The sequence below is a fragment of the Nuphar pumila genome, chromosome 17 (genome assembly GCF_984573655.1).
Source record: "Nuphar pumila chromosome 17, dmNupPumi1.hap1.1, whole genome shotgun sequence".
NCBI lineage: Eukaryota > Viridiplantae > Streptophyta > Magnoliopsida > Nymphaeales > Nymphaeaceae > Nuphar > Nuphar pumila.
The window spans coordinates 78102706-78246884 of NC_143265.1; the positions used below are offsets into that span (position 1 = coordinate 78102706).

General features: G+C 38.7%; 5 protein-coding genes across 6 annotated transcripts; 2 read left to right on the top strand and 3 right to left on the bottom strand.

The window, feature by feature from the left end:
• Nucleotides 1-12820: 12820 nt before the first annotated feature.
• On the bottom strand, nt 12821-65520 carry THO2. 2 transcript variants are annotated; one of them, XM_089993174.1, is made up of 32 exons: nt 65120-65520; nt 64879-65004; nt 61215-61256; nt 61059-61118; nt 60875-60937; nt 59258-59338; nt 58630-58704; nt 58489-58536; nt 58200-58268; nt 57959-58092; nt 43465-43540; nt 42046-42239; nt 34029-34109; nt 33593-33806; nt 33226-33465; nt 32987-33067; nt 32738-32857; nt 32593-32652; nt 31110-31237; nt 29970-30066; nt 29747-29875; nt 23410-23513; nt 23143-23323; nt 22770-22942; nt 21947-22553; nt 21704-21808; nt 20063-20218; nt 18364-18444; nt 17731-18198; nt 15206-16396; nt 14022-14299; nt 12821-13414 (listed from the first exon to the last, which is right to left on the bottom strand). In XM_089993174.1, exons 1-32 carry the CDS (start codon nt 65252-65254, stop codon nt 13345-13347), a joined length of 5667 nt encoding a protein of 1888 aa, XP_089849300.1. In that variant the 5' UTR covers nt 65255-65520; the 3' UTR covers nt 12821-13344. The 2 variants fall into 2 exon arrangements, with proteins under 2 accessions (XP_089849300.1, XP_089849302.1); XM_089993176.1 differs by lacking the exon at nt 32593-32652.
• A 16035-nt stretch (nt 65521-81555) lies between these two features.
• On the top strand, nt 81556-88632 carry LOC149812352 (B-cell receptor-associated 31-like protein). The gene is made up of 5 exons (XM_089993177.1): nt 81556-81768; nt 81964-82046; nt 87780-87835; nt 87905-87992; nt 88328-88632. Exons 1-4 carry the CDS (start codon nt 81597-81599, stop codon nt 87981-87983), a joined length of 390 nt encoding a protein of 129 aa, XP_089849303.1. The 5' UTR covers nt 81556-81596; the 3' UTR covers nt 87984-87992; nt 88328-88632.
• Nucleotides 88633-100419: 11787 nt separating this feature from the next.
• LOC149812353 (U-box domain-containing protein 21-like) lies at nt 100420-101973 on the top strand. The gene has a single exon (XM_089993409.1). It carries the CDS (start codon nt 100489-100491, stop codon nt 101836-101838), a length of 1350 nt encoding a protein of 449 aa, XP_089849535.1. The 5' UTR covers nt 100420-100488; the 3' UTR covers nt 101839-101973.
• Nucleotides 101974-121141: 19168 nt separating this feature from the next.
• LOC149812354 (uncharacterized) lies at nt 121142-139113 on the bottom strand. The gene is made up of 4 exons (XM_089993033.1): nt 138995-139113; nt 122782-122899; nt 122487-122639; nt 121142-121279 (listed from the first exon to the last, which is right to left on the bottom strand). Exons 1-4 carry the CDS (start codon nt 139111-139113, stop codon nt 121142-121144), a joined length of 528 nt encoding a protein of 175 aa, XP_089849159.1.
• LOC149812355 (receptor protein kinase TMK1-like) lies at nt 138654-142953 on the bottom strand. Its single transcript, XM_089993178.1, has 2 exons — nt 140465-142953; nt 138654-139679 (listed from the first exon to the last, which is right to left on the bottom strand). The coding sequence occupies exons 1-2, from the start codon at nt 142806-142808 to the stop codon at nt 139150-139152; spliced, it is 2874 nt and encodes a 957-aa protein (XP_089849304.1). The 5' UTR covers nt 142809-142953; the 3' UTR covers nt 138654-139149.
• Nucleotides 142954-144179: the final 1226 nt, after the last annotated feature.

Below are 144179 nucleotides of genomic sequence, written 5' to 3' on the forward strand. Positions count from 1 at the left end.
TCCTTCATAGAAAAGAAAAAAACAAAGCCAAAAGATCTACAAACTATTTTGCTACAATCTGAACACGGTGGGCGACTGAGATGCAGATTCTGCCAAGTAAAAGATGGTGGGCGTCGGTGGCTCGGTGATATCAGCGGTCCCTTCCAGCATCTTGGCAACCTTCTCCAAGGATGGCCTTGTCTCTGACCGTTCTTGGAGGCACCACATCGCGGTCTTCACCATCTTATCAACCATCACTGAGAATGAATAAGAACATCGAACATATTTAACATCAATGTGTATTTTTTATTTATCATTAATTACACATTGCTGATAAAAAAACATTAATGTGCATTCTTATATTAACATAGTTAAATGAAACTTATTTAATTATATCTCTAATCAAATCATTAAGCAACCAAAGTTTTTCAAATAATTTCTAAAAAAATCTTACACTAATGAATATTAATAAGTAACAAGCATTTAATAAGTAAATAAGAACTAAATTAATTAAAACAAATATATGTTAATTAAAAAAAATCATAAAATTTCAAGTTCTAACCAAAGTCAAGTCATTTAAACTAGCAACCTAAAATTATAATCCAAAATTCATGTCATTTAAACAAAAATAAAAATAAAACCCTCATTCTTACACCATCAATTATGCATTTATACTATTCAAGCATGTAAAATCAAGTTTAATGTTAATTAAAAAATATAAAATATGTAAATTAAATATTAATTTTATTTAAAAATAAAATAAAATTTTAAATTCTATTAAAAATACAAAAAACTCTAAAACTTAATTAAATACTCATGCGATTTAAAAATAAATAAGTAAAAACCTCAATCTTAGCAAACATCGTTTATAGTTTTCATACATAAACTAATTGAAAAAAAATAACAAAAACCATAAATTTTTAACTAAAATTAGCCATGTGATCATGTATAATGTTGATTAAAAAATACAAAAATAACTAATTAATATCAATCTCATTAAAAATCTAAATGTTAATTAAAAAATATAAAAATTCATAAACCTAAATGCTAACTGAAACCCTAATTCTTTCATCATCAATTATGCACTTATTATATTAAAGTATGTAGAATCATGTTTAATGTTAATTAAAAAATAAAAATATGTTTAAATTAAATATTCATCATATTAAAAAATAAACTAAAAAATTAAATATTATTAAAACATTAAAAACTCTAAAAATTAATAAATATTCATGCTATTTAAAAAAACTAATTAAAAGTGTCAATCCTACCAAACAACATTCAAAGTTTTCATACATAAACTAATTAAAATAAAAAACTAATAAAAAATTTAACAACATTCATGTATAATATTGATTAAAAAAATTAAAAATAACTAACTAATCCTGGATCATGAGTGGTCCTTGTGGGCAGATTGTGTTGTAGATCAGAGATGTTGATGCGTAGAATGGTATACACGTCCGCCAAAATAAGGTTCACCATTTTGTTGAACACTGCCAGAATATGCCGAAAAATAGCGTTGTTGCGAGTCATCCATACAGCCCACCATGACGAGAGAAGCCAGGTTCGCCAAATAATCCGCCAATAGTTGCAATGACGAACTTGCTTAGGACCCCACAGCAAATTGCTGACGAACGATTCCTGGCGCACGCTGACCCCCGGCTTATTCCAAGTCACCTTGAAAATGTTTTGAAAGACAAAGCACTCCTAAAAAAGGTGAAACGCAGATTCTTCGGCCGCCTCGCACAACACGCATTTACTCGGCAGATGGAATCCGATGGATTTGAAAAAATTGTTAGTCTGCACCCAATCGTGTAAGATTAGCCAAGCTAGGAAACATGATCTCGGAGTCGGACCCTTTCCCCAGAGCAAGCTCGTCAGAAACCGGTCCACCCCCGACGAAAGGAGAGTGAGGTAGCCTTCTTTTGAGCGGAAAGATTTGTTTGGAGCAAAGATGCGTCCAACGAACTGAGATTGCGAGTCAACGTTACCATTATGTAACAGAACCGCAGACCAAGCTTGGATCCATGATCGGCGAAGCTTTGACATTGTTCGCTGACGCACGCTAGTGGCCCCCATCAAGGATTCCACACCTCCGTATTTAGCCAGAAGCATGCTTGCACACGGGGACCCAGGTTGGTGTGCAAGTCAGCTCTGCTTCACGAAGAGAATCATACTCCTCAGCCTTGGATCCTTGATTCTCCCCCCCCCCCCTATATAGGGGAAGTCGAAGTGTGTCTCACCCTATGAGGTGGCGTTTGTTGTTGGTACCTCGCCTCGACCACAGAAAGTTCGTCACTACCCGAGTTAGCTTCTTACTAACCCCCATAGGCATCAGAAACATAGACATAAAAAATTCTGGCATAGCAGAAAGAACGTGCTTGATGAGAGTCAGTCTACCCGCGATAGAAAGGTAGGATGCTTGCCAGCCCGATATTTTGTTCTGAACCCTTTGAATAGTAGCGCTCCAAGCTACCGTTGTTACACGACTGATTTGAAGCGGCAGACCCAGGTAAAAAAAAGAGTTTTTCGATACCGAGCACCCGAATATCCGCTGGCCCATGTCCAGCATTGACGAAGGAGCATTGACCATGGATAGACAACACTTATCATAGTTGATGGATAACCCTGACATCGATAGAAAAAAAAGAAAGACAAGCTTGAATCTTAACATTTGTTGGATGGAAGCCCTTCCGAAGATAATTATGTCATCAGCGAAGGTCAGGATCTGACTACGACACTCCTGTATACCGAGAGACTCAATTAGACCATCCTCCACTGCCCTCTTAACCAAAACCACAAGGCCTTCAGAGACGATGTTAAAGAGTAACGGAGACAGAGGACATCCTTGCCGAAGACCACGACCAAGTTTGAACTGATTTCCCTTGACCCCATTGATCTGAATTTGTGACTGGGCATTGGTTACCAACTCATGCACCCAACTAGAGAAACGCCTACCGAAGCCCAGGTTTGCCAACATGTTGAAGAGAGAGAGAGAGAGAGAGAGTCGGACAGGGGTATAGCCGCGGAGAGGGCGGAGCTGCGAAATCGAGAGAGAAAGAGAGAGTGGAGGGGACTGGGCCACCTGATTGTGGGTCGTATGGGCAGCCGCATTGTGGTGGAGACGGAGCAACACTACAGGTTGAATCGCGGGGAGGGCTAAGAGAGAGAGAGAGGGAGAGAGAGAGATTATAGATTTGGGAAAGGGGAGGGTCGGGCAAGGGGTACCAGTGCCCACCCTGACCTGGTCATGGTGGACACTGCCATTGTCTTCTGTGGCCCACCCTGACCCATACCTCTTATGGGGTTTCTGTTAACATGGTCCTGCCCTTGTTTCGTGTGCAAGAGTGATATTAGCGACACCATCACCTGCATCTGCCGTTTGAAGTTTTGCCTCATCCCCGGAGGCAGCTGCGAGCGCATAATCCCACTATTAAAAGACCTTGCTGAAAGCAAGTTTTTGCGCCTAGAGTCGGTTACATGATAAGCAATTGACTTCTGAAACCCTTGAAAAACCTACTTATTGGTGGATTCTGTCTCAATCTGCCGTGTTTGTTCAGCAAAATGTCATGTAGATCATTTGGATTTTGAAAACATGGCAATCATAAATGCCGGCACCAAGTTCAGAGGAGCATGACCTGGCTTATCAGTTATCACCTGTTTAGACGACCATGGAAAATTGGAAATCATTTAGTTTACCTTTTATTTCAAACAGTGGCCTTGACCCTGAAATTGTTTTTTGTGAATTCTTTGTCGACGAAACAGCTCAGCTAGAAGCCTTCTTCTGCAAATAAAAAAAACGAGTTCTGCATACCATTTTATTTGAACTCATAATTAATGATTTCATTTGTGCTAACAACATAGATGCAAGCCTCTCGGCACAATCTGACCGCATAGATGCATTCAGCATGTTCTCTTATTAAACATTTCAGGTCATGTTTTTTAATGTAAGAATATGATTTTTTTTTAAAGGCAAACTGGGCTTAGGCAGACCCCTAGTTATACAACTATACCATAGGGTTTTGAACCTGCAACATCCCAACACAAAGGTGACGTGCACTAGCTGCTCCTACCAGACAAGCGGGGCCCGTTGGTAAAAATATGATTTTTAGGGTTACGAAGTTTTTCTATATTGTGTGACGTTAATTTTTTAAACCCTTGCTTTCTTATGGCAAGCACTTTTCTACTCAACAAACCATGTAGAACACCTGTAAGGTCTGATGAAAAAATAAATGTGATTTCTGCTCAATAGTATGGTAACTTCGATACACTATTTACCTTGTATACATCATCCATGAGCTAGGTAGTAATGATGGCAGGGGAGTTGGAGGCAGAAGGGTAGAAATGTTGGTAAATGCAGATGCCCATGCACATGGATTCTGGCGAAAAAGTAAAGTGATTGCCATGGTTGTAGACTTGCCTTTACCTCAAAAATTTAGGTTTTTATTTCTTACGTAACAGAGGTTGGGAAAGGATTCACAACCTCTGATGTTCCTTCGCGCCAAGGGATTTAGCATAGTGAAATTGCCCCTAAGCCACTAGACGGGTTGTATAGGTTCAAATCTCACTGGTGTCACCTCCCGTGAGCAAGCCGTGTTGGGATAAGCCACTATTTGTAGCAGCCCACGTTTTGGTAACTTTTCCTTTTGGTGTTCCTTCCGATAAACATACAGGGAGGGAACGATTACGCTAATTGATCCCCTGTTGTAGCTATAAAAAGGGTATACATGAGCGACTCTGCATAAGCGAGCATAAAGAGAAAAACACAGAAAAATGATTAAGGCAAAAAACATACCTTTTTTGAGATTTTTCGACTAAAAAGGGAAAGAGGGATCCTGCTCACTGACTGTTGAAGGAGCATGTGCTCATTGGAGGGCTGCAGTCCGACTGAGGAGATAAGCTCATCTCGTTCCAGCCACCATCGTCGACTACCAGCCATCATCAGTATTCTTAATGGCTTCTACAGGTATCCTCCACTCTGATTGTATTATGCGCAGCTACCGGATCCCAACATTGGGATATGGGGCCCATACCACTTTTTTCTGCTGCATGGCCCAATTGGCATTTTTTTCGGCGATTGTCGCCATTGGGCGACAGTGTTTTTCGGCATCGCATCACCTCAAGGCGATATGGTTCATCCGATTTTTTGTCCATCGACGGAGCAGAGTCGCTGTGGGGCGACGTTGGCTGCAGGCGGTGACAGACGGACACAAAAAAATAGAGTTGGGGTCTTACCTACGTCGTTGGGTTGCAGGGAGGCCGACCGACGCTGGGGTTGCCATGGACTGTCGTCAAAAGGGGGGGGTTTGCTTTCACCGGATCGCTGATATCCGTCCGGTGATGTGCAACATAAGGGTTTTAAAACCCCCCTTTTTCTCTGTCATCGGCTAGTGGGGCTTTCTCGCCGTCGTCTGCAGGACGTTGCAGGTGCATCGTCGGGAAGAGGCGGCCTTCGCAGGTCACTTCACCGGCGTTGTGGTCTGTCCGGCGTCACACGGCATCCAAGGCGGTGAAACCCCCTTTTCGGCTTCCCCTCTATCGTCAGGCAAGGTGGGTGGAGACGTCGCCAGAAGCCGTCGGGGATGATGCATTTTTCCACCGTGAGTCAGCCGGCGAGGTGGGTCACCGATAGGCGACATCGATCGCCGGCAGGTTGGATGGGTAAACCCTTTTTCAGTTTCGCTAAGTCTGTAAACAGAAACCCTCGGGTTTCTATTTTTTGATTTTTTAGTGGAACCGGGTCGGGTCTGAGTATGGGTCTGATCCGGATCATACTGGGTCAAACCCAGATCTGGTTCATGCTGGGTCAGACCCAGATCCGGTTAGTACTGAGTCAGACCCGAATCCAGCGCATTCTAGGTCAGACCCGGATTCGGTAAGTAATCGAGTTAGACCTAGATCCAGTTATAACCGGGTCAGACTCGGATCCAGTTATAACCGGGTTAGATCCGGATCCATTAAGGGTCCAAACACTATTTGGCCTGAATCAGATGAGGGACCGATTTGGCCTTTTTGAGATCGGTTCAGAGCCATTTTTGACGAGTTCTTTCCAGTTTTTCACCGGTTCTGAGATGCTAAGACCTTGTTTTCATAAATATAAGAAGATATCAGGATTTTAGCATATGGTTATAGGGTTTTATGAACTTTTTTTTAGACTTAACACCGGTTTATAAGGTTCAGAACCGGTTTAGACCCTTGGATGACCAGTTTGGGGCTATTTCAGACCGGTTCAGAGTGTTTTCAGACTGGTTCCTGCTTAAGGACCCAGAGTTTTACCCATTTAAACTTGTGTTTTGTTATTATTTATGCATTTTATTTTTAATTATGCATGCATAAATGTATGTATAGTATTGGCATCAAGGATAACTAGATGACTTAGTGAATTCATGTCATTAAAGTAACTGAATACACGTATATTGTCAAATTTTTATTCTATCATATAGCTTTAGCCAATATTATTATTGTACTTAAATTCATGAAACGATAAATGATCTAAATGTAGTTTTATCGTGTTAGAAATTTAGACAGAGTAAAATGAGGCAAATGTGTTGAGATATATTGCACATGTGTATCCAAAGGTACCATATGTTGATGGTCTAGCTTCACATGATCCTCAGTTTAACCAATTATGGTCGATAGGCGTAGTGATTACGCGTGTCAGAGCTCTTACGAAAGTAGGACTCCGATGACTCCCTACACTTGCCTGGAAATAAGCATATTCAAGGCTTTTGATTTATTGCTTTTTTCTATCAGGTTTATCTCGTATATGCTTTATTTTGATATATGTCTTTTGTCATGCAGTTTCTAGTTCTGTGATTTTAGATAGCTCAAGTTCTATACCTTTTCTTGATGGATCTAATTTTAGTGATTGGAAAGAATTTTTTTTTATATTAGGGTATATGGATTTAGATCTGGCCCTAAGGATAGATGAACACATTGCTCTGACTAATCAAAGTACTACTGAAAAAAAAAAGTGATTTTGAGAAGTGGGAGCGCTCAAATAGGCTTAACCTGTTGCTTTTGTAATCTAAAGTGGCTAAGAATATTCGCAATTCTATCCCACAATGCAGAATAGTGAGAGAATTCATGAGTGCTATTGAGGCACAATTTATGAGTTTAAATAAGGCCAGAGACAATACCCTAATGTCGAAACTCATAACTATGAAATCTTTCGGAGAGGGTAATATTCGTCAGTACATTTTAGAAATGAGGAACATAGTGTCTCAACTGAATGACATAAAGCTGACCATTTCTGTCTCATTCCTAGTGCATTTGATTATGACGCCCTTACCTTTAGAGTATGAACCTTTCAAAATCTCTTATAACACACGTAATGATAAATGAACATTCAATGAACTTATGTCCAAGTGTGTTGAAGAGGAAAAGAGATTGAAATGAGAGAATGTGCAAAGTGCACATATGGCTTCTCGTGACTCTAAGGTACGACTAAAGAAGAATGCATTCAAGAAAAATACTAGGAAGAAACCAGCAGGGGATAAGTCATCCAAAGGCAAGCAATCTGACTATGCTCCCATAAAGTGCTTTTTTTGCAAGAAAAGGGGACACAGGAAGGCAGATTGCATAAAGTACAAGAAGTGGTTATAAAAGAAAGGTAATTTATCATTTATTTTTCATAAATGTAATTTATTACAAATTCATGAAAATAGCTGATGGATGAACTCTGGTGCTACTGTTCATATTTTCAACTGTCTACAACCGTTCATGAATAGAAGGGAATCAACAATGCATGAGAAGAGCATCTATTTGGAGAACAATATGTGTTCGCATGTAAAGGGTGTTGGGACCTAAAAGATCACTTTAGATACATGCATAGATTCGGATCTTCATAATGTCTTTTATGTTCCATCGTATAGTAGAAACTTAATTTCAATTTCAATTTCAATTTCAAGATTGGATAAATTTAGATATTATTTTAAGTTTAAAAATTCCAAATTGTTCATTTATAGAAATTCTATTGAAATTGGTTCTGCATCAGTTTATGATGGTTTGTATAAATTGAACGTGAAGATCCAAACTCAAGAGTCTTTAACTGTTGAATACGCATTGGTTGGGAATAAACGTAGCATGGTAAATGATAAATCCTACATACTTTGGCATCAAAGGTTGGGTCATATCTCTGAAAAGATAATAAAGAGACTCATAAATGAAGGGATCTTGAAATCTCTAGATTTTACCGACAATGACCCGTGTGTTGATTGCATAAAGGCTAAGCATACAAATACATATAAAGAGGGTGTCAAACGTAGTAGTAAGATATTCAAGATAGTCTATACGGATGTATGTGGACATTTTACCTCCTGTTACACATGCAAAACATATTTTGTCACATTTATTGATGACTATTTACAGTATATGTATATATGCTTAATCTTTGAAAAATATGATGTTTTTCAGATGTTTAAAGAATTTAAGAAAGAAGTAAAGAAATAAACCGATAAAGTTATTAAGATAGTTAGGTCTGATAGGGGTGACGAATATTATAGTAGGTTTACTGAGATGAGGGCAAAGTAAAGGACCATTAGCGCGATTTCTAAAAGAGGAAGGCATTATGTCTCAGTATACCATGCTTGGTAGTGCGTACCAGAATGGTGTAGCTGAAAGGAGAAATCATACACTTAAAAAAATGGTTAGAGACATGTTGAATTATTCAACACTTCCCATGAAGTTGTGGGGTGAAGCCTTAAGGACTGCTGTGCATATTTTGAATAAGGTTCCTACGAAATTTGTGCCTAAAACTCCCTACGAGTTGTGGACAGGTAAGAAACCATCACTGTCTTATATGCACATATGGGGATATCCTACATAGGCTAAGTTGTATAACCTCCACATTAAAGCCTTTGATCCAAGAATAACTAGTGGATATTTCATTGGTTATTCAGAGAGATAAAAAAGATACAGGTTTTACTGTCAATCTCATTCACCACAGATTGTTGAAACGGATAAGGCAAATTTTTTTTAAGATGGTTCAATAGGATTAAGTGTACTTCAAAACCTTGGTTTTGAGAAAATACAGGATTCAGTCTCACCACCTGTTAAGAAAAACACTGAGAGATACCATATTGTTATTCCTATTAATGATGTGGTTGATCACCTGGTTGTTGATGCACAAATTCAAAGTAAACCTATTGTAGACAATGCAGAAGAGCACGAACAGGATGAATAGGTTCAACTTGAGCCTCAAGAACAACCTGTTTGGAGATCTACAAGAATTAGAAAATCTACCATAAATCCTGATTATGTGGTGTACCTTCAGGAGCCTGATGATTTCATAGATATAGATGATGACCCGTTGACTTTTATGGAAGCTGTTGAAAGCAAACAATCTTCGCACTAGATAAAAGTCATGAAAGAAGAGTTGGACTCTATGGCTAAGAATCAAGTGTGGGAACTTGTCGAGTTACCTAAAGGAGTAAAACTCATAGGGTGTAAATGGGTCTTTAAGACTAAAAGAGACTCCAAAGATGACATAGAGAGACATAAGGCAAGATTGGTTGCTAAATAATTCACCCAGATGGAGGGCATTGACTATAATGAGACATTTTTTCTTGTCACAACTAAGGAGTCAATGAGGATAATTTTGGCCTTTGTAGCTCATTATAACTTAGAGCTACATCAGATGGATGTGAAAACAACATTTCTCAACGGGGATCTAAATGAAGAGGTATATATAGAACAACCTCTTGGTTTCTCTAAAGATGATCATCTAGTTTATAAGCTTAACAAATCAATATATAGACTTAAACGGGCCTCCCAACAAAGGTATATTAAATTTTCTCAAGTCATTGTGACTTTCAAGTTTACAGAAAACATCATTGATCGATGTATATACCTTAAAGAAAGTGGGAGTAAGTTCATAATATTGATGTTGTATGTGGATGACATTTTGCTGGCAACAAACAATATAAAATTACTTATAAAGACAAAACAGTTTCTTGCATCATATTTTGATATAAAAGATATGGGTGAGGTTGCTTATGTACTTGGCATAGAGATCCGCCGAGACAGAGCAAAAGGCTTTCTAGGCCTCTCTCAAGCATCCTACATAAATAAGGTATTAAAGCGATATGAGATGGAGAATTGTTCTCCTGATACGACACTCATATCAAAATGTAACAAATTGAGTCTAAAGAATTGTCCACAGAACGAAATTGACAAAGCACAGATGAGTGCTTATCCATATGCATCAATTGTTGGCAGCTTGCAATACGCGCAGACTTGTTCTCGTCTAGATATTTCCTTTGCAGTAGGGATGCTTGATATATTTCAGTCTAACCCAGGCATATACTATTGGAAGGCTGCTAAGAAAGTCTTGCGATATTTGCAAAAGACAAAAGACTATATGTTAACGTATCATAAAGTTGATCACCTCGATGTTACTGACTACTGAGATACGGACTTAGGAGGATGCCTTGATAGTAGAATGTCTACTACTAGGTATGTTTCCTTACTTGCTGGGGGCGCGATCTCTTGGAGGAGTGGAAAGCAAACGACCATTGTTGCTCACACCATGAAGGCAGAATTCATATCATTGTACGAGACTATTTCGCAGGCCATATGGTTGAAAAAACTTCATATCACAGTTAAAGGTGGTTGATTTCATCGAGAAGCCACTGAAGGTCTACTGTGATAATGAAGTTGCAGTGTCCTTTTTGAATAACAATAAAAGTACTATGTCATGTAAGCATATGAAATTAAAATACTTTGTTGTTAAAGAATGGACAGAGAATCATCTAGTGTATATTGTTAATATTGGTACCAAAGAGATGATTGTTGATCATCTTACTAAAGGGCTAGCACCGGGATTGTATTCCGAACTTGTATTGAGGATGGGCTTGTTAAACTCTTTTTGATATATGCATATGAATAAACTGATCACATACAATTTATTGATTCTCATTATAGTTATTATTAATCTCATAAGGATTAGAGATTTAACTAAGCATTTGTATAATAGATTTTAAAGGTCAATTTATTCATCAAGCAATTCCCGTAAAGTTTACTAGTTTATCGTCAAAACAAGTGAGAGAATGTTGAGATAAGCCACTATTTGTGGTAGTTACCCACGTTTTGGTAACTTTTCATTTTGGTGTTCCTTCCGATAAACATACATGGAGGGAACGGTTACGCTAACCAATCCTCTGTTGCAGCTATAAAAAGGGTATCCATGAGCGACCATGCATAAATGAGCGTAAAGAGAAAAACGTAGAAAAGGGTTAAGGCAAAAATATACTTTTTTGAGTTTTTTCGACTAAAAAGGGAAAAAGAGATCCTGCTCACCGAAGGAGCCTGCGCTCATTGGAGGGTTGTAGTCCAGCTGAGAAGCGAAGCTCATCCCGTTCCAGCCACCATCGCCGACCACTAGCCATCATCAGTTTCCTCAATGGCTTCTTCAGGTACCCCTCCACTCTGATTGTATTATGCGCAACTACCGGATCCCAACAAGCCGAAGTAAGGTTACTCCCTTGGAGTGAGGAGTAAGTCACAGTTTTACACTGCTAGAGAAGCCATTGTAAGTTAGCAGGCTTAGTCCAGCGCGACAAGGCCCCTTACTCCAGGGTGGTTTCTTTATTCTTCGTGAACAGAAAAAAACTCTGATGTTCCCTCAAAAATTGCCTCTCATGGTTGTAAAGTCTTCGGGTATCAAACTCTCGACATGATTTAGCTTGATTGCCTTAAGCTGATCCACCTGGCCAGGGAGAGCAGATCAGGTGATTTGTCAAATCACTTTTAGTGATTTGACATCTTCACCATCGATTGCTTCATCCCACAGGGACCTCATGGTTCTTGTGTACATTGTGGACGGTAAGGATGCCAAATCGCTTTTCTAAAAGTGAATGGCAGATCACTTGATCTGCTCTCCACTCTTTTATTGTTTGGTAAGGTGGATTTGGGTTTGCGCTGTACATCAGACCTGAATTGGGTCAAAATATGGTGAAGTATTACTCCATGTGCGCCAAGACTTGGGCCCACAAGAAGCAAGGAAACAGTTTTAATTGAATCCCATTTAGCACCATTTCTTCCTTTAGGAAAGAAAGCACTTGGTATGCCGTGACTAAAGGCTGGGATTGGGAATACAATGCAACCACTGTCCTCTCATTAGTGACCCAGTGTTAGGCACAGAAAAGCAAACCGAACAGCTCATGACTTAGCGCTGGTTCAGCACATTGAGTGCTCGTTCACACTTGTGAAATAAGCTCAAGTCAAGCCATGAGCCGTTTGTGTAGATCATAGAGCAACTAAGGGATGCTCAGCCTGCCTCAGCTCATATAGCCTCAACATTTATATATACATTGTAAAACAAGCTCCACGAGCAGATCCACTAGTTTTTCGTGTCTACTACAAGTAAACAAAGAATGTGTGGCTCGCAGCTTGTGTGGTGGTTTGCACGTATGTCTGCAAACAGGCATTCTTCTGCCTCGCTCGCTGACATTTGATGGGTTCATCCACGAAATAAGCCTCGCAGATACAACATAAACGAAAGGTGCAACCTGCAGTTTGCACCATCTGCTCGGTGGCTTGCAAAAGAGCTGTCTACTTCTTGGATCTTTGTGAGACCTCACAGAAATGGATTAGCCAAAAGATGTTTTTCCACAATATTCCCACTGCACAGGCTGATAGCTGAAGGGTGAAACCGAACATTTTGGCCGGTGTTACCTTGTAAGTTTCCACTCAATCCAACACCAGAACAGAGTAAGGCCGTCCTAGTCATTAGGACCAAGTGGTTCGCACAAACAGGGGTTCGACACTCCTAATGTCGATTTTAAGTGATGTCAAGGTTAGATATTGGTAGAGGGAGCGAACACACACACAGAAGACTAGCTTTTATATAAAACAATCATCATTTTCATTTATAGGGGGGAGGCATACTTTCTCGTATCTCCCATATCCTACGATCAAGTGTTGAATTCATGCACATAGATACAAAAAAGAACTCTCTTACTCAAAAAAATGGGAACAGAAACTTGATGTGAACCTTCCAATCATCAGAGAACAAGCTCTCTCTCTCATGAATCAGTAATTAGCAACCGTGCAGGAAGGAAGCAATGGTGCAAATAATACATATATTCGGCTTGCAAAGCACTTTTCCTTTATACATTAGCATCACATGTATTTTAAAATTTGAAAGATTTACAGCTCCGCTGCTTAGGTAACTCAAACTAAATCCTTCTTCTATCCAATTTATGCTCGTCAGCAATTAGAACCCCTGGTTAGTGTTCACCAAGAGTGCATATACCATTGAAGCCGTGGCTACAGGAGCAATGAGGCTTGCATCTGTCAAATCTTGGTTTCTCGGTGTGCAAATCGGTTGAGCAGATCCGGAAGATTGTCATCTTCAAGTAGGTATCACTTACGATGTCGACGTTTCGGTTCAGCTCTCGGACGTTTTTCGTCCTCCCAATCACGATCATATGCTCTGATCACTGGTTAAGGCTGTATTGTCTCCTCTTTAAGATGAAGTCAGATAACACTTGTGAAACTTTACAGACTGAATTCGTCAATGATGTTTACATGCACACTTTTTGGCATTTCAGGAAGTATTCACGAAATGAAAGTAAGGCTGCGTTTGGAAACTTACACTTGAGGATGCAGCTGTGAAATCCACAACGTCAAATAGGAAGTGATGGAATTAGCAGCTCCACTAACTTGTTTGGGAGTGCCAGCTGTGGATTCACCAACTCCCACCTTACACTGTTTGGGATGGAGACCGTTCAGCTCATGCATAACTGGAGAGGTGCCCATTGGAAGTGGTGTGTGGCATCGGTGTAGCAGCTGCCAACTACCACCTCCTCATGGTGGCAGCTGGTTTGAGGAACTGGCGTCGGCAACTGCTATGCCAATTCCACTTTTCCCCATATTTCCATGCCTCCCAAACAAAGGAGAACATTGTGGATTCCACAAAATCTCTCTGTGACCTCCGATCGAGAGTTTCCAAACAGAGCCCAAGTTTCTTTATTTGGATGTAGACCTATACCCTCTCATTTGGAAGAAAATTGACAGCAAGATAGCATTTTCAAGGATACGGTTCATTATCATGGCGATTAATTTTGCCTGCAGCTTCTTTCGCATGCATTCTTGACATTTGATCCTCAATATATGTTGTCCTTTGCAATATGGCTCCCTTCCGGTCATTTTGTGATATTCCAAGTGGAAGTTGGGGAGGAGGAGGAGTTGACAATAAATAATCACCAACAGCTTCTGACGAAAGGTGCTCTCTTTTAAGTCGACGCCTCTTAGAAGCTGCAGTAGCATCAACATCCTCTTTCATTATGTTGCCTTTGTCCCGCTCCCTCTCATCTGCCTGCATATATGACAACAAAAACCATGATAGAAACTTAGGAAATAGCAGGATTTTGACAATGATTACTAGCAAAACATCCATCATGCACCAAAAAGGAGGGAGCACAATCAGCGACAAAGCCATTGGAGAATGGATAATTAGGTGCTCTTGAGATTGAGGACAGAAACCTCTGAAGCAACAAAACTTCCATGAATCACACAGATTTATGTTGGCTAGAGAACACAGAGGTGAAATGTCTGAAGGGATTCCTTTTAGAAAATGAAGCACAGGAACAGCTGAATTCAAAATTAGAGGGAGAAGCAGCACTTTGCCATAATAAAAGATCTATCGCAGATGCAGATTCTTGGGTCATTATCTTTCACAAGAATTTTAGGTTACATGATGAGCAACTTTTCAGTTTCAAACACACCAAAATTTGCAAACAGGAGGCAGTATACAGTACCAGAACTTGGACAACCTAGCACCTATGCTACCGAGAGATTTAAAGCCATCAAAGCAAAGGGGATAAAGAGAAAGGACGATGTGTGGGATGATTCCCCATGTAGCGACAAATAAATCAACAGACAAAATCTTCTCATTGCAACTTAATAGTTTCAATAAATAATATTAACCAAAAACAAACAGCAAAAGATTTTTATGTTCTAAAATCCAAAAGTAAAGATCACAGACCCATTTTACACGGTTACAAATTACAAGATATTGCTATCCAGAGGGAGTTTTCCCAATTAGAACAATATAAAGGGCATATTGTTTGGAAGTATAAGATGGAGTATCTGCAATGGACCATGTCATTTCTGAAGAAAAGAATAAAACTACTATTATTGTGTTTTGTGGTTGATGTATCAGGTTAATAAACAGATAAAATAATGGACAAAGTCAGCTAAAAAACAAGTACAATTGGCTTACCTTCATTGACAGGACATCCCGCTCATCACGCTTTCTCTCTTTCATGTCCTCCTCTCTTCTGCGTTTAGCATCATCCAGTGAAGCAATCAAAGTCTCCTCAGAACGTCTCCTTTCTTTGTCCTCGTGTCTGGGTGACAGCCTCTGCATGTATCTGGTATTACCAACCCTCCTATCAGGCTCCTCATCTCTTCTGCTAACAGAAACTGACTGTGGGACGACATTTGGAGGCAGTGGAGGCGGTGGTGGCAAGCTTTGCCCATGAAAACGATCTTCTGAATGAGATTTTTCAGCAGAGGGTTCTAGATAGCGTGGTTTATTACGATCATCTTTGGTACGCTCGTCCTTATTCTTATCAAATGCCCGATCAAGACTTCTATCAGTTCCTCTCTCTTGCATTCTGTCAATTGACTTTTCCCTTCCGTATCTCTCAGTAGATCTATCTCTAGACTTGTCAGGAAAGGCATCTTCACCACGAGATTTATCAGGTCGTTCACGGTGGTCTCTATCTAATCTCTCGACTTTCTCTTTTGGTCTATCCATGAGCTTCTCCATTGTTCTAGTGAGATTCGGTTCATGATTACTAATCCTTTCATGATCTCCAGTGTGAACCTTCTCACTCAATCGCTGATCCACAGCTCTTTCCCTATCAGAGTGTCGAACTTCCAGGTTCTCTCCATCCCTTGCATCACCCTCTCCCTTTCTCCGTTTATTCAATCTGTCAACTTCTTCTACAGAAGTAGGTCTCTTCTGCTGCTTATCTACATTTTTTACAGCAGATGCAGATTCATATGGAAGTGGAGAAACTGAGGATCGGTGAGTAGTGGACCTTGACACCTCATGAATCTCAGCTTCGTTAGTATCATTTGCACCAGAATTTCTCAATTCCGTAGATCTAACTACATTGTCGATCTTTGGAACATTAACATGTGTATCTGTGCTTGTTCTATGCGATGTAGCTGAAACCTTGCCAGCTACCGTACCAAGACCATTGCTAACAGCTACTGCAGAAGCATTAATTGTTCCACCTTGCCTACCCTCTGCTAAAAAACTTGAGGATTCTCTATCACCTGCTGAGGACAATGGAGCAGTCATCCGGCCAACAGATTTTCCAGATTTCAGATCGTCTTTCACCAATTCCTGTTTTGCTTGCTTTGTTACACTCTGAGCCATGCGCTTTATCTGAGATCTTGACTGGCAAGCAATAAAAGAAAGGATAACAATAAGAACCTAAAATAACATTTTTACAATGTACACTCGCAACGATGCAATTAAAGTCGAATTGCACCTGCCTGACCTGATTGATGGTTCTTTCACTATTTTAGATGAAGGAGATCCCAGTAACCCCTCACTTAAAATTTTCAAATATACCTCTATTTTGCACCATTCATTTTATATAAGAACAGACCAAACATTCAGCAAATCATACTCCAAAAAATAAACCACCTCTTCTCTAGATAGATTAATAAATCTGACTGCATAAACAATAGTAATGTACCTTGAATGCATAATCAATACTCATTTCACATATCAGACAATTTGCAATAGAAACTGAACGTGTGAAGCTTTTATACAATGGCTATTAGATGCCTCAACTACAAATTTTACTCTACAGGAGTTAAAAAATAATGAAAATTTATGCATTATCCAGAAAAAACAACAGAAAATAAAATCCTGCTTGTTATGCATACATCATCAGATCCATGTACTTATTTAATCTGTTTTGGTCACGACAGAGGGAATATTGAACAATCAGACCCGCAGACCTCCCTTCCTAAAAGTTATTTACAATGACTATTCACTGTCTGATGGACAAAGTATCTGATCATACTGAAGAGGGCTGAGAGTTTTTCTAGAAAGTGCGTGGCCTTGCAAACCTTTTGCTTGCTTCTTTTGTAAAAGCTGTTTGCATGCCAAAACTTTTTCAGGTTAATGCTTGATATAGCACAAGCGCATGTTCTTGGGTGCCGATGGCAGACCAACGACTATCCCAAGTTGAGAGAGAATGTAAGCATTAATGAGCAGACTAAAGTAACAAATTCCTTGTATAGTTGGTAATGGACCAAACGTCATTGGCTAATATACACAGGACATTGCATTTTGGGTGGACAATAGTCAAACGAAAATGGAAAACGTCTTGGGGAACAGAAATGGAAGGGGATTTTTTTAGGCTCATGTCAACTGGGAAACATGCACAAATAGCAAAAGTACAAATACAAAAATATGCATAAAGAATCTTATAAATTTATATAAATAAAGTGTTGAAATGCAACACATGGCTTTAGAATGCAGATAGAATAGATTCAAGAAAGCCTAAACTCATTGCCTTTGTGCAAGTCAAAAATTATTTCATTTCAAAACAGTAACTTATTAATTTATTTCATTTCACAATGACTGCTGGAAATCACAAACTTGAGTTTGAACTTTGAAAGGATAACAAAATATTCATATCATTATCAAATTGATAAAAGTGTAAATTGAAACTTTTTGAGGCACAAGGTAAATTTTGAGGAACAGGAAGAACACACCTCAGATTCCACAAGAACTTTTGGTGTGACCTTTGTCATTGATTCTTCCAATACGGGACCTTTAGCAACTTCTTCTGAATTCTTCAACATGCTAGATGCTTTCTGTGCGGCAGTCTGTGCAGCAGCAGCAGATGTACTTATTCGAGGCTCCAAATTACTTGTCAAAGTGTTACTTCTTGTTTTAACTTGTCCCGCCTCATGTTTTTCAAGTGTCATACTTTCTGGCTTTTCGAGCTTTCCATCTACAGGTTTCAGCAATGGCATCTGATCCTTAGTAGGATTTGCTGCATCAGGAGTTTGAGATGCTAAAGATATATTTCGGGTCACAGCAGTATCACCCTGAGAACTTGCAGGAGCAGACGTGTTTCCAAGAGGCACTGCATTGCTAACCAAATGTTTGGCTGGTGAGGCTGCAGGTTTTAGATCAACAAATCCCATCCCAAATTCTTCTTCTGAAACCCATGAGCTCTGCAATTATGTGAGAATATCAGTGACTTGACATGGACAAACACATGCAGAATAAAAAAGCTAAAATAGTTTAACAAACAGTAAGAAAAAAAATAAGCACATAAGCTCAATAACTTTGCAAGACACTATGCTGAAGCAGCTGAACAAATATCAAAATAAGATCACCTTTCTTGCAGCCAAAGCTGCAGCTACACCTGTAGCCAAGACCTTCAGATCTTCTCGCTCATCCCCTTTAATTTTTGCTACCTGCAGTAAGATGTCTAAGATCACACTGGGCATCTTAATATAAGATGTGAAATTTATATACACATACATGTACAAGTATATATATATATATATATATATGGGAAATCATGTTCTTACACTAGAAAACCACGAAGCAAGGTGCGAACAATAGCAAACAAACCATACCGAACACATTATATAGTCAGATTGAGTCAAACTGCTTGCACCCATGATTTCCAGCTAAATAGTTTCATACCTTCATTAGTAACACTATAATACTATATATATAAAGGTTGTAAGTATCATATCGTAACCCGTATTGGTCGGGCCCAAAATAAGATATGTATTGCATGGTAAAAAAGCATAAATTTTGAAAAAAAATCAAAATTCTGAAAAATCAGAAAAATAGCGAAAATTCTGAAGTCTAAACATCATAGCACACAAAACAATTATGAAATGCATAAAATGCAACCACAAAATCACATATGAAGCATTTGTGTCTTTCTGAACTGCATAAGACATCATCAAACATCAACTATCTCACAAGAACAATGCAAAATATTAAATATCTTGCAATTAAGAACATGGTACAAGACTCATACTTTCATATTACATAAACAAAAATATCATGGCAATAGTTGCGCTAGATTTTCAATCGGCTTTCACTCATTAATTGAGTGCCCCATTGCCATGTCGGATCATCTGAAGCGATCTTTGTTGGAGTGTGGAGTCAGATTTCTACCTTAATATAAATCTTTAATTTCTTTTGCAGGAGGCAGCACCCCCCCGAGGCGAAAAGTTTTTGGAGAGTAACTTCATAATTTTATTCATAATAAATATTTTTTACCTTGACCTATTTTCTTGGGTGGAAAATTTGTGGAAATGCACTTTTTTTACCTTAACCCACTTCTTTGGGTGGAAATGCACCCTTGACGAAATCACGAAAACCCTCTCCCCAACGCAAAGATTGAAACCCAAAACGGTCTCACGACTGGTAGGGTGCGTGGGAAGCTCTAGTATGTTCTATACAAATAAGGGTTTCGGCTCTCAAAATCTCTTCAAAACCAAAAAATATAAAGGCACGATTTTGCCCATTTTTAAGTCTGTAGGCACCGTATCGTATGATATGGGTCATATTGTATGATACGATACGGCACCGTATCATACGATACGGCACCGTATCATACTATACATGTGATACACCTACGATACAAACATTGATATATATAAATATACACATGTACTAAATTGTTTGTATGTACAATCTAGTTGGAATCTAGTGATGCAAGTTGTTTTGACTCAATCTGATGCCATACATGTGTTGAGCATGCTCGATTTAGTGGGAACCAACTGTTGGGTTGTGTTTTTTCAATGGGAAACATTTTTTGTCAGAAAATTTTAATGCATTTACAAACATTGATTTTTCAATCACCAGAAAAACTGCTGTCATCAGAATCCGACAATCCAAATGTCGATCCCCACTAAAGGGACCTTGTAGATCACATCCATAGGGGCAGATTCAGTTAAAGAGAAACAAACAAAAAAAATTGCAAAGTCGGTTATACATACAAATGATTTTAACAAATACATACATATGTGTATATATGTATGTAGATGCAAATCTGTGCAACATTCTTACCCGCTTTTCAAGATTGATCCCACTCTTTTTCGTAACAGGGAAAACACTGGATATTTTTGTCAAAATTATGAGAGCGTTTCGGATTTCCATATATTCAGTTGACTCCAAGCACTGGATGAGAAGTCGTGTGATTCTCCCACTCCACTTCCAGTGTACCTGGTAGAAACAGGAGAAAAGTGTCAAACACACTAAAACTTTAGTTAAAGAGCAGCAAGTATCAAACCTTTTTAAGCATATTACAATACATTGCAGTATTTTGGAAAATGTCAAAATGCAACAATATATAGTTTTACCATTTTCTATACACAATATAACACTTAAAATCATTACAATTATGTCAGCCCTTATACTCAAGGAGCCTTCAATAAAAGGGGCCGCCTTTGAATTGTGTCACATAAGGTTTCACAAGTCAAGTCCATGATTCTTGCTTGGTTGCTCCAGCCTTCGTGTTTGTTTGCATCACCCTACACATAATGATGGACGAGGAGGTTTCATGAGCCGAGCTTCTCGTTATCTAACTTCTTCACCCCCGTGCTCCTAGCCAATTTTTTCTATCAAGCAGGAAGAGACAGAAAAGAGGAACAACAACATTTTCTCCAAATGGAGAACAAAAAGAGTGACAACGAAATGAATGGTTCAATGAAAAACATATTCTTATCTTGGTAAGGCACAGGTTATTAGAACATAAGTTGGTCTCAAGGAACAGAGTTTGACAATGAAGACAGAGGGTTAATAACAAAATTCCCTTATCTTGGTAAGGCACAGGTTATTAGAACATAAGTTGGTCCCAAGGAAAAGAGTTTGACAATAAAGGCAGAAGGTTCAATAACAAAATTCCCTATCATGGTAAAGCACACGTTATTAGAACTACTAAACCTAAATCGGCTCAAATCCAACCACAAAATGTCATTTTATCTAGGTTCTGGTTGGGCCTTACCATAAAAGGCCCTAATCTGACAAGATTGGGTGGAGGATGCCGCTTGTCAACCATGGTTAACCCGCAAATTAGTTTCCTAATCTTGCTCCTTAAAATAGTAAATTTTGCAAAGTACTTAATATAAGTCAAAGAAAACAAAAATTTCAAAATAATCAGAAGTTCATTGCTGACAAATTGTCATTTCAAATGCTCGGCACTATGAAGGCAGCATTGGAGAGACCCATCACACTGTCAAACGTTTCCTCTAATCAGCAACCTGGGACTTCTTCCAAAATCCTTTTGGTTTGAAACAAACTTTCCAAAAATCCCCAACTCACCAATACTTTTGTTTGAAATGAACTTCACGAAGTCCTTTAAGACTCATGAAATCAACTCAGCAAAAACACTCATCAATTACAAAATATTTAATAATTGTTTATATATGTATGTTATACTGAGGGGTAACCTTATCTTTCCAGCCATTCTAGAGTTTCGTGTTTGTATTCTTTTTCGTGTCCATATTGTTGGACATAGTGATTTCCTTCACTATACATCAATGAAACTAATAAATAATATAGACCATGATAATAATATATTTGAATGTGATGGATCCGCACAAGAAAAGTATTGCACTATGCAACACAAACGAAATAACAGATAAACCAAAATCCAAAAATTATGCACAACCTACATCAAATAGTCATTGAAGTCAAGATGAATAATACCCGTATAAATTGGCTATACGTGACACGCTGACTGTTTGGATCTCTGTAGTAGACAGCGAATCCTGGCATGTTGCCACATTCTCTTTCGTAAATTATGTCACTACTCTGCAGAAAAAGGGAAGAATATTCACAATCCAAGAAACAAATAAAGAACATCATAAGGAACGGAACTAGTATCTCAAATAAATGTCAGATTGACATGAAATGAGCATAAATATCAACAAAACCACACGGAAACATCACCTTCCAATAATAAGCCATCTTTAATGTCTCATACAAAAATCTTCCCAATCTGCCTGCTTCATACTCAGTGCAGCAGCAGATCATTGGTTGCAGTGTTTTGCATATGAGAACATCAATGTGATTGACAGTGTTAAAAAATGGGGTACCAAGAGTGTGTAGCTCACGCACAAAGAAGGCACAGTAGACTGCATCAGGCATGCTGAAAATACAGCGAGGAAATATACATCGCTGAAGAAACTCCATGTTAATCTTCAAAGTATCAGGACAGGAAGTCAGCCATACATCCTTCTCACATGAAAGTCGCCGACGCACAGATGCTACATGTTCTTCATGATTATGGTATTCATTAGTCAACCGATCTAGTATCTCTTGAACTCGTTCCTTTTCTTTCTTTCTCTTTGTGATAGCTGAACTAGAATTATCTGAAAGCTCCTCAAGGGCCTTCAAAGAACCATGCTGCTTAGAAATCTCGGAATCATAACGATGTTTAGGTACATACAGATCATAAAGTGTAAGGCCCCAAAAGGTAGCATACAAATCGGGGGACAGGCTGTTCCATGCTTTTACAGGCAACATTGATCGAACTGTACTTAGAAGGTCGGACCACCTGCATGTTAATTTAAGCAAGAATAATAAATGCAAAGTACAGCAAACAAAACTATGTTGCATAAAATACATGTAATTTGACAGAAAGGTAATAGCTGTGGTGCATTCATAACATATTAAGTAATAATAATGAAGCTGCTAATGATGATGATGACCATAATGACAATAGTAATGTCCATGCAACAACAGTCGGTGCATATATTTGAAGGAACATTACAGTAGAGGTTTCTGAGACCATCCAAGATCCAAAACCATGTCATCAGAAATGATGGGATTTTCCAAATCTGTATCTGCAATTATTTCCCCCCCAGTATCACAAGGCCAGAAGATGTCAGAACCCCTCGAACACTTGAAGAGCCTCATCACAGGCCGGTATATCAAAAATGCCACCTGGAAAATCCAGATCACTCATTTGAAAAGCTATATTAAGAGGGCATAAACATTGGAAGGACATAACATAAATGAGAACAAAGTACAATTCAGGAAAAAAAAATATTTTAGAGATTTGCACCAGGTAGAGCAACCTCAATAAACAGGCTGCCCAAAGAAGAGGAGGGTTCCTTACAAATGTAATAAAAGAAAATTCATACCTCTGGATCCAAGTGATACTTATGAATAAGATCATCCAATGTGGGAATCAACTGAGCATATGCTGTACTTGGTGTTACCGCACTAGAAAGGAATTCCACATATTGGAGAAGTGACCCATGGCATCTATCAAACTGCTCGCTAACCACCTTAATGTATTGTGCATCTGCATTAATGACAATCCTGAAACATATAGGTTACAGCTATCAGTATTTTCAGCTAAAAACATAAGAGTAGCAAGCCAAATATGATGCCAGCTAGAATCTTACATGGATCGGTGTTGGGCTATCAGCAACAAAAGAGGAATTGCCAACTTAGGCTCATCCTTGGACAACAATGCATCTCTTAGCCTATTTGTTGAACGAGTTAATACCTACAGAAGAACACATCAATCAAGATATGGCCATACGGAGTCATTTTCACCATTAAAGAGCAGATGAAATGCCAGAAACAGCAAGTGTCCTCATCTAATTTGGAACTATAATATTGCACATTCAAAAGCAGTGAACAAGAAATGGGGAATATGGCCATATGGAGTCACTTTCACCATTAAAGAGCAGATGAAATGTCAGAAACAGCAATAGTCCTCATCTAACTTGGAACTATAATACTGCACATTCAAAAGCAGTGCACAACAAAGGAGGAATTTCGTTTTTTCAGCTGTTGACATTCAAATGAGCGCACTTGGATGCAAATGCAGGTCCATCTGTATGGCAGTATGCATGCAGGCATGCAGAGAATTATGCTGCCAAAATGCAATTTGGCTTTTACCTTTCTGATCAAAACACACACTCACTGAAATTCTAATAGGTCCATGTAGTGCTACATATTATGATAAATTAGGTCAAATAGTACAATAAAATTGCAGCCAATGCAAATACATCTGGTAATGCTATAAGAGAAGCAATTTTATACACTGATTTCAAAAGATTAAAAGAAAATTAAAAAAAAAGCAGATTCATATGTCTATGAACCAATGAACTGCATAGGAAATATGTGGGTTTGCACATTCCCCTTAGCCCAGAATATTATGGATTCTGGATTTCTTTTTGTTAATTAAATCATAGATTTTTTTACTTGAATTTATCAAATGACTCCAAAAGAAAAAAGCAGAATCTGCCGATAATTGTAACCTACAATTTCAAGTAATATTGCATATGACTAAAAGATTCTAGTATCAATATTACAATAACAGTAAACGAGATATAAATTCCTTAGATATGATGGAAGTAATCAATGATGTAAGTATTGTACCGTATCGTACGATACATATCATAACTATAGTCTAACTCGATACAATACTAGTGTGTATTGTATCTGTATCGGTTGTATCGTACGATACACGTCCGGCGCACTTTAAAAGGGCCAAAACTCGACTTTTTAAATTTTGGGTTTTAAAGACCTCCCTAAGGCTGATTCTCGCATTTGTGTAGAGAGGCCTTTAGAGAAGAACCCACGTAGCCTAAGAAGCATGAGAGCAATTTTGGGGTTGATTCATGCGTAAGGGAGAGGGCTTTTGCGGATTTCTCACATAAGAGTGCATTTTCATCCTTTTTTCACTCAAGAGAGTGGGCTAAGGTAACAAATCCTTATTTTTTGCTTCCCATTGAATTTTTTTAAGGGAAGATAGCATCAAATGATCCAACATGGCAATGGGGCACTCAAGTAGTGAGTGGAAAATGATTGAAAATTGAGTGCAACTATTGTCATCATTGTGTTTCGGGTGGTATCTATCGGTTGAAGCATCATTTAGCCATAACACATTACAATGTTTTCCCTGCATGCCAAGAAATTTGTCGGATGCCGTGAAAGAAAAATGTCAACAATTACTCATTGGTCTGAGAGAAAAAAGACAAGAGTGAGCAGAAATGGTGTATGCAGAGCCTTGGTAGGATGTGTATGATGAAGATGAGTTATCTACTTCAAATATTACAGCCCCTAGCATAACATCAGGAGAAGAAGAAGATAATGATGATGATGATGATGATTGAGGTTATATTTTTTTAAAACTTGATTATTTAACACTTAAGCATATGTAAACTTGGTTATTTTGTCTTTGTTTATTTAATATGAAAGTATGAGTCTTGGGTATGTTCTTAATTGCAAGATAATATTTTGCATTGTTCATATAAGATATGAATGAAATAATATCTATATTGTTTGATAATGTCGTATGGTTGTATTTTGTGCAATTCATCATTGTTTTATGTGTTATGATTTTTTTTTAATTTTTGTTGTTTTTCTGCTTTTTCTTGATTTTTTTTTTTGGAAATTTTGAAAAAGTTTTATTAAAAAAATATGAATTTTTACGATACGCTATGATATGTATCTAACGTTGGGCCCGGTCGATACAGGTAACGATACTCTACTTACAACCTTGGAAGTAATAATAAAAGACCAATTTGTGGATAAGGCCTTCAAATAATCAACAAAATATATTTAGGTTGAAATGCCTTGTCAAGAATTAGCACAGGAGTTTAAAAAATTAAAATATGCCATGAAACCACACATGAAAAAGCTTGCATGATTGACAATGCAGAATACCATATGCTTATTAGTGTAATACAACAACAACAACAACTACGCCTTCATCCCAAAACAATTGGGGTCAGCGATATGAACCAAAAAAGAAATTCATTTTGGGTCTTCCACATGAATCCTTTTCCTCCAATCATTTCTATCCAACGCCATGTCCTTGGTGAGGTTCAAAGCATTCATATCCTTTCCTATCATCTCCATCCAAGTCTTCCTAGGCCTACCCCGACCTCTTTTAACTAATATATTTTCCCATTTCTCCAACCTTCTAACTGGTGCATCATTAGGCCTTCGCCGAATATGTCCAAACCACCGTAAATGATTCTCTCGCATCTTATTTTCAATGGGTGCAACACCTACCTTCTTACGTATCTCTTCGTTCTGAATCTTATCTTTTATTGTATTTCCACACATCCATCTAAGCATCCGCATCTCAGCTACACTCATTTTTTGAATATGATGTCTCTTGGCAGCCCAACATTCCGTACCATATAGTAAAGCGGGTCTAATAGTCGTCCTATAAAACTTATTAGTGTAATGAAAGAGCAAAAAATACAAATAGATGCCTCTTATGAGCTTATAAGAACACAATGACCAATTGACCAGTTATGGGTCAATAAAATACTCATACGCATAAGCCACTTATGAGCTTGAATCACAAGTAAAAATAATGCATATTATTGAGAGATTGGGTGCTTGAGAAAGCAATACCCATATAAGGGGAAGCACCCCTATATACACAAACGAAAGCCAATATAGTTTTTGGAATCACCCAACAAGTATATTTGGGCAATGACAATATTGCCCATTACAAAAACAAGAATTTACAAAACAGACAAAAAATAAAGGAAACATAAGATATACAAAAATACTAGTGCCCCTAGTGGGCACAACCAATATAGTGAAAAGATTGAAAAAATCCTATTGGCTATGTCACAAGGATTCGCCCAGTAGGGGGCTGGACCCGTGTAGGCGACGCAACTCAGGTGCGAGTGCGGGTAAGGCACCCGGTGTAGTCAACTGCCCCCAAGGTCATAACTATCCAAAATGGACTCAGTCAACTTTGATCGAGTCCATTTTGGACCCAAAAAAAATATGAAAGGGGCTGGGCGGGGGATTATAGCAAATCTCCCTCCTCCCGACCCTGCCACCTCCCCTTTCTCCTCTCCTGCTCCTCTTCCACGGTGACACTCCCCGACCCCTCCTCATTCGATGGACGATGACAGACTTTCCTGAGCCCTCCTCTCCTCCGGCGACCGGAAGGTATGTATTTCTCCCTCTCTCTCTCCCACTCTTCTTTCTTCTTCTTCTTCTTCTTCTTCTTCTTCTTCTTCTTCTTCTTCTCTCTATCTCCCCCTCTTCTTCCTCCTCCTCTTCTCTTTCTTCTTCTTTTGTTGGTCTAGGTTCGGCTCTATCAAACCCAGCACTGATGGGTTTGGCAATACTGAACCCAGGAATTCGCCTATGTCGAACCCAAGCCTATTGGGTTTGGCTTTGTCGAGCTGAACCCCTAGGTTCAGCAGAGCCAAACCTAGAAGTGTTGGGTTTGACCAAGGTTTTAAAACCCGTGACTCGGAACTCGACTTGTTCTTTATTGACTCGTGACTCGACGGGTCAACTCGGTGACTCGGACCGGGTTTTGTTAACTTTTGATTTTAAAAGAAAAACAATATATAATTTGTCTGAAACCATGTTTTTGAGTAAACATAGTCTCCAAATGTCTGTAAGAATATAAAAACAACTGCAAAGAGATATAGAGGTTTGCTTGAATAATTGAATTTGATATCTATACAAGCACTTTGACTAATTCATGACTTGAATTAGAGGATTTGGTCACCATGAGTTCAGTCTGCTACTACCTAAGGTTCCTAAAATGGCCAATCATATATGCTAGCTTGTTTTAAAAGTTTTAATTCCCTCTCTAACAAATCCATAAATGTAAAACAGGGATATGTGTGCATATTGAAAGTTTACAGAATGCCCAATATCAACATAAATAAGCAATTTTCTCATGTATAAAACTATGCAGGAAATATATTAATGGCACAACTATAAAAAGACTACTAATATTTGAATATGTACAATGCTTGTTCACATAACAAATGGATGATGAAACCTAAATGTGACTTCCCATAGGCACAGTTGACCTGCCATATATAGTGAGAATCATTTCTTTAAAATATTTTGCTAGAATAAGTTGATAACACAGGGTGAACAGTAGTTCGAACAACATGGCGATTTTATTCTATGGATTTAAATGTTTTTTTATCTTTAAATGATTTTTATTTTCTTTTTTATACAAAATCTGGGGGTAACCCTTGTTAAAATATATGTACTTATATATTTCGAAACTGTAATTTGAAACTCAAAAAACAAATTTCAAACATCCCAAAACTCGCCCGAGTCAAGTCGAGTCAAGCCCGAGTTTTGGCAAACCGAGTTTGCCTTGCCGGGTTGACTCGCTGGAGGGGCGAGCCGAGCCGAGTCAGCCGAGTCAACGAGTTGACTCGGCGAGTTTTAAAACGCTGGGTTTGACGGAGCAAAACCACTAGGTTCGGCTCTGCAAAGATGAACCCCTGGGTTGGGCTCTGCTAAGTTGAACCCCTAAGTTCAGCATAGCCAAACCCAACAGGGTTGGGTTCAGTATAGCCAAACCAAGAAGGGTTGGGTTCAACGAAGATGAACCCCTAGATTTGACTCTGCCAAACTCAACCCCACTTATGCATGAATTTCATTTTATTTGGTTCTGCAGAACCACATATGAATTATATTTTAATAAGTTTCTTTTGTTTTAAGGACGAAAATGGCTGATAAAGGGAAAGGACTCGCAAACAAATGGAAATGAATTGTGTCATCACCATCTCACATGTAAGTTCTGTTGGTAGTGTTGTTGATAGTGGTAGTGTTGATTCTCGTTGGTTGCATCATGTGATGATGGGGGGCCACCATGGGCACATGTAGATAAAGATGAAAAAGTTGGAGTGGTGGTGAAAATAAGAGATTTTAATGCAAGCTTTGTGAGAGAGATTATGTTGGGTCTTATACAAGAGTTAAGGCTCATTTATTGAAGATATTGAGACATGTCATTTTAGGATGCAAAAAAGTTGACGAGGCAATGCAGAGACAATAACAATACAAAAAAAATACAAGATGAACATGAGAAGAGGAAGCCAATGAGTGATTCTTATGCAATCAATGTATTTTTTTAAGACAACAAGATGCTAAAAAAATGGATATAGGAGGTAGAGGAATAGGAATGATGCAAGCATCATTCCATACATATAGAAGGGAGGAGATGGATATAAAAGTAAAGAGGTATTTTTATTCTAGTTCAATTGCATTTAATGCAACTAGAAATCCTTATTGAAACGATTTAATTACTTCACTGGCAAATTTTAAGTGGCTATATACCTCCAGGCTCAAAAAAACTACGAAAAACAATTCTTGCAAAAGAGAGAGCAAATGTTAAGGGATTGCTAGAGATTAAGAAATTTTTATGGGAATAAAAGGGAGTGGATGGACAGATATTCAAAGGCATCAACCGATTAATTTCATTGCTTCTCCGCTTAGTGACCCAGTATTCTTGAAAGCAGATGATGCATTTGGGCAATATAAAAATGCAGAGTATTTGAAGGAGTTGTTTATAGAAATAATAAAAAAGTGGGTGATCAGAAAGTATTGCAAATTATCACAGACAATGCTTTAGTTTGTAAATGTGCAGCATTGAGTTTGGAGAGTGAGTATCCTCACATTTTTTGGACTCCTTGTGCAGGAATATGACGACTACCTAATCGAGCCTAACTGAGCTTTTCGAGCTTAATCGAGTTTAGCAACTTGATCAAGCTCAACTCCTTTAGCTAAGTCGAGCCTGGTCTTATGTTCAAGCTCGGCTCATTTATCTTCATGGACAAGCCCGAACTCGAGCTAGCTCGACTCATTGTGCAAACCTTTCTACAAGAAACCCATGGATGGCAAATATTTGAATTTATAATTTAATGCTCAAGTTACACCGACAATGAAGGAATAACAACAAAAAGGTATCCAAATTAAAAAGAACAAAAGATTACAAACCTTGTTGTTTCTAGTAATGCCAAAGGAAGTAGCTTGGAAACGAAGTGTTTCACCTCCTGCCATAGCATCTAATTGCTCCTCTGTCATGTTCTCCGTATACTGGACATTTGCCATTTGCTGGATCAACTCCTACATTGCCATTGGTGCTCAGAATCTAATTTTGCTTTTTCATTATGAAAATGAAAAAGGCATGCCACAATATTATTCAATACTCCAAAAGTACCTGCAATAGGATAAGCTCAATGCCATTGCCCTTTTTTAACTGATTGACAAGATATTGAAAAAGTCCTCTTAGTTCCATTGAGGGATATTTCTTACACCTGAAATTCATAGACAAACTGCACAGTCAGTTGAAAGCAAGATCCACAAAAACCATGGAAAAACATGTATAATGAAGGCGAAAATCAATCTCCTAGCATGAGAAGAATTTCCAAGATGAGAGTTTCATGACAAGAAATGTTGTGAACCCAAACAAAATGGCAGCATTCATTACAGGAATGCTGTTGAGAGAGAGTGAGAGATCCACTCCATCTAAAATGTACTAATAAGAAAAGCTAACATACAGTAGCAAGCTAGACACTAACCAAACCCAATCCACTTGTCAACATTGGATTATAACAAGTTCTGGAGTTTTGAGTCAGGTTATCCTCAATCCTAACACCCTGTCAACAACCAACTTTAAAGCTCCTGGCTCTAGAACGAAACTATATGATAAACATTTATAGATGCCCTTGTAAGTAAATTACTATTACATCCTCCATCCAAACAAGAGGAAGTTGCAAGGATTTAAAATGCACTTGAAACAAGTCAATCAGAAGGTGCTGGCCCTGTTAGGAAAAGAGAATTTGGTGATGTTTCCGAAGCGCATCAACAGGATTCTTTCCTCTAACTATTTTCCATGTAACCCCCAATGGAAGTGCACTAATCAGGCTGCTTGTTGCTATAGATGGCAAGACCAACAGAAAACAATAAATAAATGCATGAACACACAAACACAAGCACATGTTTGTGAACATTAAGGTATAACATACATAGGGAAAAGAGCACGTATGCCTCAAACTCAGATAAGGTCATTTTTCAGATATTAGAAACCAAAGGTAAATCATCAATAAGTGGATATGCTTTCAGGTCATGCACAGAAAACATTAGTCACAAAATGGACAAGGCTGTAAAGTTGATCGTCCTTCTTTAATCACGTGAGACTATCATTCTAGTTTCTTGGCCATATAGTACGTTGAAATCAACACCACCATCAACATAAACAAATATGAACAGCTATATTTCCTTCAATAAATCTGCAGATAGGAACCAAAAGAAAAAATTGAAGTTACGGAAAAAAAATGTCAAAAAAGGAAAAACATACAGGTGACCCCAAAATGATGCCAGTGATTGGAGCCAATCTGACAAATTGAGCCCATCATCTTTTAGCTTCTCACGCCCACCATGTGCCAAGCGTTCAATGACAACATATTCCAACATATCATATTCGAGCTGCACCATACAAAAAATTCCAGGAAGGGTTATGACAAAAAAAAGCACTCAGTATGATGGTTGCAGTGGATTATACAAATTATGGAGATCTTAACAAATCATTAAACGATCACGTACATGATAAAAAAAAAACCCAAGTACATTTAACTTCAAAAACAATCGTACATCTCCAAGAAGGTTGAAAACATGAGAACTTCTCAAATCACATAAAAACATGCATCCACAAACGGTATCAACCAACCACCATAGCAAGAGAAAGAAAAGGTTGCAGAAGAATTTCTTCTCCGCAAAAAGAAAAAAAAGGATGATTGAATACCCAAACATTGAACCACACAAATTGCACCAATTTTCTTGGAAAGAAAAACAAAGAAATGATCGTCTAAATTTTCTCCTACTAAAAAGAGGTCAGTGTGCAATGGAAGCCATAAATGAACTCTTAAGAATGCAAGGTATGCAAACACGATTAAATAAATGACAAACTATACAATGTCAGTAAATTACACACTCTGATATGATCAAGGATCCCTAAGAGTTGTGTTTTTGTACAATACCCTGGTAGCATATGGCCATAAAACTTTTGGTGAGATAAGTTACAACTATGGCTACAGCCATGGAAAAGTCTCTCTCAGCAACACTGTCAAATTAAAAATGCTAAATAAATACCAATTTATACAAATATTCTGTAGTTGTCTTGCACCTGCACCATGCCACACATGCATGAACACAGAAACACGGATAGGCACACACAGCCATGAATGCCCAAATTCAACCATGCATGCACACACATTCTTTCAGAAATTGAAAATGAAAGCCTGATCTCCCTTGTCAGGTTAGAAGGTAGACATATTTTATGTTGCCACCTGTATGGTTGGTATCAATATTTTTCCATGAGTCTTTTCACCATTTTCCTCTTTCACTGACAACCTAAGACATTGAATGCATCAGAACCAAGATGTTTGCTTCAACTTTTACCACTGTTCATGGTCAGAGTATCCAAACTCATAGGGGAAAATGGTAAAAATAACATATAAACTAAAAATAGCAGATTTATAACACTAAAAATTGCATAGGTGCAAAGACTTGAGAATAAATCTAGGAACCCCAAGCTGATATAAAATTAACACCAAAGATATTAGAATTTAGAACAAGGAAACACAAAATTATTCGATGGTGAACCTTCGTCACTATGCTGCCTCAAATTCATCCATAACCTAGCATTAGAAACAGAAACCCAAGAATGACACTAAAAGTAACAAATTATGATACATGTCAACATGCAATCTCTTCGGAAGAAGAATAAGCACAAAACACATTACAAGAACAAGGTAGACAGAATACTTTGATTAAAGGTTCACCTGTGTTAAATACTTGAAAGCATCAACAACAGGTGTGATCATATCCCTGTAGGCCTCAATCTGTAGATGTGAGGTGTTAGTGCAAAATGCAAAACTAATTAACATCAAACACATCAAATCTCACATAATACGGTAAAGAAAATACCTGATGAACAATTGTGCGAAGTACAGTCATTGGATTCGCATGAGCCAACTTGGCAACCATACGACCAAGCTGCTTTAGGTTTTCTTTTGCAAGTCGTTTCAAGATCCTACGAGCGTCCAGCTACATAAAGGAAAAAGAATTGCACACCAAATCACATTCAAAAGAGAGGAAAGACTGAAATGAAGTTTAGGAAAACAAAAAATAATTATGTAGTTTGTGATAGTCAATGTAAAGGTCTAGCTGACAAACCTTTGCAGTTTGTCTTGCAGCAAAAACCATAGGAATCTTCTCATCATCTTTTTCCCACTCTCCATACAAACGATAACGCACCTAGTTAAAAACATCCACACAATTTGTTTGGGTCCTCAATTGCAATATGTAAACAAACATAGATGTGCATGAATGCACACACATGCACAAGAGAGCACGAGTAAAGCCGAGACAGACAGCCAGGCAGACCCAGAGAGACAGAGAGCAGCAACAACAACCTCATAAGGAAGAAGACTCATCAGTTCCCAAATTTCTTGTCCAACCGCAGGATTTGCAGGTATTAACTGCAAAGAAGGAAGGAAGCAAGTTCCTAGAGCCTCCTCAACCCTCAACCGAGCTTCTTTTAGTTGCAAACGAGGATCTCGGCTCTCACCATCACCGAACTCTATAGTCACTCCAGTACCATTATCCTGAAGTTCCAAGACAGACTGAAAGTATCTTCTCAACACCCTGCAAACCTGACATTTAAAGCCAAATATGACGTGTTGCCATGATTCAAGAAAATTACTTTGCAAGGGAAAGGGGATAACAAAGTCTAGTAAATTGAACCATAAGAAATAGTACAAAATAAAAAATTATATATACCTTCTGTAAAAGCACAGTATTCCGGTAAAGATATGGTCCTGTGCAAGCAAGCATCTGAAAGAGTTCTCTTGGGAGATCAACAGAAGACATTTTACACATGGAGAAAGCAGATGCTTCCATTGTATCAGAAACAGAACCAAACGGTTGTCCAAGATTCTGATGCTGTGCTTGACGAACAAGATTGTAAGCAGAAGCTATAACCTTCTCAATGGCTCTATACATAACAAGAGGGAGAGATTTGTTCATTAGGACAATAGAAAATTTACCAAATATAAATAATATCAACACCATATACTAAATCAGCATAACTGTGACATACAACCTTGTCACTAAATTTTCAATTGCAATACCATGAAAATCACGAACAGTATCATCGGTTTTTAAGTTTAAAAGACAACCAATTGAAACAATAAAATCATAAACTCTAAGCTCAAACCTGAATAAACCATCACAAATCTGAGGATGAGCAATAGGATTGATAGGAGCAAGACGATCAAAGAGGATCTTTGCATGATACCTGCAAAGAAGAAGATATTATGACTAATTAACAGTGCAAGTGATTTATAAACCAAGAAGAATGTGCATGATTCTTGAAGAATCAAATAGTACAATTAATCAACAAAGGAAATTATTTATAGCCCATGAAGAATGTATCTGAAGAAGTGAATCATGCAAAAAAGAACCCTTTGATTGACCAACCCGTCACTAATATGCCTTAGTCAATATTTGGTAATGGATAAAGTCCATTTATGAAATCGAGAATTGAATCATGATGCTTATGCAGAATAAAGGATCCACACATGGAAGAAGTGAGGAAAGGGTATTTCTAAGTATCAGTGAAGAATGCAGTTTCTCATTTTCATGGAGTACAGATTCCACAAATCAAAGCAATAGGATAGTGACTTCCGATTAAAGCTTTGAAATCGTGTGTTTGCTTCACGACTTTTAAGAATTATACCCTCACATTTGTGTGAGTGATTCTCACAAGCCTCATTTTTTTCGTTGTTTGCAAAAGTGAGAAAATGGGCCTGTTAGAGAAAGAAGCAAATATGATTCATTCCCTTATGAAAATGTGCGACTGTTAGAGAGATACTTTCAATTTACCTGAGTATGTCCCCTTAGATACTGTTCCTAATGGACCCATTTGGGACTCTGTCTATGTGACATAAAAGTGTGAGGAAGAGCTCGTGACTCCGATTCATTTGGCTGATTGTAGAATTATACAGAATACAAGATTTAATAAGAAAACAAGGAAAGTCTTAAAAATTCAGCCTACTGTTACATAACTCAGGATTGATCCAAGCTACAAGGTTACAGACTGCCACAAGAATAAATTAATGTATTTTATTGTTTACCAAATGTTCCTAAGAATGCCATTCCACCTAATACATTGATTCCTTGAGGTGTCTGATACAAAAGGAGTCTCACTTGCACCCCACTGTAGACTGAAAGTGCAGAATCCTGGTCACTAGCATTATCTTTTATATCCTAACCACACTTAGCAATCGTTTAAAAATGATAATCCGACAAGCCTCTGACATAGTTCATGAAGAGACTATTCAATTCGTCAAACTCAAAAACAAAATCCCTACCATCATCACTGCATTGTGTAACCATGATCAAAACCAATGATAATATAGTGGATCATCAGATTTGATACCATATGGTTAAGTCACAGTACAAGATTGGAACTTTCACCCACAGTCACCTATATCGTTCAAGGTAATTTCTCGGCGAGGGTTTTTCTCTGAGATACTTTCAAAAGGTGGAAAATCTCAGAAGCTTAAAAAATTGAAAAAATATGAATAATAGTAAGAAAGAATAGGTTTTCTATTATTTTTATTAAAAAATATAAAGAAACAAGTTTTAAAAGTTTTAAAAATTCAAAAGAAACAAAAGAATAGAAAAACTAAAATTAAGATATACAAAAATAATATTTTAAAAAATTGCAAAATTTTCATGATATTTTTATTTTAGTGATATTTTGAAAATATCACAAGATTTTCCAGATATTATTGGCTACCTTAAAATATTAGAATTTTTCATGATATTTTCAAAATATCAACGATATTGGTGACAATGTTTTCACCACAAATGCAATACCATGGTATGAGTTATAGAGAAAAAAGATGCATTGTATCATGTGAGGGTGAGATTTCTAAAAAACTATAACCTCTCATCATCTTGCATGCAGTTTGTGTGGTTTTGCCTAATGATTTGAAACAAAAATAACTACCTGGCCAGTAATGGCTAGCACCTAATGATCCCAATCACTAGAATAATCTTTAGCAAAATTCCATCCTCAAGGATGATACTAACAGGTGCGTTTCTTTCATGGTATCAGAGCGGGTCGAAGTCTGACGACCAGGTCCAGTTCCTCCTCCCTCTCCTCTTCTTCTTCAAGTTCCACATTCCTCACTTCTTCTTCTCTGATTTTCTGATCGTACCTAATCGTGCCCTTTTCCCTTGATCCTGTGAGAGTTAACACAAACAAAAGGGTTTGTGCCCGACCTTATTTCCCCTCTTTTCTTCTTATTTCCCCAAACAAGTTTCTTTCTGTCGTTACCAGCCACGTTAATCTTATTACCTAATTTGTTCAGATCTGATCATTCCAAACAAGCCACGCTAACGTCTGATTTGATCATTCAGATAAGATCTTAACGTCTGAAACGCTAGATTGATTTTGATTGTGTAAAAATCAGAGGCTATTCCTTCCTTGCATATTTCCTCCTGCTCTCGTTCTATATTTGATTTCTGTTTCAAATCAGAGGTTGTTCCTTCCTTGCATATATCGTTCATTCACGATATTTTTTTTTAGTCAAAGCATATAACCCAAAGCACAAGATGTTGTTTTATTCTTTTTCTGGACCATATTTGTAATTGTTCCTGATCTCGATTTCTGCAAAGCATTTCTGAAGAAATATATCAAGACTGTCTGCAAAAAAAAGGGGGGGGTCAAGTCTGGGTCATTGCATTGCTGAGCAATTTTTCTTAAATTCTTTTTATTCAACTCGTGTTCTCTTATTCTCCTTCTTAGTCAACTCATCTCGTCTTCATGGATTCCCAATCACTTCCGTCCAGTTTTCTTGGCCAACTCATATCTGAGAAATTGAATAATTCTAACTACTTGACCTGGAAAAGGCAAATTTTGCATTTTATTCGTAGTTTGGACCTCTCTGGCCACCTCGATAGAATGATTCATGCACCATCTGAGTTCATTCTGCAGGAAGAGCGATATGATAAAGGGGAAGTTTCTAACAAACTAGTTCGCAATCCAGAGTTTACAACATGAAAAAGAAAAGATCAGGTTGTCGTGGCTTACAATACCTCTACTCTTTCTCAAGAGGTATTAGTGGCCATTCCAGATGAATGTTCGACTAGAGAACTATGGCAAATACTAGCACAGACCTATTCACAGATTTCAGAGGCTAGGATTCTTCGTTTAAAAATAGAGTTTCAGCTCCTAAAGAAAGACAATTTATCAGTTACAGAATACATAAACAAAGTCAAGAGCATCACAGATCAATTAGCGATGGTGGGTTGTGTAATTCCCGACAAAGAAAAAGTTCAACAAGCGTTGAATGGTCTTGGACCTGACTATCACATGTTGGTCACCTCTCTTCTATGCCTTCCTTCATTGCCTAACTTTGATGATATGCGGGCGAAACTACTACAATATGAAGTTACCATTAGAGGTGAGGAGCTGATTCAAAATAGCAATCATGAGGTTCTCGTCACAGGCATGGTGGCAGGACGAGGACGTGGAGGCTTCCGCAGTGGACGGGGACAGGGAAGAGGTAATCAAGGAGGTCGTCGATTACTTCCCACGCCTAACATGTCACCCAACTCACTTCCAGTAAACCAGTCTTGTAGACATATACCAACGTGTTTTCAGTGTAATAAAAGGGGGCACATTAAGGCAAATTGCTGGCATAATCCGCAAAACAAAGGTAGATTTAATGGTATTGGGGCTTCCACTAGAGGAAAAGCCAGGGATGAAAAAGAGAATGTGAAGAATCTATTGATTTCTGCTCTTTCTGAGTTAAGTTTTAAGCAGACTGAGCAGGGAACTTGGTACATTGACTCTGGGGTTGCTGCATATGTGACGAGTGATGCTGGCAAGATTTCTCAACTCATTCCTTATCATGGTAAATTCAGTATTAAAACTAGAGATGGTGCCCTCCATCCTATCTCTCATATTGGAAACGTTTCTCTTTCACTCTCAAACTCTTCACTTCTTTTATCAAATGTTTATCACTCACCCAGTATTGTTAAAAATATTGTTTTTGTTTCTAAACTTGTTGATGATACTAATTCTTCTGTCGAATTCACTCCTTTTGTTTGTGTCAAGGATCTTCTCACGAAGAAGACGCACGGTGCAGGAAAACGACAGGGAAATATATATGTCCTCAAGGAGTCTCATACTGCTCATGTCGCTCCAATAAAGTCACAGACAGTTCAGCCTTAGTCATTCAAAAATTGATTTAGTTTGTCTCAGTGTAATAAGTCAGACATTTGGTATCGTCGTTTGGGTCATTGTAATAGTTCATTCATTGAAAGACTTGTGTGTAGTGGACTTGTTCCACAATCTAGTTTGAATAATGAGTCTGATATTTCTCTTTGTCCCCGCTATCATTTATGTAAGAGTCATGTTCTTCCATTTCACTCAATAAATCAAAGAGCCTTTTGAAATTGTCTATTCTGATGTTTGGGGACCTGCCCCCACAATCTTCTTTGTCAGGTAGCCGCTATTATGTCACTTTTATTGATAGTTATTCCAGGTATACTTGGATCTATTTTATGAAACACAAATCTGAAGTGTTCAAGTTTTTTTGTGCATTTCGTGCCTTTTTCAATGTGATGGTGGGGGAGAGTATCTATCAAAGGAATTTACTGAATTTCTCCAAGATAATGAAATAAGTCGTCAAATATCTTATCCACACACACCACAACAAAATGGTGTGGCAAAAAGAAAATACCGGCATATTGTAGAAAGTGCCTTGAGCATGATACATGGTACTCATGTCCCTTTAAGCTTATGGACTGAAACTTTTCATTTTGCTGTGTACGTCATAAATCGACTGCCCATGGAATTGCTTGCGAACCAATCTCCTTATTTTACACTCTTTGGGACTTACCCTGATTATAATGAATTACGAGTGTTTGGTTGTGTATGTTATGTTCATATTGACGGTTCTCAATGTGACAAGTTCCAGAATAAGGCAAGCAAGTATAAGTTTATTGGTTATGTTGATCAGTACAGAGGTTATCGTTGTTGCGATCCTACTGTCCATCGAATTAGAGTCTCACGGAATGTTGTGTTTGATGAGACTCATACCGAGAGCTCAGGAAGGATAGAAGAACACAACGTAGATGATAATGGTTATCAGTCGTGGCTTGTTGCTGAGGTATTCGATCAAATGGCCACCCTCGATACTTCCTCATGCCATTCTATATCGTCTGAACAGAGTAAAACAGATGTATGTTTACAAAGGGAATAACAACAAATACCCAAGACACTATGCCTACCGTTTCAGATATTGCCAAGTTCCAAAGAGTTGTCTATGTACGGCGGAATAAAGATAATGCTCAGCGAACTGAAGTGCAGCCTAGAAGACCTGAAAGGATTCGTCATCCTATTGAAAGATACGTTAGTTATAACAACTTCTCTACGGAGTTCCAGTTGCTCCTCTCCCAGATTGAAAAACAGGATGAACTTATTACCTTTGCACAAGCGTCTATGTCACTTAAATGGGTTGAAGACATGAATGAGGAAATGAAATACTTACATGAGTGTGGAACTTAGAAGATTGTTCCTAGACCATCAGACAAAAACGTTGTAGGGTCTATAAAATAAAGTACAAACTTGATGGATCCATTGAGCGCTACAAGGCAAGGTTGGTGGCAAAAGGTTTCACCCAAGAATATGGGCAAGATTATGATGAGACTTTTAGTCATGTGGTCAAGATGGGAACTATTCGATTAATTTTGTCTTTGTCAGTTCAGTATGGACTCAGTCATCTTGATGTCAAAATGCATTCTTATATGGTAGCCTGAAAGAAGAGGTGTACATGGAATAACCCTCTCCCTCTGGTTATGCAGAATACAGCCCCAGCACACATGTTTGCAAACTACGAAGAGCCATTTATGGGTTAAAGCAGGCTTCTCGTTCTTGGTTTGATAGTTTTTCCCTTGAAGTTCAGCGACATGGTTCCATTCGTTCCCGCCTCGATCATTCATTGTTTATCTTCTGTGATCGTCAGGTACGTACCTTGATTCTTATATATGTGGATGACATTATTATTACTGAAAATTCAGATGAACACATAGAAGCCACCAAGGACTAAATGAGTCGGCAGTTTAAAATGAAAGATTTGGGAGTCTTGAGTTATTTCTTGGGAGTTGAAGTGGATAGACAGAATGAATCCCTTTCATTAACTCAACACAAATACACCTTGGATCTATCGAAACAGATTGTAAACCACTATCCACTCCTAGTGTATTAAATCACAAGCTCAGTTCTCAAGATGGGAAACCATATAAAGACTCCAGGCAGTATCGTAGTCTCGTTGGTATGCTTCAATACCTCACATTCACCATACCAGACATTGTGTACGCCGTGAACCAAGTGCCACAATTCATGCATGACCCACAAACAGAGCATATGAATGCAGTTAAGAGAATTCTTCGATATTTAAAAGGAACTCTTGGAGATGGTCTAGTTTATAATCGGCCCAAGTTCAAAGGGGAGCGACATCGAGTGGATGTTTACACAAATGCCGATTGGGCTGGAGATCCAGATGACAGGCGATCAATTTCTGGATATTGTGTTTTTCTTGACGGAAACTTGATAGCATGGAGTAGCAGGAAACAGTGTGCGGTTGCACAATCCGGCACAGAAGCTGAGTACCGGTCTATGGCGGCTGCTATAGCAGAAGTTACATGGCTGAGACATCTTTTGACTGAGATCGGAGAATCTATTATGCCTACTAATCTCTTTTGTGATAAGTAGAGTGCCATACAAATTGCCCTCAACCCCATTCATCACAGTCGTACCAAACATATAGAAATTGATCAACACTAAGTTCGGCAAAAGATCGAAGATAGAGAAGTTGAACCAGCCTATGTTCCCACAGTTGATCAAGTGGCAGATTTGTTTACTAAGGGACTTACTAGCGTCTATTTTTGGTTATTAAAAGGCAAGTTGTCCATGGTACAAAACCATGCACAACTTGAGGGAGACTATTAAGATTGGACTGCACACGCATATACGGGTCCAGATCTGGACCCATATCTCTATCTTTATAATATCGGGTCTGGACTGAAGAGTCTGAGACCCGACCCGATCTGGTGGTTATAAGTCCACGTAAAGAAATAGGGCACGACATAATTGGAGGCTGAAAAAAAAAACTGCGGCAGTTGTTCTCCCTCCTCTCCCTTCCAACAACTCAGAAGAGCCGGATACTAACAGGTGTGTTTCTTTCAAAGGATGGATTAAATTACAAGCTATGTTGCAGAGTTCAGACCCCGACATTAATGGAGGATCAAATGATAATTACAGAACCTATCAAGTAGCAACCCACCAGCTTCTGCATTTGACCAATGCCAAATTCATCTCCTTTGATTTCATATGGGTGGGGCTGATTCTAAGATAATCAATAATTACAAAAAGAATGATAACAAATTTCGTCATTACAACACATACAGCAATGTAATAGGGACACGTCTGGGGCCCCACCATACTCATGTTGACACATCGGGATACAAGAATGGGTATCTGACATGCCATGGTATGGCACGGGCTGATTCTGATGCAGAGGCAACAATGAAACCTGTCATTTTCTTCCATTTTTTTAAGAGAGAGAGAGAGAGGTATGGGGGAGGAAGAAAGAAGAAGAATCAAGAAAGGAGGAGGCAGTGGAGAGAGAGGGAAGAGGGGGAGTAACAGCATACATTCAAGACTCCTCTTTCTTCTTCTCCTCCTCCTTTGAGAGAGAGAGAGAGAGTACAAAACACAAAAAAAAAACTTTTATCTTCATTTAAGAAAGAAAGAGACAAAGGGGGTATTACCACACTTTTCCTTTTCTTTTAAGAAAAAGAGGAACATGGGGGGTTTCATAACCCTCCTCCTTTCTCTTCCCTTAGTAAAAGAGAGAGAGAGAGAGGGTTGCTGGGAGGGGAGAAAGAGTGAAAACACCCCAACCATCTTATCAATATGGATCCTAACTGGACCCACATGCACACGCATATCCTACATGCATCTTGAGCAGTAGCACAGTTACCATGTAAAATAAGCAGAAAACATTCTCATTATGGTTAATTAACTAGGGTTATATGTACAAGAAAAAAAGAACTAAAGAATGATAATGTCCTCTCACAATATATTACATGCACAAAAGTCATAATTACCAATGCCAAAGCTGAGAAGAATTATTCAATCCACAAAATCTTACCAGTCATCCACAGAAAGGAACCCATTAAGTAAACCCAAGCATTGGTTTTTCACAAGCTCAGAAGAACGCTCTGCAACAGCTTCGCTTTCCATATCAAGGGCTGCAAAAAGATCTATCGACACATCCCCCTGTTTATCATCATCCATCAGGTCCTTTCCAGTAGCAGCAAGATTTATTTTTCCAATTTTGTTTGCCTACAAAATTAAGAAAAACATAACAGGTTTACAAATAAAATAATGAAAAAAAAGAACCCTTATGGAAGTACTTGCAAAGGATAGATGCATTAAAGATTACTGAACTAGAAATATATTGAAAAGATTATGTTCCATAATGAGCAAGAGTATCTAAATCCACAACGTTCCCACCATAGCCACCCACCAACTCATCACCTATATTATTGAATTAGTGCCCAATAAAATAAAAATTTGTTTTGCATTTCAAAGGAAGAGAAGGAAACAGGATTGAATGCAACAGTTCAGCTCCTATAGACGCATTTGGAAGAGGAATCTTGACAGCAAATTCAATAGGGAGCTATCTACTAGCTTGATTATCGACAAAAAAAGATGAGGCATGAGGGGTAGTTGGGAAGGAGGAATTCTCAAACATAAACTTAAGTGCAAGAGTTGGTATTTAATAAGTTATACATCTGAAAAATACCTTCCCCATTTTGCTTCTTCCTTTTCGACCTATGTCACACGGATTCGGCTAGCAGGGTGCCGCACCCGCGTCGACGCGACTCGATGCGGGTGCGGGTGCGGCACCGGGTGCGGTCAACCCGATCCTGGGTGCGTTGACCGCACCAAGGATCATTTAGGTCCATTTTTTTTGGATTTTTTTTTTAAATTTGCCCTATGAAATGGGCTGCGGTATTTTTTTTAAAAAAATTCTGCTGACAGTTGTTGCTGCTCCTGCCTTTTCAATCCTGATCCTTCTTTTTCGTAAAGGATTTTCTCTCTCCATAATAAATGATAATGATGGTGGTAGCCTTGCTGATCCTTCTTTTTCGTAAAGGATTTTCTCTCTCCATAATAAATGATAATGATGGTGGTAGCCTTGTTGATACTTCTTTTTCGTAAAGGATTTTCTCTCTCCATAATAAATGATAATGATGGTGGTAGCCTTGCTGGCTATTAGTATTCACTGTTCTCCTGACGAGATGGGTGCGCTATCGTGCAGCTGTATATAAAATGAAATTTGAAAAAAACTGCGTCGGGGGAACCCCCGGAACCCCTTATATATATATATATATATATATATATATATATATATATATATATATATATATATATATATTACATTTTTTTCCCTGCCGCACCCCCGCACCCGGGTTTTTTGGAAGTGCCGAATCCCCGCACCCGCACCCATGTGACATAGTTTTCGACAAAGAAACAAGTAAAGAAGTTTCAGAAGAACCTGTACCTCATCAAACCGCTTTGCTGAAAATGCCTCGAAAAGCTCAAATGCCTCCTGATCTTTGGGCAATAAATGAGCATATCTGCAAAAGATAAAAAATTTCCTCTTCAGACAAAATACAGAGTGTTTTTCATTGGGAAGTTGTAAACTAGAAACAACAGGAATAAACTCATCCACAGGCCAGAACATTACAAAGACATTATAAATCAAAATGCATGCTTTCCGTTACAGGAACCTCATAGTAATCTAACAAATAGAACAGAATATGAAAACTAACCATATATATACTAAAAGTAAAAAGAGACAACCAGCTATTACAGTCTTTTCATATCAAAAGCCCAAAAATCAAGGACCAAACATTGAGAAAGCAAAGCAGAGTACATAATTCAAAAATTCCAGAATGTTCACTTGTACATGGTCATTGCATAAAACATACAAAAGGACAAGGAGGACAGATGATACATATTCCTCAGCATATTAGGTGTAAAATCCAATAATGGTTGTTGTTATACACAATACAGATTACAGGTCATGTAGTAATTTAAACAAATTCCAGATTGGCACAAGTTAGTAGCTATGCATGACCAGGTACTTTGATTCACAGGATGCACTTCAGTTACTTCAAAAACATTCTAAACTGTTCCTTGACAAGGGGAAAATGGAGTGTGATTCTCTTGAGAAAATCTCAAGAACTTCTTGGAAATAAAAAAAAGGTCAACTCTTTGTAGCATGCAGGCCCTTCATTTCTTAAGAAACCCAATTAAGAATGTGTTTTTCATACATCCAAAAATCATCACCAACCTTAATAGTAATCCTGAAGTGAATCCCCAAGAAATCCTTCTCAAGCTGCTTGTGATCTTCATGTTTGAATCTCAGAATCTTTCTTGATACCAACCTCGCAACTCATTCATTCACCTCCAATCATTAAACCCTTCAAACTACTTTCTATTATTTGTCAGAGTTATTATGACAGGTACGGATATTTCTTTATTGTAAGCAATGACAAGAGAGGCGTTATCATGAGACATATCAATTTGAACATTGAACTCGAAGATGAAAATATAAGGTTTTTGGTAATGAGATTGCTCATTGTCCTCATGGCCATCTTCTTGGATGAAGTTCTCATTGAACCATATAATATTTCTGGTAGTAAAATGGTTAACACACCTAAGCAAGTAAATATGAAAATGAAATTTTTGTATGATGAGCCACTTTTGGATCTCTTACAATACCATAAGCTTCTCCTTCCCACTGTTGACCAAGTACATGCAGTTCATCCAACTCCCCTTTTTCAAAACGCTACAGTACAGCACATAAGGTGGCAATTTATTAGATTGTGAAATGTCTTCAGCATGCTCTCTCAATTATTTCTAAATTCAACATAAATGTATGCAAACAGAGGCAGTGGTTTTACTTATCTATATTAACTACTAAACTATGCTTTTTCTGGGTCTCCCATTGCATAATGTCAGAAGAAGCATCAGCTTGTCATATTGCCCCAAGTGTAGCACAACGTATTATCAATGAGACTGTTGAATCCAACATCATTTATCTCATTTAGTGTCATGCTTACATCCTGGATGTCTTTGAGATAATAAAAGCACCATCTACATTGCTAGCATCAACATATTGCACAAGTAATATGACCATATTGAGATGAATCACCAATTTTGATTGTCCTACTATTTTGCCATAAATATCCACATATCCACGCATGTTCACTTCTTCATAGAGGCTCCTCTTTGCTATTTCTAGTAGTATAGTCACTTGTACCACCACTGCTCATTGTGGCAGTAATCCATTCTTTATTTTTGCAGGTTTTTTAATTCCTTCTATGAATTGCAAATCTTGGATTATGCCTATAGCTTACTAATTTAATTTCTAATTATACAGTTGGTGAGCATCCACCATCCATCAAAACAAGATTGCTGAACAGGTCAAGTTAGGCCTGCTCTAGCTGATAACCTCACACAACACAATCCCCAAGCATATAATATTGTCAAGCACAGCTTGTGCATCAAGACTCTTAACACAATTCTTTTCAACAGATGGCATTTGACGCTCAACATATCCACCGCATAGCTAGGTCTGTAAAGGACTCCTGATATGGATGTGCCCTGATCTCAATTTTTTTTAATCCAGAACCATATCCAATAAGAATGAGCAAATGAAGATGGACTGATGCAGGAGGGCACGATGTTTTCACGAGACAGATGCCGACGCTGCTGCTCTTTGACACACCAACAGAAAACAAAGATCACGTAATAGGCCTGACGCTGATCTTTTGGTGCACGATCAGTCGTGCAGCAGCAAATAAATCAAATGAAATGCTGAGCAAGGATTGGATCAATAGATCCGGCCAACAGTTTATTCAATGGACTGATACAGATTACAATGAACAAAGGTAAATAACAAACAAACTAATAACTAATGGTTGGATGCAAGAAACAAACGAAATAACGTGAAGGAAAAGAAACGCTGCTATGAACCAACAGAAGGAAAGAGGCAGGCTGTGGTAAATTCAATATGCTATGCCCCGCACGCAACCCTAGGATGGCTATTTAAAGGCTTCAGCTGGATCCGGGTCTCGGGTCCGGTCCCGAGACAACTTCTGAGTGGCTGCTGGATCTGGGGCGTCCCGGCCTGTACTATCTGTGCTTGTCTGGAGTAGGTACGCAGAGGGACCTCTTCTCCGCGTCTCGGTACGGGATTCTGGATCGGATCCACTACTTGGGTCTGATCCCCAATCCCATGGTGCAAATCCGGTCCACTGCCTGGGTCAGGCTGTATAGATCCGGGTCCATCCTGCTCTGCATCATTCTCCCCTGGTTGGGAAGAAGTCGACTCTGACGACTTGTTGTCTCCACAGTAAGCATATAGATCAGACACATTGAATATAGGTGAAATGTGTCAATCTTCGGGTAGTTCATGGAGGTAGGCATTAGGACACAACCGCTTAAGAATCTTAAAAGGACCATACTTCTTAAGACTCAACTTGCCATAGGTACCTACTGGAAAACGCTCAGAACGCAAGTAAACCCATACTAACTGACCGACTTGAAACTGGACATCACGACGACCTTAATCAACAAAAGCTTTGTAGGCTTCGTAGCTTTCAACAAGTTTGGCTCGGACCTATCTGTAGATATCACGCATGTACTCGATGGCATCAAATGCATCTGGGGCTGGGTCTGGGATACTAGACACAGGTGCTAGGTCTACTACATGGGTGGGTGACCGACCATAAACCACTTGGAAAGGAGATTTGCCTGTAAACCGGTTGATGGAGCTGTTATATGCGAACTCGGCTTGGGGCAACACTAGGTCCCATGTTTTGACATTCTTCCCCACTAGACTCCGTAACAGGTTCCCTAGGGTGCGGTTGACAACTTCGGCTTGGCCATCTGTTTGAGGGTGGTAAGCACTACTGAACTGAAGCTTGGTCTTCAACAAAGCCCATAATGATTTCGAAAAATGACTCGTAAAACGTGTGTCACGATCTGAAGTGATCGTGTGAGGTAAACCATGAAAGCGGGCCACGTCCTTGAAGTAATAGGAAGCTACTAATGAGGCGTCGGTGGTTCGCTAATACAGGACAAAAATAGCCATTTTGGAGAACCGGTTAACAACGACTAAAATTGAATCAAAACGACATTGGGTTTTGGGAAGACCCATAATAAAATCCATGGACACATGCTCCCAGAGACGCTCAGGGATGGCTAACGAAGTACACAGACCACTATTCTGACGATGACCCTTTGACATTTGACACACTCGACAACTTTGAATAAACTTGACAACATCTTTGCACATTTTGGGCCAAAAGTAGCGTTCATCTAACAGAGTGAACGTCTTATCATGTCCAAAATGCCCAGCTAGTCTCCCTTCATGTAACTCGAAAATCAACTGAAGTCTAAGAGAGAAATCAGACGCACATAACTTGTTACCGCAAAAGAGGTAACCATTATGTATACTAAATCGTTGGTCGACTGTGTGATCATAGGAGAAGCACCCTTCCCGGACTTGCTGAAAATCAGGGTTCGTCGGATACAACTTCTTGCATTGTTCGAACCCAATGAACCCAATGACCTGCACTAACATAGTCATCAGAAGGTTGTTCTTCCTGCTAAGAGCGTCAACTACCTTGTTCAGAGTACCAGATTGATGGCGAATCGTGAAGGTGTACTCTTGCAAGAAACTGACCCGCTTGGCATGACGAGCACTAAACTTCTTTTGACTATTAACATACTTCAATGCCTCATGATCTGTGTACAAGACAAACTCCTTATAAATAAGATAATGCCTTCCATAACGAAGGGCTTGTACCACGGTATAAAACTCAACGTCATAAGTGGAATATTTGCACCTGGCCTGAGTCAACTTCTCACTAAAGAAAGCAACGGGTCTGCGGTTCTGACTCAAGACTGTGTCAATCCCTACTTTAGAGGCATCACACTCAACCTCAAAGACTGCATTAAAATCGGGAAGGGCTAAGACAGGAGCACTAGTCATTTTCTCTTTGATAATCGTAAAGGCCTTTCCCGCAGCAGGCGTCCAATAGAAACTAGTACCCTTTAGGCACTCTGTGATAGGGGTCATGAGGATGCTGAAGTTTCTCACAAAACGTCGATAAAAAGTAGTTAATCCGTGGAAACTATGGATCTCTCCTATAGTCTTTGGAGTAAGCCAATCTACGATCGCACGAATTTTCGCGGGATCTGCCTTAACTCCATCGGATGACACAATAAAACCTCAGAATACGACACTAGACGTCATAAACTCACACTTTTTGGCATTGACATACAATTTTTCTTTCCTTAAAATCTCTAAGACCTGACGCAGGTGACTCAAATGATCAGACAAAGATGAGCTATAAATCAAAATATCATCAAAATATACAACGACAAACTTCCCTATATAAGGACGCAACACTTAGGTCATCATATTCATGAAAGTACTTGGGGCATTAGATAACCCAAATGGAATGACTAACCACTCATACAACCCAGTCTTAAATGTCATCTTCCACTCATCCCTCTCCCGGATACGAATCTGGTGATACCCACTTTTTAAATCGATTTTGGAGAAAATGGCAGCACCAGCCAACATGTCAAACATATCATCCAAACAAGGGATGGAAAAACGGTATTTGACAGTGATGCGATTGATAGCTCGACTATCTACACACATGTGCATGGACTCATCTTTCTTAGGGGTGAGTAGGGCAGGTATTGCGCAAGGGCTCACACTCTCACGAATAAAACCCTTTTGCGGTAACTCTTGAACCTGTCTCAACAACTCGGCATGCTCGGATGGATTCATGCGATACGCAGGGAGGTTAGGGAGACTCGACCCTGGAACAAAATCAATAGCATGCTGCACAACTCGCGTGGAAGGAAGGCCATCTGAGAAGTCATCTGGCATAATGTCGCGAAACTCCTCAATAAGGGGCGTGATGTCCGCTGGTAGGGGTGGCAATCGGGTCGGGTTGGCGGGTCGTGTCGGTGGGTTGGCGGGGCAGCATACCTCAACACGAACCCGACCCGTTTATTAAACGGGTCAGCTGTGGCAAACACGAACCTGACCCATTTATTAAATGGGTAACCCGACACGACCCGGTTAACCCGTTTAATAACCGGGTTAGGTCAGGTAAACGGGTTGGCGGGTTAGCGAGCGGGTTGGCGGGTTGGGTCGGGTAAACGAGTTGGCAGGCGGGTTCGCAGGTCGGGTTCGGGTAAACAGGTTGACCCGCCTGCCTAACCCGTTTATTAAACGGGTCAGCCGGGTTGGTGGGGTTGGCATACCCCTAACACGAACCCGACCCGTTTAATAAACGGGTTAGGCGGGTCGACCCGTTTATGACACGAATCCGTTTAAGCCAAACCCAAACCCGCCTAAGAAGCGGGTCGGCGGGTCGTGTCAGGTTTTGTCACCCCTATCCACGGGAACAGGCAAGGACGTACTCGTCGACGACTTAGCCACCAGGGCATAACAATAACCATCCTCCCGACAATGGCTCAAGAAAGACCGGTAGGATAGGCCTGCAACCCAGGGAACTCGCTCAGGCTTATCCACCGTGGGAACCCCGGTCTCCTTGATGGGGAGAAAGACTATCTTATGACCCTTAAATATAAACGAGTATGTATTCCTACAGCCATCATGAATGGTCTTGCGGTCAAACTGCCAAGAACGTCCCAAGAGGATGTGACACGCGTTCATGGGGGCTACATCACACCACACTTCATCGTTGTGATGTTCTCCCATGGAAAACCGGACTAGACAACGTTGGGCGATAGGGACCTCGTTTCCCTTCTTGAACCATGTCATCTTATAAGGTTGGGACAGTTTCTCTGTTTTTTAGGTTCAAGGTGGATACAACACTCTCGGACACCATATTCTCGCACGCCCCAGTATCAAATGATAACATCGCACGCATGCCCCTCACAGTTGCACCGGGTTCTAAAAATGGTTTTCCTAAACCATTTTGCCTGGGCCGACTATCGAGGTGCGGTCAAAACATGGCGGATGGACAACAAAGTTTCGACGTTGTCGTCGAACTCTACGACTTCCCTCTCGTCATCTCCCTCAACAAACGACTCACCCTCGCTCTCTCTATCGAACGTTGACTCAACAATGCCCTCTACGAAATGTATGTTCTTGCTCACGGTGGGGCACTTGGACGCAACATGATCTAACTCCTGACACCTAAAACAACGAATGGTAGACTCACTGAGCTTGGCTTTGGATCTAGTGTGGTAAGTGGGTCCAGACTAGTCGGGTTTGCTAGGGTCAACTCTAGGGGTGGACTTTGAGTCTTCCTTCCTAGGGGAGCTCGCTCCCCTGGTAGGGAAACTCGACTTGGGTCGATCGGACTGGTCACTACGGGAGACTCAATAATCCTGCATTTTTTTCAATATCTCCTCGATGTTCATGGCATAACTACTTGCCTGATCTAGAGACTCGACTGTGAAACAACTGAAGTCATCAAAAATAGCAGGACGGAGACCAGAAATATACCTCGTGACCTGCTGGCGAGCGGTCTCCTCGATCTGCACTCGTAGGGAAAGACGATGGAACTCTGCAGTGTACTCCGCCACAGTTCGAGTGCCTTGACGCAAGGTAAGGTACGCCTTGTAGGCTCTCTCAGCGTGATCTGATGGCACGAACTTAGACTGCATTAACCTCTGCATCTCCTCCCAAGTTCGTACGCACTCTAGCCCCTGTCGCTCCCTCGACCTCTGCAGCTCAACCCACCATGTCTGTGCTAGGCCTCTCAACCGAATAAAGGCTAGGGAGACAAGACGGTGCTTAGCGACAGTGTGGTAGTCGAAGAAGAACTGGACGGCATAAGACAAGTCGAAGAACTGCTCTGCATCGAACCGACCTGCGAACTCTGGAAGATCCAGCTTCACCTCGTATGTGGAGGGGTGCTCTGGTGCTCTCTGCTGACGGGCCTCCACCATGCCTACGAGGTACTCGTTCCAGAAGGCGTCATCATCCATCACGACCTCATCTCATTCGCCACGATACTGCTCTCCTGGTAATTGATGCTGATGAACTCCGACAACCTGTGGTCGGCGCTCTGGTCGTGTCGGTCCCTGTTGAATCTGCATAGGAATCTGTCTCTGTCTGGCTCGCCCGTGAGTGAGAACCATCTGCGGCCGGCGTTGTGGCACTGGTATGACAGGTGGTCCTGCTATAGGTGGAAGGGTTGATCGGGTCTCGGGCTCGAGGTGGGTAGGAATGGGATAATACGGGTTTGGGTTATGGGTTGGGCTAGGATAGTGGTGTTGGGTCGGGTATGGTATTGGGTTTTGGATCGGGGATGGGTTAATGGGTTGGTTCTGGTGTGAGTATTAGGTCTGATTGGCATAATATTGGGATGATTCGCCCGATTGGATATGGGTCGGGTCTAAGCCTACGCTACTCGTCGGACCCAGAATGGGATGGGTAGGACCCTGGATCGAGTTGTGGTGTGAAAAGGCTTGGTTCGAACTCGATCCTTGATCCATAACAAATTCGGTCTGGTTTTGACTCAGCTCAAATTCAAACTGGAGCTCCGTCCTGGTCCGATACAAATTTGGGTCGACATTGGATCCATTTTGGGGTTCAAACATAATGGGTTGGGTCTGGTTTGGGGTGAACCGCGAACCAAACCCAACTGGGTAGGTCAGGTAAGGGGGTTCGGAACTCGAACCCGCTCCCGGGGACCCAAAGGGTGGACCTCGAGACCCGGGCCTGGGTCCTGTAGTAACAAAGTCTGGTACGGACCCTCTCGGGTTCAGAATGATCCACATAGATCCGTGAACCCCTGCGTGCAGGTGGGCTGCAGTAACGCCCCCACGCGCAAGCTCAAGGAAGTGGGTCACGGGCCTGTCTGCCATTGTGCCAGCAGCCTGGCCCAGCGTCACGTTGGGGCCTTGGGACCCAGATCCAAGCTGCGGCACAGGCACCGGGGCACGAGGCCAGGCCTGTGCACCAAAACTCACACTGGGATACACAGACAGAGCCCCACGTCACCCAAGTTTGCTCTTGTTTTCCACACTGAAGTTGTGCGCGCATCTCCTGACGACTCGATGATCACGAGTCGATCTTCAATCCCATTGATGCGCTTCGACATTCCGGCTACCTCCTTGCCTACGCGTTGTAGGTTTTCTTGGATCTTCGTCACCATGTCAAGCACTCGCAGCATCGGATCTTCAACGTCGGTTTCCTCCCGCTCCTTGCCACTTGCCGGATCGGTCCTCGCCTCATGAGACATCACGTTGTTGACGGAGGAACCCTAAGCTCTGATACCACTTTGATGCAGGTGGGCACGATGTTTTCACGAGACAGATGTTGACGCTGATGCTCTTCGACACAGCGACAGAAAACGAAGATCACGTAATAGGCCTGACGGTGATCTTTTGGTGCACGATCAGTCGTGCAGCAACAAATAAATCAAATGAAATGCTGAGCAAGGATCGGATCAATAGATTCGACCAACAATTTATTCAATGGACTGATACAGATTACAATGAACAAGGGTAAATAACAAACAAACTAATAACTAATGGCTGGATGCAAGAAACAAACGAAATAATGTGAAGGAAAAGAAACGGTGCTATGAACCAACAGAAGGAAAGAGGCAGGTTGCAGTAAATTCAATATGCTATGCCATGCACGCAACCCTAGGATGGCTATTTAAAGGCTTCAGTTGGATCTGGGTCTCGGGTCCGGTCCCGAGACAACTTATGAGTGTTGTTGGATCTGGAGCATCCCGACCTATACTCTTTGTGCTCGTCTGGAGTAGGTATGCAAAGGGACCTCTTCTCCACGTCTCGATACGGGATTCTGGATCGGATCCACTACTTGGGTCCGATCCCCAATCCCATGGTGCAAATCCGGTCCACTGCCTGGGTCAGGCTGTATAGATCTGGGTCCATCCTGCTCTGCATCATGGACCCTGACAGATCATATTCGTTATTCACAGTTGTCCAGACCAAGGTTGTAAAAAGCGTATCGTAACCCATATCGGATGGGCCTAAAATAAGATATCTATTATATTGTATCATAAAAATTTGTATGTTTTAAATAAAAAATAAAAAATCCAAAAAAAAAGAAAAATCTAAAAAAAATCATACCTCAAAAATCAATGATAAATAGCATAAGATAAAACTATAATATCACATATCAAAACAATTATGTGCAATGAATGACATGCATAAGACATCGAAGACCAAGATAATATGATATGAATGGAATGCATATCTTACAAGAAAATTGCAAACTATTAAATAATATGCATATTAAATAATGAATCTAAGCTAATAGGTCACAAGATTCATAATAATGTGTTTACATAAACAAAAAAAATATCATAAAGTGTTTTTTTTAATACTTAAAAATTTTACATAGCCAAATTTATTCAAAATTCGAACAAAAATGAATTAGATAATGTCAATCATGAGTATCATCATTCTCTTCCTTTTTTTGCAAAAAAACTTCCTAAATCACTCTTAAGTTCTTTAGGGATGAATATGAACTAGGCCCAAGGGGTCTTATATATTTTTGAAAAAAAATTGAAATGAGTGCACTTAAACAGTATTTATAGCGTATCTTAAGATACGCCGCATATCGGAGTGTATCGTAAGATTCAGGGGCATATCATAAGATACAAAGGTCTATCATAAGATACACTTCGTATCGGAAAACCCTATAGATACAATGCATATCGCACGATACGCTACGATACAACATTGGTCCTGACCTTTTCAATGCTACATCTAGGGTTGATATCCAATCCAATCAATACATGTGATCTCCACTCTGGTAGAAGAATGAGCTGGCAAATAAAATATGCAATGACTTGGCTAAGGGGACCCACCAGAGCCATAGAGAAAGTGCATCTTCACGGGAAACTGTCATTGCTTATGGAGCCGGCATGACCAGGATAAAGCTTTGGGTAAAACTAAGTGGTGGTCTCAACTAAATGATATTGAAAAATTAGTGGATAAGTTTGCAGTTGAAGGGTGCAATGCCACTTGAACTCAAAGCTAGTTTGATTTAAGTTCTGATTCTATTGAAGACAAAGTCTTATTTCTTTCTAGTTCAAGTGCCAGTACGAATGCATCACAATTCATGGGAAGTTTCATAGTTTCCCTTATTGAACAAGCAAAATTGGGGCAACCATTTCTCCTTTAACACATTACTATTCCGTCATTAATTAATAGTATCTAGAAGCCACTCTTGCACATTCCTGACCCACTAAAATCTGTAAGTAATTCTTGTTTTTAGTGGTCTTTATTTAATCCACTAAAATGTACAAGATTCAAAACCAATAAAGTTTACCATATGATAGTGTTTTCCAATACGAGAGTGACAACTTTATAAAGTAGAACCTTAATGGTGTTTGGTTACTTTGGTAGACAGCATCATTGTTCAAAGTTAAAACCTCTAACCACAGCATACCAAAGCTGTTTACTAATTGTATTTGATACACAGCATCAATATCAAACCTCTCACTAATACATTATAAGGCTATTTTCTGAAGACCTTCATCAATAAGGAAATGAATGGACTTGAGTGAATTCTTTTATCTTATAAGTTATAAGAAAATAAACAACCAATTTTAGGAACCAGAGTGCTTCTATATCACTTTGCCCATTTTCAATGCCAACAAAAAGAGTCACTTAAGAAAACATTTGTATTGATAGATATTCCTAATCTACCAAAGAATGTATTATGACTTATGACACATGCTGCCATCTTATTGTAACCAAATACATTGGCAAGCATTGAAAAGGGGCAAAGATGCAATGACAAAAACTCCACCATACAATTGCCCAAGCTGTCTAACGAATTGACACTAATAAAGAAAATGTGTACAAGAAACAGGTAAATAGAGAATAAAACTAAAAAAATCAGCGTAAGCAAACCAAGCCATACAACTTATCTGTGCAATTAAAAAATGTAAATAAGCTGCTTTTAGCTGCAAAGACATAAATATTGACATTTGGAGATGCATAAAATCCGTCCAGAATTTCTCAGATGCCATCAAAATATACATTCTGTTGATAAAAAAATTCCATGTTTTTTCCTTTTTGATTTAAGAATTTCAGCTACTAGCAGCAAAAAAATTAGAAATCCAGGAAGCTCTGGATTCTTGCTGATGCCAAGAGAAAATCTTAGTATATTCTTAGTTTCTTATTATCAAAAGGAGAGGACAGTAAAAGCATAGAACTGCATTTGCATTATGTCATAAGTAGGAAACCGTAAAAGCTTTAAACTTGATACATTTTACCATTCCAACTAATTAAAGAGAGAAAAAGGATCATGATAACAGTATGAAAGCTATAATAGCAAACATTGCAACAAAAAGGATCCTGATAACAGTATGCAAGCTATAATAGCAAACATTGCAAAGGTAAACCGAAGACATGTTCAATGCAAGATGAGCCTTTATATGAGCACTGTTACACTTTTGGGTTCTTCAGCATGAATGCAAGTACATTGATTATGAAACAAAGTTCACCACTCCAAGCAAGTTGAACTCCAAAGAAATACAGTGGATAAAACTGAACTTGTTGAGTCGACAATAGCCCCTTTCCTCTGTAGCCTCCCAACAATACCAGATTTACATGAGACTCCCAAGAAAACTGTGTTACAGCTGACACCAGACCATTGGAGGAAAGCATACAGCTAGAAAACATAATAAAAAATAGAAAGCAGCACAGGGGATAGATCTACAGAGCTACAGAAGACCCATGAGAATGTTTCACTTGCCTTCATCACCAAGCAAAATATTCAGCATCACGAAATATAAAAAGAATAATGAAAATACTTCTCAACCACTGCTCTATGATATTGTATATAAATTCATGTATCGAAATGCGACAATGTGGCAGACATATGCAAATTCTAATGCATCAAGTTTAGCAACTGATAGCAATAAAAGGATCCTACTGACAGCAGTATCCTTCACATGCTCCCTCACATACAGTACCATCCAGGACATCATACTTGATAGGAAGGACAACTACACTGAAATCACAGAGGAACTGTTGGACAACAACAACAACAACAACAACTACGCCTTCATCCCAAAACAATTGGGGTCAGCGATATGAACCAAAAAAAGAAATTCATTTTGGGTCTTCCACATGAATCCTTTTCCTCCAATCATTTCTATCCAATGCCATGTCCTCGGTGAGGTTCAAAGCATTCATATCCTTTCCTATCATCTCCATCCAAGTCTTCCTAGGCCTACCCCGACTTCTTTTAACTAATATATTTTCCCATTTCTCCAACCTTCTAACTGGAGCATCATTAGGCCTTCGCCGAATATGTCCAAACCACCGTAAACGATTCTCTCGCATCTTATTTTCAATGGGTGCAACACCTACCTTCTTACGTATCTCCTCGTTCCGAATCTTATCTTTTATTGTATTTCCACACATCCATCTAAGCATCCGCATCTCAGCTACACTCATTTTTTGAATATGATGTCTCTTGGCAGTCCAACATTTTGTACCATATAGTAAAGCGGGTCTAATAGTCGTCCTATAAAACTTTCCCTTCAACCGCAATGGCATTCTACGATCGCACAGCACTCCAGTTGCACTTTTCCATTTCATCCACCCAACCTTTATCCTATGATTTACATCTCCATCAATTTCTCCATACTTTTGAATGATGGATCCCAAATATTTGAAATAATCATTCACCGGTATTTCTTGCTCACCAAGCTTCACTACACTCCCATCACTACTTCGTTGCTTACTAAACCGACATTCCATATATTCAGTCTTACTCTTACTCAACTTAAAACCTCTAGCTTCCAATGTATGTCTCCATAATTCTAACTTAGCATTAACCCCAGCTCTAGACTCATCAATCAAAACAATATCATCAGCAAACAACATACACCACGGTACATTTTCTTGAATTGATCTCGTAAGCTCATCCATCACTATCGCAAATAGGAAAGGGCTTAAAGAATACCCAATTTAGTGGGCATTCACCAACATATTCTTCTCTATAGTTGTCATTTCCAGTACAAGCAGGCCCAAATTCAGTATAGTGAAGCCATTCACCACAATGTAGCAGATTCCAGCTATTGAGCATCTTCAGTTATCATCCACTCTTTTCAACCAGGGAACTCAATATGAAATACACACTATAGAACAATCTCAAATTTATGCAGAACCATTAGACAACGCCGATCCATAATGAAATGTCAATACTTTGCAGTTTGCATAATATAGGAAATCAAATGCAGCCCAGAAATATACATCATACAGAGTTATCTTATGAAAGCCTCACTTTTGAGAATTTTTTAGATCCATATAAATAAGAAGCTTCAAACCTGAGCATCAAAAGGTAATGTACAGACTTCAAATATTCAAGCACCAATTCACAAGTAACCCAAATGTACTGGGGATCCTTTGAAGTTTGAACCAGTCCTTAACAGTGTGCACTCAAATCAATAGCTCTAGTGTATTGTAAGTACAGATGACACAGATCAGAGCCAACTTTCAAGGTTACATGGTCACTTCTATATGGTGAACAGTTGGCCAAAGGCCAAGGGAACCAAAAGATAGTATTAGCAAACAAGAGGATTGTCTTGTAGATTATGGTTTTCTAACATCATACAAAGAAGCATTATCATGTCCAATTTAATAAGTATAAGTTAGACAGATGCTTCTAATATGCAGCTTCCTATAACAATTTACAGGTCTTGCAAAAGGACCACATCAGAGCAACCAGTTAAAGAAGCCAAAATGATGAAAGAATAGTTAAAAGTTAAAATACAAAGCACTGCAATTCAACAATACAAACAAACTGCAACAAAGGAAAATTGGTCCAAAGCTAAAAATAGCACACATTTTAGAAAGAAAAAGAGTAACATGAGCAAAATACCATGACATGAAATTAAGCAACTAAATTAGATAGACTAAACATTAACAAGGAAATAAATAGAAAAACATTACATAAGACAAAAGGATGCAGCAACACTCACATGCTATCAAGATCGATAAAATTAGATTTGACCAGCAAGGCCGTGAGCTTGTAAAGCCCATGAGGCACATTATGACCAACTTCCATCCGCTGATAGTATTGGAATTTAAACCCCAGAATTTGAGAAGCATGGGACTGAAAAAAAAAAGGTGAAAGGTACTTTAAGTGTCCAATCTCAAGCTAGCACAAACAGATCCTGTTGATAAGGAAAACTCACTACCATCTATGTACTCATGTACTACCTTTGGGAAAATAGGTATTAGATCAAAGAAAATTTCATTGTCCGGTTGAAGCTCGAAGCACTCCAAGACCTGTCCCGTACAGATTAAGCAAGAATAGCAATTTCAGATAAGAGGTCATGAAAACTGAGCAAACAATCCATAGCATATATGCAGTAAAAACTGCTTCCAAAAAAATAGAAAATTAAAGACATAATGTAAGCAACAGCAACACAAAATTAAAACAAAAATAATCTGTTGGACAGATCATAATAAAAATGAGCACAGAAAAAATAATAATAATGAGACTTACTATATCAAAAACACGATTTGGATCCAGATCAAAATGTCCAATTAGTGACTGCATGAACAAAATAAATATGCTCCATTACCAACTCATCATGCCATCAAGGGAAGCCAACTTCTAAAAAGAAAACTGTAGTTAAGAGAAAACCTTGATGATGCTGATTACTGTGTTTGATGTACTCTGCGTATAAGATTTTGAGTCTACCTGACAGAGAAGTGTAACCTACAAAAAAGGTTATGCAAAAGAAATGATGAGTCTTTACTGACAAACTAAATAGTGAAAAAAATTAGTGTGACAGATTAATCTGTTTTAAGGCAAAATGGCATACAAACTATGGGAGAAAGAGCAGCATAAAAGCTTCAAGATAGAGATATTCAGTAGTTTAAGTAAGTGCTAATGCCAACAACTTTAAAATGGAAAAAATGATTTCATTTTTTTGCCATGACATTGAAGTTACAATTAATATAACCATATTGGCCCAAAGCTCACAATGACATTCCTTAGGTAAAATTGTCAGCTATAAGATAAAAACCATATAAACCAATTGAATATACAGCATGTTATGGTGAAGAACATAAAAAACTTTTAGGATTTGAGAATTAAGAACTAACAGAAAAACCAACAAGTCATTTGCATCTTCAAGGTCTTCAAGAAAAATGAAGCATGAGCATAGATTACATTGTCTAGGAATTAATGCTAGTCATGTTAACAGCCTATGAAGCCAAAATGAAAAGATATTTAAAGAAAAAAAGCCATTGAAACTTGAAAAATGTACCAGCTTGGCATATCCTTCACTTTCTTCTCTAAGAAGGTTGAACTTTGTTTGCTGATAAAGAAGCCGAGTATTTACCCTGACCTGCTTATCAAAATAATACCAAAGTAAGACATAATGCAGTGATTTCTTTTATGGTTTTACCACTAATCCAGAGTTTTGTGGCAGTTCATAAACATGTGGGCAAGCATGTGGCCATTGCAATGGCTGTGTCTCAAAACCTAATACACCAGACAACAGATCAGCCAACACAAAGCCCGAGCATCAAATTGTTGGCAACAGATGACCTACTGATAATGTACATAAGTTTCCATTTCAACTTTTCTTCGTTACCTCATTTGCTTTTTCCTGGCAGACTTATCTGTAACTTCTCTTTCACTTTTTGGTTCATAAATAGGGCATCTGCCCTGATGTTTTTTTTAATCTTTACTACAGCTCTTGATGAGATAAGCACCCCAAAGAGAGTTGGGATCAAGAATCCACCAAGATCGTCCAGTAAACACTCAACAAAGACTTTTTCCCACCTGTTCTCTCAAGAGAGCAGGAAAACAAGATCAAGTAACTAGAAAACCATAGCCACAAGTAAAATAACACTGGAGCATCAGCCCACTTTACAAGCTCATCGTGTTTAACAAGTCAGGTCCCAAATTGATAGAAAATAAATTGCTTTGCTCATCTCAGATCAGGCAGGCAAAGTACAAGGAATAATATATAATGGTTTAACTGACTAAGTAACATATAAAGCAGCTGGTTAGAAGGGCATGACTCTCCTTGAAAAGGCTGGGCATGCAAAACTGCTTTTTTAAGGTCTTTCCCTTTACACAATTAAAATTTTTAAAAATGGACAAATATATTTATTGACACATTCATAAAAGCACAACTTAAGCTCTTGTGGCCCAAACCCCAGCTAACCAAGACTGAGGTCATTGCAAGCCCAATCTCACCCTGATCCTAAACAAATAGGCCAAACAAAGAAAGACAGGTTTATTGGACAACCCTTAAAGTGACAGATTTTGGTCACGCCAGCTTTCACCATCATGAGGGAACTAACCAACAAAATTATATTAATTTGTTCATGCAAGATCTACTACTTAGAAATAAACTAGCTTAAACAGCAGATCAGCAAATGTTACACACTGTAAACAACAAAAAGGACGTCGTTCAGGAACATACATAGTACTTGTGCTAATCAACTATTGGCACACAGGCCATGTAGACATTTGTGGATATAAAATAATAAAAGTATGGCTTTGGCTTATAGCCTATGTCACATGGGTGCGGGGGCGGGGGCGGGGGCGGGGGTGAGGCACTTTCAAAAAACTTGGGAGCAAGGGTGCGGCAAAAATATAATATATACATATATATATAAAGTCCAAAAGTTGAACATAAATGACCCTGGGTGTGTTGACCGCACCCAGGGTCAGGTTAACCGCACCAGGTGCCGCACCCACATCGCGTCGACGCGGGTGCAGCACCCAGTTGGCCGAGTCTTATAGCATGTTTCATCATTCTGATGCTCTGTTTTTCTTCAAAATGGCACATTCTCTATCAGGCATCAGATTTCTAATATAATTTCTGAAGTATCATAAGATCATGAAATGAAGATCAGGCTCAATATACCTCTTTAGCTTTTAGATCCTGTGCCTTGATCTTAATCATTTCAGACTCCCACAAAAATTCTTCCTGCAGCATAGCAATGTGTGGTAAAATTGCTAGAAGCATGTAAATAGCAATTAGATAAATAACATCAAAGAAAGTTCAAATAATCCAAAAAGACATCATAAATCACACATTTTATAAGTACCTCACACCGTTCCTGGAAAAGTCTTAAAGGAACAACAGCTGATTCCACCAGCCATTTTGCCTGTAAATCGGGGAAAAATGTGATGAGCATCTCTACAATAGACGGTATTTTTGAATTCTGAACAAAAATAGAATAGGCATCAAGATTTTTTATTACCATCTTGACAAGTCGAGCACGGAACTCTCCAGGCATTGTAAGCTGCAAATTTATCTTAAACATGAGCAAGATACCTTAAAAACATGGGGGGGAAATTGCATTCATTGTTCTAACCAACCAATATAGAAATCCCTGTAGTATGATAAAGTTAAAAATTTTAAATAGCCTTAAAGATGAGGGTAACCATATATACCACAATGCAAAAGGTAGAAAACAAAAATTTGAAAACCCATACACATAAAAGAATGTTTTGATTAAACCAGAAAAAACACGACTTCTTTGATTAGAGTAAAAACTGTTTTCTTATATTATAATACTTGTTAAAAGCAAACACAAAATGCACAAACTTGTCTTCGATCATGTCTTAAGGTGTAGTGTGGCCTTTCGATAACTTTTTAGTATTTTCTCTGGGCATTATGTTATTTGAGCACTCAAGCATGTAGATCCATCTATCTTGGTAAGTAAAACTACAACCAGCAAAATCCCACAAAGCACCTCCAAGACCAGGGTAGTAATGACATGGTACTAAGGGCATGGTTGCTTGCATCTCATTTGATCCGAAATCACGTGGTTCCATCTCATGCTCTTCAAAATCATATGAGTCAAAATCACAAGGTAGAGACTTTGATTTGGAATCACATGAAAAGTAAAATGGACTCAAATGTGATTCAAATATCACTGCCCCAATTTATCATGTTTGCTTGCACATGAGAAATGGGACAAATAAGAATCATTCTCTCAAGATTGTTAAAGAACAATTCTTATTTGAAGTCATGTAAACACGACCTAAATGTTGGGTTTTTTTATTTTACAAACATTACAGGAAATATTTAGTGGCCACATAAAAATTTCTAGCAGTAGGAGTGAGGATCAAGGCCCCAAGGGGGGTTGGCACAGTGGGGTGGGACCTTGGCTGCTAGAGGGGCAGTCAAGGTTCAATTCTCGTGGGTGTCGCCCCTCTGTGCAAGCCAACACATAGCATAGGCCCCGGGGACAGGAGTCCTAGCCTCGGAGTTTTACGCTACTGGCACGACGACCATAGGTTTGGCAGGCTGAGCCAGCGCGACCAGGTCTTCATGCCGGGTGCGGTTTCTTCGGGTTACAAATTCAAAAAAAAGGAGTGAGGATCAAGAACAAGGAGATCTGGTCCACCAATTCTCTAGTCATCCCATCTTACTTCATTGTCGAAGTAAATGATATAATTGACCTCCTTGTCTCTAAATGTCAAAGCCATTACCCTCGCTCATAAGAGTGCCAATGAACAAAGACTCATGCAAAGGATTGAGCTAGCTTGGTGAAAGCTTGGCTTCCTGCGGTCAAAATTACTCATTTCAAGTAATGGGTCAGGCTTGAGCTTGGTTCCTTTTTTGTTTAACAAGCCAAGCTCTAGCCCAACCATAAGTTCATTAAGATCTAAATAAGCCCATTTCCAGCTCATTAAAAGACTGGTTGTAAAAAGAAAATTCCATCAAAGAGATGAAACCAAAAGGTCCTTTAGTGTCTGCCTAGAGCAACAGCCATCTTTCTTCAAACCTTAGGCGCACAAAGGATTTTTAAAAAAAGAAGGGAAAATTGAACCATCTTTGTGGATGGCATTGGAAACTTAGCAACCCATCTAAAATGATGACAAGTGGGTTTTTACGTAGGATATCCTCAAGTTTTGAAAATCAAAATGAACTCCTACATACTTGCAGAACACTTTGGTAGATACATTTGATTTCCTTTTCTATAACAAAATTAGTCCAAATGCATCTACAATATTATCCCATGAACATGATTTCAAGATGTAGAGTATGACAAAGATTTTGCTCAATATACCGAGGTAAGGGTTGTAGACCAAGACCATATTTCAATGGATTTCGTTAGACACATTCACAAAAAGTACTTCCCAAATTTCCACAAAAGATGTTTGACTTGTTAATTCATTATTGAGAGGGAGCACTCTTTCTAAGTGAATATAATGTTTTTTATCTTAACCCTTGAACTGAAATCTCTGTTTATTTTTTCACTATCCCTACTAATATAAGGTCCCCGATTACATCAGAAACACATGATTATATCTGCCACCCTCTTCACATTATTTACCATGGAAATTTTCATAACATGAATGATTTACAAATAGAAACTAAATTTTTCAAACCCTTGTTTGTTTTCTTTGACCTCTTTAGATGATGACTACAAGCAGGTTGTCAACCCGTCTATGTCACATGGATGCAGCGCTAGATACAGGGATATGGCATTTTTTATGAAGCTTCCAATACGACTTGTATATGAGGGGATATGGAATAGGAGTCAAGATTGAGTATCCATCTGACATAACAACTCGTTCAAGCCTGTCATGGGTGTCTGCCCAGGTTGCCACTGTTTTAGGTCCAGTGCCAATTGCTCCTTATTCATCTCCTCTGACCCCATATAACCATGTTTTACCCTGAATACAATCAAGAAGTCTTTCCATGTTGGAAGAACAAAGACAGAAATTTGAAGTGGCAAAGATTTGGTCAATAATGAGTAAAAGGAAGAACCTGAATATAAAAAAATGAAATGATAACGATGACAATGATGAGGATTTAGTTGTTGACCCATAGGTATGGACCTGATGATGACGAAGATGATGATTTAGTTGTTGACCCATAGGTATGGACCTGATGACGATGATGATGGTAAAGATCACGATGGTGAGCATCACAAAGCAAGATGGTTACAATAGATGGTGCTGATGGTGTAAGAGAAGAATATATGGTGATGGCGGTTAGATAATGTTAAGATGAAACAAAGGAAGAAAGATGATGCTGACAGATGCATAAAGAGTGAGAAAGGAGAAAGGAGTATGGCCCTTACCGATATATATTAAATGAATAAATAATATATAACTAGTTATCCTTTAGTAAATCAAAAAACAACTTTGAACCTGTAGTTCTGATGTTTTCCTACGCACTAATTTTTCAACATTTGGATAAAAGTACATTGTCTTTTATGAATTATGGGATAGTCGTTCTTTATCTTAGTGAAATTTGAGCATGCAGCAACTGCCATTATGTTGTTTTTCATAAAATAGCTCAAACCTACCAAGATGTCACGGTGCAAATTTTTGTTATAAATATAGTGACACACTGACACCTCATATAGTACAATACAATAAATCATAGTATTCAAAACAATCATATCACTTCAGTTTGCCTAAATTCTGTGTGTTATTCACTATTAGTCAACTGGTTTCTCCTTTGTGAAATGAACTTGTGTGCCACCACTAATCTAAGCCTTGATTGCAAGCACGGATGGAAATGTTCTCTTCCTGATACGCCATACCAATAATTAACTAGCCCTTCTCCCTTTGTTCCAGTGGTGGTTTTGCATAATTTATGATCATTCACTCCTTAGTGTAAAGGGTTCAAGTCCCAGTGACACACATCAAAAAACACCAAGCAAAATTATACAACATGAATTCAGTTTATGCGTCAAGCAGACCCACTTGACCCATAAATACAATACAGAAGACCGATTTGGGGCAAACTAAGCTACCAGGCACAACCAAACATAGTAAGTAATAAAGCCCATCACCATGAACTAAACGTAGGCCAAAGGACAACGAACAAAATCAATGGAACGCAGAACCCTTCTCGGAAATCTTCAATAAACAACGGCAAAAAACAAAGGAAGCACTTACATCTTGGCCCATGTGGGCTACGACATCCGCGAAAATAGAACCCACTTCTTCCTTCAACAGCTTCTCCAGAAACTCGACCGAATCGAGAACCAGTTTACATCTCTGGAACGGCAAGTCTCCGCGAACCTACCAAACCCCCCAAAACTCGTGAACAAAAAAACGACATCGCCAGAGAGCCGGGATCCGGTCGTCTTGAATAAAACAACAAATCGAGAAAAAAAAACAAGGGTCGAGTTCGAACCATTGTCCAGCAGAGCTCGTAGATGAACCTAGTGGCAGGGACTGGCCCCGGCAACCGGAACCCATTTCCGACCGCCTTCCACTCGCGAACGCAGTCTTCGGTGACGAATTTGCACTCTGCGGAGAGGGAAGACATCCCCCCTACGAAACGAGAAAACCTAGGGAACGTTTCAAACCCTAGCCCTTCATGAACAACTACTCAACAAGGGGAGGAAGGAAGCAAACGGAGGAATAGAAGAAACCGAGGGAGCGGAATTCCGTCGACAGAAAACGGCGAGATGAATATGAATCACCAGCGATCGCAGCAAAACCTAGTCTCTCCAGAGATTGCAGGAATAGATTCAGGTGGCCGCCGGGAAAGAAGCGTCGGATTTCCGCCGTTCGGTCTCTCGCCTACGGAGCGGGAAAGAGGAATCCCTCGGGGCTTAATATCATCCAATTGAGGCAAAACTACGGGTGCGAAAATGAGCCTGATGCTTTGAGAAATTACATAAATGTCATTGGCCAGCTGGTGGTCACCAATCATCATCGAGCTGAGCCCGTTAACTGGACCCGGTTTGACATGGTCCAAATGTGAACGGGGTGGACCCGAGTAGGTAAGCCCGGTGTGGCATGGCTAGCCAGGGTTCGGATCTGTTCCAGGCTGAAATCTTGGATTTCATGGTAGACATGTCCGTGATGGTTTCCACTTAAAACATGGAATGTTGGTTCGAATAAGGTATTGGATGGTTAGGTTGCACTTCATAACCAGGGTCAAGGGCTTGAATCCCATGGGGTATATTCCCCAACTTGTCTATCTAAAAAAATGGAAATTTTACTAAAATTTTCTTGGTAAAAGACGAAATTTGTGTCAAAGTGTATAATTTTTTTTCTATGAGAAATAGTGTATATAAGTGACTCTAAGAAGGGGGGTGGGGGTTGTCCGCGGGACACCCTGCTGAGTGGGGGGTTAGGGGTGTCAATGGGTTGGGTTTGACCAGTACCATACCCTATAGGGTCGGGGTTTGGTGATAAATAAGAAGGTTCGATTAGAAACTGGGTCTGACTCGAAGGGTCTGATTTATATATGGAGCCGAGTATGGTTTATGAATTTTCATACCAAACCCAGGCCCAACCCAAGTTTGGACTAAGATCTATAAATTTTCAATGTAAAAAAGATAAAAATATTATTTTACTAGGTCGGGGGGTCTGGTTTATGGAATCTTTATAGGATTTGAGTATGGTTTATCTTATGGTGAGTCCAATTAGACTTGGATTTGGCATCATCATCTCAATTCAAGTCTGGGTTTGGTTCTACTTGGGTTTGAAACAAACCCAACTCGTGGCATGGGGCACATGCATATCCATGCACCACGCAAATGCAAGACAGCATGTCCCTGCAGACAACTTTTTGCTCTCCTGTGTTGTTCCATCTCCCCAGCCCCACCCCCACCCCCAAATGAGAGGGTGGTGTGTGTTCTCCCCGAAACACAAATTTGTGTGTTCCTGTGTGTACGAAGAAATATTTTGGGACCCGCTATAATTCATATGCCAATGTTGCCCACGATAACTTTATAATAAAATAACATATAAAAATGGTAGATATGCTTTTGACGGAAATGTCCTCCGATAAAATAGATATGTGTTGGATGAAAATGTCCTCCCCCTCTCCGTAAATAGATTTGCACGTTTCGCCTTTGTTTTTAGCTTGTGTTACAACACATGGTCGCCTTTTTGTTCCTGCCTGATGAGTTGTAGAGCCTGATTAAAAGTTTTTGCCCTTGCAGAAAGGGGGGTCCGGAGGCTCCCCCCAGACTGCGGGCGGGGGTTCGGGAGGGCGCCCCTGGTAGGGGGTCGTGGGGGGCAGCGCCCCTCAAAAGAAATTTTTTTGGGGCTTATGTTTAAGACTCGATTTCTTATGAATCATACCCAACTTGTTTAGGTTTAGGGTTGTCGCCCTTGCCTTATATAAATTATTTTTTTTCTTTCTCTCTTGTAACTATTGAAAAAGAGAAATAAGATTTCTCTCTGAGCGGTCGTGGTTTTTTTTATTATCTCTGTTGGAAAAAGTGATTTATAGTAGAAATCAAATCAGAGAGTAGTGATTTACAGTAAAAATGATATATAAGAGTAGCAATTTACAATAAAAATCATATAAGAGAATAGCGATTTACAGTAGAAATCAGATTAAAGAGTAGCGATTTACAGTAGAAATCAAATCAAAGAGTAGTGATTTACAGTAGAAATCAGATCAGAGAGTAGCGATTTACAGTAGAAATCAAATAAGAGAATAACGATTTATAGTACAAATCAGATTTTTATTGTAAATCGCTACTCTATTATATAATTTTTATTGTAAATCGTTACTCTCTGATTTGATTTCTATTGTAAATCGCTACTTTCTGATTTGATTTTACTATAAATCTTTACTCTCTGATTTGATTTCTACTATAAATCGCTACTCTCTTATCTGATTTTTACTATAAATCGCTACTCTTTGATATATTTTTTACTGTAAATTATTACTCTCTGATTTGATTTCTACTGTAAATCGCCACTCTCTTATCTGATTTATATTATAAATCGCTACTCTCTTATCTGATTTTATTGTAAATTGCTACTCTCTGATTTGATTTCTACTTTAAATCGCTACTCTCTTATCTGATTTCTATTGTAAATCGCTACTCTCTGATTTGATTTCTACTGTAAATCGTTACTCTCTTATCTGATTTTTATTATAAATCGCTACTCAACTCAGTTTGACGTTATCATCATTATATCTATTGTAAATCGTTCTTTTCTGTTTACTCAGTTCGACGTTTTTACCCTCGTATCATGATGAACAATAGACAGAATGCTGATTTTTGTGATAGTTTAATTATTTTTCATGAACAAATGACGATAGAGGATGCTCCAACGATAATAGACAACAACGACGACAAAGGGTGCTCTGACGACAGCAAACGATGGCAAATGGTGCTCCAACGACTGCAGACACAACAAAAGGTGCTCCGACGACAACAGACGATGACAAAGGGTGCGTCGTCAATTGGAGCTCATGTTACAGCAGATGGTGTATCGCCAAAGGGTGATCCAAAATATTTAGGGCGACATATTGTAAGGAGCTCCTGTTAAAGCAGAGGAGTTTACTCCTTAGGGCGAAAACGACGATGATTTTAACCCTTTTTGGCGATAGGACATTTTTGTCCTTTACTCGAAATATCGTTTTATGGCGCTAATGCGGAAAAAGGGTACTTAAGTTTTTGCAAGCGCACCATACTCTGATGCTAAGTGATGTTGACACACACGGGGAAATGAGCCCCACGTGCTTACATACGTGGTGCTCATTCAGATCCAAGAACACGCACCAGCATGTTCCAGGGGGGAACATATAACTTGCTTCACCCTCAAATGAAATAAGGACATGATAGCTCAGATACAAACCCGGAAAAAAAAAGGAAAAAGAAAATCGCCAGCAAAACATGTCATGTCTTGTTTGTGAACAAGACAGAACAGGACACATTTTCCTTGTCCTCCTCTGATGGCAAAACAAACCCTAAGGCTCTCTTTGGGAGTCGACCATTGTAAATCACCGGAGTGGATGTTGTGGAATCTACAATATCTAATGTTGTTTGGAAGCCTAGAAAAAATGTGTTGTGGCAATTGAGGAAGCAAATGTTAACTCCATTTTCATAAACCAGTTGCCTTCATCAGGAGGTGGTAATTATCAACTATCACGCCAATGTCTACCTCTACTAAGCCTAAAATGGCTGCAGGCTCAACTCGCCACTCATGCCTTACTTGTTGGCCTAACTTACTTTCTTTCTTGGTGCTGGTAGGGATGCACATAAGTCAGGTTGCAGCTGATCTTGGCTGGCTCGACTAAAACATCTGGTTGAGCCAAGCTTGAACAATCATTGCACAGGATTAGCTCGAGATGAGCTCGAGTTGAACACCTTTATTTTAAAAAGGTTTTCAAAGTTTTGAAATTTTTGTCAAAAGCCATTATGAAAAGGAGAAAGAGATATGAACCCACGCCATTAAGTTATAAAGAAGATCAATGACTTACCCATTAAGTTAAGACCTCTTTTTGTGATCATATTGCAAACAAAATGCATACATATATAAAATTTGATTTCTTTATATAACTATGTGAGACGAGCTTATCTAAGTTTAACTGCATGTTCAAGCTTGGCTTATTTACATGTGCCAAGTTTGAACCCTTGTTCAAGCTCGGCTCATTTATTTTTCCAAACAAGTTCGACTCAAGCTTAAATGGGTCGAGCTTGTGCATCCCTAGACGAATGTAGCCTCTCTCTTCCCCTCTCTGAAAAATCACATTTCAGACTACCAATTTAATGACCCTCTATTTGTGTTTCTTGTCCACCCATCTATTCTCATACCCTTATTAATGCACAAATCCTCCCTTAATCTTGGTTGTTCATAAATAAATGTATGACTATAGTATGCCATGTTAAGATACTATTAGCCCTACCTTTTTCCTTTTGGCTACAATAAAGTGTTGCATCATTCAAGTATGTAAAGCTTCCACTTCAATAACTTTAAAGTTGGTTTGATCGTTGTGTTAACTCATTGGTTTGTTTAGATAACGTTTGATGAGACATTTCATCAAATGATTGTGTGGCAATATGTGAATTCTCAATGTGGGGATCTCTATTCTTCAATAACGATGAGTATTCATAAGTTTTAGTTTTGTTTTTTAAAAATAGGACAAGAAGACACGTGAATTTTTAATTTTTAATCAATAAAACTAAATTCTTGATGTTTTAATATCAGGAAATGCATTTTATTAAAATAGTTGTACAATATCCATTATACGTGTCAGTGTATGTGTCCATGTGTCTGTGTGGGGACACGCCACCAAAATAATGTGCCCCTGTGACATAGACCAATACAAATTACCACAAATTGCAACATTTTTATATTTGTTTGGAAACCAGTAGCTAGAGAAGCAGTTATGAAATCCATATATCATCCAAATGACTTCAAATGCATTTACAACATTTTAGCCAATTTTTTTAGCATGTTCTCAAACAAGGAAATGTCAAATCCGCATAACTTGTGGATTTCATAGCTACCTTTGACTGCTTGTTGCCAAACAGAGCCTAAATTAAACTACAAAAAAGTTTCCTTATTTTAGAAATATAAGCTCAAGCGACAAAGGTAGTTTGCACAAACAAAAATATAAGGCCTTGGATTTGTTGGACTCCAATGGACACCATGGAGCTTAATTTCAAGTAGCATTAGTGTTAGCTCTATTGCTTAACCAAACAATAACATTTTGGGTGTACAATGACTTGATCTAGTGGTGTACGTGTACTTCAGCTTTGGCACACTCAATTTAGTGTGAATCTACTCTTGAACATGTTTTTCAATGAAAAATGTGCTTGTTTTGAGTTATAAATGTGTTATGTATTTACAACTGTTGATTTTTTTAATCATTGAAAAAAATATGCATCAATGTCAGAATCTAACCATCCAAATGCTATTGGTTCCATGATCAACAATAATTAAGATGTGGTTCATGATGTGAAACATGAATTGCTTGCGATTGGTTTTAAAAGATTCATTGTTTCTTATGAGTGGACACTAAAATAAATTTATAGAGGCATGTGATATTAGCATGATCAAGGGGTGGGGGGAGGAGGTGCTCGAGCCCGTCCTAAAGTTTTGAATGATTTTATTATAAAAATGTATATTACCTCCCTTTATATTTTAGTTTTATTCTTTATTTTATTTTATTCTATTTTTTTCCTTTAAGCAAAATTCTGAATATATTTTAGTTTTATATTTTATTTTATTATAATATTTTGTCCCTTTAAAAAAATTTGAAAGTTTTTATTATTTTATTATAAAATTTTATATTACTCCCTTTATATTATTTTTATTATAAAATTTTTTGCCCCCTTTTTAAGCAAAATCTTGGATATGTTTTAGTTTATATTTTATTTTATTATAAAGTTTTTTTGCCCCCCTTTAAGCAAAATGCCGGATCCACCACTAAGCATGATTTAACATGTGCCCTAAGGTGCACCAAATGCCAATCCATCAAGAGGTGGTTGTGTGATTAGGCCAAACACGTACTTTTGAATAAGGGAAGGCACAAGTAGTGTTGTGATGCGTATCAACCACTATCGGTCGATACATATTGTATCACCAGAAAAATTGATATGATACTGACCTTAATCGACTATTTAAAAAGATATAAATAGCTTAAATTATATTTCAATATTTTTTTAATGGTTTTAACACATGTCATGTTTTGATTGACACATAATATTTTTTAATTATTTGCTGCCTAATTCAAAACGATACACCTGACTATCGATATCGGCCAATACGTCTGCATTGTTGGCAACACAATATACCCCCCCCCCCTCCTCTCGAAATGGATGGGGGGCTGCCACTACGCGGTGCTACCTGGTTGGGGTCGAACACCGTATAGGTGTACAACCTCGATCATTGAATATGTTTTTCAATTTAGCTATTTGAAATTGCATGAATAAGTAAAATTCTTCTTAATATACCAAATTAATGGTATTTATGTATTTATCAAATAAACAAAAGTTAATGACTAACTCAAGGTGCACACCATTTATAGTTTGTGTCATGGGTCATGAGTGATGCAAGTCAAACATTCTATGACATGACTTTGACAAGTACAAACATTATTTGATATATTTAATATCATTGTGATAAAAATGCATATACAGTTTTTAAGAATCACTAGAACATGAGAACTGAAAATATGCAAGGTATTGTGTGAACCACTATTTTCATGATTTTTTTGTTCTTTTATCTTGAATCTAACCTTACGGATGTGATCTACATGCTTGGATTTATAAGAACCGTGTCTTGAATCATCCAATTTTGATACATAAACATGATTTGTTTAAGGTTTTAAAATCAATGGCTCATAATCTTCATAAATATTCAAGCATTCAAAAATCACATTTTTTAATCATAAATACATGATCCAATGGTTGATTACTAGCAAATTCACAATGCCAAGCACATCCACATGGTTGAATTTGCAAAAAAAGTGTTGGAAATGCCCACATTTCTAGTTCTCATATTCTAGTTACTGTATTTTTTAAAACATCTAAACAAAGAAAATGTTGTTTATTATAATTAAAATTTATCGTGGATCATGTTTTTCAAATGGCTGTCTACCTTGAGCTTGTTGGGTGGCACTTGTATCTTTGTGTCGTAGGTTACAAGTTAATTTCAATACAATAACTAATAAATAATGTTCAATGAATAAATTATCATTTAAAATTTAAATTGAAATCCAATAGCCCCAATGATGTCTTCGAGCATATTTGCAATGCCCTATGATTTTTTAATCTTACAATTGTAAATCACAATTGCAACACATTCTCATGGTTAGTGAAACATAAAAAGTAGAAGTTGTAATTGTGATTGCCGGTTGTGGTTGTTTTTGCTTTGAGCTTCTAAGAGGTTTTTTAAAGGCAAATTGGGGTTAGGCAGACCCCTACTAGTTATACAACCATACTATTGGGATTTGAACTTGGAACATCCCAACACAAGGCTGCTTCTAACCGATAAGCGGAGCCTTCGTTGGTTGAGTCTTCTAAAAGTTGGTTCACATGGTTGACCTTGTAACCAACAATCACAACTTTTACTTTCTCACTTATGACCTAAGCAAAAATCCCTATAAACTTCACATAAAGTTAGTTGTCTTTCCCCCTTCCCTTCTCCTCCCACACTCACACACATGCTCATATCAAGTGTTGGCATAATCACAAATGGATAAGCTAACAATTAGATATCCAATTAAAATTTGACATTTATTTTCCTTGTTTCAGTTCATATTCAAATTTTGGATTGGGTTTAAATTTGTTAAATTGGATTAATGTTCAACTTTGATCATACTTGAATAATAATTTAGGTCAGATCCAATATAGATCTAGATGAGTTATGAGTTCTTAATCAAATTGCAATTTTTACATATAATATATTGTGTTTAATCATTTTTCTTTCTTTTCATTTGTTTCAATATAACCACATATATGTAGGAGTTCTTGTTCAACCATACCTCATCGTATTTGTTTTGTATATGAATTAAGATTTGAATATGACATGATCTAACCCATATCCTATGCATTCGCACTCCTTGAGCGAGACAAGGAATTAATCTTTGTGTGCTAAAGGTTAATATTTTGGGACCCTTGGTCAATTTAGTAGACCTAAATCTAGCATTATCGTGCAACCTCATGCAGGAAGTAAGAACCCTAGTCACAAATTTCACCAATATTTATAAATTATTATGAGTTTAATGCTGCATTTTCAAGTGCCAATATTTAAAAAAAAAACACCACACTTGAAAATTTGCATTTTAATGTAATAAATTGAGAGTTTTTTCAACATGTTTTATCTTATTCATTAGTTTACTTTATAGTGATACAATTTATATTTTTTTTTTATATTTGAATATGCCGATACTTTCTGCATATTTTCATGTGAGAAGTCACAATTGAAAATACCATGAGATTTTTTGTAACGATCCCAACTCATACCCCTTAAAAATGTGATTTTTTTTAAACAAATGCAGAAAGAATCCGAGATACCCGGGGCCTTTACAGTTCCACTCATCATTGGATAACCAACCAACCACACAGGATCTTATACTCATCTTTCATACCAAACTAAAATCAAACCAAACTTTATTTATTCAAATGTAAAGAGTCTGAAATATAATTAATTAAAAGTAAAGAAAGCTAAAAAAAAAGAGTCATGTTGTCCTAAGAATCTGTCATGCAGTCATATAATCCTCTCGTGACTCTTTTCAGAAGCAAGTCACCCCACTAGGCATCTGAGGGTGCAAAAAAATACAAAAAGTAAGGTATCAGAATCCAAAGAATTTTGCGTATGAATCCCTCTAATGGAACGAATAAACATAAAAAATACAAATAAGATTTATGCAATAATTTAGAAGGATGCATTCATGACAAATTCGTAATTCAATTAATCGTTTATGCAATAGAGAACAATTGTTAAGCGTGAGAGACAATTTAATAATCAATAGAGACCACAAGTTAAGCAATATAAACATTTAGCATGCAGTAGGAAAGAAACATTATGCATTCATCAATATATCACAATTAAGAAAATAAGTAAATATTCATGATCTAATGCATGAATATGCATGATTTTAATGCACATGTATGAATACATTATTATCTTTAGTCAAGTTTTCTTTTTCATATGCATGTTCCTATTAAATGCACACAATTTAAGTTTCTCTTTTTAATTATCGTTGTCTGCGGATACACCAAACGAGTAAAATCTCCGAGGTCAAGTTAGGTTATAAAAGTAACTTAGCACAAAACTTGTATTTTATTACTGAGTTTTAAACTTAGCCCTCGACCGATATTAGGAAACAACATCATCCATCAGAATATTAGAAATCAACATTTAATGTCGGGGACACCAGTATTCACAAGTACCATTTTTCTTGGTATACCAAAACAACAGTTGTGCCTACACACCACCCCCAGGCAAAGTGGAAGACTCTCTCTAAAACTGTGGCCAGGAGAAGAACCTCAATATCGAATTCAGGGGCAACAACAACGCATACATTATTTTAGTATCCGCACAGTTTTTCCAAAACCGTAACTCCAAGAGTCACGTACTCCCGATGAGATATCTTAGAAAGTATATTACATTGTTCTTTTTATTTAAGTTATTATTAATAGTTGTTTCATTAATTTGCAATTCAGCATGCCAAATTAATATCACAAATTTGCATTTCTAAATGCGAGGCTTATCACAGGACCTGAGCCCGTGGAAAATGCAGAACAATGCAATATAGAAAAAAATGTCAAAATATAATTTTTACGATGCATAAAAACAAGTAAAGGAGCAATCAAACTCAAGGCTCACTAGGCCTACGATGAACAATTTTGATCATCGATGCATCATATGCAAAAATCATAACATCACGCCGTATATGCAATAATGTCAACATACTTTCGATGCATATTCATATACGCCAATTACCATATTCCTAAGCATGTATTCATGTTCACGTGTATCCATTCACATAACCATACCCAAAACATGCTTCCATTTATGAACCAACTCTAGTAAACGTGTGAACCAATGCATGCTTTTATTTATGAACTAAACATGAATCATGCAGCTTAACATATGGACAAATACATACTTTCATTCATAAATAAATGCTAGTTTTTATGAATCATTACATTAAACATGTAATCAAATGTGTGCTTCATTCATGACGCATGCACCTTATAGGTCATGCCTTAATTCGTCTAATCAAGCATGTTCATGTACAAAAAAAACATTCATGTGCATCATAAGTTTAAACATATGAATCATCAATCCTCTTGCATTCATCCGAGTTAAGCATAGGAAGAATTTCTTTTTTTTTTTCCATTGGCAAATAAAGAGATCAACCACTTTGATAGTGCTTCCCAGCCAATGGGATTTGGCTGGGCTTTATCGGTCCATTGGTTGCCCAACCAACTGGGACTGTATCCTTCTCAAAGTTACCCAGCCGACTCAATCAACAAATTAAAATCTTAGAACACGAAAACTAATCGGTTCATGTGCTAGACAGTGTCAGACTGCTTCCATTATGTAACCAATCACATGCTGATCAAGGCAATACAACACAACTTAAGTTTCCAGTTTTACACCATGATCTAATCATACTTATGCACAATAAAGAAGGGCAGCAAAAAAACCTTAGTTCAGAAATTCCTGATCCAACATAATCCAAGAAATAACTATATTTGTTCTATTAGGTATGAAGTTTTCAAGGCGATATACACTTTATATATATATATATATATATATATATATATATATATATATCAAAATCAATGGTACATTAGCTATCTACATATGAAGATAAGGTTTGGGTAACCTTCGTAAGATCTCCTATTTGGACTATTCTATGAAAGAACCAAAGAACCAACGGTTTTGCAATAATCATATAGATAACATCCATTTCTAAGTTAAGAGATTGACTTTTTATCACATGTCCCAGCATAAATACTTCAATAAAACATTACATATCAACTCCCATAGGTTGTCATCAGTCATTTAACTGCCAACATATTTTTGACCATCGTATGTATTAAATTATCCATTACCCCTTTGAGTTCTTTAACCTAGTTTGACTGGGCTGTCAGTCGGCCTATTAACATAAGTATATATACACAGCCGACCAACAGTCGGCTGGGATTTTAAAATCTCTGCCAAAACCTTGCACAGGCCAAACCTGTGCTGGTCTGCCAGGGCTTGACACGCCAGCCTAGTCAACTGGGCTGCCAGCCAGTTATTATATCTATTGGTTTCTACTTTGTCTCATAACACATCCTTGTTTAATTGAAATGATGAAGGTGAAATGAGCCAAAACTTTCTTTTCATTGATTTTTTAAAAGGAAAAAACAAGACAACTAAACTATATTGGATCCATATTCCTTAGCCCAAAGGAAATTGGCCCTACTAGATCAAATTTTCATTTGACTTTCTTATGCTTGTCAATCAGACGTCTGGCTCTGTTAGCTATTTCACTTTTTTTTTGGGATCAGATTAATCAAATCAGATGATCTCTTAACTATGCAATTCCAAAGGTTTTAATAGATTAATGAGAAAATCAAATCAGACTGGATCAACCTTTCATGAGCAATAATTTTCCAATCCATCTCTAAATGTTTAACCAAATTAAGACACCGATCAGCACTCTGGGTCAATATGTTGTGCGATTTTATCAGATCAGATTGGACAATTGACTCAAGTCAAACTGATATTTTCTGATGCAAGTATCTTGGTTTAAATACACATACTTACACATCATTATATTTATATATGCTCCCAAAACAATAAAAAACACGTGCATGTTCAGATTTCTCAACTACAACACCCTTATACAAACTTTTAAATAAAAAAAAAACTACGTGCATACAATACATTTTCATCACATCTTTACATGAATCTATCCATCCACAATATGGATCATACATGGAAATCTATATACATCAAAAGCAAGCTCTAAATAAGCACTCTTACCGCCAATAAAAATTCTGTGAAAAGAATCAATAATACAACTATGGAGGAAGATTCATGCATCTTCCTTCATGTGCATTTACAAAAACATAGTTTTAAACACCTTTTCCATCAAATTATTGCATGGAAATCCAATTCATATCAATTTCTCACTTGATTCAAGAGAAAAAACCCATACCATGAATAAAAACTTGAAAAAAATTAATGGTGGATGTTGAAAAATGTGGGTAAATAATTGGAGATGGTCAAACTCCTCATCTTCTTCCTTTTTTTCCCTCCCTTTATCTCTTCTCCTCCTTTTTTTCTTCTCTTTCTATTTTCTTTCTCTTTTTTAGAGGTCTTTTTATAGGCCCCATTGGAGAGGTCGCCCCTCTTTTTTTCTCCAACCCTCTCTAAGAGAGTTTCCAAAAGATGGAACTCTCTCTCCCCCTTTGTTTCCTAATTTTTTTGAAACTCTTCTAAATGTTTACTTTTTTTTTAAAATTTTGTTAAAAAAGAACTCTTAGTCTCTCAGATCCTCTTGAACTCTTACATAGGTGTTTAAGGGCTCTTTCAAGTGTGCTAAACAAACCTCAAAATAAATTTTCAGAATTGCATGAATTAATAAAATATTTATTTATTTAATATTAATTTACAAATAAATTTTCAAAAGTTTCCAAAAATTACCAAATTAATGCTGGAGGCTTTTTAACATAAATAAACCCCAATTTAAAGGTTTTTGATGAGTTTAAAGTTAGAAAAACAATTGGGCATGGATTTGGATCTAGATCTATATCTAAAATCCAAACGGGTTTTAAACTGGATCAAATCCAAATTAATATGGGTCTAGGATAGGGTCCAAATCCATGTTAATTTGGATCAAATCCCTCAGATTCAGTCTGATTCAAGTCCGGATCCGAACCGACAAACTGTTTAATTTTTGAAAAATTATGATTTTCGGCCTAACCGTAGCCCAAATCGAGAAAAATAAAATATTGTTGTACTCAAAATTCTGAGACACATCCAACGACATATTACACGAATATAAAATTTTGAATTTCACCAAAAAATTACCCAAATTTTGCTTGAATTTAAAGGTAAAAATTAAAACTTTTTCTCACGTTTCGATTGGCTCGTTTAGACCTAGTTGATGAGAGTTAGGTCAAACCCAGACTCAAAAAACACCAATCTAAAATCAAGCTTCAAATGATTTTTCTCCCAAACATAGCAAAAAATTCAAAAATCTCATATTTAACTAAGTGTGAAAATACGCGATATTACATTTTCTCTTGCAAAGAATTTATCAAAAAATGAGATTTGTAACTAGGAAATAGAAAACTCATTATTATCGATAATAATAGTATTCTTGTCTCATAAAAGTATGATAAAACAAACTTTTATCACTTCCTCAAGGTTGGTGAATGAGTTGAACGAACCAAACAATTGGCACTCAAGCTCAAACTCGTGAGAAACCTGAAACAAAGAAGCTGATTTCAAGCTAGCTCATTTACAAAAATATACATTTTCTCAAAGTTGAAAACAATAGAATTTGGATATTGAACCTACTAAGCCATTATTAGACTAACTCACCAAACAAATACATTATTTAAATGTCATATGCAATATGAAACTCTAAAACTTATTGATTATAAGCCAAATATTTCAACCATCTACACATGATATACACACGATCCAAGAGATGCTAGTTCCCGATGGAGGCAACAATGATTCAATGTCATGCTTCTTCTTTGCAGTGCTGCTCATTTCCCCTTTTTCATTTAGATTTTTTGTTTATTTTGTTTTTTGCAACCCCATACTTTGGGGTCTCCTCCACTCCAAACGTTGGCAGTGACCACAATGGAGAGGGGGTTCTATTTCGTCCATCTTTCATTTCATTTTTTTTATTCCTCCATAGTCGATTTTGGCAACTGCCAGGTGGAGGGAACTCCACCGCTTCCCTCTGCTGCTCCTCAACTTAGCACAGAAACGTCTGTTCCTCAGAGTGCGGCCTTGTTTGGATTGGTCCAGTGTAGACTCTCTCCTGCGCCTGAAGCATCAACTGGTTTGGCTTCGAAAGCTCAAGATTTTGGTAAGACAATAACATTGCCAGATTGCAGAGGCCTCCCTCCACAATCCCCAACTCGTCCACCATCGTGTTCTTGTTGATATCACAACCGAGTTGTCGATGAAGGGCTCCCTTATAGAGGAGATTGCAAAGTGTCTGAATGGGTGGTTCCCGGCTATAGGGAAGTCTAGGGGTCTCCTCCTCTGTCGTTGTCAGCAATGACCACTGATGGAGACCCTGACTTTGGATGCTGATCTAGGGCTTTTTCGCACCCCTTAAACCTATGTTTGATACCACTGTAAGATTTAGGATCAGAGTGTGCGTTGTATTTATTGAGGAGAAGAGAAGAGAGAAGTGATTAGCGACCTGCTTCAGGAGGGATTATTGATATGAAATTGAAAGCTCTTCAGCATTCTCTAAAGGCAAGGATGGAGAATTTAACATTTCTTGAGTAGTCGTTATTCAACTCTAACTGACTCATTGGATTTCCAAACATGCTAGAAATTCAATGTGCAATGGGTCCCATCATTATCCTGGTGGTGTATATCTCAATGGCCCACTAAGTAAGTCATTAGATTTCATGTGAGACTCATTTGGCTACACTGGATCCATACCAGAATCCAACATGAATGACACTAATTTTTATTATAAGTATTACAATTGACCACAAATCCGTTCCGTCATACCCACACCAGTCACTTCCTTTGGTCTAATAAAGTATTCACTCAAAACCAAAACTAGGACTGAAACCAAGAAACCACGTATTAGTTTGTTCTTTCTCTTATCATCGTGACAAATCCAACCTTTAACCAGTACCCAGCACTCCTCCCTCACTAAGGTTATAATGATATTGACCTTCATGTTTCTGGTATGAAAAGCCAAACCACATCGGGTGCGTACTATACTGGGAAAAAGTAAAGAATATATATATATATATATATATATATATATATATATATAGAGAGAGAGAGAGAGAGAGAGAGAGAGCATAATACATTGTGCCTAGACTTGAACACTCGTACTAATTCTCAACCCAACGTTCTAGTCATCAACCATGATGTTTGGCTTGAATTCGTACGAGTGTCTAAGTCTGTATGTGATAGACTCTCTCTCTCCTAGTGAATGTATCTCTCTCTCTCTCTATATATATATACTGTTTACTTGATATTTTTTCCCTTGGTTTGATCAAAATCATGATGCATGGTTTTTTAGAAGCCAACATAAATGATTCTTGAGTTTTACATGTGACAACTTACATGGTGCCCAACTTTTTCAGGCAACACTTACGTGGCACTTAAAATTTTCAGGCGATAAGTCAACCTGGATAAGTGCTACTTTCATGACACTTGATTTTTACATGCGACAACTTATATGGCACCTGATTTTTTCAGGTGATAGCTTAGACCAGTGGTTTGAGCAGGCGTGAAACCTTTTTGGGGATAAAAAGGGTAAAACTTTTAAGAAAAAATTCAAGCGGCCAGAATGGTGATACTTTGAGTAGCGAATTGGCCACGTTTGACATATTTTTTTAGCACAGCCAAAACATGGAATGGAACCAAAATACATAGTTGTCAATATAAAATATATTTATTATGAGTTAATGAGCTTAAATACGCCTAGCCAAACAGGGGTTATTCGTCTTAGGCTTGCCAAGCTCTTTCATGAGATCTAAAAGAGCCGAAGAACCCAAGTCACGAGTTGCTTAGCTCATTTCCCAGCCATATAACCTCCTTTTCCTGGCATATCAGTTGTCACCACTAAAACTAGGGCTGTCAATGGGTCCGGTTTGCATTGGGTACCCAACCCAACCTGAATTTTTGGATATGAGCATGAAAAGTGTCGATTCTAATAATATTTCAGTCAATTCGAACACGATCTGAGCAATATGTGGGCCATGATTTTTGTTGAGTACCTAACCTCACCCGAGTAATATATATATATATATATATTGAAAATTATGCGGGTTTAGGTTTGGGATTTTATTTTTTTGAGATCCACAAAACCCGAACCCAATTATTAGTTATATGAGCGGGTCTGGGTCAACCCTGACCTGACCCGGCGACATCCCTGACTAAAACCAAGGGATTCGGGAAGAAAACATCTAAACCCTTCTACGTGGCGCAAGAACTTTAAGGACTTGTTTTTCAAAATCAAAAGTTTATCAAGTGTCTCTTTAAGATTAAGAGCCCTAACATTGACTGTGGGGAGGTGGCTGCATCAACGAACGTTCAACGGGGCAATCTGGTAGTTTCATGAAAAAGGGAGCCTGAAGTCGTTACCGTCCATTGCTCACTTTTACAAAACTAGAGGGGAAGAAGAAAGTTAACTGGCGGAAAACCAGAGAGAGAGAGAGAGAGAGAGAGAGAGAGAGAGGATGGCTCTGCAGTGGGTGGTGCTCTCGTACGTGGTGGCGGTGGAGGCGTTGCTGGCCATCGTGATGACGCTGCCTTCTCCCAAGCCCATCAAGAACCACATCGTCTCCCTCACCTCGCGGTTGCTGCAGCCATCCATGGGCATCGTTCCCTTCTCACTCTTCCAACTCATGGGTTCCTTTCCTCCCCTTCTTCAAATATTTCTTTCCTTTTGCTTTGCTTTATTTTCCGGATCAGCGAACGAGATTCGCGGGATCGACACTGAATTGAGTTTGTTATAGGCAATCGATCATTTGGTTTTCGTCAGATTAATTGTATTGACGCGATTCGAAAGAACCTAATATTTGTGACGGTCGATGGTGTTTTTAGATATCTATTGGAAGAACGAGCACCGCTTGTCTTGCGCGTCCGAGGCTTGCACCGCCGCCGAGCGGGATCGATACGAGCGGACGGTGAGATTTTCTTTCTGGTCTCAATTTCGGACGTCGAAAACTCAAGGAGAATTGCAGCGTTTTTGTTTTTGTCGTGTGCATTTGGGTTTTCTTTCATTTGCATATGTTAATCGATTTCGCAAGTGCTGGTTGTGTTATCGGTGTTGTGATTTGCTTGAGAATCGTCATGTTCTTTGAATTTTTAAGAAATGTTATACGTCGGTAACTAATCGAGCTATGCTAGTTTGTTTAGTGACGGAAGAACGGTTTAACTGGATTGGTTTCCGCTTTATGGTAAGATCACAAACGCTTTCTTTTTGCTTTGAACCAATGTAAATGATGAAGTATCCGCCATTTCTTGAGTTAGTATGTTGAAGGGTAGACACTTCAAGGGGAATATTGAGAGATGAAATGCTGTCATCGTTAGGGGTTCAATGCAGGACATATTTGCATTTATCAATGATATATAACACTCGGAAATAGCAAAGAACAAGTTTATTGAATTTCACGGCAAATAGAATGGAAATTACCTGTGTTACTTTTATCACATGGCTACAATATCCTCTTTCAAACTGATGATGGAAAAACTCGAGTCATCAAGGTTGTTAGGAGAAGGAATTAACCAAGTTGGCATACAGGTATATCTCGGAAAGTAAGGTAGCTACTAGTAGGTTTTGGATAAAGCTGTATAAAACTTTCAATATGTTTGATGTGCTTCTTTTGAATAAGATTGTTGGCTATGTGAATGACACCTTTCTGGTTGTATGAAAATGCATAAGATTTGGTGGCTTGAGATGAAGACCAATATGGTTGAGTAGACGCCCAAATAAATGTTAGCCCATGCTTAATCTATTGGTTGATGTTCATCTATCAAATAGGCTTAGAGATGAACAGTCAAAAGGAAAGATTAGATCCATGTCTTCAAAGAAACAAACCTTGTCTTGCTTTTGACAAAGCTTCACATCGTTAGGCATGATGGTGTGGTATTCCTACCACTTGGAAGGCCGACTAATGTCAAGGATTCATGTGCATGCTCCCGAGGCTAACAGGGCAATTAGTGGGTTTGGGTTGTTCCCAAACCTCCAAGGATACATTGACCTTTTTGCCCCAATCTATTAATCGACATAGCGAGCCGGAGGGAGTGATGGACACTGCAGAAATCGAGAAGATTGAACTCATTTTCACCTTTGGTACTATTCCGTAGCTCTACTTATAGGTGTTACCTAGAGGGGCGAGCTCACTCTTTGTAGTTTCAGTAAATCAGTGAGTCAACCTTGAAGATATGAGAATTAACTCCAGACTGCTAATTGTTATCAAAACCTGCTTAACTTGCACAAGAATATGCTTGAATAGTTAACTTTCGTGCCACCCCTGTAAGTTCTGTAAAGACAGTAATTGAATCTTTTCAATATGCTTTCTGACTATCCCTCCAATAGTTGAGTTGGCTGAAATGTGGCCGGTTTGGCTATTCATGATAATCATACAACCCTGGGGGATTATGGTGCAGTGAGAGGCTTTAGTAAATAATGGAAATAAAATGGTTAGTCTAATGAGTGGAGGAAGAGTACTTTGGTGCCTCTATATAAGAATAAGGGTGATATACAAGATTGCACAAACTATCGTGGTATAAAACTCATGAGTCATACTATGAAACTTTGGGAGAGGGTGATTGAGTCTAGGTTGAGGAAGGTTGTCATGATATCGGAGAATCAATTTGGTTTTATGCCTGAAAGATCAACTATGGAAGCTATACATCTTCTTAGACAACTTATTGAGAGAAATAGAGAGAGGAGTAAAGATTTGCATATGGTTTTTATTGATTTGGAGAAGGCATACGATAGAGTACCTAGGGACGTTCTCTGGTGGACAATGATGAAGAAAGGTGTTTCTCTCAAGTACATTAGAATAATTAAAGATATGTATGAAGGAGTAGTAACCAATGTTCGCACTTGTGGAGGGGTGACAACCAATTTTCCTATAACGGTTGGGTTACATCAAGGATATGCTTTAAGCCCTTTCCTATTTGCTATAGTGATGGATGAACTTACGAGATCAATTCAAGAAAATGTGCCGTGGTGTATGTTGTTTGCTTATGATATTGTTTTGATTGATGAGTCTAGAGCTGGGGTTAATGCTAAGTTAGAATTATGGAGACAGACATTGGAAGCAAGAGGTTTTAAGTTGAGTAAGAGTAAGACAGAATACATGGAATGTCGGTTTAGTAAGCAACGTAGTGATGGGACTGTAGTGAAGCTTGGTGAGCAAGAAATACCGGTGGATGATTGTTTCAAATATTTGGGATCTATCATTCAAAAGTATGGAGAAATTGATGGAGATGTAAATCATAGGATAAAGGTTGGGTGGATGAAATGGAAAAGTGCAACTGGAGTGTTGTGCGATCGTAGAATGCCATTGCAGTTGAAGGAAAAGTTTTATAAGACGACTATTAGGCCTGCTTTACTATATGGTACGGAATGTTGGGCTGTCAAGAGACATCATATTAAAAAAATGAGTGTAGCTGAGATGCGTATGCTGAGATGGATGTGTGGAAATACAATAAAAGATAAGATTCGGAACGAGGAGATACGTAAGAAGGTAGGCGTCGCACCCATTGAAAATAAGATGAGAGAGAATCGTTTACGGTGGTTTGGACATATTCGGCGAAGGCCTAATGATGCTCCAGTTAGAAGGATAGAGAAATGGGAAAATATATTAGTTAAAAGAGGTCGAGGTAGGCCTAGGAAGACATGGATGGAGGTGATAGGAAAGGATATGAATGCTTTGAACCTCACCGAGGACATGGCATTGGATAGAAATGATTGGAGGAGAAGGATTCATGTGGAAAACCCATAATGATTTTCTTTTTTGGTTCATATCGCCGACCCCAATTATTTTGGGATGAAGGCGTAGTTGTTGTTGTTGTTGTAAAATGGTTAGTCAACAGTAATTAGTTTAGGTGCAATTTCATGACAAATGATATAGAAAAGCAGAACTTGCTTTACATGGCTAAGTCATGTAGAAAAGCATGTCTTTCCTTAATGGCTAAGGTGCATGAAAAAAATACAAATTCACCTATATTATGGTATCAGCTACCAGGATTCAGTAGATTTATGATACTGGAAGTGGATAGAACACATTGGAAGCAGAGAAGGCACTACATGTTTCAGTGAAGTTCAAGACCTTGCTTGCATGTGCAGGCATGAAGAGTATGACCTTCTACTGGTTATCATCAAAGACGAGGTAGCAGTTAGCATTGAAGTAAATATAAATCTGGAATTTTGAATCCCCTTTTTGTTGAGAGAAGAAAAAGTTTGTAGTTTCTCAACAAAATTATAGGGACTTAGGTTCTCTTAGTTTCTATTTTAAGTGCTATTCAGGAACTTTGCAAAGGAAACATCATTATACTGCCACAAAAATGTAATTTTTTAAAGGGGCTGAACAATTCAACCTTATAATTTACAAAAAGAGTTAGAGATGCAACCAAGCTTAGGCCCATTCTACTCTTATGTGATGTCTGCTGAGTAACTTTTAGGTCAAAGTCAAAATTCTGCTCATTTACATTGGAAAATCAAAGTGGTTTTACAGTCAAAATGACGAAGTTGGATAGCTTAATCATAGCTCAAATGGCAATATGTATGACTGCAGGAGCATAATCGCAGTATTTCAGTTGAAAATGAAATGGGAAAAAAGGCTTTTGGTCAATTGTGATTTCTTGTTTTATGCCATGGAGGGAGTCCAATCAGAAATAGGTATTTCCATGCATCTCTGAGTGCTGTTGCAGTGAACTTCACTAGGGAGTTAAGGATGTTGTTGTAGCTCATAAAACAGGTTGGTGTAGGGAGATCCTTGCTCAGCTCACCCTTGGGATATGGTAGGAGATGGACTTAACTCCTAAAAGTATCGATCCAATGGCATGATTGCGCTTGGATGTTGCTTGAGATAACTGGAGGGGACTTGGACTCTAATTCCACTTTTCTTGGTTAGCGAGTGGCTTGAGTTGTGTGACCCTGTAATATCCAAAAGGACCTTTTGCTCTTTGACCATAAGAATTATTGGCTCCAGATTTCCTTTTTTTGGTTGGACAAAGTGGGCTGCCGTCTTTGGTAAATATTTACTTGAAAAGAAATAGAATACATAAGTTTGAAGCTTATCCTTCATCAAGATGTCAAATATGCGAAAATTCTATGAGTGGTCCTTGTCACAAGGTGCATAAGTCATAATAGGGGGCTGGCCAGATTGTCAATCAAAACCACAATGATCAAATCAATGAATGAACAGCTACAATGTGCAATTTTGCTACATAAATCTAGGCAACATTAGTTCCGAAAGATCATTTCAAGATGCTCTTTCATCAAATGGGAGCACCATACGTCCAGACTTTACAGAGATACTTGTGGGTGTACTTTTCCTTTTTCTTTGCTTTATACCTGGCACCTAGTACTTGGATAGTACATCCAAGGATCTCAGAGCACATGCATCCAACTGGTAGTAGTCAAATTTCTGTTCATGATGGTTCCAAATGTCATGTAACTGGAACTCATATGAGAAGTTACCATTAATCTTTTAGATGCTCAGTTCCTTGAGTTAAAACTCACGTACAATCAGTATGCTTCAAAGAAGGTGATTAGGGAGTGCTGTACATTGTTGTATATATTACCTTCTGACCAGATCATGTCTACTACATGTATAGCCTTAGTAGCTGAAGCAAATAGAGATCTCCTGTTTCATTAGTACCGAAGATCTGGACACCCCTAAACAATTTTGCAAGCTTTATTAATAAATGTTTGGATTGCACTTGGAATCATCTTAGAAATGCAAAAGCAAAGTCACAAAGGTGTCCCAAGCCCTCTACATGTTGATTAAAAGCCAATATCATTTTGAAGTCCCTTGGATCTATCAATTGAGGGGCATAAGTTGATAAATGGCTTCAACATGCATAACCAAGTAACTGCTTAACAAAAGCATCGTCATTGTTGGAAGTTGGAACATAATGATATTGTTGAAAGGAAGTGTCATGGCCTACTCAAAGTTGCTGAATCACTTCTGATCAGCATGCAATTTTGCAGTTTTTTCTATTGAGTGTTATTCTTACAGTTGTTTGCTTGACAACTTGAAACTCCACTAAGCCTAGTTAATAGGAACTCTTATTTGGAGATCTGACAAAACTTTACCTTATTCTTATATAGGTGTTTGAGCTCACTTGCTTTAAAGAATCTTCATATTCTTCTCATCAAAGGTGGGTCTAGGTGTTCCTGCTTTATTGACGTACTGAATAATCCTGGAGACGGCATCTCTGATTCAATAAACTGTATCACTCTAATTTTAGGTCACATGACTTTTTGTATTTTGCTAGTGACCACCCTGTGAGTGAGGAAAATGAAGTTCCATGTTTCATTTCTACTGTTTAAAATCTCTGCTCCTTGGAGAAACTTGTCTTCATAGCCGAATACTAATTGGACTTCCTATCCTCCTGCTCCATGCTGCTCAGTTTTATCTGTTTCAAAGAGAAAAATTCTTGGTTGGAGTTTTACCAAAAGCTTCAGTTGATGTTGATATCTGCAATGTTCATGTTGGAAAAATTTTATCATGTTTTGTGTGGCTACGAACTCATCTTTCAAGAGAATATGGCCGGCGGTTCACCCATTTGTTTAAATGGTTTTCATCTATTGGTGCGAGAAAGTAAACTGCTTTAGCATTGCCATAATTGTACATTTGTATTGTCTAAAAATTGAATATATCGTTCTTGTCATGCAGATATTCAAAGCTCAAAGAAACGTTATTCTCTGTGTAGCTGCATGCTTTCTTTACTGGTAGGTGGAAAATGAGTCTCAATTGATGCATGATGTCAATAAGTATGACCTGAGTGGTTGTTCCTACAGGTGCATCTATTCTGTCTGTAAATACCAAAAGGAGATACAAAAAATTGAAGAAGTGGAGAAGAGGCTCAAGGAGTCGTAGTTCATCCAGGTATATTCTATCTTGTCAAAAACTTTAGGTAACCAACTCGTTGCTATGAACTTGTCTTTGATTGGAGAATATGGTGGCAACGGTTGCCTCGTGTGTCGATGCTATAAAATGGTTATATATTAATGACAAGCATGCATGAACTTGTAGAATGACAAAATAATTATAGTTGAAAATTTAATAAGTTTTATAAATCTATTGTTACATCTGTATGATATTCAAACTGGTTACTTTGTTTCCTCTGCTGTGCTTTCAGGTTAAACTTTCAATCTGATAGTTGTTCCAAGTGCTTATTTGAATCTAATTTGATCTAGAATTTGAAACTGTTTTGTGGATAGGAAGCTGGGAAATAGTATCGTGATCGTTGGCTTTCAGCAGGATTGACGTGGTACAGTGAGCTTGTTGTATGGACTTTTGAGATTTCTCCTTTTTACTTTGTTTACAGGTTTTTGTACTGCTTAGCAAACAGATATTCTAGCCTGTACAATGACTTTTAATTGAACTGAAAGACAATGGGTGAAAGAAACAGAGAAGAATTGTTGTGACGTGCTTTGAATCGTGAAGGCATTTTTTTGCTGTATGTTGAACTCATTGTGAATCAGATCTTAGTATTTTGATATTTAAAGTTTTTTTGTTTATGAAATGAACAATTTTGTTTTTGGTAATTCTTGCATGTTTACGCCTGCCTGCGTGCACACACACATACATCTTCATGTGCAAGATCACATCCCTCATTATGAGCTTTGTACACACGCTTCTACAGCTGTCTGATTTTTCCTTTGGGAAGAATCAGCATTGTTTTATTTTTTACTTGATCGAAGGTGGATCCACGATTAGGACAAGGAGGTTCAAAATTCGACTATCCGATTGCTGATGTACCAATGATGGGGATCTGACCTGGCCTGGCTTGGCTGAGATATTAAAAGGGTGTTTGATACTTGGAACAATCCTGCACGGCGGGGACACTGTGACCCCATGCGGGATTGTTCCAGTGCGGTGCATTTCCAGGGATGCGTGCATGTCCTGGACAAATGTACCCCAAGGACTTATCCCGTGATTGAAATGCACGGTCAAAGTGATTTTCTTTTGGTTTCCAAAATCACTGACCGCAAATTGTCAGGCCTTTGGTTGATAAAATTTTTAGGTCTCCCCTGCCTAAGAGAGTTTAGCTTGGGTTTTGAACCATGCTCGTCCCACAGTTCAGGTTTTTGGTTTGACATGATTATGGATGAGGCTGAATTCTTATTGATCAAGAATTATTAGCACATACACTAAAGAAGTTTATGTTGGAGTCACCCGCTTAATGTGGGTGTTACTCACATTAAGAACTCTCATAAAGGTATCCTTATTGGATAAGTCTCACGATTTTGAAAGGAAACAATTAGGTAACTATTAGCCAATAAGGATTTGCATTATAAAAGGGGTATTGATGAGAGACCCTACACGGTGCAAAAAACAGCTAAACAATCAATTGTATTGACTGCTTTGGGATTGGATCTTGCTCACCATCGCTAGAGGGCTTGTTCTCATCAAGGGTTGTGATCGGTTGATGAGTTGAGCATCTTAGAGATGATACACATTGGGTTCACTAATAGGCCATTATCAGACGAACATGACCACTTCAAGTATTTTTCGTCTCTTTTTTTGCGTAGGCACCAACATTGGGTTATGGGCCTACCATGCTTCCACTGCGGTATCTTTTTCAAATAACAATAAGAGTACTATATCATGTAAGCATATTAAACTAAAATACTTTGTTGTTAAAGAAAAGACAAAGAATCATCTAGTGCATATTGTTAATATTGGTACCAAAGAGATGATTGTTGATCCTCTTACTAAAGGGCTAGCACCGGGATTGTATTTCAAATATGTATTGAGGATGAGTTTGTTAAACTCTTTTTGACATATGTATAAGAATTAAATGATCACATACAATTTTGATTCTTATTATAGTTGTTTTATTAATCTCATAAGGATTAGAGATTCAATTAAGGATCTTTAGAATAGTTTTTAAAGGCCACTTTATTTATAAAGCAATTCTTATAAGGTATTCGATCAATGGTTTATCGCTGAGACAAGTGAGAGAATGTTGGAGTCACCCACGTAATGTGGGTGTTACCCACATTAAGGACTCCCATAAAGGTGTCCCTATCGGATAAGCCTCACGATTTCAGAAAAAAACAATTACGTAATTGTTACCTGATAAAGATTTGCATTATAAAATAGGTATTGATGAGAGACCCCACATGATGTAGAAACAACTAAACAATCAACTGTTCTGGGATTGGATCCTGCTCACCGTTGCTGGAGGACCTGCGCTCATCAAGGGCTGGGACCGGCTGAGGAGTCGAGCATCTCAAAGACGATACACATTAGGTTCACTAATCGGCCATTATCAGACGAACATGACCGCTTCAGGTGTTTTTCATCTTTCCTTTTGCGCAGGCGCCAATAATTTTAAAGTTTATGTTTCTCTGCTTATACCTGAGAGTGGTCTGGTAAATTGTTTAACGATGGTGGCAATGCATGTGTACTTGGGTGGTAGTGATAGTAGGGATGCAAATGGGTTGGATCGAGGATGGGGTTTTGCAATTTTTAGCTGTTCTGGGTCTGATTCCATTTTGAATCCCCATGTTTTTAGCTGATCTGGATCTGAGCCGTTTAAATCCCTAAGTGGTAGGGTAACCATAGAATTGCACAATCAAACCAACCTTGCCTGTCTCCCAATTGATCAAGGTCGAGGTAGTTTTGGAAAATAACAACGAAAGAGATTCTGACAATTGGCATCCATCTGAATCTGGGATGAGTATGGTTGGCATTTTTTTGGATCTGGGTTGGAATTGGTTAAGCAAATAAAATCAGTCCTAGCTTGGAATTGGGTACCAGCAACCCGTTTTACCTTTCTCTCATAAAAAAACTATCGGTGTTAATCCATTTCCGAAGATCCTATACCATGGACCCTAATCAGGAACTTTACTATGGAATCTGCATTGGATCTAGAATCAGAAGTGAATCCGTTTCTACAAAAATGGATAGTGTGGGGTCAAGCCTGTTCTAACCTATACCCAACCGGTTATCATCTTTAATAGGCACATTGAATGTCATTCCCCTTGTGGTGATTGCTCAAGTGGATGGAATAAGGCTTGATAATGATGATGGTTTCTTGTAGATGGCATACTATCAAGACATCTTTAGGAACCTTGTGCATTTTCTGAGATTTTCAAAGGCCATGAAAATTCCAAAAGTATGAACATATTTTCAAAATCTCACTTCTTTTCAATACATTGTGATATTATGATGACTATTTTTAATACTTTGTCCAAGTGTTTTCTTATATTTTCAACTATAATTATACTAAGATTATCTCAAGAAAAACAAAAACTTTCATTTTATTAGGGGATTTTTGGGATTTTTCCCTTGCAAGAAAAAACGCGAAAAATGTATTTGTGACTATGATGCATAGAGATACATGTATTGTCTACAAAATTTCACATGCACTTATATACAGCACACTGACACATGACTAAGAAACTTGAAAAGATCAAGTACAGTATGATTGCACAAATATTTGTGCATTAAGCACATGATCACCCTCTAAGGCTCTATCTTAAGGACAGGGCCGGTCAGTTGTGGGGCCCAAGGCCTGATAGAGGGCAATCAGGTGCTTAATGCACAAATTTTGTGCCATGTGATTGCACCCGATCCGGACTCTTAAGAAACATACTCATTAACATAAAAATTCAGTATGAGAGCAATGCAAAAGCCACAACACAACTTCCGATTCAACACTCCCAATCATAGCCTTAATCACACAGAAAATTCAAAATACAAAATTATTGTAAACTCAAGTTTGACACTTGTCATCCAAAAAGGCACAGTCAGAGTGTTGCATATGTATATGCTTGCAATTACAACGCCCAACATCTGTCCTTGACTGGTGGCTTATGTCACAGGGACACTCCATTTTAACCCATGTGCCGTGTCCTTTTATACACTAGTCATATTGAAAACTTCATAAAAAGTTGTTTCCCTGTATCTACAGCCGTATCCATGTGACATGGCTGGTGGTCGTGGTAAGAAGAGATGATGATGGCCGTGTGCATAGTCGGACTCGTATCCCCAACTTTGGGATTGAACGGAAAGGCTAGACAAGTCAGGGTTAGGTTAACCTTGCTGGTAGACTTGCTAGGCAAGGACAAGTCTTGGTTAGGTTACACAGCAGCGTCACATGGGCACGCTAGAATGACACTAAATATGCTGTTTTTTTAGTATATAAAGGGGGCACGACACGGAAGTAAGTAGTTGGTGTAGCGCTGCGACGTAAGTCCGTCCTATGTCTGCATCACACTTGAATCGATTATGAGCTCTCTTTGTCTTTCTCCCTCTCTTTTTCTTGGTTAGCCAGAAGGTTGTCTAAGTCTTGATCGGGCTGGCTTTTGACGAGCTGGGAAACGAGACAAGTTCCTCACGACTTGGCTCACAAAGTGCTCATTCAAACTTATGGAATAAGCTCGGCAAGTCAAACATGAACAACAAGTGTTCGGCTCAGCTCAGTTGGTATAGGCTAGTTAACCAGTAACAAGTATAAGGTGATTGAAGTGTTTGGCTTGCAAGCAACATGATTAGCGTTCAATTCCTATGCTTACAGCCTTGAAAGAATGTATTTATTTTGTACATGAGCCAAGTTCATGCTTGGTTGAGTAGGTTAAGAGCTCAATTTCACTATTTTTCAGCTTTGGAAAATGCATTTTTTTTTGTAAACGAGCCAGCTTGAACTTGGGCGGCTCACCAAAAAAAAATGAGCCAAGCTTTAACGTACTCTCTATCAGCTCTGCCTCCAACAATACTCTCTCTCTCTCTCTCTCTACACAAAGACCTGGTCGTGATGGCTCAGCCTACCATACCTACACTGGTTGTGCCGGCAACATAAAATCTTTTCTTTTAAGAAAGCCAACAATGCTAATTTCAATACTTCAGAAATCATATGATACCATTAAATATATAAAAAATGATCATTGTAAAATAACTCATTTTCAGAAAAGCCTCATAATTTGGAAAGATCTAGTTCATGTCTAAAATTTTGATTCTCAACTTTTTAAGACATTTTTGCCCCTCCACAAATATAGCATGACGTTCACAACTCATACTTGTGAATGTCCCACAAATGTGCGAACCTCCTTAAAAAAATGGCATAGGTAGGAGGACATTTGCAAATACAGTACAACATTCGCAACTCAAGGTTGCGATTGTCCCCAAAATGTGCAAACCTCCTTAAAAAAATGATACAGGCAGGCGAACATTTGCAAACACAGTATGACCTTTGCAACTCATGGTTTTGAATGTCCCCAAAATGTGTGAATCTCCTTTTACTAAAATCACATAAAGGGGCACATGAAGGAAGACATTCACAAATGTGTGAGAACCATGATTTTAAAACCCAGTGACTTTCACTCGGTTCATCCTTGAGTGGCTTGTGACTCGGCCATGTCATGTTAACTTTATATTTTATATTTTATAGTATTTTACCAATATATTATATATAATATGTATTATATGATATTTTTATAATATATTTAATGATTGGGCGATCCAGGCTGAGTCAACAGAGTCACTGGGTCAACCTGGTGAAGTTTGAAACTATGGTAAGAATATTCACAAATGTGAGAGTATTTAGTTAAAAGAGGTTCACATGTTTTGGGGACATTAATAACTCATTGTTGTGAATGTCCCCAAAATATGCATACCTCATTTTACTAAAATCATATAAGGGGCACATGACATTTGACATTCACATGCAAAGGTCATGCCATTCACAAATATGAGAGTATTTAGTAAAAAGAGGTTCACACATTTTGGAAACATTCACAATCATGAGCTGTGTCCTCAAAATATGCAAACCTCCTTTTACTAAAATCACATAATGGGTACCATCGATGTGGTATTCCATGTGGTAAGCGGGGTCTTGTGCCAAGCTTAAGGCCTAGGTTTGAATCTCTCTGCCACATGGGACTTAAAAGATATATGGTAGGGGTCTGCCTAACCCCAACTTGCCTATAAAAAAATTTGCATAATGGGCACATGCAGAAGGACACTCACAAATGTGTGATAACATTCACATGCGAAGGTCAAGACATTCACAAACTTAAGAATATTTAGTAAAAAAAGGTTCACACATTTTGGAAACATTCACAACCATGACTTGTGAAGGTTGTACTGTATTTGTGAATATTTTTTTCCCTGAACCTTTTTTTAAAGGAGGTTCGCATATGTTGGAGACATTCACAAATGCGACCACGTGTTATATTTGTGAAGGGGCAAAAATGTCCTAAAAAAGTTGAGAATCAAAATTTTGGACATGTAAATTTCAACAAATTGTGAGGCTTTTTCAGAAGTGCATCATTTTGCAAGGATAATACAATCATTTTTTGTTAAATATACACCTTAAGACAACTAAACATTTGTCTTATTTAAAAGATTTGCTTCTTAATTTCTAACGAATCCAAAAAAATTACTTAGTATATCAAGTTTGACTTACCTAAGAAAACCACTATAATGTAAAAATTTTAGGTTTGGTTATGTTTTTTTACAATATTATATGTTGTTCCATTTAGACTCTCTTGTTAAAAGATTTTTTTTATAATGAAGGAAAATCGTCAATCAGAAACAAGAAGCAAAAATGGGAAAACATGCTAAAAAATAGAATAAAGTAGGAAGCGAGACACATTTTTGAAGCAATAGGTCAAAGGAATGAAAATCAAAACAAGAAACACGCATGAAGCAGTAGGAAGTGTGAAAGTAAACATGAATAAGATATGACACCAAAGGGGTTTGGAGTAGTGGTGTGACGCCATAAAATTTATAACCCAAAAGTTTACCTAAAATTTTGAAATATTTTCTTTTTAAATATTGACATCGAAAAATAATTTTAATATGGTGTTTGGGTTTCCATAATTTCGGGCGAGTCATAGGGGTGAATCAACACTAAGCATTTATACGAGTAAAACAAAAATGTTATTTACATCATTTTTGGCAAAATATACAGAATGTTCAAAACATAGAACATGTATGAATAAAATTCTAAGCTGGGCCCTGGATCCTTTGAAGAGTGTTAGTTTTTGGCGACGCACCTGCCCTACAATATTCATTGTCCTTAATCTGAATAAAACCTCATTAAAGGATCAAACTTCTGATAGTTTGGTAAGTCTATACCAATTTCAAGTAATTCAAAATATTAAATATATTCAAGTACCAAAATATAACTCAGAAATCGCAGTTCATTGCTAGGACTAGAGCATTTTGACAAAAAAGTATGACAAAATACAAAAGAGAACTCTTGACATTATTAGGGATATTTTCATTTCAAACTGTGATTTAGAAGGTCTTTATTGCAACATGGAGAAAGACAATTACAAACAATCGAAGTATTTTGGTGATACATTATTTTTAGATATTTGAAACTCGAGTGCTTGACTATAACAAATCCAAGGCGAGCGGTTTGTGACCGAAACAAATCACCGCTAAGACAAAATAGAAAATATGATGCATTATGGATTAACTACAATAGTTGGGGATTTATTACCTAGGACACATGGATAGCTCCTGACTTCAAAACCTACGAATGAGTGGAGGTCACTAGGATGCTTTGCTCTAAAAAATAGATCAGAATCACTTGAGGTTGTACTATCTACCTTCTCGAAGGTAGATTATAATGGGTCATAAGGGTTATCTTTACTACAAAGATCATTATTTTATGTGCCTTTGTAAGCCAAAACAAGGTTCAGTAACCCAAGTTCCCGTTTAGAGTCATATCATAGTCCCATGTACCTAACCCAATTCAGAAAGGGCTCTGTATATATGAGCACTCTGCCTGTAAGGTGAGTCCCAATTTCTTTTCTTTGGATGTGTGTAGGCTTGTCTTACTTTTTCATATAGTCTATTTTTTTTGCACGGTGAAAGTTTAAATTATCACGATTGATGGCACCAGAAAGGTTATTTGAACCTTGGCCTCTTTCAGGCTGCAAATGATTTGTTTCATCTTTGGTATGACAATTTCATTGCCTGCAGGGTTTCACAAACCCTAGCTCTTTTATTGAGCTACAACGATTGATGATATGCATGCTCGAAATAGCAGGGTATTGTTTTACCCCTAAGGTGGTGTATGCGAATGCTTTTCCTTGTAAAGTGGTGCATACAAATTTAATATGTGTTTTGTCATGACGCATGCGATTTATTTGTAAAGCAACGCGTTATTTTATTTATAAAGTGATGCATGTAGATTGAATATTCTTTTATTCGTAAAGTGATGCATGACCATTCTAAAATGATGCATACATAGTGAAGGTTATTGTAAAGCGATGTATGTGAAGCAAGTCTTACTAATAAAGCAATGCATGTGAAATCAAGATGATTTTATTGGTAAAGTGACATTTCATTTGATTTGTAAAGCAATGGGTTTGTTTGTAAAGTGATGCATGCAAAAATATTATTTTACTTGTGAAGAATGCATGTAGAGAAGTCCTTAAAAATCGAGTTAAAAAAAATATCGCAGCACCCAAGAGTCGACTCTTGCCTAGCAAGATTCTATCCATCTTTTTAATGGGTCAATGAAAAAAACACCCAACAAGAGTTGACCCATACCGAAAAAGGGTCAACCCTCGCGGGTTACCGCAACAATGGTGGTAGATGACCTTCTGCAAGAGTCGACCCTTATTAAAGAAGGGTTGACCTTCATTGGTCAAACAAAACTCAGGGGTCGACTCTTCAAGCTAAGATTGACTCTCAAAGTGCAGAAGTGAGAAGTATAAAACTTGAGGATCGACTCTTCAAACTAAGAATCGACTCTCGAGGCAACAAAACAAAATGGTGCAAGGCTCGAGGGTAGACTCTTGAAAAAGAGAGTCGACTCTTGAAACAGAGAGTCAACTCTTTTGGCACAAAATAGAGAGGTGCAAAATTTGAGGGTCGACTCTTAAGATACAAAACTGTATTTTATTCTCAAGGGTCAACCCTGCAAGCTAAGGGTCGACCCTCAAGGCTATGAATCCATGTTTTTCTTAGGGCAGCATCAACAAATCAAAAAATACTTAATAAAAATACATTTTAACATCAAAATTATGAGCATTTGGTAAAAAACCTACCTATGGAGAGGGAGTGGAGTGGCTTCATGTGAGTGAAAGTGGAGAAAACGAGAGAGGTTCCCTCCTTTAAATAGGGGAATAAGGAGTGGCTGGTGTTGCAAAATGGCAACACCAAGCCAACTCATGTGAGGCTCTTTCACACACAAGTGTTGAATCAAATTTAACACTTGTGCATTCTTCCAAAATGGTGGGAGCAAAACAAGGTGCGCCTCTTGGGGGAGGATAATGGATATGGAACAAATCCAGATCCAATACATATTGACCCCAACAAAGTCTGGTCGGGGTTGGATTCGACGTTTAGATTCAATCTCGGCTTGTATGGGTCGTGCCGTAAAAGCCAGGGTAGACCCTCGGGCCTGAATGTTCTCTGTTTGCAATGGTAAGTTGACTCTTGCTTAGCAGGGGTTGACTCACAAGCCATTTCCTATGTGGCAAGCAAGCAAGGGTCGACCCTTGCTTAGTAAGGGCTTACTCTTGACATCCCGAAACTTGTCGGGTGCGCTCCAAATGCATTTCAACTTTGTTTTTGATGAAATAAAAACCATTTCATCAAAATTTTGATATGAACGCAACCACATACTCAAAATTCATAAAAATAGGCTTCAAAATTCCTTAATGTTTCAATTAAGTATTTACCAAAATTTTCGGACATTACAAGTGGGATGGGGCCTAGGCCGCCGCTAGATGGATGGTTTGGGTTCAAATCCCATGAGTAAGCATGCACACGAGTCGAGACTGGGCTGTTCGAACTCGGCTGGCTTCAAAATACCCATGTATAATTGAACAATATTGTCCAGACTCGGCTTGGTTTTGAGCTTGAGCCGAGGACCTCGATAGTTTAAAAAAGTTTTTACCGGTAAAGGGTTTTGAAAAGTGGGTTTCGATCCCCAATCTCTCCAAACAGCACACAAATAACCATCCTTACACCATATTGTATATTGTGTTTATTATTTGTTTTTTTTTTAAGGCAAGTTGGGTTTAAGCGATAGCTGCCCCCATGTGACTGAGGGATTCAAACCTGGGCCTCCTACTTGACGCAAGACCCTGTTTACCATATGGGATACCACCTCGGTATGACCTAGAAAAACAAATACATATTAAAATCCCCTTAGATTATTGTACAGAGAAAATATATAAAGCGCCAAACTCAAACTCATGACCTTTTGAGGAAGAGACTAATGCCCTACTCATTAATGAAACGATGACTTTTTGGCACTAGCATGCAGACATATTGTATATTACCTTTATGTGAGCTTAATCGAGCTTAACCGAGTTCATTGACTTGATCAAGCTCGACTCGTTTATCTGCACTGAGCCTGGACTTGTGTTCAAGCTCGGCTAATTTATGTTCATGGATGAGCTTGAGCTTGAGCTCAAGTCGAGCTTAAACAAGACAAGTTTCTGCTAGCTTGGTTTGTTGTGCATCCCTACCCATGAGTATCAGCCTCTGCAACATGGAGCAAGGGGTGCACTACTGTTTTATGGTGCCGGAGAAGCGACCTTAGCGCGGCCAGGTCTCTTACTTCAGGGTTGGTTTCTCCATTCTTCATAAAAAGAAATGAGTAAGATATGACATGAAAATGAGTAGGAATTGTGAGATAGAGTTACAAGCAAGGAGAAATAGGTTCCTCAAAAATGTTCATGCTGTGTGGACAAGATTGATTTTCAATATTTCAAGCCATGTTTGATAAATCAGACCCCACAGATGTGTTCAGCGTGGTCAATTTGCTAGGGACCAACTGTTGTATTGCGTTTTTTGAAGAAAAAAAAAAGGATTTTATGAGGTTTAAAATTTATAAAAATTTTGAGCCATTGATTTTTGAATCCTTATAAAAACATACTCATATGTCATAATCGGATGATTCAAAAGCCTATCCATACTAAACAAACTATGCAGATCACATCTGTAAGTTCAGATTCTAAAAAATAATCCTGGTCTAAGTTGGAGACTTGACCCATTCAGAGCACAGCCAAGTCCCAATCAAGGGACTGGTGCACTTTACCGAGTCAAAGTCAAACCATGTATTAGTCTGAGTTTCTACTTAAACGTTACACATATTTCAATGAAACCGGCAAGTTCAAACTTTCAACGGTCAATGTTCAAGCAAAACGACCCAATACTAACACGGCCATTTACTCATAATCAAAATGCCCCTTTCGGTTTTCGTTTGACTCTGACGATCCATCTCATTCCCTCAAAATTACATATTCACCCTCAACAAAATTACATATTCCCTCAAAGTTTTTTTATATGGTCAAGTCTTGGTAACCAACTGGGCTCCGACCATCTGGTAGGATCTGTTGGGGGAAGTCACCATGTGATGGAATGTTATAAGTTCGAACTGAACTGGTATATAATATAAGTGGATGAATAACTGGCTGATAGTTTCAACCGAAAAGGATCTAGTCCTTTGATATGGGATGGATCATAGCTGTCCAGCCGGAGCATTTGAACATCTAGGATTAGTCTAAATCCAGGTGAAAATGTGGGACTAATCCTAACCATTGATTGAAGGCTAGAATTGAATGTAAGATGAAATCCATCTCAGTACTCAGTTTGAACAGGCCTCTAGCCTAGTTGGGTTAGCTAAAGACTGTTTGTAAAAAGGGAGATGGCCCTAATTCTCCAGTTCTCTTATGAAAAAAAAAAGTGTTGGTTTGCTAAATAAAATGTAGCTAGCCTCAAGTTAAGGTAAGACAAAGCTACCACCGAGGTGGTATCACATGTAGTAAGCGAGCCGGGTATTGCGTCAAGCTGAAGGCGCAAGATCGAATCTCTTGGCCACATGGGGTGGCTGTTGTTCTGGTAGGGTCCGCCTAACCCCAGCTTGCCTTTAAAAAAAAAAAGTTTAGACAAAGCTTAAGTTCACTGTAATATTAGTTTGTGAGCTTAGTATCAAGCTCAAGCTCTAGTATGGGATGATTGGATAACCTCAACGGCAAAGAGACATTTGCAGAGTCAAGCCCGGTGCACCTTGCTTGGTTCGTTCACTGATTGCTTGGTTCATGAATTTGACTGTTTAAAGTCCGAAAAAGCTTTTGGCAACCCATGGTCAAACTAAGTTTGAGTTAGGTTTTAATTTTTGATTAACCACCTTAAATAGTCCAATTACCCAGACGGATGAGCAAGGGTATTTTAGTCATTTACGAAGCCGAAACTCATTCAAAGAAAAGGTTTGACTGGTATTATTTTCAAACTATTGGGTAATTTGGTAATTCTTTACCCGATCTTTTTCTACTCACGGTGTATAAAAGGGAGGCGAGGAACAAATTCTCCCCTCGAAAGTCGAAACCAAACCAACTCAAATTCAGATTGCAGACAAACCTTCGTATCCGAATTGATCAACTCATCAACATCGCCGATGATCTCGTCGTGGAGAGTTCGCATGGAATCCCGGAGGAAGAAATCCGGCGATAAGGCGGCCGGAAGATCGAGGCCGGCCGCTCTGGATGGCGCCGAGATCGTGATACCGGCCGTTTTCCGGTGCCCGATCTCGCTGGAGCTCATGAAGGACCCGGTGACGCTCAGCACCGGGATCACATACGACCGGCAGAGCATCGAGACGTGGCTCGACGCCGGGAACCTCACCTGCCCGGTCACCAAGCAGCCGCTGCAGAGCGCGGACCTCATCCCGAACCACGCGCTCCGCCGGATGATCCAGAGCTGGTGCGTCGAGAACCGCGACGCCGGGATCGAGCGGATCCCGACGCCGAGGATCCCGGCTACTCGGTCCGAGGTCGCCGAGAACCTCTCGCGGATCGAGTCCGCGAGCCGGCGGGGCAGCCCGGCGTCCTGCGCGGCCGCCGCGGACAGGATCCGGCTGCTGGCGAAGGAGAGCGAACGGAACCGGCGGTGCGCGGCCGGAGCAGGGGTGGGAGCCGCTCTCTCGACTGCGCTCGCTACCCTCAGCCAGCGGTTCTCGGACTCGGAGCCGGGACCAGCCGCGGCGGTGGAGGCCGTCATCGCTGCGATGGTGGCGGTGGGGCCGCTCGACGCGGAGGCGCGATCGCACGTTTGGACGCGCGCGTGCATGCATCGTCTGGCCGGGGTGCTGCGGGGAGGGAGCCTGGAAGGGAGGGGGAACGCGGCGTCGGTGCTGAGGGAGGTCCTGAGGGATGAGGAGAAGGTTCTGGAAGGGGACAATCCCAAGATTCTAGAAGCGACGCCGGGGCTGGCGGAGGGCCTCGTGTTGGTGGTCCAGGACCCGATCTGCCCGGCAGCGACGAAGGCGTCACTGGAGGCGATCCTCCGGATGTCGTCCGCGAGCGATCGGATCGTTTCCCGGGTCGTCGAAGCGGGTCTGGTGCCAGTGCTTCTTGAGATCCTGCCCGACTCCGAGCGAAGCGTGTGTGAGAAGGCGCTGGCCGTACTGGACCTCGCGTGCTCGACCAAGGAGGGGAGGGAACAGGCATACGGGCACGCGCTGGCCGTGCCCGTCGTTGTTAAGAAGATGCTCCGGGTGTCGGAGCTAGCGACGGAGCTGGCAGTGTCGGTGGTGTGGAGGCTGTGCAGGGGGCTGAGGGACGGGGGCGTGGTGGTGGAGGCCGTCTCGGTGGGGGCGTTCCAGAAGGTGCTGCTGCTGCTGCAGGTGGGTTGCGGGGAGACCACCAAGGCGAAGGCCACCGACCTGCTCAGGATGATGAACGCGCACAGGAACAGGTTCGACTGTGTGGACTCGGGCGACTTCAAGTATCTCAAGCGGCCGGCTTGAGGTAACAAGTGTTCTCTTCGTTTTACTGGGAGCCATCGCCTGATTTTCATGGCTGGAGGATTTATTGTATTGCACATATTTGTTTGTGTTGGAGAGAGAGAGAAAGAGAGAATTTGGAAATTTTACAGAGAAAAATGGAGAGGTAGTTAGAGGGAGAGATGTACAGATAGACTTTCAAGACTTTCAGATTACACTTGATATACGTTTGGGATCCCCTTGAAGGGATTTCATTTTATGATTTTTTTTTTTAACTTGGAATACACTTGAAATCCCTTCATGGGGGTTTTCTTTACACGTCTGCCTGCGTTTTTTTCTTGGGGATGCTTATACTTGGGGGAATATGGAAGGCAGGAATTACCAAGTCTTCTTTGGCTTCATAATTATTTTGTTAGATTTTGAATCCATCTAAAAAACTAAATAGATTCTTAATTTTGCTCGTGCTAAATCATTGAAACGAACAAACAAAAACCAAATTTTATTATGTCATAGAACGTTCAAATACACACTCCCACTAAACGTGCATATCATAAAATTATAAAACACTCATTCAAGCAGTATGATCGTGAAAGACCTTGAGTGACAAACTTTTGGTAAGTGGATTTACAATCATAGAGTTTGTGCCAATATGTTCTATCAATATCTGATCATTATGCATTCTTTCTTTAACAAGAGAGAACTTAATGTCAATGCATTGACTTCGATGAACTCCTATTGTTATTGAAATATAGCAATGCCGAATTATTGTCATAAAATAACTTTAGCGGTCTTTTAACACTATTCAAAATCTACAACCTTGTGATAAAACTATGTAACCATATTTCATAGTTGAATGCCTCGTAACATGGTATAAATTTTGCTGCTATAGTGGAAGGAGCAATAAGTGTTTGCTTGGCACTCCTTCACGAAATAGTTCTCCTAGCCAACAGAAAAACATAACCTGAGCTGGATATGCAGCTGTCTTGACATCCAACAAAGTCAGGATCATAATACTCAATGATTTTCAACCGATTTTACTTCATGTATCTGAGCATGTAACCTTTTGTTTTCTACAAATACCGCATAACCCGTTTGATTTTTTTTCAATGATCCATACCTGGGTTATTAAAATATCTGTCTAACATCCCAATAATGTACGCTAAATTCGAACGCGTATACACCTGAGCATACATAAGACTCTCCACAGTAGATGTATAGGGAATCTGTTTCATATTCTTAATTTTAGAGTAGTGTTTGAGGCACTGAGCGACACTAAACTAGTCTCCCTTATCAATAGGATTATCACCTGGTTTACAATCCTTTATGCCATGTCTATCCAAAATATTTTTGATATAACTCTTGTGCGATAATCCAAAATTACCCCGAGAATGGTCTTGATGTATTTAGATCCCTAATACAAAAGACGTGTCACCAAGATCTTTCATTTCAATTTTTTTTGTCAGAAATCTTTTGATTTCGTGCAGTATGCATATATCATTACTGACAAGTAATATGTCATCGACATATAAAACCCCAAAAAATTATTTACTCTCACTGAACTTATAGTATATGCATTCATCAACCACATTCATCTCAAAACCAAATGAAAGGACAATTTGATAAAATTTATGATACCACTAACGAGAAGCCTGCTTAAGACTATAGCTGGATTTTTTTAATTTGCAAAACATTTTCTTTGCATCACTTGAGACAAAATATTCAGGTTGCACCATATATATTGCCTCATCAATGTCACCATTAAGAAATGATGTTTTAATATCTATCTGATGCAGCTCTAAATCATAATGAGCCACAAGTGCCATCATAATCCTAAAAAAGTCTTTTGTAAAAATCAGAGAGAAAGTCTTTGTATAGTCAATGCCTTCCCTTTGAATAAACTCTTTTACAACAAGACAAGCCTTATATCTTTTCACATTATCCTTTGAATCTCTTTTGGTTTTAAATATCCATTTTGCAACTAATGAGTTTTACATCTTCAGGTAATGTGATGTGATCCCACGCGTCATTGTTCTTCATGGATTTAATCTTCTCCTGCATTGCATCAATCCACTTTTGAGAGTTAGAACTTTGTGTGACTTGATGAAAGTTGATTGGATCATCTTCCATTAAGCCAATATCACCCTCATATTCCTGTAGAAAAACAATATAATCATCTGAAATTGCCCTTCTTCTCTCTCTATTGAATTTCCATAATGACACTTGTTCTTGAGGTATTTTTTGAGGTTGTTGAGTTTGTATTGTAGGAGTAAAAGTTTGATTTTGGATAGTGAGATTTAAAGCATTGCCTTGATCTGGATTCGTGGGAACAATGTCACGAATATAAATCTGATCATTGTCAACCATAACTGTAGGAAGAGAAAGAGACTCTTCTCTAAAAGCAATGTCTTTTACTTTATCACTCATCCTAAACTCAGCATCCTCAAAGAAACAACTGTTTTACGTTTCAAAAAAAGAACTTATTCATAGGGTCTTAAAACTTATAGCCCATGGACCTTTCAGAATACTTCACAAAATAGCAACTAATCGTCTTTTAATTCAGGTTTTGAAATTAGAACCACTCAAAACAGGGATTGAAATTATGTTTGCAGAAACAAGTGTTTTTCGTTTCAACAAAAACTTATTCATATGGTCATAAAACTTATATCCCCTGAACCTTTCAGAATACCCAACAAAATAGTAGCTAACCGTTCTTGAATCCAGATTTTGAAATTAGAACCACTCAAAACAGAAATTGAATTTGCGTTTTTAGATATTATAGAAACAGAAGTATTAACTAAATCAAGAATAAAATAAGCTCACGATTAACATACATTTTCACATGCATTAACATAAAATAACATATCTAAACTATAGTGAACCCTATCATAAGATACCAAGCACAACATTGATATTTAGTCTTTCATCATTGACATTTAGTCTTTGGATAAAAATGTCAACTTTTAAGTGGTACTCTCAATACAATAATCAAATACGGATAATTAATCCTATCAAACAATGAGTATTTTTTTGGACTGACTCGTTATTCACATGAAAAACTGTACAATTGTCCCATATTTATTACCAAAATTTTATATATTTGGGTTCGGCCAAATAGTAATATTTCTTTAGTCCCATCACTATTTGCATGAACCCTAAACATATAATCATTACAATATTCCAAACGAGTCAATCTACACGATATGTTACTTTGGTAACATATTATTTCAATTAACTCGATTAGAATATTGGATCCTTATTCTGAAAAGAATGCCATGGTTCAAATACGTCAATAGATTCTTATAAACAAAAGAAAGAACAATTATAATCTGTATAGGGCCAAAAAATGATTGAAGATGACTTTCTAAAGGGACCTGTAATGCACACCAAATAGCCCTGAAAATAATAAAGTTCTAAAAATAATTTTTTTATTATTATTTTAAGGCTTCACGAGTTTGGACCATCGGATTGGGTCAAACTCACCTCGTGTCAAAATTGATCTGACTCGGTTCAGGTCAGACCCAACATCACTGTAGCCAGGTGTGAGCTTCTGCAGTTGGGTCGAGTCTAACCAGGCCTGACCCGTATAGAGTACCTCCTGACATGGTTTGGCCCTGCAACCGAATGTGACTGAACCGGGTCAGCAGCCCCCCCCCCCCCACCTCTGAATGTGACTCAAGTTGGCCCGACCTGGACTGAGTGTCGAACCCGACTCAGGTCACTGGTGAGGTTAGTACCCAATGAAACACAAGACTGAACCGGTCCTGTGTATTATGGCCGAATCGGTCTGGTCCAAATAGATGAATCGATCTATACCAAATGGCCAAACTGGCCCGAGACCGACATCCGAACTGCCCTGCTCGACAGAGTCGGCAATGGGCATTGAATCGATTGTTGAAAGTCGTATCGCCTGGCTCGACTAAGTCAGCTAACAGGCACCCAACCGGCCTAAAACCCGTATCGCCTGGCCCGACCCGTCCGACTCATCCCGGGTTGACTGAAGTGCGATTCGTCTCAGTTGCTACAATGCTTGAGGCTTGAGCGAATCACCAAAAATCCAAAAATATCACCGAATCTTGTTGACGGAGGGCCGAACCCGACCGCAACTTCCCTGACCCTCGAAAGACATCGACAATGGTGGAATCTGGCCCAGATGCCGGTGAACGATCAAACCCAAAGAAAAGGAAAATGACTACCGCCAGTTGAGGGCTGAAAAATAACCCGATGACACCCAAAAAAGGCTTAAGTGGCTGGCAAATTGAGTGCCTCTGGCTGTGTCCGAAATCAATCCCCAAACGTCGACGAGTCGAGTGCGTTCGACGATGGTCGAAATCGACCCTGGATGACGATGAAGTCGGGTCTGCACGAGCATTCGCCCTCCCGTCGTTCGGCGATCAGAGTAGTACGAACTCGTCCGATGATCTGCAAAGACACTTCCTGCCAGATGACCTGATGAGCGGAACTGTCTGTCGTCCGCTGAATCGGGCAAGCGATGACTCCTCCCGTTGCCTGGCGAGCAGAAAATAAATCGAGGGAGGGCCGAACGACCCTTCCTGTCTGATAAAACAGAATAGGGGTAAACTGGCCGACGGCGATCCGGTATCCTGAAGAGAGATGACCCATCAATCCTCCCTGCGTTCGAGCACGACCGAACGACGCAAGAAGGGCCGATCAACCCTCCCTCGCCCGTGCCGTGATGCCGATCGTACCAGATCAACGCCACCAATGGGAAAACATAATATTTATAAAAAAACAAATATATCAACGATTCAACTGAACAAGGCGCTCTTATACCAATTGTTGGATTTTGAATCCATTGAGAAAAATAAATAGATTGTTAATCTTGTTCGCACTAAATCGTTGAAAAGAACAAACAAAAACTAAATCTTGTTACGAAAGCGTACTCGAATCCATTGGTGCTTTGGTAGATATGTGACATGTATGATATTTCAGAACCTCTATATGTGAACTTGTCTTTCTCTAAACCTTATGAGAGAGAGATTGTTTTCTCTTGACGATGATGAAAAGCCTGAAGAGAAGGCCACTATATATGATTTGTGAACAATAAACTAATTGTAACCACCTGAGAGTCTATTTTCAATTTAACTTATCATAAAATTAGATATTGACAGATAAGGGGATAAAAGGTCTCTTCACATAATAAGATCATACCATATGAGATATCACGTGACCCAACCGTATTAGATCACATAATATGAGCTTAAACATTAAACAATACATAATGTGTGATTGTACATATGTGCCACACAATTTTTCCCAATATACTTGTCTTTCGCATCTCAATAGAAAATTTTTACTTGAGAGAGAAATATCTTATCAATGTTCGAGATCTTGAAGAATCCAATTTACAATACTGGGTTAGAAGTTTCAAAAATCAGGAACAAGAAAAAAAATGAGTTTTAGTAATAACTTCCAACATTGAAGTCAGAGTTAGGCGCTTCAAAATCAAGAAAAAAATCTTGTAGGATCTTGTTCTCAGCCAGCAATCGACGGTGAGAACATCTGTGCACTTGCAAGCATATAAATTCACATTATAAGGCAAAATTTTGAACCATGTTGATGACATGAACTCCAATCCTGTGTTGCATGCATGATATCGAGTTAACAAGCTTTGTGTTTATGTGTAACGAGAATAACTTGATGCAAAAGCGACCATTTGCCTACAAGTTAGTAAAATTGTACTTTATGCTTATTATTTTTTGGATTTATGATGCTGAGAAACAACCCTCAGGATGGGAAACCTAGTCGCGCTGGCTTAACCTGCCGTGCTTATGGTCGCTGTCTTGGTAGCGTAAAAATTTGAGGAGTAGCCTTGCTTCAGCCATTGCACTTTATGCTATTATGCCAAATAGGTTTTGTAGAAACATTTGGTTATACCAGAAATTGATTCTACAGCTAGACCCGTACAAAGTACATGGTGGGCACGTTTGAGAGTAAAAAAAACACTCATAAATTTTTTTTTTTGCTCATGAGAAGTTATGATAATGATAAATTTTCTTAATTGATTTCTTTTTCACTTATTTAAGAGAGGAGGGGTGGTGGTGGAGTTTTTACAGAGCTGTTTTCAGGGAGGTGGGTGATGGTGAAAAATTATAGTGATGCGGTGATGGTGGAGCGGTGCCATTTTTCAGAATGTGGGCGATGGATGGTGGGGGAGGGAGCGGTTTTTCGAGAAGTGGTTGGTAATGAGATGGATGATGGTGATGAAAAAAAGTGTGGAGAGAGGACCTTCTTGGGTACCATTTTTTGGGAGGTCGGCCATAGTGATAGTGGTGAGATGAATGATGGTGATGGATAGTGAAAAATCATCATGGGAAGAACAGTTTTCAAGAGATTGGTGATGAGTGGTGGTAAGATGAATGATGTGATGTGGTAGTGGGATGGCCGGTGGTGATGAGATGGGTGGTGGAGAGTGATCTTCACCATTTTTTCTTGATAGAAAACATTATTCTATGTTTTATGTCAAGAAGTATACTTTTTAGAAAAAAAACTCTCACATATAAATTGTCTCTAATTTAAAAGGGTAAAAAAAAAAAATTGTAAAAAAATTTCAATTTGTATCACGTCTCATTTCCAAACGTGCCTCTAATACCATTTTGTCACTCCACTACTGTATTGATGTATTCAACAAACGCAAACTAAAATTTGCCTTTAATTGGATTGTTAGCAAGCTTGCTACTGCTTTCGATTGAAACCCAAGCATGATGATAGTATAGCACCAAGGAATATGTTTGGCCAAAGAGTCAATAACTTCACCTAATTGATATAATGTTTTATATTAGGTTATTTACAAAAAGGTACCTAAAAATGTTATGTAATTCAGATTCATATAAAAAGCTTATTAATTCAAATGCACACCTTATTTATTTTATGGTTAACAAGAAAATATACCTTTCCCCCTAAAAAAGAAAGAAAAATATAGCCGCAGGGTGCGTTTCTAAGTCGGTCTTTCCTGTTTTCACTCAAATTCATGATTTATCCTTTAAGAAAAAAGTGAATTTTACCCTTATGTATCTTTGTCTATTTCTTCCAATTTCTTTCTGTTTTCTATTTCTTCCCTCTAAAATCACATATAACCCATCTCCCTAGACTTTAGGACCCTCCATTTTCTACTACCAAATCCAACGATCACGAAAGATATATCGAATGAGCGTACGAAAGGGAAAGGCGGTCAAAGAATTGCACAGAGAGAGAAAGGCAGTAGTGAGGATGAAACGGAAAAAAAGTAATATATTTAATGAGGGTAAAACTAATATTGTTTGGAATTTATTAATATTAACCATGGTTAAGGAGAAAATGGTTACCGGGAATATGCATTTTAGCAACTGAAGATAAAACTGGATACAAATCCCAATTATAAGTTTATTTTAGGTAGAAAATTTAATTATCATAAAAATGTAGAAATCACTTTCTTTTCTTGGCAGATGGATGGTTTGTTTAACAGGCAATATATATATATATATATATATATATAGAGAGAGAGAGAGAGAGAGAGAGAGGGAGTAGGTGCTTAATGGGGTTTTTAGCTCTTTAGGTATTTTTTTTGCAGTTTTCCGACCTCATAAATGTGTTGGGCATCGTGGATTTATGAGGAATTCACAGGATATGTGTTTTTGATGAAAAAAAATAATATTTAGAGCCTTGAAGATTTTTTGAACCTTATAAAAACCCACCCATGTATCGTATTTGAACACTGCAAGAGTTGATCCCTATAAAATCAAGTACATACATCACATCTGTATGGTTATAATTTTAAAAAATAAAACAAAAAGAACCCTGAAAAACCCATTAACCACCTTTTTCTCTCTTTCTCTCTCTCTCTATATATATATATATATAGTGCTTGAATATTAGGTACTTGACACATACTTGAATATGCTTGCCGTCCACTATTATCATAAAAAATGAGTTTTTCTACCAGAAGACAAAAGTCACCGTTAAAGCTCTATAGCTATTATTTTGTCGTCACTATTGCTAGTTTGGGCAAAAAAACTTGTTTTTGATATTAATGTTTTTATGCGGGCCATCTGTCAAGCATGCGATGGCCAGCATGTTCAAGTACGTATCAAGTACCTAATGTTCAAGCACCTATCATTTTCTCATATATATATATATATATATTTGTCATATAATATTCTTCCTCTTATTTGAATAAATACCTCGACGTCTGATGCCACAAGTTTTGTGCGAGATTTTCACATTTACGCTTTGGGAAGATGCATAAGTAAAAAACCAACGGGGGCTCCACTTGTGTGGCAGGAGAAGTTAGTGAACGTCACTTTGTATTGGGACATTGCGAGTTTGAATCCCAATGTTATAGTTGTATAACTGGTAGTAAGGATGGCAATGGACCGGGGCAGGGGGGACAAGGTCTCCACCCCTGTCCCATCTCAAAATCTGGACCTTCATCCCTACACGGGTTTGGATTTTAACCTTCACCCCCCCTTCCTTCCCCGTTTCATGTCCTCCCGTCCCCCGTCCAAACGGGGGTGAGGTGGGGTGGAGCCATATTTTCCCTTGGTTCATTGCCATCTCATAGAAGGATTGGGGACGGTGCAGGGCAGGACAGGGCGGGACAAGGTAGGGATCGGGACGGAGATAGGGCGGGGTGGGGGAAAGCGTAAGTCCATCCCCGCCTCCATCCCTGCACGGGTTTTGATTTTAACCTTCATCCTCTCCTCCATCCCCATTTAATGTCCTTCATCCCCTGTCCAAATGGGGCGAGGCAGGGCGAGCCCGTTTCCCCATGGTCCACTGCCATCCCTAACTGGTAGGGGTCTGCCTAACCCTAGCTTTCTCTGTCTAAAAAAAAGAGAAAGAAAAAAAATGCATAAGTTAAAAACTGAAACTTTAAAATTTTGATTACCAATGAAAATCAATGGGATACACTGGTTTTACCATGTATGATAGTGTCATTGCTCATAAAAACGCAATAGTTTCAGTTTATCTCAAATTTATCATAGATATCATAAAAAACCAAAACCACAAAATTTTGCCACTATAGTTTTAGTGACATGCTAAGATTTTCTGCATCTCTCACATTGTCTGGACCTAAGCACAACTATAAATTAATGATGACCCGAGGTTGGATCGGATCAGGCCCGAAATGTTTTGTGGTGGATGCAAACGAAAGTGTCTATGTCTATGGTCATCACAGCCACATAAATTGTTTTTCCCTTTGTTTTTTTTATTTATTTAAATACCTTGGACTTATCCAACCCAACCATAATATTTTTTTTTTAAGGTCAAGCAATGGTTTGTCAGACCCCACCAATTATTATTCAACGTACCATTACGTTTTGAACCAGCAACGTCCCACCACCAGGAGACGTGCACTAACAACTCCTACCAACCCAACCATAATTGGGCATGAAAAAAAGCCGAGTATTTTTGCTGTTCCACGCAGCGATTTTATGTGTTTCCTGTGGGCTGAGTATTTATTGAAGCACACATCCCGAGTATTAAATCGGCTATTTTTAATAAATAAAAAAAACTACAGAAAATTATTTTTTAATATTTTTAATACTATTTTTATAGCTTTGACACGTGTTACGTTATGCTTGACGGAATATTTTTTTATTAGTTTTTTTTTGCTGATTCAGAACGATTCACTTGAGTATCGGTATTGGCGATTGGCCAAACGATACAGGGCCGATACCTATACTGACGACATTGGTCTTACCATTGTTAGAAAATCCTTATCTATCTCATCAATAGGGGTGGCAATCGGGTCGGGTTGGCGTGTCAGCATACCTCAACCCGAACCCGACCCGTTTATTAAACGGGTCGGCTGTGGCAAACATGAACCCAACCTGTTTAATAAACGGGTAACCCGACACGACCCGCCAACCCATTTAATAAATGGGTTGGGTCGGGTAAACGGGTTTTCAGGTTCGCGGGTCAAGTTGGCGGGTCGGGTTGACGGGTCAGGTTGGCGGGTCGACCCACCCGCCTAACCTGTTTATTAAACGGGTCAGGCGGGTTGGCGGGTTGGCATACCCCTAACACGAACCCGACCCGTTTAATAAACGGGTTAGGTGGGTCGACCCACCCGCCTAACCTGTTTATTAAACGGGTCAGGCGGGTTGGCGGGTTGGCATACCCCTAACACGAACCCGACCCGTTTAATAAACGGGTTAGGCGGGTCGACCCGTTTATTAAACGGGTTCATTTTTTCCAAACCTGAACCCGCCTAAGAGGCGGGTTGGCGGGTCGTGTCAGGTTTTGCCACCCCTACTCATCAAGCATTTGTGAAAGACTGGAATATTTGTTATACACCCACTCAAGGGAAGCCTTTTTCTTTTGATATAGCCACCTTGGAACGAGAGGAATAGGTCTAACCATAGATTTCTCGTAGACATGTTTGTTTCGTAGGAAAAGGTCCTTGTTTTGTAATGAAAGAGAATCACGGTCATAAGAAAGGACATGAAACAAGGGCCCACCATGGGTTAAAAATCATAGGATTTGAGACCCAGGATCACTTCTGGTTCTGGATCTAACGAGCCTTTAATGAGTTACATCAGGTTGGTCCGGGTTCTTGGGTCCAGCCAAATGACTCTTTGGTGCATGAAAAACCTATTTCTCAGCAAGAAAAGAGGGAAACTGTCATTCTTTCATTGGATTCTCTGAGACAAAATTGATATACAAAATGCTTTCAAGAAGGTGGCTGCAGGCGTTGGTGGTCTTCATACTCGAAAGGAGCTGTTTTTGCACAACCACTTGTACCTGAAACTTTCTTTCTGTACAAGTGTATCTTGGTAGGAGCTGTTAGTGCACGTCACCTTGTGTTGGACGTTGCAAGTTCAAATCCGACTGGTGCGGGTCTGCCTAACCCCAGCTTGCCTATAAAAAAAAAGGTATCAAGCCCTGAGCAAGATGTAACGACAACATGAAGAGACCAAAAAGAAAAGAAAAGAAAAGAAGGGTTTGTTATCTCTCTCTCTCTCTCTTTTATTATTATTGTTTTTTTTTATGAACATCCATTAGTTTATTAGTGGGAACTGACTTTTGTTTCACAGGAATTCGGCCTTTTTTTATTTATTTACACAGAGAAATCGCCCCTAGGAACAGAGACCTAGTTGTGCGGGCTTTGTCTGCCGGAGTGGGCTTACTCCTTTGTAAAACGCTTCGGCTTGTACAGTGAGTAATGCCCATGAGATTTGAACCTAGACTGCCTGCCTTGCGACTTAGGTCCCATCCCACTAGGCCAAACCTCTTTGCAGCATCAGAATTCGACCTGTAAATATTTTTTTTTCAACTATCCAAAAATTAAGTAAGAGTCCCAAATTCTCATTATCACGAATCTAAGTAAGAGTCGTGATAATGAGAATTTGGAGAAGTATAGGATAGCAAAGAAGGAAGCTAAAAAAGTTGTTCGAAACGCGAGGGCTAAGGTATATAAGGAGGTTTATGACAAGTTGGATACCAAAGAAGGCGAGAAGGATATTTATAGGCTTGCAAAAATGAGAGATAGGAAATCGAAGGATTTGGGTATGGTTAGATGTATCAAAGATGAAACGCAAAGGGTTTTAGTCAAAGATGAGGAGATTTAGGAGAGATGAAAAGATTATTTTGATAAGCTATTTAATGATAGTCATGCTCAAGATCTTGGAGACTTCTCCATTCCTTTTCATGAGATAAATCGTGACTTCATGCGCAAGATTCAAAAGAAAGAAATTGCAGAGGCTTTGAAGAAAATGAAATCAAGAAGGGCAGTTGGCCCAGATGGTATACCTATCGAGGCTTGGAAATGCTTGGGAGAGAAAGGTTTAGAATGGTTGACAAATCTTTTTAACTTGATTTGGCGAACAAATAAGATGCCTAATGAGTGGAGGAAGAGTACTTTGGTGCCTTTATATAAGAATAAGGGTGATATACAAGATTGCACAAACTATCGTGGTATAAAACTCATGAGTCATACTATGAAACTTTGGGAGAGGGTGATTGAGTCTAGGTTGAGGAAGGTTGTCATGATATCGGAGAATCAATTTGGTTTTATGCCTGGAAGATCAACTATGGAAGCTATACATCTTCTTAGACAACTTATTGAAAGATATAGAGAGATGAACAAAGATTTGCATATGGTTTTTATTGATTTAGAGAAGGCATACGATAGAGTACCTAGGGACGTTCTCTGGTGGACAATGATGAAGAAAGGTGTTTCTCTCAAGTACATTAGTATAATTAAAGATATGTATGAAGGAGTAGTAACCAATGTCCGCACTTGTGGAGGGGTGACAACCAATTTTCCGATAACGGTTGGGTTACATCAAGGATCTGCTTTAAGCCCTTTCCTATTTGCGATAGTGATGGATGAACTTACGAGATCAATTCAAGAAAATGTACCGTGGTGTATGTTGTTTGCTGATGATATTGTTTTGATTGATGAGTCTAGAGCTGGGGTTAATGCTAAGTTAGAATTATGGAGACAGACATTGGAAGCTAGAGGTTTTAAGTTGAGTAAGAGTAAGACTGAATATATGGAATGTCGGTTTAGTAAGCAACGAAGTAGTGATGGGAGTGTAGTGAAGCTTGGTGAGCAAGATATACCGGTGAATGATTATTTCAAATATTTGGGATCCATCATTCAAAAGTATGGAGAAATTGATAGAGATGTAAATCATAGGATAAAGGTTGGGTGGATGAAATGGAAAAGTGCTACTGGAGTGCTGTGCGATCGTATAATGCCATTGCGGTTGAAGGGAAAGTTTTATAGGACGACTATTAGACCCGCTTTACTATATGGTACGGAATGTTGGGCTGCCAAGAGACATCATATTCAAAAAATGAGTGTAGCTGAGATGCGGATGCTTAGATGGATGTGTGGAAATACAATAAAAGATAAGATTCGGAACGAAGAGATACGTAAGAAGGTAGGTGTTGCACCCATTGAAAATAAGATGCGAGAGAATCGTTTACGGTGGTTTGGACATATTCGGCGAAGGCCTAATGATGCTCCAGTTAGAAGGTTGGAGAAATGGGAAAATATATTAGTTAAAAGAGGTCGGGGTAGGCCTAGGAAGACTTGGATGGAGATGATAGGAAAGGATATGAATGCTTTGAACCTCACCCAGGACATGGCGTTGGATAGAAATGATTGGAGGAAAAGGATTCATGTGGAAGACCCAAAATGAATTTCTTTTTGGTTCATATCGCTGACCCCAATTGTTTTGGGATGAAGGCGTAGTAGTTGTTGTATCAAAAAATTAACAGCTATAAATGCATCAGTTTTTTCTTCTGACTCAAAAATATGTTTGTTGGTCGAAAAAGCATGATTCAAAGGCCGATTCCCACTAAATTCAGCATGCTGAAAACATTTATGAGGTAAAATTGAGTAGAAACAACCAGCATCATGAGATTTTAACTGGATTGCAGTTTGAGACAATTGTAGTATATATATATAGCATTTGCTACCTTCATGGGTAAGGAACCCCTCGTTAGAACTCATGGGAGGATATTGCTTTGTCTAAACCTGATCTCATGGATGTGTTCAACAGGGTCAAAATAGTAGGAATCAACTTTTGAATCATACTTTTTGGACATCAAAACATATTTTTTTTGAGGTTTGAAAATTAGGTGCATTGTAGACTGTTGCTTTTTCAACCCTGATGAAGTCTGACATATAGGTTAAAAAAACATGATCCTAAGGTCTGTTTCTACTTGGCCCTCGTGAAATCTGACATGTAACTTTTTGTAAGACTCATGATCCAAGATCATTTCAATTTCAAGTGGGGTTGGCGTAGTGGGGTGGGGCCTTGGCATTGAAATGGTGTAGGATCATTAGTATGATAAGAAATTATTTAAACATGTTTCACACTATACAGTTATGTGAATGTAGAAAATTCATTTTTACAAAATTTGTGCTAGACCAAGTTCATGAACCCCAACAATTGTATAGAGTATCGGAGTTCATGAACCCCAACATTTGTATAGAGTATCGGAGTTCATGAACTTGGTCACATCCCACATGACAATGCATAGCAACACAAAGGTGTTCATTTGGTTTCAAACTTTGAATGATGCCTAACTGGATGTCGAGTTCGTTGCTAGCCCTTGGTCAATCAATTAGAAACCTTAACGAATTTTTGAAGATCTAACCAAAGGAATACTAGAAACCACTGGCACAAAATTCATCATTTTTCATCTTGAAACTGTCGTATTATTCAAGCTTTTCAGGCACATCAGAGACCTCCAGACCTCTCTGCAACCACGTCCTTGGGGCTTAAGAATCTTAAGGTATCCTACTAAGAACAACCCATAATATTCATTTTCACACACACACACACGCACACACACACACACACACACATATATATATATATATATATATATATATATAGAGAGAGAGAGAGAGAGAGAGAGAGAGAGAGAGAGCATGTTGGGAGACATCTAAAAAATCCTTAATTGCTAACCGATGTCAACAAAATAGACAAGTCCTTGACCATTTACAAACAGTTCGTCCCATGCCATGAGTGAGAGAGAGGCCATTCTGTGAAATTAAATGCATGTTTTTGTTTAGTTAGTGAAACATGTAACCAGTCATGTGCCGCAATGACATGTTCATAGACATTGCAAAGACAACCTGCGGTCCTCCAGCTGTTTTCTTCAGCAATAATGTGTTTCAACAGCCTTGTCCAACAGGAATCCAAACGAACTTCAATTTGCTCACAGAAGAACATTTTCCGTCACAAATATCATGTTTCTTAGAGCTGGTGCTCTTATCGATACCCAAGAATCCTGCAAAACATGATATTGTGAGACATCCACATGGGATTTTATTTCTTTCCCTTAAGCAATTCAACCAAGTTCCCAATTTGATCATCCCAGACACAGTTAGAGCGCCCCACAAGTCTCTCTCTCTCTCTTACATACATACATACACAACCAACAGTATAAAAACACAAGCAATGCAAACTTAAATGTGCTTCAAAGTTTCAATCTATTGAATTGATGAAACTACACATCCTGTACAGGTAAATCCTTCATAAGCTAAGTCACACGGATTCGGCAAAACAGGTGTCGCACCCGCATCGATGTGACGTGATGTGGGTGCGGTGCCCAATGCGGTCAACACGACCCTGGGTGGGTGACCACACCCAGGGTTATTTTTATCCAATTTTTGGACGTAAAAAAAATGTTTTTGCCCCATAAAAGGGCTGCAAAATGAGATTAGGGCAAATTTTTGGCCTAATCCACTTTCGCAACTCTCCTTTCTCGTGCAACTCTGCTGTTGTTCTCTCGCTCGCCTCCTCTCCTCCCGACGTCTCTCAGAGGAGCCCGACGCCACCTCCTCCTCTCCTCTAAGTCACAGGTAACCTCTCCCTCGTCCCCTTCCTTCTTCTATCTTTTCCCAACCCTTCCCCCCCTCGCTCTCTATAGCTCTCTTGTTGGGTCGGCAGGGGAGGGGCTGAGCCCCCCCCCCCCCCCCCCTTGCTCTCTCTGATTTCAGGGGAGGGGAGGAGCCCCCCTCCCCGCTCCTCATGGCACACAGTGTGCTGCTGCTGCGGCACCTCATGTGTGTCACATGGTTCACGTGATTGTGGTACTTGTGGGTATGATTGTGTGCACCTGATGCGCATAGTTACGGCGTAGTGTAGCAGTTGCTGATGCGGTCGTTGCACATGTTGCGCACTGCGACAATGATAGGGTGGTCAAAATTTTTTATGGTTGCTCAGGTGTTTCTCGGGTTCCTCTTGTCAGCAGGGGGTCAACACCCAAAACACCTATACAGGGGACCAAATTTTTTTATCCTCGTGGCACGTGGTGCAGTGTTGTGGCACCTCATGTGCGTTACATGGTTCGAGCGGCTGCTGTACTTGTGGGTGTAGTTGCGTGCACCTGATGAGCGCAGTTGCGGTGCAGTACAATAGTTGTTGGTGTGTCCGTTGCACATGTTGCGCACTACAACAACGATTGGGTGGTCAAATTTTTTTATGGTTACCCAGGTGTTTTTCGGGTTCCTCCTGCCAATCAGCGCCCAAAACACCTATATAGGGGACCAAAATTTTTTATCCTCGTGACACACAGTTGCAGTGCTACTGCTGCACCTCATGTGCGTCACATGGTTCGCATGACTGCGGTACTTGTGGGTGCGGTTGCGTGCACCTGATGCGCGCAGCTGCGGCACAGTACAACAGTTGCTGGTGCGGTCGTTGCACATGTTGCACACTGCGACAACGATTGGGTGGTCAAAAATTTTTATGGTTGCCCAGGTGTTTTTCGGGTTCCTCCTGTCAGCGGGGGGTCAATGACCAAAACACCTATATAGGGGACATAACTTCAGAATGTTGAGGCGCGTGATATGCACGGGTGAGGCACCCTGTGCATGCATTGCCTACTGTATGGGTTGCATCGGATCTTCTCTCGCGTTCAGCGTGTCTGTTGCCCCGCCCCTAGCTTGCTTGCACGTTCTTTTTCCCTAGACGGGTCGGGAGCTGGGCTCGGCCTGACAGACCGAGCCTACCCCTCCCTCAACCCTCCTTTGTGAGCCGGAAGTTAGACTCGATATTATAAATCTTGATTGTCTGCATAATTGATTTTAATATATATATATTTTTTATGTTTTTAGGATAAAAATGACAGATAAAAAGAAAAAACTTGCATCATCATCATCCTCACATGTGAGTTTTGTTGCTAGTTTTGTTGATAGTTGTAGTGAGAGTGTTGATGTGGGGTCACTAATGAGTACATGTAGATAAGCTTGCAAAAACTGAAGAATGAGGTGGTGGAGACCAGAGATTTCGATGCAAGCTCTGTAAAAGAGATTTTGTTGGGTCTTACACAAGAGTGAAGACTCATTTGTTGAAGATACCAGGACATAGCATTTCAGGATGCAGAAAAATTGATGAGGCAATACGAAGACAATACAAGAAGAATATGAGAAGAGACAGACAATGAGTGATTCTTGTGCCATTAGTGTGTCATTTAGAAGCCACCAATAAAATGCTAAAAAAAAAGTCAATGTAGGAGGTAGAGAAAAGATATAAGCATCATTCAATACATATGAAAAGGAGAACATGGATAGAAAAGTAGGAATGTATTTTTATTCTAGTTCGCTCCCATTTAATGCAGCTAGAAATCTTTATTGAAAGGATTTCATAACATCTTTGGCAAATTGTAATTTGAGTGACTATGTGCCTCCAAGCTCAAAAAAACTATGAACCACACTTCTTGCAGAAGAGAGGGCAAATGTGGAGAGGTTGCTGGAGATTAAAAAATATTCATGAGAGCAAAATGAAGTTTTTATTGTTTATGATGGATGAACAGATATTCAAAGGCGTCCACTGATTAATTTCATTGTTTGTTCGCTTAGTTACCCAATATTCTTGAAAGCAGTTGATGCATCTGGAAAATATTAAAATGCAGAGTATTTGAAAGGGTTGTTTATAGAAGTCATAAAAGAAGTGGGTGATCAAAAAGTAGTACAAATCATTACAGACAACACTTCAGTTTGTAAAAGTGCAACGTTGAGTTTGGCAAGTGAGTACTCTAATATTTTTTGGACTCTCTGTGTAGCACACAACTTAAATCTGACCCTAAAGAGCATCTGCAACCCCAAAGAAGAAGAAAATTCACAAGCATATGTTTTATGTTCATGAATTAAAGATTTAGAAAGAAATGTCAAATGCATTAAGAATTTTGTTGTTAACCACCATCGTGCTAATGCTATATTTAATAGGCATTCTGACATAAAATTGTTGAAGGTCGCTGAAACACGTTTTGCGTTTATCATTGTGATGATGAAAATAATTAAAAAAGTGAAGAATGCTTTGGTTAGCATGGTGACTGATGAAAATTAGACATTCTATAATGCTGATGATGATGTCAAGGCTCAAGAAATTAAGAAATTCATTGTTGATAATGACTTTTGAGACAGAGTGGTATACTTCATTCAATTTACGCAACCAATTTGAGAAATGTTGAGAGAAATTGATAAGGATGAGCTCATGCTTCACAAAGTTTATGAACTGTGAGATAATATGATTGAAAAAATATAAGTTGTAGTTTTCAAGCATGAAGAAAAAAATCCTGCATTGGATAATTTAAAATTTTTTAACCATATTCATTTAATTTTAGTCAAAATATGGGATAAGAGCAACACTCATTTGCATTGTATGACATATTCTCTTAATCCAAAATATTATGCAAATAAATGGCAAACATGTGGTATTGGTCGTGTCCCTCCAAATTTAGACCCAAAGCTATCAAGACATAAAAATGTGTATGATAATACTTTTTCCAGAAGCATATCTTATAAATCAAATCACACAAGAGTTTGAAAAATTTTCATCTTCGAGATTATATGGACCGACAATATTCGCGAGAGAGGAGGATAATATAGATTCTATCATATAGTGGTCAACATTTAGATCAGAAACACATCTTCTCTAACGTCTTGCATTAAGATTGTTATTGCAGTCTGCTAGTTCATCTTGTTGTGAAAGAAATTATAACACGTATTCTCAAATCCACAACATAAAGATAAACAAACTCACCAGCAAGCGTGCAGAGGATTGAGTATATGTTCATTTAAATCTTTGACTACTTTCGCGAACCAATGATAAATACATGTACTAATTTGCTATCTTAATTATTTGATTATTTCTTAATTTTTCATTTAAATATACTTGTATTATATTTAACATTTTCAAATTGGGTTTGTAACGCATACAAAAAACATCCAAATTTAGGGATGTAAACCCAAAAGAGTGTGACTTCGAGAGAAAACATGATTTCAACATGACAAGCATGAATTTATCTGAGCCTAGTATTCCTTCTAATGATGCATTTGATGATGATGAAGAAAATTATTAAGATTCATTACTTCATCATCATTTATGTAATTATTCATGGTCATGTTGCGACACCTCTTTTGGTATGTAATTTAGTTCTTTTTTGCTTTACTTATTTGATTGATATTTAGGTTGATATATTTAATTGCTTTACTTATTTGATTGATATTTAGGTTGATATATTTTATGCATGATGAATGATATCATGACAATGTTAACTGTTAAATTATGACAATGTTAACTCTTAAAACTTTAAAATTATATATATATATATATAAATTTTTACATTTTTGTACTGCCGCATCCCCACACCCAAGGTTTTTTAAAGTGCCGCACCCCCACACCCGCACCCATGTGACATAGTTCATAAGCTATTCACAGACATTTTCATTCCTGTGCTGGTTAAAGACTTTCCTAAAGCATGCCTAGAATGTCATGTTTGGATTTTGATAACTGTAAGAAAATTACTTGTTTCCAAGAGAAAAAAAAAGAGGAATTAGAAACTAGTGAAGTAATGATCATTGTGCTTCTTGTTCTTCTTCCATTTGATCTTCAGCACCAGATTTATTTGGACGAGGTGGCAAGAGCTCAACCACCATGTTCAGAAGCTCGTTCACTTGGTCCTCGTCCATTCTATTTTCAAGTTGTTCCATGACCTGCAACCACAACACCATAAGCATCAGAGTTCAGATAGGAGTTAACAAGTGCTTATTGTTGTCCCATTTCCATATCGTAGCAAGTCAAGCAAGAGAAACCCACAATAAAACTAGAACTCGGAAGCATGATGATTTCATTTGGATGACGGTTAAGACTCACATCTGCTTTAAGCAACTCAAATGGAGTTTAGGCTCCGTTTGGAAGACAAAAATTTAGGTAGAAGTTTGGTCAAACTCTTCCAGTGGTAGGTGTTTGGAAGAAAGACATTGATGAGGCATTTAAGGAGTTGAGGAGGTAGCTACCGCATTATTCCATTGCACTTATGCTCAAAAACGATTTGGCTTGTATTTGGGCTCAAAAACAAAGTTGGCAAATACCACCTCTTGAGGCGGTAATTGGAAGAATTAAAGGTTGTTCACTTTTCCAATTCCTCGACCCCCACTGAAGCTTAGCTTCCAAACAGAGTATAAAGCTTCAATTTGGATTAATCAGATAGCTGTCCACGCCCAAGGAAGTCATATTATACCCACACAGTAGATGCAGTTGATTAGCAACAAAAGGCACCAGGCAGCATCTACACAACAAATCTTAGGAAAGGAGGTTCAGACTAGCAGCAGACATTTCATCCTCTGACACATGGTGAAGAATATTTCCAGAAGTGCACAAAAATTCAAACAAAGTATTCTACTTTGCTTAAAAAAAATTTACTCAAGTAGCCAACAAAATCAGCTGCAAAACATTTTTAGGTCTTTTGGATACCGCTGAACTGTGACTTTGATATATACTATATAGATGTTTTACTGAAGGAATTTCAAAAATTAACTACATATAGAGAAAATATGAAGGCAGTTTAATGATGATATATAAGATAAAAAGATAGTTCCAAATTAGATGAAGTACAATCATCTTCATGTAACCAAAGTGGTAAAATGTTCCAAAATGTAAGGAGTTGGTACCTACACAACCTAAACATCATCAGCTTTTGCTCCTCTGACTTTGCACATGCCAGAACATCTCATCTTTTGCCTATTATTAATCCACTAAATTTTCATCAAGCTCATGCTCTAACAATTTTGTAATGCAGTTTTCTTACACCTTATGAATATAAGATGACCTACAGACCGCCAACTTTGAGAAAACAAGAATCAACAACTTGAGTCAAAAGAACGACCACCAATCAATATTAACGGGTTAAAGAATGATTACCACAAAAAGCTCGACTGGTGTAGAAGGGATTAGATTGACAATCTGGACTTTCTCAGCACTTGTAAGCTTGTACTTTTCTGATCTTTTCAAGAACTCTTTTACATTTTCTCTTGTTTGAGATGATGCAGAAGTTTGAACCAGATAATCGAATACCTGCAAGCATATGAGAAAAAAAAAGAATTTTGGTCCTTCCGAAAAAAAAAAAAATTGGATGCTTTAAGGGGTAATCAGCATCTTACATGAGATTATGAAAAGCATGGATTAACATTTAGCTATAAAAAGTTATAAATCATACCTTGCATTCTGATTGAGTTGCACCACTCAGAGAGCGCAAAGGATCCTGTGTTGCCCCTCTAGATCGTAAATGTTCAAGCACTTCAAAGTTTGTAAGTATACCAGATTTGTTTTCCTTGCTACACAATCCAAAAAGGCAATTATCAGCATTATCTAATTTATTTACCTTCCACAATGGGAGATTCTATTTCAAGAGGTATCAAGTTAGTTTCAGATTCTGATACAAAAAATAGTATCAGAACCTGCTACTCATTCAGGTCCACATAGTCTCTCATTTCATCTTGCTTATACTACAGTAGATATTTGTCTTGGGGAAAAAGAATCTTCACATGCTAGACAAACAACTTTTCCATATACACCCAAATAGAACCAAAAGAAATTTTATCAACAATAAGATCCCACTAATTTATAACATTATATAAAGCATATGCAGGATTGACATGAAGACATCTATAAACAAAATAATACGTAATTCAAACTATAAACATATGTCGTGCCTATCTTTTTCATGGGCAATCATACTCTACATACAAGCAAAGAAACAATTTTCAGTGAAAGAAGATCCAGAGAAACATCCAATATCAGTACCATGATAAACCACAAGATACTAATCCAAGAGTCGGCAAAGATCCAAATGCACATTCCTACATTTCTCGGCATCAATAGTATCCTAGCTTCCTTTTCTTCTCAAAATTATGGCTTCATCAGAAGATCAATGTAAAAGGCACACTTTTGCTAAAGTAATCAAAGAACATCCAAGAGCAAACCCTGAAAGTGAGAGCCATTGCATTTAATTCTCAAAATAGAACATATATTTTAGAATAAATATGTTGCAGTCTAACTTTGAATAACAAAAAAAATTACAAAAAACTTAGAAACTGAGATCCTTGCATTATTATCAACCAGTTCTGGGTCAAACCTATTCCAATCTTAACTGTCAAAAGAATGCAATAAGCTACATAAACGACATACCCATATATACTCCTCTCATAAGGTTCAGTGCTACAGAAGGCCTTACCAACTTCTAAAGCTAAATATCACAAAGGCTTCGGTTGATTCCAACTAAAGAACAACCCAGGAACACTGACTAGGCAAATGAGTCACACGATCCATGACCATGGTTGTGGTTCTGTCCATAGTTACTGGAAGCGCCTTCTTTAGGGAGGGGGAACACACTTCTGAAACGAGAAGCGTCATGCTTCCTCTAAAGAGGGGGAAGCGTGGAGCAACTCGCTTCTCAAATCGTTTCCCTCTTGCTACCTCTTTGGTTCCACTTGATTCCTATTGCTAATCCTTGCTTCCTACTTGTTTTTTGTGTTTTTCATGTTAATATTTATTATTTTTTGCTTCCCACTCACTTCTTTCTTGCTTCCCACTCATTTCCCCCTTGCTTCCTATGTGTTTTCTTTTTCGCTTCTCACACGCTCCCACAATTACTTCTAAAACGAACCCCGCTTCATGCCTCATACTACTTTTTAACACTGGCTTTCCCCACTTCCTCTTCAAGCATCGCTTCCTGTATCTATTCCGTATCCTGAGCCCATGAAAGTCCTAATTTTCTCATCCGCAATGCTCATGAACAAACTGCTGTAAGCACTGATGCTAACCTGGTACCTCAAGGTGTCAGGCAGCTGCATGGGCCAACTATGGAATCAATACCAACAGATCAAGTCTAAGTGATCTCCAAAGTCCCAAAGAGTGCAGCTAAAATGGATGACATTTTGCAAGGACAAAATGCAGCTATTGTGTGTTTTATAAGACTTGTGCCCACTGCCCAATTACTTGAGTCAGCTAGTCAGCATACATGGTTTCACCAAGTCATGTGAGGCACACCATTACTCAAACAGCTCATACATCTGATTTAGTCAACTCTCAAATGCATGTCTAAATCCCAGGCTGTGGGGGAACTAATGAGTTAAACATGAGTTAAGCTGACAAACAACAAGCAGGTTTTCTGAAGCCTATTGAGTACAAAATATTAGGTTATCGTGAGATGTTATATAATCTTGCATTGAGCTCATTTTTTCATGATATCATACATTACAACAAAATCATCCTGATACAACCCACTTCTAAAACCAACAACTTTTTGCTTTCTACATCTTTCTTCTTATGCTTCCCTAAAATTTTTCAAAAGGGAAAAAATTCCCTAACAATACCTGAGATGTTCTCTTCCTGAGACATTTCCAAAAACCAATATTACACACATATGTACAGTTGTTGCACCAGAAAATCCCCGTGGTTAGACTCCACATTACCAAGACCAAAAGAAAGTGTTGGTGATTTATCATCTTCTCTGGAAGTGCATAGAACTATGATTAGTTACCAAAATCTACAAATTATACTCCTATATCTCACAAAGAAATAACATGACCAGCTCACAATAAGGCACACATTTTTATCCATAAAAGATTTAATTATATATATGACAGGGTAACCAATTTGAGGAAAGCATGTAGGGTCCAAATTCCAGAATACATCTGTCTAACACTACTGTAGTTTTCTTCTCAAAAAACACTGCTATAGTTTTGGAGATGACCGCAAAAAGTGTGCAATATATATAGCATAAACATAGATCAATATGAAAAGAATGAAGCAAAACTAGGTTAAAAGTATGTTGTATCACTGACACAATGCTTACAGGTGAAGGAGGTCATCTTATAGTTTCTTTAGACTTTACATATGTTCGTACACATTGAAATGAAGAGTATAAACTGGAAAAAAATACAGCAATAGATGAATATCATGCAAACTTGGAAATAACTACACTCTTGCAACACCACAACCTACTACCAAGTAGAAACAGTTGGACAAGGTGATACCATATTGTTGAGAAATGATAAACCAAGAACCATCAAGCACGGTGCCAGAAAACAAACAAAGTGATTAAGTGATTACACTTTCATTGTTGAAGGATGGATCTCCAAGTCCAAATATGATGGAAGCTTCTTCAGAAAATCACCCGAATAGTATGTCCAAAGTAAGAAATTGCCCAAAGTTACAGACTTCTACATGAATGGAATCACTGAGATAGTAATTTAACTGTAGAACAAAATAGACCTCAGACAAAGAAATGAGAAGCAGCAGTAGCACCATGAAGAGAAACACCTCCTCGAAAGACGATCTCCACAAATCTAGGCACGTAGTAGACATTTTAAATAAACAAAACAAACGGTGCTCATATGCACAGAACTGCATGCACGAATACATGGATGCACCATAAAGAATATGACCATCTATAGCAAAGTTTAGTTGCCGAAAAGCTGAATATACCAATACCTTCCTGAATATAAGGGCTTTATACCCATACTAGCACTACCAATGTTGTCTGAATCAAATCGAATCGGCCTAACTCAGCGCCAATTCCCATCAAAATCAATTTTCTTTCCATTTTCTCGCTTTTATGATAATTATAAGATTTATTGGCTATTTGCACATTTTCGAATTTGATTGGTCCCTACAATTAATTAATCTTTTGTTTATTTCTGTACTTTTATGATTGTTCCTACTTTTGATTATTTATGATTTTTTGAACATTTATATAAAAAAAAACTTAAAATGGCTGATTGAAAACTCAATTCTGAATCTGGTGATTCTCTGGATCGTTTTAGAAAATGACTCATTCAGAAACCGATTCTGACAACATTGGGAACTACCGTTCACTAAATCAGGCACCTAACAAAGTCTATTGTGAAAATGGATGCTTAACACATCCAAATGACTTCCAATTAATCAAATCATGCACCAGTTTCACCGAAAAACGTAATGTTATGATCCTTTGTAGGCAAAGACAATAACTCATATGTGTGCATACATGGTGAATGGTGTTATGCATAACCTACACAATTATAAATATGAAATTATTGCTGTAACACACACACACACAGAGAGAGAGAGAGAGAGAGAGAGAGAGAGGACCTCGTATGCGCCCGGCAGAGAGGTTTCTGGTGCTGCCAGAGTGCACAGAGAGGCAGCTCAACGAGGGAATATCAGGGGCGTGGTGGGGAGTCGAGAGAGAGAGAGTCGGTGTCTGGGCGGGGCGGGGGGGGGGGGCATTAACATGGCGGGTCGGGTCGGGTCAGGCTGGAAGTAGGTGGGAACTACCACCCTTAGCCGAATCCCCTAATGGGGGACTTTCGGCGCTAATGTGGCTCCGCAACTAGGGCTGACAACATTATTCCCGGATATGGATCTCAAAATAAATTACCATGGTATACTCAAATCAAACTAGTTTTTCTTTCTTCTGTATTTGGGCCTCGAATAATCTATATAGAAAAGAATGAAGCAATATGACTCTTACTGTAATTAGGATCACACGAACAAATATCTGCGATATTTTGAAAATATTGTGATTTTATAATGATATTTTCAATAGCTGATATAATCCTAAAAATCACAATATTTACAAAATATATGTGTAACATTTATGATTTTTTTCTAATTCTTAATAGTATAAATTAGTACATCTTATGTGTAATTAGGTCTCGGATATAATAAATAGTGAATCCGGACATGACAGATACAACTCCAATTAATGTTTAGATCCAATATATATTCTTGTGTCAAGGTGTCAAGACAGGTCAAACAAACAGGAGGTCCCTATATAGGTGTTTTTGAAGTTGAGCCCCCGTTGGTAAGAGAAACTCGAAAAGCACTTGAAGAATCATAAATTTTTCAACTTTTGAATTCTAAGAATAGGTTAGCTATTAAAATTAAAGTCAAACTAGGAGTCCTATTTGGAAATTAGAGAAAAATCCTAAGGACTCTTTCTATCCACACTAGTTTGGTGAGAGGGATATAAAGAGAGACTTATTCTAATTTGAACAGGGGTAGAGAGGTCTATATATGAACCCTCCCATGCACCCCTCTCTAATCTCCCTCTTATTCTCTCCCTTACCTCTCTCAAAACTCCTTACACTTGTTTTTTTTTTTTGGGGGGCGGGGGGTTGATGTATTCTCTTCTCCCTTTTCATTCATGACCTAAGGAGAATATGTTTTTTAAGGGAAGGTTGTAGCTATTAGAGCTCCCATACAAAGGTGGTGAGGCTCTGTGCCAATACTGATCATTCGATGATTTTTTGATTTACGTGATTTGAGGTAGGATCTCATTGGCTTGCATGCGTGCATAGCACCAAGGGTACATATGCATGCCCGATTTAATTTTCAAACTTGTATTATAGATAATATCAGTCCTATACTTTGTTTTGAATGAGAAGTTATGGTCTCCAAAAGTCGAAATAGGATTCCTGACCTCATAAACATCCTATATTTTGATTGTACTGTGTCGTCAATTTTATTTCTCTTAATTTATAAATGGTTATAGCTAAAAAAATTATATGTGCTAGATTAATTATTAAAGAAGTTTCAACAAAAAAATTGGTGCACAGATTAATTACGATCTATAAATTAAAAAATCATGGAAGTTGGCTTAGAAACTTGAAAATTTCTACAGTCCTGCCTATCAAAGAACCTGAATAAGCTGCAATCTATAAATTTTAATTCACAACTCCAATAGATTTTGATTCCGATCTCAATGGAAGATTGTTCCAAACATATTCCTCTATACATAATAATTTTTACAAAAAAATTTGCTGGTTTTGTAAAGATGTTGAATCAATATTTCTTTTGAGGGACTGAATTGAATAGGTCAACTAAGGAGCAAAAACACCAGTTTTAGTAAAATAATTATTTTTTCCTACTCTGAACCTAAATGAGACAATATTTATGGTTGTGTTTAGATAGCGCATTCTTGCATCTACTGTGATCTTTTCAGATTTTGCCTCATTGTAATTTGATTGAGATAAAATTTATACCGACCAATAAAATTTAGTTATTGTAGTTTCAAATTGAAACTCTTTTGATAATGTCCGGGTCTCGAAAGAGGAGGAATCTGATAAGTCCTGGTTCCAGAATTAAACTATGTGAACACACTAATGGTTAAAGACCAGGGTGTGTGTATCTTGAACAATATTTGTGATATGCCATATTATGATTATGCACTTGTTGAATAGTAATTGCATATTTAAATGAATGCATCATCTGTTTATATGTTTACATGAGTATGATATGCACTGTATGTTATGACATATTTTATGATGATTAGTTATGATTGTTAATGTCACAATAGATGATTTGCATGATGCATGACTGATTACTCTTGTGAGAGCTTAAAGTTCAAATAACTGATTGGTGCTTGAAAGCCTGAATTGATATGTTACATATGCTCATGTAAATGCACTTTGTGTGTGCACTATTGTGGGGATAAGGTCATATGATACTTTTGTATTGTAAGGCATGTGTGTTGGTATATACGAACACATAGGGCCGTTCAACCATGAGCGAAGGGGTTGTAAAAACCCATAGAGTATGACTATACACCGAATTATGAAAATATATAATTGACCTATGATCTTAATAAAGATAACTCCATACTAGACGATTTCTGATACTTTGACAGTGTATTAGAACTGCGAGGTCTAGCATCCTAAATCTACCTTGAAGAGGGTAGAAGATACAAACTCGTATGACACTTTTGTTGTTTGTGGGTAGATGGTGTCACATGGTCTTCAGACACAGGAGTTAGGGGGGCAGACTACTAGTTTGTCTTATGCGGTAGTCCTTTGACTTGCAAAGTCTTCTTTTATTGGATCGATCCTATTGATACTGTTATTAGGAAATTTTCTCTCGATTGCTGACCGTTCTCTTATTGGATCTATTCAGTTAATCATTCAGATTATAATAAAATACATAACATAATAAATACTCGAATGGTCTCGACTGAATGAAGAATTTTGCTTGAGAGTACCTACAAAATTAAACAAGAGAAACAATTAATTATATGATTACAATCACTTTATATTATGCAGTTATGTTTATTTATTGTTCTGTTGAAAGTGTACTTATGTTGTTATGATATTTAATAATGACATATTATAATAATGTATTTTCTGAAATTAACTATTATTGAGATTTAGTTAAATGCTTATTATTATGCGTTGTGTGATGTTATATGACATGCTTATGTATGCTTAGTATTGTGTATGCATGCAACATTAATGTGTGTTCTACTGACTCGGTTGGGAGTCTGATACCATGCTTTTAAAATTTTCAGATAATGAGTAAACTGATGAGAGATTGTGGGATGTTGCGAGGATGCCATATGAACCTATTCTTTTATTTGCTTTAGATTCCGTGGATTTTATTTACTCTGATAACTGTTTATTTAGTTGAACCATTGGTATGATTTATTTAATTCTAGAATGAATAGTTTAAAATAGTTTGTGGTTTGTTGATATTGTTTTAAATACGTGTAACTTGTTCAGAATATTTAACCGTTTTCAAAATAATGTTTATGCTGTGAATTTTAAAATAACTATGATTTTGAAATAAAAATGTTTTATCACTAAAATGTCTTTTCTCAAATTCAGTTTTAGGGAGTTATTAAACATTGGTGCTTAAATCGGCTGACTCTTTATAGCTCAATTCGGTTAAGGCAATGTCATAAATGAGACCTCATATTTAAATTTATTTTGTACATATTTTTAAGTTGAAATTTTGAGGTATTACAATCTTGGGCCCCTAGGACGGGGTTAAAATGATGAGACAAAATGAGAGATAAAATGTTTGTAGGGCCAATCTTCCCCACTTGTAGGTCCACTTTTATAAAAGGATAAAAAAAAGACAATTGGGCACATTTGGAAGTGAGAAAGATGTAGAAAAAGTGATGTAAAATAAAAAAATCCATACAGATAATCTGACCCTTCCAAATGAAAGAGAGACTTTTTAGTTGTGAGAGTTTTTCTAAAAAGTATATTTTTTTATAGGAAACATTCCTCCATTGGAGGGGTTGGAGGAATGTTTCCTACTAAGAGCAAATTTATTTTTACTCATCACTACCCATCTCACCTCCAACAATTTTGTTAATATTTTCTGACTTTGTTTTTTTCATGCTACACAAACAAGTGAAAATTTTTCTTTAAAAAAACTTCTCATAGGCAAAACTTTTTTTCCTATGAAATTTTCTCGCTTCCAAATGTGCCCTTTAAATATCTCTACTAAAAAAAAATTTGCATGAATTTGAAGTACGTATGTTTGGTTAAACAACGTTGCACGTGTGGCAAGGGTTAGCAAGATTTGTTATTCACAACCAACACAACCAGTTTTTGTATACAGTGCAAATTTAGGGATTAGGAATGAGTACCTTTTATGATACTTGGCCACCCAAAGGGAAGCAAATCAGGTCATGTTGAGCATGAGCTTTTTTGCTCATGCCAACATCGTGGCCATTCGTTTTGTATTATGAAAAGTTAAAAAGTCAACAGAACAATTATACGCTATGTGGCATTCATCCAAAATGCAAACAGACGGCCACGATATTGGCATGAGCAAAAAGCTCATGTTCAGCATGACCTGATCTGCTTCACACGCAAAGGGAATGATGGGGCTTAAGCCGCTAGATGAGTGGTCTAAGTTCAAATGTTGCGGGCAGAACCTCTGCACAAGCTGATGTAAAGTCTCCTGTGGGGGCAAAGAGTGCACTGCTAGCAGAACAGTAACTATAAGTATGACAAGCTAAGTCTAACATGACTAGGTCTTCGATCTCGAGGAGCAGTTTCTAGGCATCATAAAAAAAAAGATAATCGGCAACCCAAAATGTAATACCCATGAATTTTATCAGATAAATAAACTTAAAATTTATGTCCTTAGGTTGTTACAAAGATAGTTTATTGTTTTAATTGTTTATTTGTACTTGAATCTCGGATATCCTATTTAGATCTTAAATGTTGGATTCTTAGTATCCTGTTCGGATCTTTAGTATTCCATTCGAATCTTAGATAACAGATCACAAACATTTTAATTGGATAACCAATAAGAGATTTTAGGCAAATGGACCGGATCTCTGATATTGGATCCTTGATATCATGATCAAATGTGATATTGGATCCAGAATGAATGGAGCGGATCAACGTAGTTTAAATCAGATTCTTAATAAGAAAATTTCTATATCAGGACCTATAACACCTTGTGGGGATTCATAATAGTTTATGCGACGTTCGGATCCACAATATTGCATTTGGATCCTGAACATCGAAGATTCAAATATGACAATGATCCAATTAGAATTTTTATGTTTGGATCCATAATAGTGGTCTAGATCCATGTATGGTAATTCAGATCCATAATGTGAAGAAATTTTGGATCCTTAGATCCGTATTTCTTAAGAGGGTTTTATGAGTACGATGGATCTTGAACCCATAATAAGTGATTAAGATCCATGATAGTATATTTGGGTCCCAAGAAATCTAGTTAGGGTTTATATTAAAAAATTTAAAGATTTATACCTTAAAAATCTAAAAGAAGATCCGGATCCTTGGATGGATCCGGATAGGCCCAAGGGTGGACCCAACTTGTTGTGGCTCGCGGGTCACGGACCCGGTCTAATCGAGCTCGCACCCGCTGGTGAGTAATATGGTAAGTAAAGAAAACAAAAAAAAAATCTCAAAAGTTTGGGTTAAAATTTCCAGGCATTACATAAAATACAACACACATTTCTCAATTAGCCTATATTTTGTGTGTGTTAATAACATTTTTCTATAAAAACCAATGGGGGCGCCCCGTGTTTGGTAGGAGCTGTAGGTGCACGTCTCCTGTCTCCTTGTGGTGGAACGATGCAGGTTCAAAACCCTGGTACGTTGTATAATAACTGGTGGGAGTCTAACTAACCCCAGCTTGCCTTTAAAAAAAAAAAAATCTATAAAGTTCACTGAACATAGCAACAATTTTTCAAGTTTTAATAATCACGTTTTTGTTCAGAATTTTTTCATGAAAATCGATTAGTATTTCATAATATTTTAAAGATAAACACTTTTATGATCCCACGTTGATCATGCTTATTGTAGGCACTAAGGATGCAAATAGGTTCGAGATTTATCCCTAGTTCTGACACATCTGGCCATATTGTGGAGACATAACCATTCATCTATATCATTTGACCCCCTCTTTTCCAAGAATGTAAATTACCATCTATATAATAATAGATGATTATTCAAATTACAATCGTGGCAGGCCATCTTTATCCTTTGAAAAATGGCAGAATTTTAATTCTCAAACAGTAATTAATTTTAATTCAAACTATGTTACATATATACAGGTACAATGCGAAACTCGAGTTCCATATTTTTTGGTCAAATAGGATTGTAGGGCCAAAATCTAACATTTAAAAACACAAGATTTTATTTGAAATTTTTTAAAAAAGTAATTTTTTAACAACCAATTTTTAGATTTTTTAAGAAAATGGTCTTTGAGTCTCCTTCAAGCACGTGTAGTAATTAAGCCTAGAGTGGTGGAGCCACCCAAGGTTCAAACAAAATAGAGACAGTGTATACAAGTTAATTCAAAGTGGATACGAAAACAAATTCATAGGAAAACAACACGAGAAAGTAGAAAAGACATCAATGGGGGCTCGCTTGTTTGGCAGGAGCCGTTAGTACACTTTCCCATATGTTAGACCGTTGCAAGTTCAAAACCCAATGGTATTTTGTGAAACCGGTGGGGTCTGCCTAACCCCAGCTTGCCTTTCAAAGAAAAAAGAACGTTGAAATCCCAGACCTGGTTAAGAAATTAGATGTCACAGTATAAGATCTAGTGAAAACAGACATCTATTGATTTTTAAGTGAAAATTGATATGATTGGATGGGGCAAGACCCAAATTTGACCCGTATCCAAGTATGGATGCCTATAAAATGTTTTTTAGAAATTATACATGCAAGGGGGTGTCTTTGGCTATTCTTTGAAATTTATGAATTATTTGTCGATTCGCGGAAATCTCAAAATTTTGCAAGGGTGGCAAACCTTTGAAGTCTCTCTTGTCCACTGAGGGTACACTCAACTTCGACCTAGATGCCCCTTGTGAGTTTCGAACAATGGCCGTGTCCCATGTTAGGTGATAAACTGCGGCCACCCCTAAGTAGGGATGGCAGTGGACCGGGGATGAAGGGTATGAAACGGGGATGGAGGCGGGGACGAAGGTTAAAATCCATACCCGTCCGGGGATGGAGGCGGGGATGGACGTGCACTTTTCCCCGCCCCGCCTCGTCCCCGCCCCGACCACTTTTCCCCGCAATATCTCCGCCCCGCCCTGCCTCATCCCCGTTTGAACAAGGGATGGAGGACATGAAACGGGGGTGGAGGATAAAATCCATCCCTGCCGGGGATGGAGGCGGGGGTGGAGGATAAAATCTTGAGGCGGGGCGGGGGTGGAGACCTTGTCCTCCACCCCGCCCCATCCCACCCCACTGCCATCCCTACCCCTAAGGAAAAAAGGAAAAAGGGCAAAACGGAGAGCTTTATGGTTAGGGCTCCCCTTAAAATCATGGCCACCAGTGAACCAACATCATTTGCTTTATCACGATTGGGGGCATGTAAGGCTAGGTCAGGTGGTCGTGTCCACCTCAATCCCAGGCCGCTAACTGGGTCGGGCTTAAAGGGCCTGACCCGAGCCCAACTCGAGCTTGAGTATAACTGAGTCGGACTGAGCTTATAACAAGACATGGGTCGGGCACTTATCCAGCTGGGCAGGGCCGATGGCAAATGAAATGTAAAATCCCAATGCACGATGGCGAAATAAAGCAAATAAAAGAACATTTTCATCTGATAAAAGTAAAAAGAAAAATGAAAAAATGAGAAGGCCGAAATGAAGACCTTTTCCTTTGAGAAACCTACTTTTTCAACACATGAAACGGAATTAATTAGAGGTTTTTAGTTGGGCATCGATTTGAGACTGGTCCGGGTCTGACAGATTTGATCCCATCTCTGACCCACCAAAAAAGTCTCGACCCTTATCAAGTGGGTTTGGCCTGAGTTTTCTCTCGAGCTAGTGAGATTAGGGATGTCAATAGACCCGATATATCTGATATTTGACCCGATTGTAAATCCAATTAGTCAGATTTGGTTAAGAAAACTGAATCTAATTAATAATAGGAAGCTGATTCAGTTTATGGATTTCATAATTGAATCTGATGGATATTCTAATACGAGAGCATATATATATATATATATTAGATTTCACATTAATTTTTTTATCCGAATCTAAATCTAAATTCAAATCCAAATCCAAATCCGAATCCGATTAACCAATATCCATTTATTTGGATTTTGTATTAGTTACATCCGAGTGTAATCCAAACAGTTTACTCGCCAAGAATTCCAATTAACTCATCTAGATCACTGGATGTCGACTCCTATTAATTCTAAAACGTAATAGCTACTGAGGAACGCTACTAATTCGTATACAGTAAATAATCCTCCTGGCCCACATGCAGGGAGAAGGCCTGGGACCCACCAACGCACTATCCCAATCAATAATGGATAAAAAAGCCAGATGAGTTGGATCCCAGCCTCATCCAGCTGTCATGTTGGTCACTTCCCTGTGCCCTTGGGACCCAGCACCCTCTCAGGAATTTTCTGGAAGGCAATCCGATGACCCAAAATTCCCAGCAACAAGATATGGTCTGGTTGGATGCCACCAAGTTGGATGACTCTCTCTCTCTTATATATATATATATATATATATATATATATATATATATATATATATATATATATATATTAAGAGAGAGAGAGAAGAGAGGGTAGGTGTTTGAGCATTAGGGGCTTAGGATATTTTCTTGATGAACTTTTAAGGGGTTTTTCATTTTATTATTAAAATCTGACCATATGTGATCAATGTACTTGATTTTATAAGGATCAGCTCTTGAAGAAGTGTTTGATTCCAACTCATGGATGGGTTTTTACAAAGTTCAAAAAGTCAACTGTTCAAAAACTTTCTAAATTTTAGAGGCTCCAATTAAAAATTTTCATCAAAAACACATGATTCAGGAGTGGATTCCTTGTAAACAAATCATGCCCAACACATTTATAAGGTCAGAACTGAAAAAAAAAAACAGGAGCAGAAAAACCCATCAAACACATATCACAATTACCCAATGTTCAAGCACCTACTTTCTACTCTCTATATATATTGTCAATTTTAAAAATATCATATTTTTAACATGATATTTACGCATTAAAAATACATTTTTTTTAAATCTTTAGTATTATTTACATGTTTAATATAGTTTTATACATAATTAACTGCATATTTTTATATTCAGACTTGCCATTTCGTGGTTACATTAAACAAACCTTTTCTTGATAAAAATAATTTTAGAATGTGACCACCGGAACACACAAGCACCTCCACCAATAATGCTTAAGACCAATCAAAAGAAACAAGTGGGTACCACGAGTTAGATGATGCTTGCATCCACAAACTGCTGGCTAGCCCCATCCTAAGTTGCTAACGAAACTGCTGCTTTGCAAATCCACACTTGCACCATATGCATCACTAATAAAAAATAGGAAGATTTTTTTTTATGATGAGGAATCCTAGCTGACAACTGGGTCGGGCTCACCTCCTACAATACAAGGTTAACCCCAGCTGGGGTCACCAAAGTTATGGAAACCTGTTTTGCAGAAAAAATATCATGCAAGCAGCTGGGCCAGACCCCATAATTAACTTCATTGAAAATATAGTTCTTGCTTCCAACATATATCGAGGAGAAACAACCATTTCTGGTTCGGACTTCTACAGAGAGGTGACACGTTGACCATATCCCTGTTTTGGTGTCTGCTGCGTAAAAACTTCATGAGTACTCCCCTCCCCTCCCCCCTTTGCCCACTGAGAATAGTTTTCTAACATAAAGGCTTGCTATAAAAGTATAATTCAAGAGAAAAGGACCCATTGTATTGGAAATACTTCAAAAAGTTATGCAAGGGCATCTTGTACCGCATGGATGAGTTAAGGCGATGTGATGCAAAGAATCAAGAAATCATTGGTTCTTCAGAAAACTCAGTGACAACAGGAACATGAAAAAGGATTTAGAAAACCCAGGATTTTCAATGGCACTAAGGGTACTTTTGGTTCCATCTCATGAGATTTAGAAAGTAAATCTCATTTGAGCAGCACCCCAAAAGCAACCAAATGTAAAAAGTGAGTTGTGCACAGCACCCCCAAAAGCAATTCTTTGCAAATGAGAGACCTCATGAGATTTAGAAAGTGAATCTCATTGACACAGTACCTCAAAAGCAACCTAACGTACCCTAAAATGCAACTATGGTTGATGCTAAACACTCCACAATTTCCTGCATGTTTAGGAATACCATTACTAGTCTGAGTCGAGAAAATTCTGGATTTTCAAAGATGTTCACGTTACAGCTAATGATTAGGGGAAGCAATGCCAGGCATAGTTGTTTCATGCAGAAGCCTACAATAAGCCTAAAATGAGAGAAGTGGGGAAACATAAAAAAACACTCCACAATGCGGTCATATTCTTCCAGCCTGGAATCAAAATCCAAAAGAGAGCAGAAAAAAAACACCAATATCCAAATTTCACAAAGACAACTTATCCCAAACAATTTCAGAGAAACTCAACCAATGCCATTTAATTTAGACTGTTCTGACTGATAAAAACACCATTGAGTTTTCTTAAGGCTTCAGTGATCGGTTCTTATAGTTTACACAGCCCAGATATACACGCAAAACCAGTCACAAGTTGTCTGTCAGTGTTGCACCCTCAATAATTCTGATTTTTATCAAGGATATAAAGGGAGAATATTTGCATCGAAGTGTTTGATAAATATGATAAGTCTCATTGAAGTATAGATGGCAGTGGACCGGAGAAGAGGGGGATCGGGCCCCAAGGAAATTACTATTATACCTTTATATATATTATAAAATCTTATATATATATAAAAGATTTTATAATATGTATAAAGGTATAATAGTAATTTCTTTAACAAGTATTTCGGGGCGGGGCTATATATATATATATATATATATATATATATATATATAACCCTAATATAAAAGTCTTTCTCGAATCTCTCATCTCTCCTTTCTGTAGCGAGTCAGGTGAACTCCCATTTATCTCCTCTCCTTTCCTCTAATGGCGGAAGGCAGCAGTGGCAAAAGGACCAGGGAAACGAGGACCCCGCCTCACCTCGTTTGTACCAGAGATGGAGGACATGAAACAAGGAATGAACTGGAGATGGAGGTTAAAATCAAAAGCCGTGCAAGGATGGAGGGCAAAATTTTGACATAGGGTGGGGGTAGAGATCTTGTCCCATGCCCCCTGCCATCCCTACATTCAAGTACAGCTGTAGCTCAATCATCCAGTTAATGCCAAACGCATCTTCATCAATTATACAAGGGATACTCTAAAGCTTGAAGGGCAACTCAAGATGAGGGTATATCACATTCATGACTCGGTCAACCCTTTTCTCTCTCTCTCTCTCATATATATATATATATATATATATATATAAAGAGAGAGAGAGAGTTGGCGGTTGCCTACCACATTTTTTACCTATCCCCAGCTTAATGCACTTTTGAAAGGTTTTTTCAAATTTCCTTTAAATCTGACAATAAAGATGTGTTCTACATGCATGATTTTAAGGTTTAAAAATTTATGGTCTACAATTTTCATAAATATTCAAGACTTATAAAATAATGTTTTTTATCGGAAAAACATGATTCAAGTGTTGTTTCCTAGCAAATAGACCACACCTAACACATCTGAAGGGCCAGATTTGCGTAAAACAATCTGAAAACACCCATTCGCTCGCAGTAGGCAGTTACCACTTTTCTTTATATATATATATATATATATATATATATATATATATATATATATATATATATATATATATATATATATATATATATATATATATATGTGGAGTATGAATCATTTTTATTTTATTTTTGAATTGAAACTGTGATACGGATGCAAGTTGTTTTCCTTTGACTCAGACACTGACAATAGGCATGCATAGAGTGCAAGGAAGGCTGAGTTTCATCCATAGTATTGACATTCAAGTTTAATCTACATGAGCAATCTGGGATATGACTGTACTTCAGTCCACCCAAGACCAGTCTGGACTAGCATAAAATGGACTGACAAAAACACCTTGAATATAATACAGGGTGAAGAGATCCATGCAGCAAACAAGCCACTCCATACCAGCGTGAGTTCTCTGATATGCAGTGTCAAAATGCAAACAACAAGACCAGCATCTTCAGACATCTAAAGGACCCGCAAGCAAAATCATGAATTTTTTCAGCTATATCTACGCTGAAAAATTAAGACACAAAAAGGGGTGAGGGAGGTATATACCAAAGTACTGCACCAACACTGATGCTGCCACTGCCAACACCACCACCACTGAAAACCAGAAGATGAAACAGATCAGAATAAACAATGCAACACTTGAATTGCAACCAGATGGTAAACATCGCTATTTTCCTCGCATCTTTTTCCTTGCTCTTTTCTCATCGCCCATCTGCAGAAGTGAAAGAATCGGCGAAACCAGAGGGTCTGGTTGGGATACTAGTCTGTGTGTTGTCCAGGCTTGCCGTAGAAGCAGAGTAGGAGTGGTCACCCATTTGTGTGTCTTCAAAGGCCTGCCATTTCTTGAGTGCTTGAGGCAAAGTCATGTCGAGGTCGATGCCGTAGCAGTCATCAGAATCAGGATCTGTTGGCTTCCACTGCTCAACAAGTGGGGATAACACGTTAACAGCATGGCTCATGTCAGGTCTCTGATATGGCTCCCTGGCACAGCAGTGGCCGGCAAGCTCTGCAACAGTTAAGATACTTGAAAGCGTCTCCTCTGTCTGTTCCAATGAAGGGTCTATAGCACTTGGGAAGGTATCCTTGTTAAGATGCATCCTCCTGAACCACGTTACTAGATGCATGCTCTCCTCAGGCTGGGTCTCATCTAGAGCTCGTCTGCCACTGATCAGCTCCATGAGAATCACACCAAAGCTGAACACATCTGCCTTGGTTGTTAACCTTCCAGTAACTGTACGCAACATGCATCAAAGTTCATCAATCACAAATATTAGTATAATAACAAATTTAATTCATATCATTGATATCATATAAAGCTCCTTGTCAATGACCATTCACCAATATACAACTATAACTTTCAGATGTTTTACTGAGAGATGCAATATATGAGCATAATCAACTGAAAACGAAGAAATACATTTAAAAAAAGGGCGTGATCAGGAAATATGCAATATAAGAGCACAATAATTGCTTGCCTTATACGTTGTTTTAGTTTTGCACTGCTAAACCTAATGCAAATCCTGCTTGCATACGAAATTCCAAGTGGGTTGCAAAAGTTTTATCAATGAAAGCTGTTTTCAAGTTTGGGTGCTTGGAAATAGGTTTCTTGAAATCCTATTTTGTTCTAAAGAAAGCAGTGAATTTACACCCTTTACAACCGACTGTTTTAGTTCCACAATGTATCTTTAATTGAATATTGACAGGCGTGTCTTATAGAAATCTTGCATAGCGCATGCAAATCAGAAACAGCATCCATCAATAGGTGAACGGAATTCCAAAAAATATGATAGCAGGATGTTGTTTTTGTTTTGTTTCTTGTAGAAAACGAATTTGATTCCATTTCTATAAAAACAACCATCCCTTCAACAGATGAACGAGATCGAAAACAGGCAGCACATAAGAAACATCTGTGATGCTATACTATTCTCTAATTTACATCAATAAGAACTACCAATCTTAATAATTAGAAGAAGAAACTAAAGCAAGTCTTGCTAGTTTCATATTGAAGTTAATCACCTGCATATTCTGGCGCCAGATAACCAAATGTGCCTGCGAGTCTCGTCTCCACAGAACACTTCCCCTCGGGGGCCAGTCGAACCAGCCCAAAGTCTGCGACCTTTGCCCTCATATCATCCCCAAGCAAGATATTGGAAGGCTTGAGATCTCTGTGAATGAAACTCTGGTGGGCCAAGCTATGCAGATACTCGACCCCTCTGGCCACATCCAATGCTATGCTCAGCCTCTTCTTCCAATCCAATGGCTTCGTCCCCCCTTCATTCCAATTGAAAAGATGCCGACTGAGTGGCCCCTGAGGCATGTACTCGTACACAAGAAGCTTTTCATTCCCATCAAGGCAATACCCAAGAAGCGCGACGAGGTGCCGGTGGCGAACCTTAGTCAGGACTGTGATCTCCGACTTGAATTCGTTCGATCCCTTCGTGCCGATCACCCCCGACTCCATTCGCTTCACTGCGATCTTTGTCCCGTCGTGCAATTCCCCTTTATACACTGTCCCGAACCCGCCCTGGCCGAGGATGTTCTCCTCACTGAAATTGTTGGTAACGTTTCTCAGAACCTGGATTGAGATCACCATGTTCCCGGCCTCAACGACCTGAATGTCGCCCCTCGCGCTGCTCCCCGGGCTATGGGCGTCCGTCGCGACGGTGTTCATGCTCCCGGCGCCGGCGACCGTGATCTTCAGCAGGTCGGCATCGGAACCAGAGAGGCGCGGATGGATCACCACGGTGTTGGGACTCTGCACCCTTCGGAAACCCTTCGTCTTCTTCTCGTACACCACTAACCCCATCAGCCCTAGCAAGCACACGCCGCACACCCCTGCGATCACAGAACCAACGACCACTCCAGAAGACACGGTCGTCCGTTTCCCCTCTTCCTTCTCCCCGGAACCGTCTCCCGAACTCGGCACCTGTGATCCAGACGAGTGCGAGCCGGAGCTCCGCGGCGAGCTCGCCGGAGCAGCGTCCTTCCCGAGCATAAGGTTCCCGGCGGTTATCAGAAGCACATTCTTGGAGAAAGCTGGGATCTGTCCGGAGAGCGAATTGTTCGACACGTCCAGCGTCGTCAATGAGGGCAATGCAGCGATCTCCGGCGGGATCGGCCCGGTGAGGTTGTTGTTCGAAAGCAGGAGCTTCTGCAACGACAGGATCTTCGCGAATTCCGGTGAGATCGTGCCGGAAAACCCCTGGTTCTCGAAGTTGACGACGGTGATATTCCCCTTCGGGTCGCAGACTATCGCGAGCCACTCGTTGCAGGGATTGTTCCCCTTCCAGTTATCTGCGAGCACGACCGGGTAACCCACCGCACCGGTGATCGAGAGGAGGAGGACGATCCTCGGATCGCAGTCTCCGGAGGACGGCAGGCAGAACCGGTTGGAGCCCGGGAGGTTGTCCACGACCGTCCCCTTGGGGAAGGCCGGGAAGCTCCCCTGCAACAGGTTGTTGGTGATCTTGACGCTCTTGAGCGCTGGGAGCGAGGCAAGCGACGCCGGGATGGGGCCGGTGAGGGAGTTGTCCCGGAGATTGAGCTCCAAGAGCGATTTCAGGCCGGAGAGGTCCGGAATCGGGCCGGAGAAGGCGTTCGATTGGAGCCAGACCTGGAAGAGATCGGCCATGTTGGCCAGGACATCGATCCGGCCGGAGAGCTTGGTCCCCTGCTGGTTGTTTAGCCAGAGAAGCTGCAGCGGCGAGCCGGAGAAGTTCTCCGGGAGGCCGCCGGAGAGGGAGTTGTAGGCGAGGCAGAGCGAGACGAGGCTGGGGAACGCGGAGCCGAGGAAGGGAGGGATGGGGCCGGTGACGTTGGCGGCGTTGGCGGAGAAGTTGACGAGGGAGGAAGCGTCCTGGAGGCTGGCCGGGATGAGCCAGGAATGAAATGGATTATAGTCGAGATAGATGGCTCGGAGGGCGGCGAGGCCCGCGAAAAAGTCGGGAGTGATGGAAGAGAAGGTGTTGTTCTGGAGGAAGGCGACCTGTAGGGAGGCCATGCCGGATAAGCTCGGCAGTGGGCCGGAGATGAAGTTGTTCTGGAGCTCGAGATTTGTGAGCCCGGTCAGATTCCGGAAGGTCGCGGGTAGGGAGCCGCGAAGGCCCTGGCCCGCCAGCCTGAGCACGGTAACCCGGCCGCTGGTGTCGCAGGTCACGAGCTTCCAACCGCAGGGATCGGTCGATGAGTTCCAGCCGAGCGAGCCGGCGGGGTCGATGGCCTTGGCGAGGTCGCGCATGGCCTGCGCGTCGCCCGAGTCCGTCTGCTGCGACTCGGCCGAGCTCGCCAGCAGTGCTACCGCAATGAGCATTGCTGCTGCTGCTGCTGCTTGGAATCCATATCTGCTGCTACTGGAGACCATCTCGCCTCTCTCTCTCTCTCTCTCTCTCTCTCTCTCTGTTGATTTTCCTTTGTTTTTTTTTTCGACCTCTAGGGTTAGTGAGGCATTGCAGAAGGAATGGATGTCATTGACGCTTCAATTTCAGACACACCCCAACACTGGCCGAGGCAGAGTGGGAAAGAATGCAAGGTGCACATGGTGATGGGACCCACGTATATATATAAAGAGAGAGAGATAGAGAGAGAGGCTTATTGAAATACGAAAACTTGAAATATGTGAATGGATTTTTTTTGTTCTTTTCTCGTAAATTTTATACAAACGTGATCTAATATTCATATAGGTTTTTGTTAAGGTTTTAAAATCAATGACTCATAATTTTCATAAATAGTCAAGCATTAAAAAATCATATTTTTTTAACAAAATACACCATGCCAAGCGCATCCACGTGGTTGGATTTATAAAAAAAGTATTGAATATTATTGGTTCTCATATTCTAATGACTATAATAATTTTCATGGTTTTTTTGTTCTTCTCTTTTGAATCTAACGTAAAGATATGTATGAACCCACTTTTGAATCATCTGATTTTGATGTATAAATGATATTTTTTTAAGGCTTTAAAATTGATGATGTGTAATTTTTATAAATATTCATGCATTCAAAAATTGCATTTTTTCATTAAAAATGCACAATCTAATAATTGATTTCTAACAAATTCATCATGCCAAGCACTCCACTTCACATGATTAGATTTAAAAAAAAAATGACAAACATATGTATATGTTTTTAGTTTTCAAATTTTAGTTCTTATATATATATATAGTAACTGAAATATGAGAACTAGAAATATGAGCATCATTTCAAGTTTTTTTTTTTTTCAAATCCAACCATGTGGATGTGTTTGACATGATGAATTTGCTATGAATCAACAATTGGATTATGTATCTTTGATAAAAAAAATTTATAATTTTTCTTGAATATTTATAAAGATTATGAGTCATTGATTTTAAAACCTTAAAAAAATCATGTTTATGCATCAAACTAGGATGATTCAAGAGTGGGTTCTTATAAATTTTTCTTGAATATTTATAAATATTATGAGTCATTGATTTTAAAACCTTAAAAAAAAAACCATGTTTATGCTTTAAAATCCGATGATTCAAGAGCGGGTTCTTATAAAACCAAGCATATAGATTACATCCATACGGTTAGATTAAACAGAGAAGAACAAAAAAACCACATTAGTTCTCATGTTCCAGTGATTCTTCTCTTATATATATATATTCTTATATGTTCTTTGTTTGGATGAGGCGGCCGGACAAACTTTAGGGGAGCACCCGTGTCCCGTGAACTTGCGATCTACGTTAGCTTCGGTGCGCGCAAGTTCCGCTTT

Bases quoted from the DNA above. Each gene is read 5' to 3' on its own strand.
- THO2 (XM_089993174.1), bottom strand. From the start codon at position 65,254: ATGTCTTCCCTCTCCGCAGAGTGCAAATTCGTCACCGAAGACTGCGTT. The intron at 58,705-59,257 runs GTACATTTTTCA...CCTTTTTTGTAG, and splicing joins GTGAAGGATATGCCAAGCTG to GTTACACTTCTCTGTCAGGT. The intron at 32,653-32,737 runs GTATTTTCTTTA...TCACATCTACAG, and splicing joins TTCGCACAATTGTTCATCAG to ATTGAGGCCTACAGGGATAT.
- LOC149812352 (XM_089993177.1), top strand. From the start codon at position 81,597: ATGGCTCTGCAGTGGGTGGTGCTCTCGTACGTGGTGGCGGTGGAGGCG. The intron at 81,769-81,963 runs GTTCCTTTCCTC...TGGTGTTTTTAG, and splicing joins CTCACTCTTCCAACTCATGG to ATATCTATTGGAAGAACGAG. The intron at 82,047-87,779 runs GTGAGATTTTCT...CTTGTCATGCAG, and splicing joins GGGATCGATACGAGCGGACG to ATATTCAAAGCTCAAAGAAA.
- LOC149812353 (XM_089993409.1), top strand. From the start codon at position 100,489: ATGATCTCGTCGTGGAGAGTTCGCATGGAATCCCGGAGGAAGAAATCC.
- LOC149812354 (XM_089993033.1), bottom strand. From the start codon at position 139,113: ATGTTTACCATCTGGTTGCAATTCAAGTGTTGCATTGTTTATTCTGAT. The intron at 122,900-138,994 runs GTATATACCTCC...TGGATTGTGTAG, and splicing joins AGTGTTGGTGCAGTACTTTG to CAAGGAAAACAAATCTGGTA. The intron at 121,280-122,486 runs GTAATCATTCTT...TTGTGGTTGCAG, and splicing joins CACCAGTCGAGCTTTTTGTG to GTCATGGAACAACTTGAAAA.
- LOC149812355 (XM_089993178.1), bottom strand. From the start codon at position 142,808: ATGGTCTCCAGTAGCAGCAGATATGGATTCCAAGCAGCAGCAGCAGCA. The intron at 139,680-140,464 runs GTGATTAACTTC...TGTTGCGTACAG, and splicing joins TCTGGCGCCAGAATATGCAG to TTACTGGAAGGTTAACAACC.